The sequence below is a fragment of the Delphinapterus leucas genome, chromosome 7 (genome assembly GCF_059928025.1).
Source record: "Delphinapterus leucas isolate spDelLeu-1000000601 "Yukka" chromosome 7, BTC_Dleu_Yukka2, whole genome shotgun sequence".
In the NCBI taxonomy this organism is placed as follows: domain Eukaryota; kingdom Metazoa; phylum Chordata; class Mammalia; order Artiodactyla; family Monodontidae; genus Delphinapterus; species Delphinapterus leucas.
The window spans coordinates 114,253,640-114,397,818 of NC_143135.1; positions in this window are offsets into that span (position 1 = coordinate 114,253,640).

Below are 144,179 nucleotides of genomic sequence, written 5' to 3' on the forward strand. Positions count from 1 at the left end.
CGTCTTCGCAGCCTTCCTTCAATATATTTTTGGACGATAGCTGTCATTTATAACTCTGCAGGTTTGTGAGTTACAGTGCCCCTGAGCTCATTTCTTCAACTCGCTATCTTGTGAGCTGGCCGCAAACCCACAGGATTGCCTCAGGCCCTAATCTGGTTCCATCACGGCATGCTGAGCCTTTGATTAATTCCTCTTCCTGGTGGGAAATGAACGTTAAATTTGCCCGTGCAGACACCTAGAGCTAGTCTCTCATTCATTCTCCCTATTCCTTTTCATCTTGCGCAGAAATTGCAAATTGTGCCCAACAGGAGGTTAAAGGCACTGACTCTCCAAGTGGGGAGAGTGTTCGTAAAGGGTCTGGAATGGTGAACCCGGTGAAAGAGGACGAAAACTGAGATGCATTTGAAAACGTTTGCCAGTCACACGGTGCACCATACTGTGGGTTTCCCATGCATGTTTTAGCTGAAGGAAGAATCCCTTAAACTTGGAGAGTTGGGACCCATGGAATGGGTACCATGCTGTATGACTTCAAAGGGTCTGCATTTGCTCATCGAACCTCACCAATCCTATCAGCTCGAAGTGCCCAACCTTATGTCTCACTCAGCTCTGGGTGTACATGTGGTAAATCCAGGTTGCATCACAAGCCCTGAATGAATTATTTAAGAATTGCTCTCTATTTCACTGTCCTTGGGTTTTGTTTGTGTAATTCATTTTGATAATGGGATTTATCGGATTTCCTCTGCTGCATTCATGCCACTGTATACACTCTTGAGTCTCAAACGGAGACATATAAATCCATGGGTTTGAAGATACTTACTAGTCAGGTGTATTCCTAGGCGTTGAATATGGGGTGTTTAGTCCATTTCGTTGAGAAAGGAGTAGGTCTTGACTATTACATATTTGGCTTATGGAAAGGTATCTGTGCTAATTTCTATCTCTGGTTTTATGCAGCACCCCAACTCACCTTTCCCCTTAAGCAAGCATTGGTTGGTTTTCTAAATTTGAGACCCTGTTCTGTTTTGTAATTCAGTTCATGTGTAGCCAAGTTTACATTCCGTGTTTTAGTGATATCTTATGATGTTTCATTTTCGGTGTGACTTATTTCACTTAGAATCATTGTACCTGAATCCACTCATTATGCCACGACGGGCCTGATGACATAGATTTCATTGCTGAGTGATATTGCATTTTACGTACATACCACAATTCCTTTATCCATTTTTCACATTCTGAGATATTTAACTTGTACCGTAGACGAGGTTCTTGTAAACTGAGCCCTCCCAAACTATGGTGTGGCTGTCTGTTTTTTATTTTAATTTCCGTTATCTATAAGACCATAAGTGGAAGTGCCGTAGTCTCCGTTGCTTTGTTTCTTAGGTGTTTCAGGAAACACCATACACTTCTCCAGAGTGGCTGTTGGCAATTTACATCCCGCCCATCAGCATAACAAGGCTCCCTGTTCTCCATGGCCTGTGCTGCCTTTCTGGATTTTACACTTTTTTCAGATGGCCCTTTTGACCAGGGGGCAGTGAGACTTCATTGTAGTGCAGATTTCTTTAACATGCTTGCTTGGTTGGCCAAAAAGGGCGTATGCGTTTTTTCCTGAATATATTCAGGAAAAAACGCATACGCCCTTTTTGGCCAAGAGCATCATTGTCGACGTTCTGCCTCTTTTCCTATGCTTTAAATGCAATTCCCGTCTACCCCCTGAAATCGTTTTCCTGCAATTCTGCCCCACTTTCAAGTCGTCTTCGCAGCCTTCCTTCAATATATTTTTGGACGATAGCTGTCATTTATAACTCTGCAGGTTTGTGAGTTACAGTGCCCCTGAGCTCATTTCTTCAACTCGCTATCTTGTGAGCTGGCCGCAAACCCACAGGATTGCGTCAGGCCCTAATCTGGTTCCGGCACGGCATGCTGAGCCTTTGGTTAATTCCTCTTCCTGGTGGGAAATGAGCGTTAAATTTGCCCGTGCAGACACCTAGAGCTAGTCTCTCATTCGTTCTCCCTATTCCTTTTCATCTTGCGCAGAAATTGCAAACTGTGCCCAACAGGAGGGTAAAGGCACTGACTCTCCAAGTGGGGAGAGTGTTCGTAAAGGGTCTGGAATGGTGAACCCGAGTAAAAGGGGACGAAAACTGAGATGCATTTGAAAACGTTTGCCAGTCACACGGTGCACCATACTGTGGGTTTCCCATGCATGTTTTAGCTGAAGGAAGAATCCCTTAAACTTGGAGAGTTGCGACCCATGGAATGGGTACCATGCTGTATGACTTCAAAGGGTCTGCATTTGCTCATCGAACCTCACCAATGCTATCAGCCCGAAGTGCCCAACCTTATGTCTCACTCAGCTCTGGGTGTACATGTGGTAAATCCAGGTTGCATCACAAGCCCTGAATGAATTATTTAAGAATTGCTCTCTATTTCACTGTCCTTGGGTTTTGTTTGTGTAATTCATTTTGATAATGGGATTTATCGGATTTTCTCTGCTGCATTCATGCCGCTGTACACACGCTTCATTCTCTTACGGAGACATATAAATCCATGGGTTTGAAGATTCTTACTAGTCAGGTGAATTCCTAGGCGTTGAATATGGGGTGTTTAGTCCATTTCGTTGAGCAAGGGGTAGGTCTTGACTATTACATATTTGGCTTATGGAAAGGTATCTGTGCTAATTTCTATCTCTGGTTTTATGCAGCACCCCAACTCACCTTTCCCCTTAAGCAAGCATAAGTTGGTTTTCTAAATTTGAGACCCTGTTCTGTTTTGTAATTCAGTTCATGTGTAGCCAAGTTTACATTCCGTGTATTAGTGATATCTTATGATGTTTCATTTTCTGTGTGACTTATTTCACTTAGAATCATCGTACCTGAATCCACTCATTATGCCGCGACGGGCCTGATGACATAGATTTCATTGCTGAGTGATATTCCATTGTACGTACGTACCACAACTTCTTTATCCATTTTTCACATTCTGGGATATTTTACTTGTACCGTAGACGAGGTTCTTGTTAACAGAGCCTTCCGACACTTTGGGGTGGCTGTGTGTTTTTGATTTTAATTTCCCTAAGCTATAAGACCATAAGTGGAAGTGCCGTAGGCTCCGTAGCTTTGTTTTTTCGGTGTTCCGGGAAACACCATACACTTCTCCAGAGTGGCTGTTGGCAATTTACATCCCGCCCATCAGCATAACAAGGCTCCCTGTTCTCCATGGCCTGTGCTGCCTTTCTGGATTTTACACTTTTTTCAGATGGCCCTTTTGACCGGGGGGCAGTGAGACTTCATTGTAGTGCAGATTTCTTTAACATGCTTGCTTGGTTGGCCAAAAAGGGCGTATGCGTTTTTTCCTGAATATATTCAGGAAAAAACGCATACGCCCTTTTTGGCCAAGAGCATCATTGTCGACGTTCTGCCTCTTTTCCTATGCTTTAAATGCAATTCCCGTCTACCCCCTGAAATCGTTTTCCTGCAAATCTGTCCCGCTTACAAGTCGTCTTCGCAGCCTTCCTTCAATATATTTTTGGACGATAGCTGTCATTTATAACTCTGCAGGTTTGTGAGTTACAGTGCCCCTGAGCTCCTTTCTTCAACTCGCTATCTTGTGAGCTGGCCGCAAACCCTCAGGATTGCCTCAGGCCCTAATCTGGATCCGGTAAGGCATGCTGAGCCTTTGGTTAATTCCTCTTCCTGGTGGGAAATGAGCGTTAAATTTGCCCGTGCAGACACCTAGAGCTAGTCTCTCATTCGTTCTCCCTATTCCTTTTCATCTTGCGCAGAAATTGCAAACTGTGCCCAACAGGAGGTTAAAGGCACTGACTCTCCAAGTGGGGAGAGTGTTCGTAAAGGGTCTGGAATGGTGAACCCGAGTAAAAGGGGACGAAAACTGAGATGCATTTGAAAACGTTTGCCAGTCACACGGTGCACCATAATGTGGGTTTCCCATGCATGTTTTAGCTGAAGGAAGAATCCCTTAAACTTGGAGAGTTGGGACCCATGGAATGGGTACCATGCTGTATGACTTCAAAGGGTCTGCATTTGCTCATCGAACCACACCAATGCTATCAGCCCGAAGTGCCCAACCTTATGTCTCACTCAGCTCTGGGTGTAGATGTGGTAAATCCAGGTTGCATCACCAGCCCTGAATGAATTATTTAAGAATTGCTCTCTATTTCACTGTCCTTGGGTTTTGTTTGTGTAATTCATTTTGATAATGGGATTTATCGGATTTCCTCTGCTGCATTCATGCCACTGTATACACTCTTGAGTCTCAAACGGAGACATATAAATCCATGGGTTTGAAGATACTTACTAGTCAGGTGTATTCCTAGGCGTTGAATATGGGGTGTTTAGTCCATTTCGTTGAGCAAGGAGTAGGTCTTGACTATTACATATTTGGCTTATGGAAAGGTATCTGTGCTAATTTCTATCTCTGGTTTTATGCAGCACCCCAACTCACCTTTCCCCTTAAGCAAGCATTGGTTGGTTTTCTAAATTTGAGACCCTGTTCTGTTTTGTAATTCAGTTCATGTGTAGCCAAGTTTACATTCTGTGTTTTAGTGATATCTTATGATGTTTCATTTTCTGTGTGACTTATTTCACTTAGAATCATTGTACCTGAATCCACTCATTATGCCACGACTGGCCTGATGACATAGATTTCATTGCTGAGTGATATTGCATTTTACGTACATACCACAATTCCTTTATCCATTTTTCACATTCTGAGATATTTAACTTGTACCGTAGACGAGGTTCTTGTAAACAGAGCCGTCCCAAACTTTGGTGTGGCTGTCTGTTTTTTATTTTAATTTCCGTGATCTATAAGACCATAAGTGGAAGTGCCGTAGTCTCCGTTGCTTTGTTTCTTAGGTGTTTCAGGAAACACCATACACTTCTCCAGAGTGGCTGTTGGCAATTTACATCCCGCCCATCAGCATAACAAGGCTCCATGTTCTCCATGGCCTGTGCTGCCTTTCTGGATTTCACACTTTTTTCAGATGGCCCTTTTGACCGGGGGGCAGTGAGAGTTCATTGTAGTGCAGATTTCTTTAACATGCTTGCTTGGTTGGCCAAAAAGGGCGTATGCGTTTTTTCCTGAATATATTCAGGAAAAAACGCATACGCACTTTTTGGCCAAGAGCATCATTGTCGACGTTCTGCCTCTTTTCCTATGCTTTAAATGCAATTCCGGTCTACCCCCTGAAATCGTTTTCCTGCAATTCTGCCCCACTTTCAAGTCGTCTTCGCAGCCTTCCTTCAATATATTTTTGGACGATAGCTGTCATTTATAACTCTGCAGGTTTGTGAGTTACAGTGGCCCTGAGCTCATTTCTTCAACTCGCTATCTTGTGAGCTGGCCGCAAACCCACAGGATTGCCTCAGGCCCTAATCTGGTTCCGGCACGGCATGCTGAGCCTTTGGTTAATTCCTCTTCCTGGTGGGAAATGAGCGTTAAATTTGCCTGTGCAGACACCTAGAGCTAGTCTCTCATTCGTTCTCCCTATTCCTTTTCATCTTGCGCAGAAATTGCAAACTCTGCCCAACAGGAGGTTTAAGGCACTGACTCTCCAAGTGGGGAGAGTGTTCGTAAAGTGTCTGGAATGGTGAACCCGAGTAAAAGGGGACGAAAACTGAGATGCATTTGAAAACGTTTGCCAGTCACACGGTGCACCATACTGTGGTTTCCCATGCATGTTTTAGCTGAAGGAAGAATCCCTTAAACTTGGAGAGTTGGGACCCATGGAATGGGTACCATGCTGTATGACTTCAAAGGGTCTGCATTTGCTCATCGAACCTCACCAATGCTATCAGCCCGAAGTGCCCAACCTTATGTCTCACTCAGCTCTGGGTGTAGATGTGGTAAATCCAGGTTGCATCACAAGCCCTGAATGAATTATTTAAGAATTGCTCTCTATTTCACTGTCCTTGGGTTTTGTTTGTGTAATTCATTTTGATAATGGGATTTATCGGATTTTCTCTGCTGCGTTCATGCCGCTGTACACACGCTTCATTCTCTTACGGAGACATATAAATCCATGGGTTTGAAGATTCTTACTAGTCAGGTGTATTACTAGGCGTTGAATATGGGGTGTTTATTCCATTTCGTTGAGCAAGGGGTAGGTCTGGGCTATTACATATTTGGCTTATGGAAAGGTATCTGTGCTAATTTCTATCTCTGGTTTTATGCAGCACCCCAACTCACCTTTCCCCTTAAGCAAGCATAAGTTGGTTTTCTAAATTTGAGACCCTGTTCTGTTTTATAATTCAGTTCATGTGTAACAAAGTTTACATTCCGTGTATTAGTGATATCTTATGATGTTTCATTTTCTGTGTGACTTATTTCTCTTAGAATCATCGTACCTGAATCCACTCATTATGCCGCGATGGGCCTGATGACATAGCTTTCATTGCTGAGTGATATTCCATTGTACGTACGTACCACAACTTCTTTATCCATTTTTCACATTCTGGGATATTTAACTTGTACCGTAGAAGAGGTTCTTGTAAACAGAGCCGTCCGACACTTTGGGGTGGCTGTGTGTTTTTGATTTTAATTTCCCTAAGCTATAGGACCATAAGTGGAAGTGCCGTAGGCTCCGTTGCTTTGTTTTTCAGGGGTTTCAGGAAACACCATACACTTCTCCAGAGTGGCTGTTGGCAATTTACATCCCGACCATCAGCATAACAAGGCTCCCTGTTCTCCTTGGCCTGTCCTGTCTTTGTGGATTTTACACTTGTTTCACATGTCCCTTTTGACCGGGGGGCAGTGAGACTTCATTGTAGTGCAGATTTCTTTAATATGCTTGCTTGGTTGGCCAAAAAGCGCATATGCTTTTTTTCCTCAATAAATTCAGGAAAAAACGCATACACCCTTTTTGCCCAAGAGCATCATTGTCGACGTTCTGCCTCTTTTCCTATGCTTTAAATGCAATTCCCGTCTACCCCCTGAAATCGTTTTCCTGCAATTCTGCCCCACTTACAAGTCGTCTTCGCAGCCTTCCTTCAATATATTTTTGGACGATAGCTGTCATTTATAACTCTGCATGTTTGTGAGTTACAGTGCCCCTGAGCTCCTTTCTTCAACTCGCAACTTGTGAGCTGGGCGCAAACCCGCAGGATTGATTCAGGCCCTAATCTGGTTCCGGCACGGCATGCTGATCCTTTGGTTAATTCCTCTTCCTGGTGGGAAATGAGCATTAAATTTGCCCGTGCAGACACTTACTGCTAGTCTCTCATTGGTTCTCCCTATTCCTGTTCATCTTGCGCAGAAATTGCAAACTGTGCCAAACAGGAGGTTAAAGGCACTGACTCTCCAAGTGGGGAGAGTGTTAGTAAACGTTCTGGAATGGTGAACCCGAGTAAAAGGGGACGAAAACTGAGATGCATTTGAAAACCTTTCCTGGTCACACGGTGCACCATACTGTGGGTTTCCCATGAATGTTTTAGCTGAAGAAAGAATCCCTTAATCCTGGAGAGTTGGGACCCATGGAATGGGTACCATGCAGTATGACTTCAAAGGGTCTGCATTTGCTCATCGAACCTCAACAATGCTATCAGCCCGAAGTGCCCAACCTTATGTCTCACTCAGCTCTGGGTGTAGATGTGGTAAATCCAGGTTGCATCACAAGCCCTGAATGAATTATTTAAGAATTGCTCTCTATTTCACTCTCATTGTGTTTTGTTTTTGTAATTTATTTTCATAATGGGATTTATCGCATTTTCACTGCTGTGTTCATGCCGCTGTACTCACGCTTGATTCTCTTACGGACACATATAAATCCATGAGTTTGAAGATTCTTACTAGTCAGGTGTATTCGTAGGTGTTGAATATGGCGTGTTGAGTCCATTTCGTTGACCAGGGAGTAGGTTTTTTCTATTATATATTTGGCTTATCGAACGGTATCTGTGCTAATTTCAATCTCTGGTTTTATGCAGCTCCCCAACTCTCCTTTTTCCTTAAGCAAACATAAGTTGGTCTTCTAAATTTGAGACCCCATTCTGTTTTGTAATTCAGGTACTTTGTAGCCACGTTTACATTCCATGTATTAGTAATATCGTATGTCTTTTTCTTTTTGAATTATGTGACTTTGAATGATCATACGTAACTACTCTGGGGTTGTTACAACTGGCCATATTTCACTGATTTTCAGGCTGAGTAATATTCCACTCTACATAAGTGCCACACCTCTATCCATTTTTTCCCTCCAGAGACATATAAATTATATCCTAGTCGAGGATCTTTGAAACAGAGAGGCGGTAAACATTGGGGTGCCTGTGTCCTCTCCATTTTTGTCTTTCCCAAGATATACGTCCATGAGTGCAAGTGCCCTGTGCTCTGTAGCTCATTTTTTAGATGCTTTAGTAAACACAATACACTTCTCAAGAGTGACCATTGGCAATATACATTTCCACTATAAGCCTCACAGGGCTCCCTTTTCTCCTTGCCCTGTCCTGCATTTCTGGTGTTTACACTTTATGAGGAAGGCTCTTCTGACTGATGCGAAGTGATATGTTTTGTAGTACTGATTTCCAGTGCCCACCTGTTTGGTTGGCTAAAAAAGTGTATGCCGTTTTCTTGAATATATACAGAAAAAGACGCATACACCCTTTTTGGCCAACTGCAATGTTGGCAATGTTCAGCCCCTTTTCTTGTGCTTAATGGCGAGTCCTTTCTACCTCTTCCAATCCCTTTCCTGCCATTCTCCGTTGCTTACAAGTCCTTTTCTCTGACTTTCCTCAAGACATTTTTCAGTGAGAGATATTTTCAACTCTGCAGTTTCGTGAATTTTAGCGGCCCTGAGTTCCATTTTTCAACTTGTGTTTATGGGAACTGGCCACAAAGCAGCGGGATTTCCTCAAGCCCTATTCTGTTTCCATGGGCAACCCTAGCTTTTAGTCAATTCGTCTTCCTGATTGGAAATTAGAGTGACATGTGCCTGTCCGAACACCTAGGACTTGTCTCTCATTGTTCCTCTTCCTTCTGCTTCATTCTCTGGACAAATTCCAAACTGTATGCAACAGGATGTTGACAGTGCTGACATCTCCAAGTGGGAAGACTGTTCGTAAAGACGCTGGAGGGGTGAACCCGAGCACCAGGAGATGAGGAGATGAGATGCCTTTTCCAAACTCTTCCCGATCAGACGGTATACCATCTTCTGGGTGTGACAGGCATATTTTAGCTGTAGGAAGTGTCCCATTCATGTGAGGAGAACACCAGGGCTTTTTCAAAATCACTGTCTCTCCACAACCCAAACTGGGGAATTTTTTAAGCTACGGCTACACATATGTTCATTAAGGGCCTTGGGAAGTAGGCAGAGTCCAAACTTTAGATGATTGAAGTCTTCAGGGTCAGAAGCACTCACCACCGGCTTCCGTTCGGTTCCATTTTAACTGTCATTAATAGATGATGTCAATAAAAATATCTATTCTTTTTTCAGATTATTTCCCCTTATAGGTTATTGCAAAATATTGAGTGTAGTTCCCTGTGCTGTACAGTAGTTCCTTGTTGATGATCGATTTTATACATAGCAGTGTGTAAGTGTTAATCCCAAACTGTTAATTTATCCCTCCTCCCACCTTTCCCCTTTGGTAATAATAAATTATAAGATTTTATACTTCTCAGAAATGGGGGAGCTGAAAGAGAGGTATCATTTTCAATGGAAAAGCATTTAAAACAAGATTGAAGCTTTAACCAAGATTATTAGATGTACATCCTTGGAAAGAAATCACTTCGTTTCTCTAGTATTGACCTGACAAATAAGACAAACCTTTCACTGAACTTGCTTATAATAAAGTGATGGAAATATCAAATGGAAGTGTTAGAAACATCTTATTTTACCCGAGCCTTATACACTGTTCTATGTTAATTACAGTTTGGCTCACACATCTGTTCATTGAAGTTACAATGTTCTCAATTTCTGTTACTGATCCTCCAGAGTGGACCCCAACAAGTGTCCCCCTGCCCAGTGTCATTGGAGCCAACAGATCGAGACTGAGTTTGGTTCAGAAGCAAAGGAAACTTTATATTTTGATCAGAGAATGCAGAGGTGAGAGCATGTGCTATCCCGTGGGCTGTGGGCTGGGCTGCTGTGTAGAGATCCTGTCAGAGTCAGTGGGAGGGAGGGGGCGGAGCTCTCGAGGGCCCGGTTGGCTGCAGCTCAGGCTCTATATCGCGGAGTCTGCACTGTGCTCCAGGAGCTGAAGTGTCGACCCAGCCATTCTGCACTAGGAAATCTGGTCTGAAGTGCCGGCTGTTGAACCTCTGTATGCGGGACCCTAGGAGCACGTGAAATTAGACAAAGCACAAAGGATAAAAAAGGTTAGACTTTATTTTATTGCCCAGATTCTATTTTTATCTCCCAGGGATTTTTAAGGGGCTTTGCCTGGGACAAACCCCTCTTCTGCATTTTGTCCCCTTCCTCATTCTTAGAGTGCTGAGGGTGCAGACCCTTCATCTGTAACTGCTGAGTGCTGAGTTAGGAGCCCTCATACCTGTGGGAGAGGGTCTGAACTTCTCCCCAGCAGCCTCCAGGTGACGTTGATTGTCCGCAGGCCTCCTGCCTCCCTGCTCGTCCGCCTGAGCACAAGTATTGGTAGTGTTATAGATTCTAATGACCTTTAAGGGTCCAGGAAGGAGATGTGCAGTGACGCTGTGAGGTCCAGTTTCACCCCGCCCCACATTTGTTCGGCCACCTTAGGCTGACCGTTTCTGCCAGCCTAGATGCTCTGACCAGTAGTCTGTGCTTTCTTCAGTTAGGCCCCTGAATTAACGTAAAAACAGCACCAGGTGTCAGCACCCTGACTGCTCAACTCCCAGACAGTCCAGGGTCAGTGGTGATGAAGGACCATGATGGCCACTGAGTCAACAGCCTTTTGAAGTAAACAGGAGTCCAGCCGGTCTTATTGGCCACCATCATCACAGTGTCTGTAGGCTTTTCTATGGTGACAGCGTGATATACTGTTCCCCCGCCAAGATTATTACCTCCCCTCTGGGTGCAGTAAGTCCTGCAAGCAGTAGTCTACTCTTTTGGGACACACTCTTGTTGTTTTATGAGAGAAACTCCAGGTCAAGTGATGGTCACACGAGTCGTCATGGTGCCCCTTTGCCCCAGTTATCTCTCTGGAGGTTGGAGTTGGAGGACCTCCTCACTCAAGGTCAGTGTGCCCACGGAGCAAACCCTGCAACTTCAGGGCATGGTTGGGGGTTAGGATCACCACGTGGGGTCCTTTTCCCTTAGGAGGGAGGTGGCCTTTTGGGCTGCTGATTTCCAGGTTTTCAGATACTGCCAGTATCTTGGCCAGATGTGGCGGTGGGCCAAGCCCCTTGGTGACCGTAGTTTATCCTACCTGGATGGCATTCTTGCATTGTTCCATTTCAAGTGGTCCCAGGTTTTGCACTAATACTCCAATGGCCATTCAAATTTCACTAGGAATGTAAAGGTCAAAGGGTTTAGCTAAATTAGGGAGTTCCAGGGCAAGGGTCTGAATTGACTGCTCTTTCCATTCTTGAAAGGCCACTTCTGGATTCTATTCAAAAGGATCATCATCTTTTTCTTTCAGTGTTTCATATAGAGGCCCAGCTAGTAGACTGTAGTTAGGGATCCAGAAGCAGCAAACCCTGGCCTCCCCAGGAACCCCTAAGCTGTCTTCTAGTTTTAGAAATGGGTAAGGCTGTAAATTGTTTCTTCCCTTTCCTGGGATGGGCTTCTCCGACCTTCTGTGAGAATGCAGCCCACGCAGGTCACCATAGTCTGTGATATTTGAGCTTTTTCTTGGACAACTTGTATCCTTTATTGGCTTGGTAGTTCAGAGGTCTCCTTAGTAGGGCTGGCGATCAGAATGTCGTCTGCATATTGAAGGAGTGTTTCCTTTTCCAGAGGTAGAACTTTTAGGTCTTTAGCTGAGCTTTCCCCAAAGATGGTGTGGGAATTTTTGAACCCTTGGGGCAACACGGCCCGGAAGTATTGTTTTAGTTGTATGTTGAGTCCTGCCACTCACAAGCCAAAATTTCTTGTGACTCTGGGACTAATAGAATACAAAAGAAGGCTTCATTGAAGACTAATACAGAATACCATGTCCTGGTGGTTAGTAGAATGACCAGCAGGGTGTAGGGTTTAGGAACTACTGGAGGTATATCCTGGGTGGCTTCACTGACTGTCCTGACATCTTTTACCAGGACTCCAGCAGCCCATGGGGCTCTCGAGGTCAGGCCAATCCCAGGATATGGAGCTCACCTGGGCAGGTACCCCACCCCCACCCCAGCCCACGGGGCTCTCGTGGTCAGGCCCCTCCCAGGATACAGAGCAACCCTTTCAGGTACCGTGGCAGGGCTGGGCACACAGGAGCCATGCACATCGCCCTCATTGCAGAGCACTCCCAGCTCACCTGTCACTCAGATCTGACACAGAGCACCTCAGAGCAGGACTTGAACTAACAAACAGCAGCTCCGACAGGTCTGTGACCCTGGGCATCACTCTGTGTGGCCTCCCTCCACCTGGTCTTCCAGAGACTTCCACTGCACCCGGGGCACCAGGCCTCTGTCTCCACCCACCACCCACCCCTCCTCTCCCTGACTCCTGGGTTCCTCTCATTAGGAGAGGGTTTTCTTGAAGTTGTCTCCCACTCATGGGCCAGATAATATAATTAGAAAACAAGCCAGAGCTGCAGCCCCTTGTCTATCCTGACTCTCAGGAGCCCACACCTGTTCCTTGGACCTGGCCGATTCAGCAAGTTCCAGTTTCTGCAACTGTGAGCCCCTGAGGGGTGATTATTGGCTGGCCTGGGAAGCCCGACCGTGCCGGCCAGACCTCCCCAGGTGTGCCTGGGTTGAGATCAATATAAACACCGCTCCAGGCAGCAAGAGCACCTGCAGCTGTGCCTGACGCCATTTTCTGCCCTGTCAGCAGTCTCGGGGCTGGACTGGTGGGAGGGAGTGAGAGGCCACGGCTTTGTGGGTTGCCCAGTGTGAGTGGGGCTCTGCTGGACTTTCTGCAGCAGTTGCCAAGATGCCACCTGCTAAAGAAGAGGATGTGCCACCCATACCTGCCGCTGGAATTTCTCCCTGGGCAGAGGTGAGTAAGGAAGAAAGCAGTGGGGGCCGGGACAGGAGGGGTATCTCAGGCAGGGAAATGGAAAGCTTCCAGAAGAGCACCCAGGGCCAGGACCATCCTGTCTGGCCTGCAGGCACCAAGTCGGCTGGCATGCTGTCGCTCATGTGGCTCCATGGCCCTTCCTCTAGGCTTTCAAGTCCTTGTACATATTCAGGTGTTTTACCTGGGAAGGGTGGGAACATTTCTGCAGCAGCTGGCCTGGGGCTCGGCCCACGTTTACTCACAGATGCCTCGGCACGGGCCCCCAGCTTTGCAATGAGGACGCTTGTTGCGTGGGGCATGCTGGCTGAATGGGAGATGATTCCCCACCACTGACCAACTTCAGAATTGTTTACAACTGGAGCAAGGGCCCTGATACGGTTTTCCTCTGTGTAACTGGTGGGTTCTGTTTTTTTTTCTTTTTTTCGTTTTTGGTTCAAGGTAGATTTTATTCCTCTTTTTTGTATTTACAGATATAAGCATGGAAATAATTTATTCATATAAATACATGTATGTGAAGGGAAGAATATTTTTTCTGTTTTACTTTTTGTAATTTTGAATTTTATTTTATTTTTTTATACAGCAGGTTCTTTTTGGTTACCTATTTTATACATAGAAATGTATACATGCCAATCCCAATCTCTCAACTCCTCCCACCACCACCCCCCTAACAGCTTTCCCCCCTTGGTGTCCATACGTTTGTTGTCTACATCTGTTGCTCTATTTCTGCCTTGCAAAACGCTTCATCTGTACAACTTTTCTAGGTTCCACATATATGCATTTATATACAGGATTTGTTTTTCTCTTTCTGACTTACTTCACTCTGTATGACAGTCTCTAGATCCATCAACGTCTCTACAAATGACCCAATTTCATTCCTTTTTATGGCTTAGAAATATTCCATTTTATATATGTACCTCATCTTTATGCATTCGTCTGTCTGTGGGCATTTAGGTTGCTTCCATTACCTGGATATTGTAAATAGTGATGCAATGAACATTGCGGTGAATGTCTCTTTTCGTTTTATGGTTTTGTCTGGGTATATGCCCAGTAGTGGGATTGCTGTATTATATGGTAATTCTATTCTTAGTTTTATAAGAAACTCCATAATGTTCTCCACAGTGACTGCATCAATTTACATTCCCAACAATAGTGGAAGAGGTTTCCTTATCTCCGCACCCTTTCCAGCATTTGTTGTTTGTAGATTTTCTGATGATGCCCATTCTAACAGGTGTGAGGTGATACACCATGGATTAGTCTATTTCGTTGAGCAAAGAGTAGGTCTTGTCTATTACATATTTGGCTTATGGAACGGTATGTGTGCTCATTTCAATCTCTGGTTTTATACAGCACCCCAACTCAACTTTCCCGTTAAGCAAGCATACGTTTTTATCTAAATGTGAGACTCTGCTCGGTTTTGTAATTCAGTTTATGTGTAGCCAAGTTTACACTCCCTCTATTTGTGATATCTTATGATAATTATGTTTCTCTGTGTGACATATTTCTCTTAGAATCATCATACTTAAATCCACTCAATTTGCTGCTACAGGCCTGATGACATTGATTTCATTGCTGAGTGATATTCCGTTGTACGTAAGTAGGACAACTCCTTTATCCATTTTTTTCTTTCTGGGATATTTAATTTGTACTGGACTCAAGGTTCTTGTAAACACAGCAGCCCTGGATATTGTGTTGGCTGTGTCTTGTTGATTTTAATTTTCCTAAGCTATAGGGCCAAAAGTGGAAGTGCCCTAGGCTCTGTAGCTTTGTTTTTTAGATGTTTCAGCATACACTATAAACATCACCAGAGTGTCTGTTGGCAATTTACAATCCGTCCATCAGCATAACAAGGCTCCCTGTTCTCCATGGCCTGTCCTGTGTTTCTGGGTTTTACACTTTTTTCAGATGGCTCTTTTGACGAATGGGAAATGAGAGTTCATTGTAGTGCGGATTTCCATTGCTCGAATTCTTGGTTGGCCACAAAGGGCATATGCGTTTTTTCCTGAATATATTCAGGAAAAAATGTATACGCACTTTTTGTCCAAGTGCATCACTGTCAAAGATCTGCCGCTTTTCACATGCTTTAAATGCAATTCCAATCTACCTCCTGAAATATGATTCCTGCAATTCTGCCTCGTTTTCAAGTCCTCTGTGCAGACTTACTTCAATATATTTTTGCCAATAGCTGTCATTTATAACTCTGCAGGTTTGTGAATTACAGTGCCTGTGATTTCCTTTCTTAACTCGTTTCCTTGAAAGCTGGCCACAGAACCGCAGGTTTGCTTCAGGCCGTAATCAGGGTCCCGCACGGCACTCTGAGCCTTTGGTTAATTCCTCTTCCTGGTGGGAAATTAGAGTTAAATGTGCCCCTCCAGACACCTGCCTCACTCCCAGCCCCTTGGTGATGTGTGTCCTCTGGTTTGAGGCCACATGTGCTGGGTTCCTCACCTTTCGCAGATGTGGCCCCACTGGTGTGCGGACACTCCTGCCTGGTTCCCATCCCCTTGGTGATGTGAGCCCTCCAGTGAGAGTCTGATCCTGGTTGGGCTCCTCACACTTCTGTGAGGTGGGCCCTCTTCTCTGAGGTCACTCCTGCCTGGCTGACACACCCCACCTTGGCGACGTCGGCCCTCTGGTGGCAGTTGGAGCCCGCTGGGAGCCTCCTCCCCTCAGTGATGAGACCCTCTGGCATCAGGCCCTAACTGCTGGTTACCCACATTTTCTGATACGTGCTAAGTGGTGTGAGGGCACTCCTGCCAGGTTCCCATCCCCATGTGCCTTCTGCTCTATGGTCCCAACACCTGTGTTGTTCACAGTTTCAGGATGTTGGGTCTCTGGTGTTAGTTCACTCAGGCCTAGATCCCATAGACTCTGTGCTCTGAGCCGCCTGCTGGGAGGTTCCTACTGCTGGATTCCTTACCATTTTTATTCTTTGGGTCCTGTGTTTTCATGCTCCTCCTTCCTGACTCACTCCCAGCCCCTTTGTGATGTGGGTCCTCTGGTTTGAGGCCACATGTGCCGGTTTCCTCACCTTTATTGATGTGGCCCCACTGGTGTGAGGACACTCCTGCCTGGTTCCCATCCCCTTGGTGATGGGGGCCCTCTGGTGAGAGTCTGAACCTGGCTGGATTCCTCACCCTTCTGGGAGGTGGGCCCTCTGCTGTGAGGTCACTCCTGCCTGGCTGGCACACATCACCTTGGCGATGTGGGTCCTCAGTTGGGAGTTGGTGCCTGCTGGGAGTCTCCTCCCCTCGGTAATGAGGGCCCTCTGGCGTCAGGCCCTAACTCATGGGCTCCCAAAATTTTCTGATATGTGCCCTGTCGTGCGAGTACACTCCTGCCACGTTCCCATCCCCATGGGGATGTGGGCCTTCTGCTCTGAGGTCCCACCAGCTGGGTTGCTCACAGTGTCATGATGTGAGCCCTCTGCTGTGAGTTCACTGTGGCCTGGATCACATAGGCTCCGTACTCTGGGCCACCTGCTGGGGGGTTCCAACTGCTGGATTCCTCACATTTTTTATTCTGTGGGCCCTGTGTTGTTAGGCTACTCCTGCCTGCCTCACTCGGAGCACCTTGGAAATGTGGGTCCTCTGGTTTAGGCCACATGTGCTGGGTTCGTCACCTTTCTATAATGTGGCCACACTGGTGTGAGGACACTCCTGCCTTGTTCCGGTCCCCTTGGTGATGTGGGCTCTCTGGTGAGAGTCTTATCCTGGCTGGTTTCCTCACCCTTCTGTGAGGTAGGCCCTCTGCTGTGAGGTCACTCCTGCCTGACTGGCACACGTCACCTTGGCGACGTGGGCCCTCAGTTGGGAGTTGGTGCCTGCTGGGAGTCTCCTCCCCTCGGTAATGAGGGCCCTCTGGCGTCAGGCTCTAACTCCTGGGCTCCCAAAATTTTCTGATGTGCGCCCTGTGGTGTGAGTACACTCCTGCCAGGTTTCCAACCCCATGGGAATATGGGCCTTCTGCTCTGAGGTCCCAACGGTGGGTGGCTCAGTTTCATGATGAGGGCCCTCTGGTGTGAGTTCACTCCGGCCTGGATCCCATAGCCTCGCTGCTCCTGGCCGCCTGCGGGGAGGTTCCAACTGCGGGATTCCTCACCTTTTCTCTTCTATGGGCCCTCTGTTTGGAGACTCCTCCTGCCTGACTCACTCCCAGCCCCTTGGTGATGTGTGTCCTCTGGTTTGAGGCCACGTGTGCTGGGTCCCTCACCTTTCGATGATGTGGCCCTGCTGGTGTGAGGACACTCCTGCCTGGTTTCTATCCCCTTGGTGATGTGGGCCCTCTGGTGAGAGTCTGATCCTGGCTGGGTTCCTCACCCTTCTGTGAGGTGGGCCCTCTGCTGTGAGGTCACTACTGACTGGCTGGCACACCCCGCCTTGGCGACATCGGCCCTCTTGTGGCAGTTGGAGCCTGCTGGGAGCCACCTCCCCTCGGTGATGAGGGCTCTCTAGCGTCAGGCCGTAACTGCTGGGTACCCACTTTTTCTGATACGTGCTAAGTGGTGCGAGGACACTCTTGCCATGTTCCCAACCCCATGGGGATGTGGGCCTTCTGCTGTGAGGTCCCAATGGCTGGGTTGCTCACAGTTTCATGATATGGGCCCTCTGCTGTGAGTTCACTGCAGCCTGGATCGCATAGACTCGGTGCTCTGGGCCGCCTGCTGGGAGGTTCCCACTGCAGGATTCCTCAGCTTTTTTATTCTATGGGCCCTGTGTTGTGAGGCTACTCCTGCATGCCTCACTCCGAGCCCCTTGGAGATGTGGGTCTTCTGGTTTAGGCCACATGTGCTGGGTTCCTCACCTTTCTATGATGTGGTCACCCTGGTGTGAAGACAGTCCTGCCTGGTTCTGATCCTCTTGGTGATGTGGGCCCTCTGGTGAGAGTCTAATCCTCTTTGGGTTCCTCACACTTTTTTGAGGTTGGCCCTCTGCTCTGAGGTCACTCCTGCCTGGCTGGCACACCCCGCATTGGCGACGTTGGCCCTCTTGTAGCAGTTGGAGCCTGCTGGTAGCCTCCTCTCCTCGGTGATGAGGGCCCTCTGGCATCAGGCCCTAACTGCTGGGCTCCCCACATTTTCTGATGTGTGCCCACTGGTGCGATGACACTCCTGCTTGGTTCGCTTCCCCATGGGGATGTGGGCCTTGTGCTCTGAGGTCACAATGGCTAGGTTGCTCACAGTTTCATGATGAGGGCCCTCTGTTGTGAGTTCATCATTGCCTGGATCCCATAGCCTCGGTGCTCTGGGCCGCCTGCTGGGATGTTCCAACTGCTGGATTCCTCACCTTTTTTATACAATGGGCCACGTGTTTTGAGGTTCATCCTGCCTGCCTCGCTCCGAGACCCATGGAGATGTGGGTCCTCTGGTTTGAGGCCACATGTGCTGGGTACCTCAACTTGCGATGATGTGGCCCCACGGGTGTGAAGACACTCCTGCCTGGTTCCCAGCCCCTTGCTGATGTGGGCCCTCTGGTGAGAGTCTGATAATGGCTGGGTCCCTTACCCTTCTGTGAGGTGGGCCCTCTGATGTGAGGTCACTCCTGCCTGGCTGGCTCACGTCACCTTGGCGATGTGGGCCCTCTGTTGGCCACTGAAGCATGCTGGGAGCCCCCTACTCTCTTTAAGGAGGGCCTTGGAAAAAACGCATATGCACTTTTTGAACAAGTGCATCATTGTCGAGGTTCTGCCTCTTCTCCTATGCTTTCAGTGCATTTCCCGTCTACCTCCTGAAATCGTTTTCCTGGAATTCTGCCCCGCTTTCAAGTCCTCTTCGCAGCCTTCCTTCAATATATTTTTGGACGATAGCTGTCATTTATAACTCTGCAGGTTTGTGAATTACAGTGCCCCTGAGCTCCTTTGTTCAACTCGCTATCTTGTGAGCTGCCTGCACACCCGCAGTATTGCTTCAGGCCCTAATCTGGTTCCGGCACGGCATTCTGAGCCTTTGGTTAATTCCACTTCCTGGTGAGAAATGAGCATTAAATTGCCCGTGCAGACACCTACAGCTAGTCTCTCATTGGTTCTCCCTATTCCTGTTCATCTTGCGCAGAAATTGCAAACTGTGGCAAACAGGAGGTTAAAGGCACTGACTCTCCAAGTGGGGAGAGTGTTAGTTAAGCATCTGGAATGGTGAACCCGAGTATAAAGGGACGAAAACTGAGATGCATTTGAAAACGTTTCCCAATCACATGGTGGACCATACTCTGGGTTTCCCATACATGATGTAGCGGAAGGAAGAATCCCTTAAACCTGGAGAGTTGGGACCCTTGGAATGGGTACCATGCAGTATGACTTCAAAGGGTCTGCAATTGCTCACCGAACCTCAACAATACTATCAGGGCGAAGTGTCCGGCCTTATGTCTCCCCAGCACTGGGTGTACATGTGGTAAATCCAGGTTGCATCAGAAGCCCTGAGTGAATTATTTAAGAATTGCTCTCTATTTCACTGTCATTGTGTTTTGTTTTTGAAATTTATTTTGATAATGTGATTTATCGGATTTTCACTGTTGCCTTTAGGCCACTGAACACACGCTGGATTCTCTTATGGACACATATAAATCCATGGGTTTTAAGATTCTTGCTAGGCAGGTATATTCCTAGGCGTTGAATATGGGGTGTTGAGCCCATTTCGTTGAGCAAGCAGTAGGTCTTGTCTATTACATATTTGGCTTATGGAACGGTATCAGTGCGAATTTCAATCTCTGTTTTTATGCAGCACCCGAACTCACCTTTCCCAAAAAGCAAGCATAAGTTGGTTTTCTAAATTTGAGACACTGTTCTGTTTTGTAATTCATTTCATGTGTAGCCAAGTTTACATTCCGTGTATTAGTGATATCTTATGATGTTTCTTTTTCTGTGTGACCTATTGCACGTAGAATCATCGTACCTGAATCCACTCATTATGCCGCTACGGGCCTGATGACATAGATTTCATTGCTGAGTGATATTCCATTGTACGTAAGAACCACAACTTCTTTATCCATTTTTCGCCCTCTGGGATATTTAACTTGTACCGTACAAGAGGTTCTTGTAAACAGAGCCGTTCCAAACTTTGGGGTGCCTGTGTGGTTTTGATTTTAATTTCCCTAAGCTATAGGACCATAAGTGGAAGTGCCATAGGCTGTGTTGCTTTGTTTCTTATGTGTTTCAGGAAATACCATACACTTCTCCAGAGTGGCTGTTGGCAATTCACATCCCGACCATCAGGATAACAATGCTCCCTCTTCTCCATGGCCTGTCCTGCCTTTCTGGATTTTACACTTTTTTCAGATGGCCCTTTTGACCGGGGGGCAGAGAGACTTCATTTTAGTGCAGATTTCTTTACACGCTTGCTTGGTTGGCCAAAAAGGGCGTATGCGTTTTTTCCTGATTATATTCAGGAAAAAACGCATACGCCCTTTTTGGCCAAGTGCATCATTGTCGCTGTTCTCCGTCTTTTCCTAGGCTTTAAGTGCATTCCAGTCTACCCCCTGAAATCGTTTTCCTGAATTTCTGCCCAAATTCTAAGTCCTCTTCGCAGACATACTTCAATATATTTTTGGACGATAGCTGTCATTTATAACTCTGCAGGTTTCTGAGTTACAGTGCCCCTGAGCTCCTTTCTTCATCTCGCTAACTTGTGAGCTGGCCGCAAACCCGCAGGATTGCTTCAGGCCCTTATCTGGTTCCAGCAGGGCATGCTGAGCCTTTGGTTAATTCCTCTTCCTGGTGGGAAATGAGCGTTAAATTTGCCCGTACAGACACCTACAGCTAGTCTCTCATTGGTTCTCCCTATTCCTGTTCATCTTGCGCAGAAATTGCAAACTGTGCCCAACAGGAGGTTAAAGGCACTGACTCTCCAAGTGGGGAGAGTGTTCGTAAAGGGTCTGGAATGGTGAACCCGTGTAAAAGGGGAGGAAAACTGAGATGCATTTGAAAACGTTTGCCGGTCACACGGTCCACCATACTGTGGGTTTCCCATGCATGTTTTGAGCTGAAGGAAGAATCCCTTATAACTGGAGATTTGGGACCCATGGAATGGGTACCATGCAGTATGTCTTCAAAGGGTCTGCATTTGCTCATCGAACCTCACCAGTGCTATCAGCCCGAAGTGCCCAACCTTATGTCACACTCAGCTCTGGGTGTAGATGTGGTAAATCCAGGTTGCATCACAAGCCTGAATGAATTATTTAAGAATTGCTCTCTATTTCACTGTCCTTGTGTTTGGTTTTTGTAATTCATTTTGATAATGGGATTTATCGGATTTTCTCTGCTGCATTCATGTTGCTGTACACACGCTTCATTCCCTAACGGAGACATATAAATCCATGGGTTTGAAGATTATTACCAGTCAGGTGTATTCCTAGGCGTTGAATATGGGGTATTTAGTCCATTTCATTGCGCAAAGGGTAGGCCTTGACTATTACATATTTGGCTTATGTGAAGGTATCTGTGCTAATTTCTATCTCTGGTTTTATGCAGCACCCCAACTCACCTTTCCCCTTAAGCAAGCATAAGTTGGTTTTCTAAATTTGAGACCCTGTTCTGTTTTGTAATTCAGTTCATGTGTAGCCAAGTTTACATTCCGTGTAGTAGTGATATCTTATGATGTTTCATTTTCTGTGTGACTTATTTCACTTAGAATCATCGTACCTGAATCCACTCATTATGCCGCGACGGGCCTGATGACATAGATTTCATTGCTGTGTGATATTCCATTGTACGTACGTACCACAACTTCTTTATCCATTTTTCACATTCTGGGATATCTAACTTGTACCGTAGACGAGGTTCTTGTAAACAGAGCCGTCCGACACTTTGGGGTGGCTGTGTGTTTTTGATTTTAACTTTCCTAAGCTATAGGACCATAAGGGGAAGTGCCATAGGCTCCGTTGCTTTGTTTTTTAGATGTTCCGGGAAACACCATACATTTTTCCAGACTTGCTGTTGGCAGTTTACATCCCGCCCATCAGCATAACAAGGCTCGCTGTTCTCCATGGCCTGTGCTGCCTTTCTGGATTTTACACTTTTTTCAGATGGCCCTTTTGACCAGGGGGCAGTGAGACTTCATTGTAGTGCAGATTTCTTTAACATGCTTGCTTGGTTGGCCAAAAAGCGCATATGCTTTTTTTCCTCAATAAATTCAGGAAAAAATGCATACACCCTTTTTGGCCAAGAGCATCATTGTCGACGTTCTGCCTCTTTTCCTATGCTTTAAATGCAATTCCCGTCTACCCCCTGAAATCGTTTTCCTGCAATTCTGCCCCGCTTACAAGTCGTCTTCGCAGCCTTCCTTCAATATATTTTTGGACGATAGCTGTCATTTATAACTCTGCATGTTTGTGAGTTACAGTGTCCCTGAGCTCCTTTCATCAACTCGCAACTTGTGAGCTGGGCGCAAACCCGCAGGATTGCTTCAGGCCCTAATCTGTTTCCGGCACGGCATGCTGATCCTTTGGTTAATTCCTCTTCCTGGTGGGAAATGAGCATTAAATTTGCCCGTGCAGACACTTACTGCTAGTCTCTCATTTGTTCTCCCTATTCCTGTTCATCTTGCGCAGAAATTGCAAACTGTGCCTGACAGGAGGTTAAAGGCACTGACTCTCCAAGTGGGGAGAGTGTTAGTAAATGTTCTGGAATGGTGAACCCGAGTAAAAGGGGACGAAAACTGAGATGCATTTGAAAACGTTTGCCAGTCACACGGTGCACCATACTGTGGGTTTCCCATGCATGTTTTAGCTGAAGGAAGAATCGCTTAAACCTGGAGAGTTGGGACCCATGGAATGGGTACCATGCAGTATGACTTCAAAGGGTCTTCATTTGCTCATCGAACCTCACCAATGCTATCAGCCCGAAGTGTCCAACCTTATGTCTCACTCAGCTCTGGGTGTAGATGAGGTAAATGCAGGTTGCATCACAAGCCCTGAATGAATTATTTAAGAATTGCTCTCTATTTCACTGTCATTGTGTTTTGTTTTTCAATTTATTTTGATAATGGGATTTATCGGATTTTCTCTGCTGCCTTCATGCAGCTGTACACACGCTTGATTCTCTTATGGAGACATATAAATCCATGGGTTTGAAGATTCTTACTAGTCAGGTGTATTCCTAGGCGTTTAATATGTGTTGTTTGGTCCATTTCGTTGAGCAAGGGGTAGATCTTGACTATTACATATTTGGCTTATGGAAAGGTATCTGTGCTAATTTCTATCTCTGGTTTTATGCAGCACCCCAACTCACCTTTCCCCTTAAGCAAGCATAAGTTGTTTTTCTAAATTTGAGACCCTGTTCTGTTTTGTAATTCAGTTCATGTGCAGCCAAGTTTACATTCCGTGTATTGGTGATATCTTATGATGTTTCATTTTCTGTGTGACTTATTTCCCTTAGAATCTTTGTACATGAATCCACTCATTATGCCGCGACGGGCCTGATGACATAGATTTCATTGCTGTGTGATATTCCATTGTATGTAGGTACCACTACTACTTTATCCATTTTTCACATTCTGGGATATTTAACTTGAACCGTAGACGAGGTTCTTGTAAACAGAGCCGTCCGAAACTTTGGGGTGTTTGTGTGTTTTTGATTTTAATTTCCTTAAGCTATAGGACCATAAGTGGAAGTGCCGTAGGCTTCGTTGCTTTGTTTTTTAGGTGTTCCAGGAAACACCATACACTTGTCCAGAGTGGCTGTTGGCAATTTACATCCCGCCCATCAACATAACAAGGCTCCCTGTTCTCCATGGCCTGTGCTGCCTTTCTGGATTTTACACTTTTTTCAGATGGCCCTTTTGACCGGGGGGCAGTGAGACTTCATTGTAGTGCAGATTTCTTTAACATGCTTGCTTGGTTGGCCAAAAAGGGCGTATGCGTTTTTTCCTGAATATATTCAGGAAAAAACGCATACGCCCTTTTTGGCCAAGACCATCATTGTTGACTTTCTGCCTCTTTTCCTATGCTTTAAATGCAATTCCCGTCTACCCCCTGAAATCTTTTTCCTGCAAATCTGTCCCGCTTACAAGTCGTCTTTGCAGGCCTCCTTCAATATATTTTTGGACGATAGCTGTCATTTATTACTCTGCAGGTTTGTGAGTTACAGTGCCCCTGAGCTCCTTTCTTCAACTCGCTATCTTGTGAGCTGGCTGCAAACCAGCACGATTGTCAGGCCCTAATCTGGTTCAGGCACGGCATGCTGAGCCTTTGGTTAATTCCTCCTCCTGGTGGGAAATGAGCACTAAATTTGCCCATACAGACACCTACAGCTAGTCTCTCATTGGTTCTCCCTATTCCTGTTCATCTTGCGCAGAAATTGCAAACTGTGCCAAACAGGAAGTTAAAAGCACTGACTCTCCAAGTGGGGAGAGTGTTAGTAAAGGGTCTGGAATGGTGAACCCGAGTAAAAGGGGACGAAAACTGAGATGCATTTGAAAACGTTTGCCGGTCACACGGTGCACCATACTGTGGGTTTCCCATGCATGTTTTAGCTGAAGGAAGAATCCCTTAAACCTGGAGATGTGGGACCCATGGAATGGGTACCATGCAGTATGACTTCAAAGGGTCTGCATTTGCTCATCGAACTTCACCAATGCTATCAGCCCGAAGTGCCCAACCTTATGTCTCACTCAGCTCTGGGTGTAGATGTGGTAAATCCAGGTTGCATCACAAGCCCTGAATGAATTATTTAAGAATTGCTCTCTATTTCACTGTCCTTGGGTTTTGTTTGTGTAATTCATTTTGATAATGGGATTTATCGGATTTTCTCTGCTGCATTCATGCCGCTGTACACACGCTTCATTCTCTTACAGAGACATATAAATCCAAGTGTTTGAAGATTCTTACTACACAGGTGTATTCCTAGGCGTTGAATATGGTGTGTTTAGTCCATTTCGTTGAGCAAGGGGTAGGTCTTGACTATTACATATTTGGCTTATGGAAAGGTATCTGTGCTAATTTCTATCTCTGGTTTTATGCAGCACCCCAACTCACCTTTCCCCTTAAGCAAGCATAAGTTGGTTTTCTAAATTTGAGACCCTGTTCTGTTTTGTAATTCAGTTCATGTGTAGCCAAGTTTACATTCCGTGTAGTAGTGATATCTTATGATGTTTCATTTTCTGTGTGACTTATTTCACTTAGAATCATCGTACCTGAATCCACTCATTATGCCGCGACGGGCCTGATGACATAGATTTCATTGCTGAGTGATATTCCATTGAACGTACGTACCACAACTTCTTTATCCATTTTTCACATTCTGGGATATTTAACTTGTACCGTAGATGAGGTTCTTGTAAACAGAGCCGTCCGACACTTTGGGGTGGCTGTGTGTTTTTGATTTTAATTTCCCTAAGCTATAGGACCATAAGTGGAAGTGCCGTAGGCTCCGTAGCTTTGTTTTTTCGGTGTTCCGGGAAACACCATACACTTCTCCAGAGTGGCTGTTGGCAATTTACATCCCGCCCATCAGCATAACAAGGCTCCCTGTTCTCCATGGCCTGTGCTGCCTTTCTGGATTTTACACTTTTTTCAGATGGCCCTTTTGACCGGGGGGCAGTGAGACTTCATTGTAGTGCAGATTTCTTTAACATGCTTGCTTGGTTGGCCAAAAAGGGCGTATGCGTTTTTTCCTGAATATATTCGGGAAAAAACGCATACGCCCTTTTTGGCCAAGAGCATCATTGTCGACGTTCTGCCTCTTTTCCTATGCTTTAAATGCAATTCCCGTCTACCCCCTGAAATCGTTTTCCTGCAAATCTGTCCCGCTTACAAGTCGTCTTCGCAGCCTTCCTTCAATATATTTTTGGACGATAGCTGTCATTTATAACTGCAGGTTTGTGTGTTACAGTGCCCCTGAGCTCCTTTCTTCAACTCGCTATCTTGTGAGCTGGCCGCAAACACGCTGGATTGCTTCAGGCCCTAATCTTGTTCTGGCACGGCATGCTGACCCTTTGGTTAATTCATCATCCTAGTGCGAAATGAGCGTTAAATTTGCCCGTGCAGACACCTACAGCGAGTCTCTCATTGGTTCTCCCTATACCTGTTTATCTTGCGCAGAAATTGGAAACTGTCCCAAACCTGAAGTTAAAGGCACTGACTCTCCAAGTGGGGAGAGTGTTAGTAAAGTGTCTGGAATGGTGAACCCGAGTAAAAGGGGACCAAAACTGAGATGTATTTGAAATCGTTTCCCGGTCACACGGTGCACCATACTGCGGATTTCCCATGCATGTTTTAGCTGAAGGAAGTATCCCATAAACCTGGAGAGTTGGGACCCATGGAATGTGTACCATGCAGTATGACTTCAAAGGGTCTGCATTTGTTCATCGAACCTCACCAATGCTATCAGCCCGAAGTGCCCAACCTTATGTCTCACTCAGCTCTGGGTGTAGATGTGGTAAATCCAGGTTGCATCACAAGCCCTGAATGAATTATTTAAGAATTGCTCTCTATTTCACTGTCCTTGGGTTTTGTTTGTGTAATTCATTTTGATAATGGGATTTATCGGATTTTCTCTGCTGCATTCATGCCGCTGTACACACGCTTCATTCTCTTACGGAGACATATAAATCCATGGGTTTGAAGATTCTTACTAGTCAGGTGTATTCCTAGGCGTTGAATATGGGGTGTTTAGTCCATTTCGTTGAGCAAGGGGTAGGTTTTGAGTATTACATATTTGGCTTATGGAAAGGTATCTGTGCTAATTTCTATCTCTGGTTTTATGCAGCACCCCAACTCACCTTTCCCCTTAAGCAAGCATAAGTTGGTTTTCTAAATTTGAGACCCTGTTCTGTTTTGTAATTCAGTTCATGTGTAGCCAAGTTTTCATTCCGTGTATTAGTGACATCTTATGATGTTTCATTTTCTGTGTGACTTAATTCACTTAGAATCATCGTACCTGAATCCACTCATTATGCCGCGACGGGCCTGATGACATAGATTTCATTGCTGAGTGATATTCCATTGTACGTACGTACCACAACTTCTTTATCCATTTTTCACATTCTGGGATATTTAACTTGTACCGTAGACGAGGTTCCTGTAAACAGAGCCCCCCGAGACTTTTGGGTGGCTGTGTGTTTTTGATTTTAATTTTCCTAAGCTATAGGACCATAAGGGGAATTGCCGTAGGCTCCGGTGCTTTGTTTTTTATATGTTCCGGGAAACACCATACATTTTTCCAGACTGGCTGTTGGCAATTTACATCCCGCCCATCAGCATAACAAGGCTCCCTGTTCTCCATGGCCTGTGCTGCCTTTCTGGATTTTACACTTTTTTCAGATGGCCCTTTTGACCGGGGGGCAGTGAGACTTCATTGTAGTGCAGATTTCTTTAACATGCTTGCTTGGTTGGCCAAAAAGGGCGTATGCGTTTTTTCCTGAATATATTCAGGAAAAAACGCATACGCCCTTTTTGGCCAAGAGCATCATTGTCGACGTTCTGCCTCTTTTCCTATGCTTTAAATGCAATTCCCGTCTACCCCCTGAAATCGTTTTCCTGCAATTCTGCCCCACTAACAAGTCGTCTTCGCAGCCTTCCTTCAGTATATTTTTGGACGATAGCTGTCATTTATAACTCTGCAGGTTTGTGAGTTACAGTGCCCCTGAGCTCATTTCTTCAACACACTATCTTGTGAGCTGGCCGCAAACCCACAGGATTGCCTCAGGCCCTAATCTGGTTCCAGCACGGCATGCTGAGCCTTTGGTTAATTCCTCTTCCTGGTGGGAAATGAGCGTTAAATTTGCCCGTGCAGACACCTAGAGCTAGTCTCTCATTGGTTCTCCCTATTCCTTTTCATCTTGCACAGAAATTGCAAACTCTGCCCAACAGGAGGTTAAAGGCACTGACTCTCCAAGTGGGGAGAGTGTTCGTAAAGGGTCTGGAATGGTGAACCCGAGTAAAAGGGGACGAAAACTGAGATGCATTTGAAAACGTTTGCCAGTCACACGGTGCACCATACTGTGGGTTTCCCATGCATGTTTTAGCTGAAGGAAGAATCCCTTAAACTTGGAGAGTTGGGACCCATGGAATGGGTACCATGCTGTTTGACTTCAAAGGGTCTGCATTTGCTCATCGAACCTCACCAATGCTATCAGCCCGAAGTGCCCAACCTTATGTCTCACTGAGCTCTGGCTGTAGATGTGGTAAATCCAGGTTGCATCACAAGCCCTGAATGAATTATTTAAGAATTGCTCTCTATTTCACTGTCCTTGGGTTTTGTTTGTGTAATTCATTTTGATAATGGGATTTATCGGATTTTCTCTGCTGCATTCATGCCGCTGTACACACGCTTCATTCTCTTATGGAGACATATAAATCCATGGGTTTGAAGATTCTTACTAGTCAGGTGTATTCCTAGGCGTTGAATATGGGGTGTTTAGTCCATTTCGTTGAGCAAGGGGTAGGTCTTGACTATTACATATTTGGCTTATGGAAAGGTATCTGTGCTAATTTCTATCTCTGGTTTTATGCAGCACCCCAACTCACCTTTCCCCTTAAGCAAGCATAAGTTGGTTTTCTAAATTTGAGACCCTGTTCTGTTTTGTAATTCAGTTCATGTGTAGCCAAGTTTACATTCCGTGTATTAGTGATATCTTATGATGTTTCATTTTCTGTGTGACTTATTTCCCTTAGAATCATCGTACCTGAATCCACTGATTATGCCACGACGGGCCAGATGATGTAGATTTCATTGGTGAGTGATATTCCATTGTACGTACGTACCACAACTTCTTTATCCATTTTTCGCTCTCTGGGATATTTACCTTGTACGGTAGATGAGGTTCTTGTAAACAGAGCCGTCTGAAACTTTGGGGTGGCTGTGTGTTTTCGATTTTAATTTCCCTAATCTATAGGACCATAAGTGGAAGTGCCGTAGGCTCCGTTGCTTTGTTTTTTAGGTGTTTCAGGAAACACCATACACTTCTCCAGAGTGGCTCTTGGCAATTTACATCCCACCAATCAGCATAACAAGGCTCCCTGTTCTCCATGGCCTGTGCTGCATTTCTGGATTTTACACTTTTTTCAGATGGCCCTTTTGACCGGGGGGCAGTGAGACTTCATTGTAGTGCAGATTTCTTTAACATGCTTGCTTGGTTGGCCAAAAAGGGCGTATGCGTTTTTTCCTGAATATATTCAGGAAAAAACGCATACGCCCTTTTTGGCCAAGTGCATCATTGTCGACGTTCTGCCTCTTTTCCTAGGCTTTAAATGCAATTCCAGTCTACCCCCTGAAATCGTTTTCCTGCAATTCTGACCCGCTTTCAAGTCCTCTTCGCAGCCTTCCTTCAATATATTTTTGGACGATAGCTGTCATTTATAACTCTGCAGGTTTGTGAATTACAGTGCCCCTGAGCTCCTTTCTTCAAATCGCTTTCTTGTGAGCTGGCCGCAAACCCGCAGGATTGCTTCAGGCCGTAATCTTGTTTCGGCACGGCATGCTGAGCCTTTGGTTAATTCCTCTTCCTGGTTGGAAATGAGCGTTAAATTTGCCCGTGCAGCCACCTACAGCTAGTCTCTCATTGGTTCTCCCTATTCCTGTTCATCTAGCGCAGAAATTGCAAACTGTCCCAAACAGCAGGTTAAAGGCACTGACTCTCCAAGTGGGGAGAGTGTTAGTAAAGGGTCTGGAATTGTGAACCCGAGTAAAAGGGGACAAAAACTGAGATGCATTTGAAAACGTTTCCCGGTCACACGCTGCACCATACTGTGTGTTTCCCATGCATGCTTTAGCTGAAGGAAGAATCGCTTAAACCTGGAGAGTTGGGACCCATGGAATGGGTACCATGCTGTATGACTTCAAATGGTCTGCATTTGCTCATCGAACCTCACCAATGCTATCAGCCCGAAGTGTCCAACTTTATGTCTCACTCAGCTCTGGGTTTAGATGAGGTAAATCCAGGTTGCATCACAAGCCCTGAATGAATTATTTAAGAATTGCTCTCTATTTCACTGTCATTGTGTTTTGTTTTTGTAATACATTTTGATAATGGGATTTATCGGATTTTCTCTGCTGCCTGCATGCAGCTGTACACACGCTTGATTCTCTTATGGAGACATATAAATCCATGGGTTTGAATATTGTTTCTAGTCAGGTGTATTCCTAGGCGTTGAATATACGGTGTTTAGCCCATTTCGTTGAGCAAGGGGTAGGTCTTGACTATTACATATTTGACGTATGGAATGGTATCTGTGCTAATTTCTATCTCTGGTTTTATGCAGCACCCCAACTCACCTTTCCCCTTAAGCAAACATAAGTTGGTTTTCTAAATTTGAGACCCTGTTCTGTTTTGTAATTCAGTTATTGTGTAGCCAAGATTACATTCGGTGTATTAGTGATATCGTATGATGTTTCATTTTCTGTGTGACTTATTTCACTTAGAATCATCGTACCTGAATCCACTCATTATGCCACGACGGGCCAGATGACATACATTTCATTGGTGAGTGATATTCCATTGTACGTACGTACCACCACTTCTTTATCCATTTTTCGCTTTCTGGGATATTTAACTTGTACCGTAGACGAGGTTCTTATAAACAGAGCCGTCTGAAACTTTGGCGTGGCTGTGTGTTTTTTATTTTAATTTCCCTAAGCTATAGGACCATAAGTGGAAGTGCCATAGGCTCCGTTGCTTTGTTTTTTACGTGTTTCAGGAAACACCATACACTTCTCCAGAGTGGCTGTTGGCAATTTACATCCCACCCATCAGCATAACAAGGCTCCCTGTTCTCCATGGCCTGTGCTGCATTTCTGGATTTTACACTTTTTTCAGATGGCCCTTTTGACCGGGGGGCAGTGAGACTTCATTGTAGTGCAGATTTCTTTAACATGCTTGCTTGGTTGGCCAAAAAGGGCGTATGCGTTTTTTCCTGAATATATTCAGGAAAAAACGCATACGCCCTTTTTGGCCAAGTGCATCATTGTGGATGTTCTGCCTCTTTTCCTATGCTTTAAATGCAATTCCAGTCTAACCCCTGAAATCGTTTTCCTGCAATTCTGCCCCGCTTTCAAGTCCTCTTCACAGCCTTCCTTCAATATATTTTTGGACGATAGCTGTCATTTATAACTCTGCAGGTTTGTGAATTAGAGTGCCCCGGAGCGCCTTTCTTCAAATCGCTTTCTTGTGAGCTGGCCGCAAACCCGCAGGATTGCTTCAGGCCCTAATCTGGTTCCGGCACGGCATGCTGAGCGTTTGGTTAATTCCTCTTCCTGGTTGGAAATGAGTGTTAAATTTGCCCGTGCAGACACCTAGAGCTAGTCTCTCATTGGTTCTCCCTATTTCTGTTCATCTTGCGCAGAAATTGCAAACTGTTCCAAACAGGAGTTTAAAGGCACTGACTCTCCAAGTGGGGAGAGTGTTAGTAAAGGGTCTGGAATTGTGAACCCGAGTAAAAGGGGACGAAAACTGAGATGCATTTGAAAACGTTTCCCGGTCACACGGTGCACCATACTGTGGGTTTCCCATGCATGTTTTAGCTGAAGGAAGAATCGCTTAAACCTGGAGAGTTGGGACCCATGGAATGGGTACCATGCAGTATGACTTCAAATGGTATGCATTTGCTCATCGAACCTCACCAATGGTATCAGCCCGAAGTGTCCAACCTTATGTCTCACTCAGCTCTGGGTGTAGATGAGGTAAATCCAGGTTGCATCACAAGCCCTGAATGAATTATTTAAGAATTGCTCTCTATTTCACTGTCATTGGGTTTTGTTTTTGTAATTCATTTTGATAATGGGATTTATCGTATTTTCTCTGCTGCCTTCATGCAGCGGTACACACGCTTGATTCTCTTATGGAGACATATAAATCCATGGGTTTGAAAATTGTTTCTAGTCAGGTGTATACTTAGGCGTTGAATATAGGCTGTTTAGCCCATTTCGTTGAGCAAGGGGTAGGTCTTGACTATTACATATTTGACGTATGGAATGGTATGTGTGCTAATTTCTATCTCTGGTTTTATACAGCACCCCAACTTACCTTTCCCCTTAAGCAAACATAAGTTGGTTTTCTAAATTTGAGACCCTGTTCTGTTTTGTAATTCAGTTCTGGTGTAGCCAAGATTACGTTCTGTGTATTAGTGATATCTTATGATGTTTCATTTTCTGTGTGACTTATTTCACTTAGAATCATCGTACCTGAATCCACTCATTATGCCACGACAGGCCAAGTGACATAGATTTCATTGGTGAGTGATATTCCTTTGTACGTACGTACCACAACTTCTTTATCCATTTTTCGCTTTCTGAGATATTTAACTTGTACCGTAGACGAGGTTCTTGTGAAGAGAGCTGTCTGAAACTTTGGGGTGGCTGTGTGTTTTTGAGTTTAATTTCCCTAATCTATAGGACCATAAGTGGAAGTGCCGTAGGCTCCGTTGCTTTGTTTTTTAGGTGTTTCAAGAAACAGCATACACTTCTCCAGAGTGGCTGTTGGCAATTTACATCCCACCCATCAGCATAACAAGGCTCCCTGTTCTCCATGGCCTGTGCTGCATTTCTGGATTTTACACTTTTTTCAGATGGCCCTTTTGACTGGGGGGCAGTGAGACTTCATTGTTGTGCAGATTTCTTTAACATGCTTGCTTGGTTGGCCAAAAAGTGCGTATGCGTTTTTTCCTGAATATATTCAGGAAAAAACGCATACTCCATTTTTGGCCAAGTGCATCATTGTCGACGTTCTGCCTCTTTTCCTATGCTTTAAATGCAATTCCAGTCTACCCCCTGAAATCGTTTTCCTGCAATTCTGCCCCGCTTTCATGTCCTCTTTGCAGCCTTCCTTCAATATATTTTTGAACGATAGCTGTGATTTATAACTCTGCAGGTTTGTGAATTACAGTGCCCCTGAGCTCCTTTCTTCACATTGCTTTCTTTTGAGCTGACCCCAAACCCACAGGATTGCTTCAGGCCCTAATCTTTTTGCGGCACGAAATGCTGAGCGTTTGGTTAATTCCTCTTCCTGGTGGGAAATGAGTGTTAAATTTGCCCGTGCAGACACCTACAGATAGTCTCTCATTGGTTCTCCTATTCCTGTTCATCTTGCGCAGAAATTGCAAACTGTGCCAAACAGCAGGTTAAAGGCACTGACTCTCCAAGTGGGGAGAGTGTTAGTAAAGGGTCTGGAATGGTGAACCCGAGTAAAAGGGGACGAAACTGAGATGCATTTGAAAACGTTTCCCGGTCACACGGTGCACCATACTGTGGGTTTCCCATGCATGTTTTAGCTGAAGGAAGAATCGCTTAAACCTGGAGAGTTGGGACCCATGGAATGGGTACCATGCAGTATGACTTCAAATGGTATGCATTTGCTCATCGAACCTCACCAATGGTATCAGCCCGAAGTGTCCAACCTTATGTCTCACTCAGCTCTGGGTGTAGATGAGGTAAATCCAGGTTGCATCACAAGCCCTGAATGAATTATTTAAGAATTGCTCTCTATTTCACTGTCATTGGGTTTTGTTTTTGTAATTCATTTTGATAATGGGATTTATCGTATTTTCTCTGCTGCCTTCATGCAGCGGTACACACGCTTGATTCTCTTATGGAGACATATAAATCCATGGGTTTGAAAATTGTTTCTAGTCAGGTGTATACTTAGGCGTTGAATATAGGCTGTTTAGCCCATTTCGTTGAGCAAGGGGTAGGTCTTGACTATTACATATTTGACGTATGGAATGGTATGTGTGCTAATTTCTATCTCTGGTTTTATACAGCACCCCAACTTACCTTTCCCCTTAAGCAAACATAAGTTGGTTTTCTAAATTTGAGACCCTGTTCTGTTTTGTAATTCAGTTCTGGTGTAGCCAAGATTACGTTCCGTGTATTAGTGATATCTTATGATGTTTCATTTTCTGTGTGACTTATTTCACTTAGAATCATCGTACCTGAATCCACTCATTATGCCACGACGGGCCAGATGACACAGATTTCATTGGTGAGTGATATTCCATTGTACGTACGTACCGCAACTTCTTTATCCATTTTTCGCTTTCTGGGATATTTAACTTGTACCATAGATGAGGTTCTTGTAAACAGAGCCGTCTGAAACTTTGGGGTGGCTGTGTGTTGTGGATTTTAATTTCCCTAATCTATAGGACCATAAGTGGAAGTGCCATAGGCTCCGTTGCTTTGTTTTTTAGGTGTTTCAGGAAACACCATACACTTCTCCAGAGTGGCTGCTGGCAATTTACATCCCACCCATCAGCATAACTAGGCTCCTTGTTCTCCATGGCCTGTGCTGCATTTCTGGATTTTACACTTTTTTCAGATGGCCCTTTTGACCGGGGGGCAGTGAGACTTCATTGTAGTGCAGATTTCTTTAACATGCTTGCTTGGTTGGCCAAAAAGTGCGTATGCGTTTTTTCCTGAATATATTCAGGAAAAAACGCATACGCCCTTTTTGGCCAAGTGCATCATTGTCGACATTCTGCCTCTTTTCCTATGATTAAATGCAATTCCAGTCTACCCCCTGAAATCGTTTTCCTGCAATTCTGCCCCGCTTTCAAGTCCTCTTCGCAGCCTTCCTTCAATATATTTTTGGACGATAGCTGTCATTTATAACTCTGCAGGTTTGTGAATTAGAGTGCCCCTGAGCTCCTTTCTTCAAATCGCTTTCTTGTGAGCTGGCTGCAAACCCGCAGGATTGCTTCAGGCCCTAATCTTGTTCCGGCACGGCATGCTGAGCCTTTGGTTAATTCCTCTTCCTGGTGGGAAATGAGCGTTAAATTTGCCCGTGCAGACACCTACAGCTAGTCTCTCATTGGTTCTCCCTATTCCTGTTCATCTTGCGCAGAAATTGCAAACTGTCCCAAACAGGAGGTTAAAGGCACTGACTCTCCAAGTGGGGAGAGTGTTAGTAAAGGGTCTGGAATTGTGAACCCGAGTAAAAGGGGACAAAAACTGAGATGCATTTGAGAACGTTTCCCGGTCACACGCTGCACCGTACTGTGTGTTTCCCATGCATGTTTTAGCTGAAGGAAGAATCCCTTTAACCTGGAGATTTGGGACCCATGGAATGGGTACCATGCAGTATGACTTCAAAGGGTCTGCATTTGCTCATCGAACCTTACCAATGCTATCAGCCCGAAGTGCCCAACCTTATGTCTCACTCAGCTCTGGGTGTAGATGTGGTAAATCCAGGTTGCATCACAAGCCCTGAATGAATTATTTAAGAATTGCTCTCTATTTCACTGTCCTTGGGTTTTGTTTTTGTAATTCATTTTGAGAATGGGTTTTATCGGATTTTCTCTGCTGCATTCATGCCGCTGTACACACGCTTCATTTTCTTACGGAGACATATAAATCTATGAGTTTGAAGATTCTTACTAGTCAGGTGTATTCGTAGGTGTTGAATATGGCGTGTTCAGTCCATTTCGTTGACCAGGGAGTAGGTTTTTTCTATTACATATTTGGCTTATGGAACGGTATCTGTGCTAATTTCAATCTCTGGTTTTATGCAGCTCCACAACTCTCCTTTTTCCTTAAGCAAACATAAGTTGGTCTTCTAAATTTGAGACCCCATTCTGTTTTGTAATTCAGGTCATTTGTAGCCACGTTTACATTCCATGTATTAGTAATATCGTATGTCTTTTTCTTTTTGAATTATGTGACTTTGAATGATCATACGTAACTACTCTGGGGTTGTTACAACTGGCCATATTTCACTGATTTTCAGGCTGAGTAATATTCCACTCTACATAAGTGCCACACCTCTATCCATTTTTTCCCTCCAGAGACATATAAATTATATCCTAGCCGAGGATCTTTTAAACAGAGAGGCGGTAAACATTGGGGTGCCTGTGTACTCTCCATTTTTGTCTTTCCCAAGATATACGTCCATGAGTGCAAGTGCCCTGTGCTCTGTAGCTCATTTTTTAGATGCTTTAGTAAACACAATACACTTCTCCAGAGTGACCGTTGGCAATATATATTTCCACTATAAGCCTCACAGGGCTCCCTTTTCTCCTTGCCCTGTCCTGCATTTCTGGTGTTTACACTTTACGAGGAAGGCTCTTCTGACATATGCGAAGTGATATGTTTTGTAGTATTGATTTCCAGTGCCCACCTGTTTGGTTGGCTAAAAAAGTGTATGCCCTTTTCTTGAGTATATACAGAAAAAGACGCATACACCCTTTTTGGCCAACTGCAATGTTGGCAATGTTCAGCCCCTTTTCTTGTGCTTAATGGCGAGTCCTTTCTACCTCTTCCAATCCCTTTCCTGCCATTCTCCGTTGCTTACAAGTCCTTTTCTCTGACTTTCCTCAAGACATTTTTCAGTGAGAGATATTTTCAACTCTGCAGTTTCGTGAATTTTAGTGTCCCTGAGTTCCATTTTTCAACTTGTGTTTATGGGAACTGGCCACAAAGCAGCGGGATTTCCTCAAGCCCTATTCTGTTTCCATGGGCAACCCTAGCCTTTGGTCAATTCGTCTTCCTGGTTGGAAATTAGAGTGACATGTGCCTGTCCGAACACCTAGGTCTTGTCACTCATTGTTCCTCCTCCTTCTGCTTCATCCTCGGGACAAATTCCAAACAGGATGTTGACAGTGCTGACATCTCCAAGTGGGGAGACTGTTCGTAAAGACGCTGGAGGGGTGAACCCGAGCACCAGGAGATGAGGAGATGAGATGCCTTTTCCAAACTCTTCCCGATCAGACGGTATACCATCCTCTGGGTGTGACAGGCATGTTTTAGGTGTAGGAAGTGTCCCATTCATGTGAGGAGAACACCAGGGCTTTTTCAAAATCACTGTCTCTCCACAACCCAAACTGGGGAATTTTTTAAGCTACGGCTACACATAGGTTCATTAAGGGCCTTGGGAAGTAGGCAGAGTCCAAACTTTAGATGATTGAAGTCTTCAGGGTCAGAAGCACTCACCACTGGCTTCCCTTAGGTTCCATTTTAACTGTCATTAATAGATGATGTCAATAAAAACATCTATTCTTTTTCAGATTATTTCCCCTTATAGGTTATTGCAAAATATTGAGTGTAGTTCCCTGTGCTATACAGTAGTTCCTTGTTGATGATCGATTTTATACATAGCAGTGTGTATGTGTTAATCCCAAACTGTTAATTTATCCCTCCTCCCACCTTTCCCATTTGGTCTTAATAAATTATAAGATTTTATACTTCTCAGAAATGGGGGAGCTGAAAGAGAGGTATCATTTTCAATGGAAAAGCATTTAAAACAAGATTGAAGCTTTAACCAAGATTATTAGATGTACATCCTTGGAAAGAAATCACTTCGTTTCTCTAGTATTGACCTGACAAATAAGACCTTTTCACTGAACTTGCTTATAATAAAGTGATGGAAATATCAAATGGAAGTGTTAGAAACATCTTATTTTGCCCGAGCCTTATACACTGTTCTATGTTAATTACAGTTTGGCTCACACATCTGTTCATTGAAGTTACAATGTTCTCAATTTCTGTTACTGATCCTCCAGAGTGGACCCCAACAAGTGTCCCCCTGCCCAGTGTCATTGAAGCCAACAGATTGAGACTGAGTTTGGTTCAGAAGCAAAGGAAACTTTATATTTTGATCAGAGAATGCAGAGGTGAGAGCATGTGCTACCCCGTGGGCTGTGGGCTGGGCTGCTGTGTAGAGATCCTGTCAGAGTCAGTGGGAGGGAGGGGGCGGAGCTCTCGAGGGCCCGGTTGGCTGCAGCTCAGGCTCTATATCGCGGAGTCTGCACTGTGCTCCAGGAGCTGAAGTGTCGACCCAGCCATTCTGCACTAGGAAATCTGGTCTGAAGTGCCGGCTGTTGAACCTCTGTATGCGGGACCCTAGGAGCACGTGAAATTAGACAAAGCACAAAGGATAAAAAAGGTTAGACTTTATTTTATTGCCCAGATTCTATTTTTATCTCCCAGGGATTTTTAAGGGGCTTTGCCTGGGACAAACCCCTCTTCTGCATTTTGTCCCCTTCCTCATTCTTAGAGTGCTGAGGGTGCAGACCCTTCATCTGTAACTGCTGAGTGCTGAGTTAGGAGCCCTCATACCCGTGGGCGAGGGTCAGAACTTCTCCCCAGCAGCCTCCAGGTGACGTTGATTGTCCCCAGGCCTCCTGCCTCCCTGCTCGTCCGCCTGAGCACAAGTATTGGTAGTGTTATAGATTCTAATGACCTTTAAGGGTCCAGGAAGGAGATGTGCAGTGACACTGTGAGGTCCAGTTTCACCCCGCCCCACATTTGTTCGGCCACCTTAGGCTGACCGTTTCTGCCAGCCTAGATGCTCTGAACAGTAGTCTGCGCTTACTTCAATTAGGCCCCTGAATTAACGTAAAAAGAGCACCAGGTGTCAGGACCCTGCCTGCTCAACTCCCAGACAGTCCAGGGTCAGTGGTGATGAAGGACCATGATGGCCACTGAGTCAACAGCCTTTTGAAGTAAACAGGAGTCCAGCCGGTCTTATTGGCCACCATCATCACAGTGTCTGTAGGCTCTTCTATGGTGACAGCGTGATATACGGTTCCCCCGCCAAGATTATTACCTCCCCTCTGGGTGCAGTAAGTCCTGCAAGCAGTAGTCTACTCTTTTGGGACACACTCTTGTTGTTTTATGAGAGAAACTCCAGGTCAAGTGATGGTCACACGAGTCGTCATGGTGCCCCTTTGCCCCGGTTATCTCTCTGGAGGTTGGAGTTGGAGGGCCTCCTCACTCAAGGTCAGTGTGCCCACGGAGCAAACCCTGCAACTTCAGGGCATGGTTGGGGGTTAGGATCACCACGTGGGGTCCTTTTCCCTTAGGAGGGAGGTGGCCTTTTGGGCTGCTGATTTCCAGGTTTTCAGATACTGCCAGTATCTTGGCCAGATGTGGCGGTGGGCCAAGCCCCTTGGTGACCGTAGCTTATCCTACCTGGATGGCATTCTTGCATTGTTCCATTTCAAGTGGTCCCATGTTTTGCACTAATACTCCAATGGCGATTCACCGTTCACCAGGAATGTAAAGGTCAAAGGGTTTAGCTAAATTAGGGAGTTCCAGGGCAAGGGTCTGAATTGACTGCTCTTTCCATTCTTGAAAGGCCACTTCTGGATTCTATTCAAAAGGATCATCATCTTTTCCTTTCAGTGTTTCATATAGAGGCCCAGCTAGTAGACTGTAGTTAGGGATCCAGAAGCAGCAAACCCTGGCCTCCCCAGGAACCCCTAAGCTGTCTTCTAGTTTTAGAAATGGGTAAGGCTGTAAATTGTTTCTTCCCTTTCCTGGGATGGGCTTCTCCAACCTTCTGTGAGAATGAAGCCCAGGCAGGTCACCATAGTCTGTGATATTTGAGCTTTTTCTTGGACAACTTGTATCCTTTATTGGCTTGGTAGTTCAGAGGTCTCCTTAGTAGGGCTGGCGATCAGAATGTCGTCTGCATATTGAAGGAGTGTTTCCTTTTCCAGAGGTAGAACTTTTAGGTCTTTAGCTGAGCTTTCCCCAAAGATGGTGTGGGAATTTTTGAACCCTTGGGACAACACGGCCCGGAAGTATTGTTTTAGCTGTATGTTGAGTCCTGCCACTCACAAGCCTAAATTTCTTGTGACTCTGGGACTACTAGAATACAAAAGAAGGCATCATTGAAGACTAATACAGAATACCATGTCCTGGTGGTTGGTAGAATGACCAGCAGGGTGTAGGATTTAGGAACTACTGGAGGTCTATCCTCGGTGGCTTCACTGACTGTCCTGACATCATTTACCAGGACTCCAGCAGCCCATGGGGCTCTCGAGGTCAGGCCAATCCCAGGATATGGAGCTCACCTGGGCAGGTACCTCACCCCCACCCCAGCCCACGGGGCTCTCGTGTTCAGGCCCCTCCCAGGATATGGTGTTCCCTGGGCAGGTTCCCCTGCAGCCCATGGGGCTCTCGTGGTCAGACCCCTCCCCGGATACAGAGCTACCCTTGCAGGTACTGTGGCAGGGCTGGGCACACAGGAACCATGCACATCGCCCTCATTGCAGAGCACTCCCAGCTCACCTGTCACTCAGATCTGACACAGAGCACCTCAGAGCAGGGCTTGAACTAAGAAACGGCAGCTCCGACAGGTCTGTGACCCTGGGCATCACTCTGTGTGGCCTCCCTCCACCTGGTCTTCCAGAGACTTCCACTGCACCCGGGGCACCAGGCCTCTGTCTCCACCCACCACACACCCCTCCTCTCCTTGACTCCTGGGTTCCTCTCATTAGGAGAGGGTTTTCTTGAAGTTGTCTCCCACTCATGGGCCAGATAATATAATTAGAAAACAAGCCAGAGCTGCAGCCCCTTGTCTATCCTGACTCTCAGGAGCCCACACCTGTTCCTTGGACCTGGCCGATTCAGCAAGTTCCAGTTTCTGCAACTGTGAGCCCCTGAGGGGTGATTATTGGCTGGCCTGGGAAGCCTGACCGTGCCGGCCAGCCCTCCCCAGGTGTGCCTGGGTTGAGATCAATATAAACACCGCTCCAGGCAGCAAGAGCCCCTGCAGCTGTGCCTGACGCCATTTTCTCTGCCCTGTCAGCAGTCTCGGGGCTGGACTGGTGGGAGGGAGTGAGAGGCCATGGCTTTGTTGGTGGCCCAGTGTGAGTGGGGCTCTGCTGGACTTTCTGCAGCAGTTGCCAAGATGCCACCTGCTAAAGAAGAGGCTGTGTCACCCATACCTGCCGCTGGAATTTCTCCCTGGGCAGAGGTGAGTGAGGAAGAAAGCAGTGGGGGCCGGGACAGCAGGGGTATCTCAGGCAGGGAAATGGAAAGCTTCCAGAAGAGCACCCAGGGCCAGGACCATCCTGGCTGGCCTGCAGGCACCAAGTCGGCTGGCATGCTGGTGCTCATGTGGCTCCATGGCCCTTCCTCTAGGCTTTCAAGTCCTTGTACATATTCAGGTGTTTTACCTGGGAAGGGTGGGAACATTTCAGCAGTAGCTGGCCTGGGGCTCAGCCCACGTTTACTCACAGATGCCTCGGCACGGTCCCCCAGCTTTGCAATGAGGACGCTTGTTGTGTGGGGCCTGCTGGCTGAATGGGAGATGATTCCCCACCACTGACCAACTTCAGAATTGTTTACAACTGGAGCAAGTGCCCTGTTACGGTTTTCCTCTGTGTAACTGGTGGGTTCTGTTTTGTTTTCTTTCTTTCGTTTTTGGTTCAAGGTAGATTTTATTCCTCTTTTTTGTATTTACAGATATAAGCATGGAAATAATTTATTCATATAAATACATGTATGTGAAGGGAAGAATATTTTGTCTGTTTTACTTTTTGTAATTTGGAATTTTATTTTATTTTTTTATACAGCAGGTTCTTTTTGGTTATCGATTTTATACATATAAATGTATACATGCCAATCCCAATCTCTCAACTCCTCCCACCACCACCCCCCAACAGCTTTCCCCCCTTGGTGTCCATACGTTTGTTGTCTACATCTGTTGCTCCTTTTCTGCCTTGCAAAACGGTTCATCTGTACAATTTTTCTAGGTTCCACATATATGCATTAATATACAAGATTTGTTTTTCTATTTCTGACTTACTTCACTCTGTATGACAGTCTCTAGATCCATCAACGTCTCTACAAACGACCCAATTTCATTCCTTTTTATGGCTTAGTGATATTCCATTTTATATATGTACCACATCTTTATGCATTCGTCTGTCTGTGGGCATTTAGGTTGCTTCCATTACCTGGATATTGTAAATAGTGATGCAATGAACATTGCGGTGAATGTCTCTTTTTGATTTATGGTTTTGTCTGGGTATATGCCCAGTAGTGGCATTGCTGTATCATATGGTAATTCTATTCTTAGTTTTATAAGAAACTCCATAATGTTCTCCACAGTGACTGTATCAATTTACATTCCCAACAGTAGTGGAAGAGGGTTCCTTATCTCCACACCCTTTCCAGCATCTGTTGTTTGTAGATTTTCTGATGATGCCCATTCTAACAGGTGTGAGGTGATACACCATGGATGAGTCTATTTCGTTGAGCAAAGAGTAGGTCTTGTCTATTACATATTTGGCTTATGGAACGGTATGTGTGCTAATTACAATCTCTGGTTTTATACAGCAGCCCAACTCAACTTTCCCCTTAAGCAAGCATAAGTTTTTATCTAAATGTGAGACTCTGTTCGGTTTTGTAATTCAGTTTATGTGTAGCCAAGTTTACACTCTCTCTATTAGTGATATCTTATGATAATTATCTTACTCTGTGTGACATATTTCTCTATTTCTCTTAGAATCATCATACTTAAATCCACTCAATTTGCTGCTACAGGCCTGATGACATTGATTTCATTGCTGAGTGATATTCCGTTGTACGTAAGTAGCACAACTCCTTTATCCATTTTTTTCTTTCTGGGATATTTAATTTGTACTGGATTCGAGGTTCTTGTAAACACAGCAGCCCTAAATTTTGTGTTGGCTGTGTCTTGTTGATTTTAATTTTCCTAAGCTATAGGGCCTAAAGTGGAAGTGCCCTAGGGTCTGTAGCTTTGTTTTTCAGATGTTTCAGGATACACCATAAACATCTCCAGAGTGTCTGTTGGCAACTTACATCCCGCCCATCAGCATACAAGGCTCCCTGTTCTCCATGGCCTGTCCTGTGTATCTGGTTTTTACAGTTTTTTCAGATGGCCCTTTTGACGAATGGGAAATGAGACTTCATTGTAGTGCGGATTTCCATTGCTCGAGTGCTTGGTTGGCCAAAAAGGGCATATGCGTTTTTTCCTGAATATATTCAGGAAAAAATGTATACACACTTTTGTCCAAGTGCATCACTGTCAAAGATCTGCCGCTTTTCACATGCTTTAAATGCAATTCCAATCTACCTCCTGAAATATGATTCCTGCAATTCTGCCTCGTTTTCAAGTCCTCTTTGCAGACTTACTTCAATATATTTTTGCCAATAGCTGTCATTTATAACTCTGCAGGTTTGTGAATTACAGTGCCCGTGATTTCCTTTAAAACTCGTTTCCTTGAAAGCTGGCCACAGAACCGCAGGTTTGCTTCAGGCCGTAATCAGGGTCCAGCACGTCACTCTGAGCCTTTGGTTAATTCCTCTTCCTGGTGGGAAATTAGAGTTCAATGTGCCCCTCCAGACACCTGCCTCACTCCCAGCCCCTTGGTGATGTGTGTCCTCTGGTTTGAGGCCACATGTGCTGGGTTCCTCACCTTTGGCTGATGTGGCCCCACTGGTGTGAGGACACTCCTGCCTGGTTCCCATCCTCTTGGTGATGTGGGCCCTCCGGTGAGAGTCAGATCCTGGTTGGGTTACTCACACTTCTGTGAGGTGGGCCCTCTTCTCTGAGGTCACTCCTGCCTGGCTGGCACACCCCGCCTTGGCGACGTCGGCCCTCTGGTGGGAGTTGGTGCCTGCTGGGTGTCTCCTCCCCTCGGTAATGAGGGCCCTCTGGTGTCAGGCTCTAACTCCTGGGCTCCAAAAGTTTTCTGATGTGCGCCCTGTGGTGCGAGTACACTCCTGGCAGTTTCCCAACCCCATGGGAATGTGGGCCTTCTGCTCTGAGGTCCCAACGTTGGGTTGCTCAGTTTCATGATGAGGGCCCTCAGGTGTGAGTTCACTCCGGCCTGGATCCCATAGCCTCGCTGCTCCTGGCCGCCTGCGGGGAGGTTCCAACTGCGGGATTCCTCACCTTTTTTCTTCTATGGGCCCTCTGTTTGGAGACTCCTCCTGCCTGCCTCACTCCCAGCCCCTTGGTGATGTGTGTCCTCTGGTTTGAGGCCACGTGTGCTGGGTCCCTCACCTTTCGATGATGTGGCCCCACTGGTGTGAGGACACTCCTGCCTGGTTCCTATCCCTTTGATGATGTGGGCCCTCTGGTGAGAGTCTGATCCTGGCTGGGTTCCTCACCCTTCTGTGAGGTGGGCCCTCTGTTGTGAGGTCACTCCTGCCTGGCTGGCACACCCCGTCAGGGCAACATCGGCCCTCTTGTGGCAGTTGGAGCCTGCTGGGAGCCTCCTCCCCTCGGTGATGACGGCCCTCTTGCATCAGGCCCTAACTGCTGGGTACCCACTTTTTCTGATACGTGCTAAGTGGTGCGAGGACACTCCTGCGAGGTTCCCATCCCCATGGGGATGTGGGCCTTCTGCTCTGCGGTCCCAATGGATGGGTTGCTCACAGTTTCATGATGTGGGCCTTCTGCTGTGAGTTCACTGCAGCCTGGATCGCATAGACTCGGTGCTCTGGGCCGCCTGCTGGGAGGTTCCCACTGCAGGATTCCTCAGCTTTTTTATTCTATGGGCCCTGTGTTTTGAGGCTCCTCCTGCCTGCCTCACTCCGAGCCCCTTGGAGATGTGGGTCTTCTGGTTTAGGCCACATGTGCTGGGTTCCTCACCTTTCTATGATGTGGCCACACTGGTGTGAAGACAGTCCTGCCTGTTTCTGATCCCCTTGTTGATGTGGGCCCTCTGGTGAGAGTCTTATCCTGGCTGGGTTCCTCACCCTTCTGCGAGGTAGGCCCTCTGCTGTGAGGTCACTCCTGCCTGGCTGTCACACGTCCCCTTGGCGACATGGGCCCTCAGTTGGGAGTTGGTGCCTGCTTGGAGTTTCCTCCCCTTGGTAATGTGGGCCCTCTGGAATCAGGCCCTAACTTCTGAGCTCCCAAAATTCTCTGATGTGTGCCCTGTGGTGCGAGTACACTTATGCCATGTTCCCAACCGCATGGGAATGTGGGCCTTCTGCTCTGAGGTCCCAACGGCTGGGTTGCTCAGAGTTTCATGATGAGGGCCCTCTGTTTTGAGTTCAGTCAGGTCTGGATTCCATAGCCTCGCTGCTCCTGGCCGCCTGCTGGGAGGTTCCAGCTGCTGGATTCCTCACCATTTTTATTCCATGGGCCCTATGTTTTGAGGCTCCTCCTGCCTGCCTCACTCCCAGCCCCTCGGTGATGTGTGTCCTCTGGTTTGAGGCCACGTGTGCTGGGTCACTCACATTTCGGTGATGACGCCTCACTGGTGTGAGGACACTCCAGCCTGGTTCCCATTCCCTTGGTGATGTGGGCCCTGTGGTGAGAGTCTGATCCTCTTTTGGTTCCTCACACTTTTGTGAGGTGGGCCCTCTGCTCTGAGGTCACTCCTGCCTGGCTGGCACATCCCGCATTGGCGATGGCGGCCCTCTGGTAGCAGTTGGAGCCTGCTGGGAGCCTCCTCTCCTCGGTGATGAGAGCCCTCTGGCGTCAGGCCCTAACTGCTGGGCTCCCCACATTTTCTGATGTGTGCCCACTGGTGCGATGACACTCCTGCTTGGTTCCCTTCCCCATGGGGATGTGGGCCTTGTGCTCTGAGGTCACAACGGCTGGTTTGCTCACAGTTTCATGATGAGGGCCCTCTGTTGTGAGTTCATCACTGCCTGGATCCCATAGCCTCGGTGCTCTGGGCCGCCTGCTGGGATGTTCCAACTGCTGGGTTCCTCACCTTTTTTATACAATGGGCCATGTGTTGTGAGGTTAATCCTGCCTGCCTCGCTCCGAAACTCATGGTGATGTGGGTCCTCTGGTTTGAGGCCACATTTTTTGTGTACCTCAACTTTTGATGATGTGGCCCCACGGGTGTGATGATACTCCTGCGTGGTTCACAGCCCCTTGCTGATGTGGGCACTCTGGTGAGAGTCTGATCCTGGCTGGGTTCCTTACCCTTCTGTGAGGTGGGCCCTCTGATGTGAGGTCACTCCTGCCTGGCTGGCTCACATCGCCTTGGCGATGTGGGCCCACTGTTGGCCACGAAAGCATGCTGGGAGCCTCCTACCCTCTTTAATGAGGGCCCTGAAAAAACGCATATGCACTTTTTGACCAAGTGCATCATTGTCGAGGATCGGCCTCTTCTCCTATGCTTTCAGAACACTGCCCGTCTACCTCCTAAATCATATTCCTGGAATTCTGCCCCGTTTCAAGCCCTCTTCACAGCCTTACTTCAATATATTTTTGTATGATACCTGTCATTTATAACTCTGCAGGTTTGTTAATTACAGTGTCCCTGAGCTCCTTTCTTCAACTCGCTTGCTTGTGAGCTGGCCGCAAACCCACAGGATTGCTTCAGGCCCTAAAATGGTTTAGGCATGGCACGCTGAGACTTTGGTAAATTCCTCTTTCTGGTGGGAAATGAACATTTAAGTTGCCCGTGCAGGCCCTAAAGCTAGTCTCTCATTAGTTCTCCCTATTCCTGTTCATCTTGCGCAGAAATTGCAAACTGTGCCAAACAGGAGGTTAAAGGCACTGACTCTCCAAGTGGGTAGAGAGTTAGTAAAGCGTCTGGAATGGTGAACCCAAGTACCAGGGAACGAAACATGAGAAGCATTTAAAATCGTTTCCCAGTCACACGGCGGATCATACTCTGGGATTCCCAAGAATATTTAAGCTGAAGGAAGAATTCCTTAAACCTGGAGAGTTGGGACCCATGGAATGGGTACCATGCAGTATGAATTCAAAGGGTCTGCATTTGCTCACTGAACCTCACCAATGCTATCAGTCAGAAGGGTCCAGCCTTATGTCTCACCCAGCTCTGGGTGTAGATGTGGTAAATCCAGGTTGCATCACAAGCCCTGAATGAATTATTTAAGAATTGCTCTCTATTTCACTGTCCTTGTGTTTTGTTTTTGTAATTTAGTTTGATAACGGGATTTATCGGAATTTCACTGCTGCTTTTATGCAGCTGTACACACGATTGATTCTCTTACAGAGACATATAAATCCATGGGTTTGAAGATTCTTACTAGTCAGGTGTATTCCTAGGCGTTGAATATGCGGTGTTGAGTCCATGTCGTTGAGCAAGGAGTAGGTCTTGACTATTACATATTTGGCTTATGGAACGGTATCTGTGCTAATTTCAATCTCTGGTTTTATGCAGCACCCCTACTCATATTTGCCCTTAAGCAAGCATTGGTTGCTTTTCTAAATTTGAGTCCCTGTTCTGTTTTGTAATTCAGTTCATGTGTAGCAAAGTTTACATTCCGTGTATTAGTGATATCTTATGATGTTTCTTGTTTTGTGTGACTTATTTCACTTAGAATCATCGTACCTGAATCCACTCATTATGCCGCGATGGGCCTGATGACCTAGATTTCATTGCTGAGTGTTATTCCAAAGTACGTTCGTACCACAACTTCTTTATCCATTTTTCGCTTTCTGGGATATTTAACTTGTACCATAGATGAGGTTCTTGTAAACAGAGCCTTCTGAAATTTTAGAGTGGCTGTGTCATTTTGATTTTAATTTCCCTAAGCTATAGGAGCTTAAGTGGAAGTGCCGTACGCTCCGTTGCTTTGTTTTTTAGGTGTTTCAGGAAACACCATACACTTCTCCAGGGTGGCTGTTGGCAATTTATATCCCGTCCATCAGCATAACAAGGCTCCCTGTTCTCCATGGCCTGTCCTGCGTTTCTGGATTTTACACTTTTTTCAGAAGGCCCTTTTGACCGGGGGGCAGTGAGACTTCATTGTAGTGCAGATTTCCTTTACACGCTTGCTTGGTTGGCCAAAAAGTGCGTATGCGTTATTTCCTGAATATATTCAGGTAAAAACGCATACGCCCTTTTTGGCCAAGTGCACAATTGTCGACGTTATGACTCTTTCCTATGCTTTAAATGCAATTCCAGTCTACCCCCTGAAATCGTTTTCCAGCAATTCTGCCCCGCTGTCAAGTCCTCTTCGCAGCCTTCTTCAATGTATTTCTGGACGACAGTTGTCATTTATAACTCTGCAGGTTTGTGAGTTACAGTGCCCCTGAGCTCCTTTCTTCAACTCACTATCTTGTAAGCTGGCCGCAAACCCGCAGGATTGTCAGGCCATAATCTGGTTCAGGCACGGCATGCTGAGCCTTTGGTTAATTCCTCTTCCTGGTGGGAAATGAGCGTTAAATTTGCCCGTGCAGACACCTACAGCTAGTCTCTCATTGGTTCTCCCTATTCCTTTTCATCTTGCGCAGAAATTGCAAACTGTTCCCAACAGGAGGTTAAAGGCACTGACTCTCCAAGTGGGGAGAGTATTAGTAAAGGTTCTGGAATGGTTAACCAGAGGAAAAGGTGCTGAAAACTGAGATGCATTTGAAAACGTTTGCCTGTCACACGGTGCACCATACTGTGGGTTTCCATGCATGTTTTAACTGAAGGAAGATTCCCTTAAACCTGGAGAGTTGGGACCCATGGAATGGGTACCATGCAGTATGACTTCAAAGGGTCTGCATTTGCTCATCGAACCTCACCAATGCTATCAGCCCGAAGTGCCCAACCTTATGTCTCACTCAGCTCTGGGTGTAGAGGTGGTAAATCCGGGTTGCATCACAAGCCCTGAATGAATTATTTAAGAATTGCTCTCTATTTCACTGTCCTTGTGTTTTGTTTTTGTAATTCATTTTGACAATGGGATTTATCGGATTTTCTCTACTGCATTCATGCTGCTGTACACACGCTTCATTCTCTTACGGAGACATATAAGTCCATGGGTTTGAAGATTCTTACTAGTCAGGTGTATTCTTAGGCGTTGACTATGGGGTGTTTAGTCCATTTCGTTGAGCAAAGGGTAGGTCTTGACTATTACATATTTGGCTTATGGAAAGATATCTGTGCTAATTTCTATCTCTGCTTTAATGCAGCACCCCAAATCAGCTTTCCCCTTAAGCAAGCATAAGTTGGTTTTCTACATTTGAGACCCTGTTCTGTTCTGTTCTTCAGTTCATTTGTAGCCAAATTTACATTCCGTGTATTAGTGATGTCTTATGTGTTTCATTTTCTGTGTGACTTATTTCACTTAGAATCATCGTACCTGAATCCACGCATTGTGCCGCGACGGGCCTGATGACATAGATTTCATTGCTAAATGATATTCCTTTCTACGTACGTACCACATCTTCTTTATCCATTTTTCACATTCTGGGATATTTAACTTGTACCGTAGACGATGTTCTTGTAAACAGAGCCGTCCGACACTTTGGGGTGGCTGTGTGTTTTTGATTTTAATTTCCCTAAGCTATCGGAACATAAGTTGAAGTGCTGTAGGCTCCGTTGCTTTCTTTTTAGGTGTTTGAGGAAACACCATACACTTCTCTAGAGTGGCTGTGGGCAATTTACATCCCGCCCATCAGCATAACAAGGCTCCGTGTTCTCCATGGCCTGTGCTGCCTTTCTGGATTTTACACTTTTTTCAGATGGCCCTTTTGACCGGGGGGCAGTGAGACTTCATTTTAGTGCAGATATCTTTAACATGCTTGCTTGGTTGGCCAAAAAGGGCGTATGCGTTTTTCCCTGAATATATTCAGAAAAAAACGCATACGCCCTTTTTGGCCAAGTGTATCATTGTCGACGTTCTGCCTCTGTTCCTTTGGTTTAAATGCAATTCCAGTCTACTCCCTGAAATCGTTTTCCTGCAATTCTGTCCCGCTTAAAATTCCTCTTCGCAGCCTTCCTTCAATATATTTTTGGACGATAGCTGTCATTTATAACTCTGCAGCCTTGTGAATTACAGTGCCCCTGAGGTCATTTCTTCAACTCGCTTTCTTGTGAGCTAGCCGCAAACCCGCAGGATTGCTTCAGGCCCTAATCTGGTTCCGGCACTGTATGCTGAGGCTTTGGTTAATTCCTCTTCCTTGTGGGAAATGAGCGTTAAATTTGCCCATGCAGAAACCTACAGCTAGTCTCTCATTGGTTCTCTCTATTCCTGTTCATCTTGCGCAGAAATGGCAAACTGTGCCAAACAGGAGTTTAAAGGCACTGACTCTCCAAGTGGGGAGAGTGTTAGTTAAGGGTCTGGAATGGTGAACCCGAGTAAAAGGGGACGAAAACTGAGATGCATTTGAAAACCTTTCCTGGTCACACGGTTCACCATACTGTGGGTTTCCCATGCCTGTTTTAACTGAAGAAAGAATCCCTTAAACCTGGAGAGTTGGCACCCATGGAATGGGTACCATGCAGTATGACTTCAAAGGGTCTGCATTTGCTCATCGAACCTCAACAATGCTATCAGCCCGAAGTGCCCAACCTTATGTCTCACTCAGCTCTGGGTGTAGATGTGGTAAATCCAGGTTGCATCACAAGCCCTGAATGAATTATTTAAGAATTGCTCTCTATTTCACTCTCATTGTGTTTTGTTTTTGTAATTTATTTTGATAATGGGATTTATCGCATTTTCACTGCTGCGTTCATGCCGCTGTACTCACGCTTGATTCTCTTACGGACACATATAAATCCATGAGTTTGAAGATTCTTACTAGTCAGGTGTATTCGTAGGTGTTGAATATGGCGTGTTGAGTCCATTTCGTTGACCAGGGAGTAGGTTTTTTCTATTACATATTTGGCTTATCGAACGGTATCTGTGCTAATTTCAATCTCTGGTTTTATGCAGCTCCCCAACTCTCCTTTTTCCTTAAGCAAACATAAGTTGGTCTTCTAAATTTGAGACCCCATTCTGTTTTGTAATTCAGGTCATTTGTAGCCACGTTTACATTCCATGTATTAGTAATATCGTATGTCTTTTTCTTTTTGAATTATGTGACTTTGAATGATCATACGTAACTACTCTGGGGTTGTTACAACTGGCCATATTTCACTGATTTTCAGGCTGAGTAATATTCCACTCTACATAAGTGCCACACCTCTATCCATTTTTTCCCTCCAGAGACATATAAATTATATCCTAGTCGAGGATCTTTTAAACAGAGAGGTGGTAAACATTGGGGTGCCTGTGTCCTCTCCATTTTTGTCTTTCCCAAGATATACGTCCATGAGTGCAAGTGCCCTGTGCTCTGTAGCTCATTTTTTAGATGCTTTAGTAAACACAATACACTTCTCAAGAGTGACCATTGGCAATATACATTTCCACTATAAGCCTCACAGGGCTCCCTTTTCTCCTTGCCCTGTCCTGCATTTCTGGTGTTTACACTTTATGAGGAAGGCTCTTCTGACTGATGCGAAGTGATATGTTTTGTAGTACTGATTTCCAGTGCCCACCTGTTTGGTTGGCTAAAATAGTGTATGCCCTTTTCTTGAATATATACAGAAAAAGACGCATACACCCTTTTTGGCCAACTGCAATGTTGGCAATGTTCAGCCCCTTTTCTTGTGCTTAATGGCGAGTCCTTTCTACCTCATCCAATCCCTTTCCTGCCATTCTCCGTTGCTTACAAGTCCTTTTCTCTGACTTTCCTCAAGACATTTTTCAGTGAGAGATATTTTCAACTCTGCAGTTTCGTGAATTTTAGCGGCCCTCAGTTCCATTTTTCAACTTGTGTTTATGGGAACTGGCCACAAAACAGCGGGATTTCCTCAAGCCCTATTCTGTTTCCATGGGCAACCCTAGCTTTTAGTCAATTCGTCTTCCTGATTGGAAATTAGAGTGACATGTGCCTGTCCGAACACCTAGGACTTGTCTCTCATTGTTCCTCCTCCTGCTTCATCCTCTGGACAAATTCCAAACTGTATGCAACAGGATGTTGACAGTGCTGACATCTCCAAGTGGGGAGACTGTTCGTAAAGACGCTGGAGGGGTGAACCCGAGCACCAGGAGATGAGGAGATGAGATGCCTTTTCCAAACTCTTCCCGATCAGACGGTATACCATCTTCTGGGTGTGACAGGCATATTTTAGCTGTAGGAAGTGTCCCATTCATGTGAGGAGAACACCAGGGCTTTTTCAAAATCACTGTCTCTCCACAACCCAAACTGGGGAATTTTTTAAGCTACGGCTACACATAGGTTCATTAAGGGCCTTGGGAAGTAGGCAGAGTCCAAACTTTAGATGATTGAAGTCTTCAGGGTCAGAAGCACTCACCACCGGCTTCCCTTAGGTTCCATTTTAACTGTCATTAATAGATGATGTCAATAAAAATATCTATTCTTATTTCAGATTATTTCCCCTTATAGGTTATTGCAAAATATTGAGTGTAGTTCCCTGTGCTGTACAGTAGTTCCTTGTTGATGATCGATTTTATACATAGCAGTGTGTATGTGTTAATCCCAAACTGTTAATTTATCCCTCCTCCCACCTTTCCCCTTTGGTAATAATAAATTATAAGATTTTATACTTCTCAGAAATGGGGGAGCTGAAAGAGAGGTATCATTTTCAATGGAAAAGCATTTAAAACAAGATTGAAGCTTTAACCAAGATTATTAGATGTACATCCTTGGAAAGAAATCACTTCGTTTCTCTAGTATTGACCTGACAAATAAGACAAACCTTTCACTGAACTTGCTTATAATAAAGTGATGGAAATATCAAATGGAAGTGTTAGAAACATCTTATTTTGCCCGAGCCTTATACACTGTTCTATGTTAATTACAGTTTGGCTCACACATCTGTTCATTGAAGTTACAATGTTCTCAATTTCTGTTACTGATCCTCCAGAGTGGACCCCAACAAGTGTCCCCCTGCCCAGTGTCATTGGAGCCAACAGATCGAGACTGAGTTTGGTTCAGAAGCAAAGGAAACTTTATATTTTGATCAGAGAATGCAGAGGTGAGAGCATGTGCTACCCCGTGGGCTGTGGGCTGGGCTGCTGTGTAGAGATCCTGTCAGAGTCAGTGGGAGGGAGGGGGCGGAGCTCTCGAGGGCCCGGTTGGCTGCAGCTCAGGCTCTATATCGCGGAGTCTGCACTGTGCTCCAGGAGCTGAAGTGTCGACCCAGCCATTCTGCACTAGGAAATCTGGTCTGAAGTGCCGGCTGTTGAACCTCTGTATGCGGGACCCTAGGAGCACGTGAAATTAGACAAAGCACAAAGGATAAAAAAGGTTAGACTTTATTTTATTGCCCAGATTCTATTTTTATCTCCCAGGGATTTTTAAGGGGCTTTGCCTGGGACAAACCCCTCTTCTGCATTTTGTCCCCTTCCTCATTCTTAGAGTGCTGAGGGTGCAGACCCTTCATCTGTAACTGCTGAGTGCTGAGTTAGGAGCCCTCATACCTGTGGGAGAGGGTCTGAACTTCTCCCCAGCAGCCTCCAGGTGACGTTGATTGTCCGCAGGCCTCCTGCCTCCCTGCTCGTCCGCCTGAGCACAAGTATTGGTAGTGTTATAGATTCTAATGACCTTTAAGGGTCCAGGAAGGAGATGTGCAGTGACACTGTGAGGTCCAGTTTCACCCCGCCCCACATTTGTTCGGCCACCTTAGGCTGACCGTTTCTGCCAGCCTAGATGCTCTGACCAGTAGTCTGTGCTTTCTTCAGTTAGGCCCCTGAATTAACGTAAAAACAGCACCAGGTGTCAGCACCCTGACTGCTCAACTCCCAGACAGTCCAGGGTCAGTGGTGATGAAGGACCATGATGGCCACTGAGTCAACAGCCTTTTGAAGTAAACAGGAGTCCAGCCGGTCTTATTGGCCACCATCATCACAGTGTCTGTAGGCTTTTCTATGGTGACAGCGTGATATACGGTTCCCCTGCCAAGATTATTACCTCCCCTCTGGGTGCAGTAAGTCCTGCAAGCAGTAGTCTACTCTTTTGGGACACACTCTTGTTGTTTTATGAGAGAAACTCCAGGTCAAGTGATGGTCACACGAGTCGTCATGGTGCCCCTTTGCCCCAGTTATCTCTCTGGAGGTTGGAGTTGGAGGACCTCCTCACTCAAGGTCAGTGTGCCCACGGAGCAAACCCTGCAACTTCAGGGTATGGTTGGGGGTTAGGATCACCACGTGGGGTCCTTTTCCCTTAGGAGGGAGGTGGCCTTTTGGGCTGCTGATTTCCAGGTTTTCAGATACTGCCAGTATCTTGGCCAGATGTGGCAGTGGGCCAAGCCCCTTGGTGACCGTAGTTTATCCTACCTGGATGGCATTCTTGCATTGTTCCATTTCAAGTGGTCCCAGGTTTTGCACTAATACTCCAATGGCCATTCAAATTTCACTAGGAATGTAAAGGTCAAAGGGTTTAGCTAAATTAGGGAGTTCCAGGGCAAGGGTCTGAATTGACTGCTCTTTCCATTCTTGAAAGGCCACTTCTGGATTCTATTCAAAAGGATCATCATCTTTTTCTTTCAGTGTTTCATATAGAGGCCCAGCTAGTAGACTGTAGTTAGGGATCCAGAAGCAGCAAACCCTGGCCTCCCCAGGAACCCCTAAGCTGTCTTCTAGTTTTAGAAATGGGTAAGGCTGTAAATTGTTTCTTCCCTTTCCTGGGATGGGCTTCTCCGACCTTCTGTGAGAATGCAGCCCACGCAGGTCACCATAGTCTGTGATATTTGAGCTTTTTCTTGGACAACTTGTATCCTTTATTGGCTTGGTAGTTCAGAGGTCTCCTTAGTAGGGCTGGCGATCAGAATGTCGTCTGCATATTGAAGGAGTGTTTCCTTTTCCAGAGGTAGAACTTTTAGGTCTTTAGCTGAGCTTTCCCCAAAGGTGGTGTGGGAATTTTTGAACCCTTGGGGCAACACGGCCCGGAAGTATTGTTTTAGTTGTATGTTGAGTCCTGCCACTCACAAGCCAAAATTTCTTGTGACTCTGGGACTAATAGAATACAAAAGAAGGCTTCATTGAAGACTAATACAGAATACCATGTCCTGGTGGTTAGTAGAATGACCAGCAGGGTGTAGGGTTTAGGAACTACTGGAGGTATATCCTGGGTGGCTTCACTGACTGTCCTGACATCTTTTACCAGGACTCCAGCAGCCCATGGGGCTCTCGAGGTCAGGCCAATCCCAGGATATGGAGCTCACCTGGGCAGGTACCCCACCCCCACCCCAGCCCACGGGGCTCTCGTGGTCAGGCCCCTCCCAGGATATGGTGTTCCCTGGGCAGGTTCCCCTGCAGCCCATGGGGCTCTCGTGGTCAGGCCCCTCCCAGGATACAGAGCTACCCTTTCAGGTACCGTGGCAGGGCTGGGCACACAGGAGCCATGCACATCGCCCTCATTACAGAGCACTCCCAGCTCACCTGTCACTCAGATCTGACACAGAGCACCTCAGAGCAGGACTTGAACTAACAAACAGCAGCTCCGACAGGTCTGTGACCCTGGGCATCACCCTGTGTGGCCTCCCTCCACCTGGTCTTCCAGAGATTTCCACTGCACCCGGGGCACCAGGCCTCTGTCTCCACCCACCACACACCCCTGCTCTCCCTGACTCCTGGGTACTTCTCATTAGGAGAGGGTTTTCTTGAAGTTGTCTCCCACTCATGGGCCAGATAATATAATTAGAAAACAAGCCAGAGCTGCAGCCCCTTGTCTATCCTGACTCTCAGGAGCCCACACCTGTTCCTTGGACCTGGCCGATTCAGCAAGTTCCAGTTTCTGCAACTGTGAGCCCCTGAGGGGTGATTATTGGCTGGCCTGGGAAGCCTGACCGTGCCGGCCATCCCTCCCCAGGTGTGCCTGGGTTGAGATCAATATAAACACCGCTCCAGGCAGCAAGAGCACCTGCAGCTGTGCCTGACGCCATTTTCTGCCCTGTCAGCAGTCTCGGGGCTGGACTGGTGGGAGGGAGTGAGAGGCCACTGCTTTGTGGGTGGCCCAGTGTGAGTGGGGCTCTGCTGGACTTTCTGCAGCAGTTGCCAAGATGCCACCTGCTAAAGAAGAGGATGTGTCACCCATACCTGCCGCTGGAATTTCTCCCTGGGCAGAGGTGAGTAAGGAAGAAAGCAGTGGGGGTCGGGACAGGAGGGGTATCTCAGGCAGGGAAATGGAAAGCTTCCAGAAGAGCACCCAGGGCCAGGACCATCCTGTCTGGCCTGCAGGCACCAAGTCGGCTGGCATGCTGTTGCTCATGTGGCTCCATGGCCCTTCCTCTAGGCTTTCAAGTCCTTGTACATATTCAGGTGTTTTACCTGGGAAGGGTGGGAACATTTCAGCAGCAGCTGGCCTGGGGCTCGGCCCACGTTTACTCACAGATGCCTCGGCACGGTCCCCCAGCTTTGCAATGAGGACGCTTGTTGCGTGGGGCATGCTGGCTGAATGGGAGATGATTCCCCACCACTGACCAACTTCAGAATTGTTTACCACTGGAGCAAGGGCCCTGATACGGTTTTCCTCTGTGTAACTGGTGGGTTCTGTTTTTTATTCTTTTTTTCGTTTTTGGTTCAAGGTAGATTTTATTCCTCTTTTTTGTATTTACAGATATAAGCATGGAAATAATTTATTCATATAAATACATGTATGTGAAGGGAAGAATATTTTTTCTGTTTTACTTTTTGTAATTTTGAATTTAATTTTATTTTTTTATACAGCAGGTTCTTTTTGATTACCTATTTTATACATAGAAATGTATACATGCCAATCCCAATCTCTCAACTCCTCCCACCACCACCCCCCTAACAGCTTTCCCCCCTTGGTGTCCATACGTTTGTTGTCTACATCTGTTGCTCTATTTCTGCCTTGCAAAACGGTTCATCTGTACAACTTTTCTAGGTTCCACATATATGCATTTATATACAGGATTTGTTTTTCTCTTTCTGACTTACTTCACTCTGTATGACAGTCTCTAGATCCATCAACGTCTCTACAAATGACCCAATTTCATTCCGTTTTATGGCTTAGTAATATTCCATTTTATATATGTACCTCATCTTTATGCATTCGTCTGTCTGTGGGCATTTAGGTTGCTTCCATTACCTGGATATTGTAAATAGTGATGCAATGAACATTGCGGTGAATGTCTCTTTTCGTTTTATGGTTTTGTCTGGGTATATGCCCAGTAGTGGGATTGCTGTATTATATGGTAATTCTATTCTTAGTTTTATAAGAAACTCCATAATGTTCTCCACAGTGACTGCATCAATTTACATTCCCAACAATAGTGGAAGAGGGTTCCTTATCTCCGCACCCTTTCCAGCATTTGTTGTTTGTAGATTTTCTGATGATGCCCATTCTAACAGGTGTGAGGTGATACACCATGGATTAGTCTATTTCGTTGAGCAAAGAGTAGGTCTTGTCTATTACATATTTGGCTTATGGAACGGTATGTGTGCTCATTTCAATCTCTGGTTTTATACAACACCCCAACTCAACTTTCCCCTTAAGCAAGCATAAGATTTTATCTAAATGTGAGACTCTGTTCGGTTTTGTAATTCAGTTTATGTGTAGCCAAGTTTACACTCCCTCTATTTGTGATATCTTATGATAATTATGTTTCTCTGTGTGACATATTTCTCTTAGAATCATCATACTTAAATCCACTCAATTTGCTGCTACAGTCCTGATGACATTGATTTCATTGCTGAGTGATATTCCGTTGTACGTAAGTAGGACAACTCCTTTATCCATTTTTTTCTTTCTGGGATATTTAATTTGTACTGGACTCGAGGTTCTTGTAAACACAGCAGCCCTGGATATTGTGTTGGCTGTGTCTTGTTGATTTTAATTTTCCTAAGCTATAGGGCCAAAAGTGGAAGTGCCCTAGGCTCTGTAGCTTTGTTTTTTAGATGTTTCAGCATACACCATAAACATCACCAGAGTGTCTGTTGGCAATTTACATCCCGTCCATCAGCATAACAAGGCTCCCTGTTCTCCATGGCCTGTCCTGTGTTTCTGGGTTTTACACTTTTTTCAGATGGCTCTTTTGACGAATGGGAAATGAGAGTTCATTGTAGTGCGGATTTCCATTGCTCGAATTCTTGGTTGGCCACAAAGGGCATATGCGTTTTTTCCTGAATATATTCAGGAAAAAATGTATACGCACTTTTTGTCCAAGTGCATCACTGTCAAAGATCTGCCGCTTTTCACATGCTTTAAATGCAATTCCAATCTACCTCCTGAAATATGATTCCTGCAATTCTGCCTCGTTTTCAAGTCCTCTGTGCAGACTTACTTCAATATATTTTTGCCAATAGCTGTCATTTATAACTCTGCAGGTTTGTGAATTACAGTGCCTGTGGTTTCCTTTCTTAACTCGTTTCCTTGAAAGCTGGCCACAGAACCGCAGGTTTGCTTCAGGCCGTAATCAGGGTCCCGCACGGCACTCTGAGCCTTTGGTTAATTCCTCTTCCTGGTGGGAAATTAGAGTTAAATGTGCCCCTCCAGACACCTGCCTCACTCCCAGCCCCTTGGTGATGTGTGTCCTCTGGTTTGAGGCCACATGTGCTGGGTTCCTCACCTTTTGCAGATGTGGCCCCACTGGTGTGCGGACACTCCTGCCTGGTTCCCATCCCCTTGGTGATGTGAGCCCTCCAGTGAGAGTCTGATCCTGGTTGGGCTCCTCACACTTCTGTGAGGTGGGCCCTCTTCTCTGAGGTCACTTCTGCCTGGCTGACACACCCCGCCTTGGCGACGTCGGCCCTCTGGTGGCAGTTGGAGCCCGCTGGGAGCCTCCTCCCCTCAGTGATGAGGCCCTCTGGCATCAGGCCCTAACTGCTGGTTACCCACATTTTCTGATATGTGCTAAGTGGTGTGAGGGCACTCCTGCCAGGTTCCCATCCCCATGTGCCTTCTGCTCTATGGTCCCAACACCTGTGTTGTTCACAGTTTCAGGATGTTGGCTCTCTGGTGTTAGTTCACTCAGGCCTAGATCCCATAGACTCTGTGCTCTGAGCCGCCTGCTGGGAGGTTCCTACTGCTGGATTCCTTACCATTTTTATTCTTTGGGTCCTGTGTTTTCATGCTCCTCCTTCCTGACTCACTCCCAGCCCTTTTGTGATGTAGGTCCTCTGGTTTGAGGCCACATGTGCCGGTTTCCTCACCTTTATTGATGTGGCCCCACTGGTGTGAGGACACTCCTGCCTGGTTCCCATCCCCTTGGTGATGGGGGCCCTCTGGTGAGAGTCTGATCCTGGCTGGATTCCTCACCCTTCTGGGAGGTGGGCCCTCTGCTGTGAGGTCACTCCTGCCTGGCTGGCACACATCACCTTGGCGATGTGGGCCCTCAGTTGGGAGTTGGTGCCTGCTGGGAGTCTCCTCCCCTCGGTAGTGAGGGCCCTCTGGCGTCAGGCCCTAACTCATGGGCTCCCAAAATTTTCTGATATGTGCCCTGTCATGCGAGTACACTCCTGCCACGTTCCCATCCCCATGGGGATGTGGGCCTTCTGCTCTGAGGTCCCACCAGCTGGGTTGCTCACAGTATCATGATGTGAGCCCTCTGCTGTGAGTTCACTGTGGCCTGGATCCCATAGACTCCGTACTCTGGGCCACCTGCTGGGGGGTTCCAACTGCTGGATTCCTCACATTTTTTATTCTGTGGGCCCTGTGTTGTTAGGCTACTCCTGCCTGCCTCACTCGGAGCACCTTGGAAATGTGGGTCCTCTGGTTTAGGCCACATGTGCTGGGTTCGTCACCTTTCTATAATGTGGCCACACTGGTGTGAGGACACTCCTGCCTTGTTCCGGTCCTCTTGGTGATGTGGGCTCTCTGGTGAGAGTCTTATCCTGGCTGGTTTCCTCACCCTTCTGTGAGGTAGGCCCTCTGCTGTGAGGTCACTCCTGCCTGACTGGCACACGTCACCTTGGCGACGTGGGCCCTCAGTTGGGAGTTGGTGCCTGCTGGGAGTCTCCTCCCCTCGGTAATGAGGGCCCTCTGGCGTCAGGCTCTAACTCCTGGGCTCCCAAAATTTTCTGATGTGCGCCCTGTGGTGTGAGTACACTCCTGCCAGGTTTCCAACCCCATGGGAATATGGGCCTTCTGCTCTGAGGTCCCAACGGTGGGTGGCTCAGTTTCATGATGAGGGCCCTCTGGTGTGAGTTCACTCCGGCCTGGATCCCATAGCCTCGCTGCTCCTGGCCGCCTGCGGGGAGGTTCCAACTGCGGGATTCCTCACCTTTTTTCTTCTATGAGCCCTCTGTTTGGAGACTCCTCCTGCCTGACTCACTCCCAGCCCCTTGGTGATGTGTGTCCTCTGGTTTGAGGCCACGTGTGCTGGGTCCCTCACCTTTCGATGATGTGGCCCTGCTGGTGTGAGGACACTCCTGCCTGGTTTCTATCCCCTTGGTGATGTGGGCCCTCTGGTGAGAGTCTGATCCTGGCTGGGTTCCTCACCCTTCTGTGAGGTGGGCCCTCTGCTGTGAGGTCACTACTGACTGGCTGACACACCCCGCCTTGGCGACATCGGCCCTCTTGTGGCAGTTGGAGCCTGCTGGGAGCCACCTCCCCTCGGTGATGAGGGCTCTCTAGCGTCAGGCCGTAACTGCTGGGTACCCACTTTTTCTGATACGTGCTAAGTGGTGCGAGGACACTCTTGCCATGTTCCCAACCCCATGGGGATGTGGGCCTTCTGCTGTGAGGTCCCAATGGCTGGGTTGCTCACAGTTTCATGATATGGGCCCTCTGCTGTGAGTTCACTGCAGCCTGGATCGCATAGACTCGGTGCTCTGGGCCGCCTGCTGGGAGGTTCCCACTGCAGGATTCCTCAGCTTTTTTATTCTATGGGCCCTGTGTTGTGAGGCTACTCCTGCATGCCTCACTCCGAGCCCCTTGGAGATGTGGGTCTTCTGGTTTAGGCCACATGTGCTGGGTTCCTCACCTTTCTATGATGTGGTCACCCTGGTGTGAAGACAGTCCTGCCTGGTTCTGATCCTCTTGGTGATGTGGGCCCTCTGGTGAGAGTCTAATCCTCTTTGGGTTCCTCACACTTTTTTGAGGTTGGCCCTCTGCTCTGAGGTCACTCCTGCCTGGCTGGCACACCCCGCATTGGCGACGTTGGCCCTCTTGTAGCAGTTGGAGCCTGCTGGGAGCCTCCTCTCCTCGGTGATGAGGGCCCTCTGGCATCAGGCCCTAACTGCTGGGCTCCCCACATTTTCTGATGTGTGCCCACTGGTGCGATGACACTCCTGCTTGGTTTGCTTCCCCATGGGGACGTGGGCCTTGTCCTCTGTGGTCACAATGGCTAGGTTGCTCACAGTTTCATGATGAGGGCCCTCTGTTGTGAGTTCATCATTGCCTGGATCCAATAGCCTCGGTGCTCTGGGGCCGCCTGCTGGGATGTTCCAACTGCTGGATTCCTCAACTTTTTTATACAATGGGCCACGTGTTTTGAGGTTCATCCTGCCTGCCTCGCTCCGCGACCCATGGAGATGTGGGTTCTCTGGTTTGAGGCCACATGTGCTGGGTACCTCAACTTGCAATGATGTGGCCCCACGGGTGTGAAGACACTCCTGCCTGGTTCACAGCCCCTTGCTGATGTGCGACTTCTGGTGAGAGTCTGATAATGGCTGGGTCTCTTACCCTTCTGTGAGGTGGGCCCTCTGATGTGAGGTCACTCCTGCCTGGCTGGCTCACGTCACCTTGGCGATGTGGGCCCTCTGTTGGCCACTGAAGCATGCTGGGAGCCCCCTACCCTCATTAAGGAGGGCCTTGGAAAAAACGCATATGTACTTTTTGAACAAGTGCATCATTGTCGAGGTTCTGCCTCTTCTCCTATGCTTTCAGTGCACTTCCCGTCTACCTCCTGAAATCGTTTTCCTGGAATTCTGCCCCGCTTTCAAGTCCTCTTCGCAGCCTTCCTTCAATATATTTTTGGACGATAGCTGTCATTTATAACTCTGCAGGTGTGTGAATTACAGTGCCCCTGAGCTCCTTTGCTCAACTCGCTATCTTGTGAGCTGCCTGCACACCCGCAGTATTGCTTCAGGCCCTAATCTGGTTCCGGCACGGCATTCTGAGCCTTTGGTTAATTCCACTTCCTGGTGAGAAATGAGGATTAAATTGCCCGTGCAGACACCTAGAGCTAGTCTCTCATTGGTTCTCCCTATTCCTGTTCATCTTGCGCAGAAATTGCAAACTGTCCCAAACAGGAGGTTAAAGGCACTGACTCTCCAAGTGGGGAGAGTGTTAGTAAAGGGTCTGGAATTGTGAACCCGAGTAAAAGGGAATGAAAACGGAGATGCATTTGAAAACGATTGCCAGTCACACGGTGCACCATATTGTGGGTTTCCCATGCATGTTTTATCTGAAGGAAGAATCCCTTAAACTTGGAGAGTTGGGACCCATGGAATGGGTACCATGCTGTATGACTTCAAAGGGTCTGCATTTGCTCATCAAACCTCACCAATGCTATCAGCCCGAAGTGCCCAACCTTATGTCTCACTCAGCTCTGGGTGTAGATGTGGTAAATCCAGGTTGCATCACAAGCCCTGAATGAATTATTTAAGAATTGCTCTCTATTTCACTGTCCTTGGGTTTTGTTTGTGTAATTCATTTTGGTAATGGGATTTATCGGATTTTCTCTGCTGCATTCATGTCGCTGTACACACGCTTCATTCTCTTACGGAGACATATAAATCCATGGGTTTGAAGATTCTTACTAGTCAGGTGTATTCCTAGGCGTTGAATATGGGGTGTTTAGTCCATTTCGTTGAGCAAGGGGTAGGTCTTGACTATTACATATTTGGATTATGGAAAGGTATCTGTGCTAATTTCTATCTCTGGTTTTATGCAGCACCCCAACTCACCTTTCCCCTTAAGCAAGCATAAGTTGGTTTTCTAAATTTGAGACCCTGTTGTATTTTGTAATTCAGTTCATGTGTAGCCAAGTTTACGTTCCGTGTATTAGTGATATCTTATGATGTTTCATTTTCTGTGTGACTTATTTCACTTAGAATCATCGTACCTGAATCCACTCGTTATGCCGCGACGGGCCTGATGACATAGATTTCATTGCTGAGTGATATTCCATTGTACGTACGTACCAGAACTTCTTTATCCATTTCTCACATTCTGCGATATTTAACTTGTACCGTAGACGAGGTTCTTGTAAACAGAGCCGTCCGACACTTTGGGGTGGCTGTGTGTTTTTGATTTTAATTTCCCTAAGCTATAGGACCAAAAGTGGAAGTTGCGTAGGCTCCATACCTTTGTTTTTTCGGTGTTCCAGGAAACACCATACACTTCTCCAGAGTGACAGTTGGCAATTTACATCCCGCCCATCAGCATAACAAGGCTCCCTGATCTCCATGGCCTCTGCTGCCTTTCTGGATTTTACACTTTTTTCAGATGGCCCTTATGACCGGGGAGCAGTGAGACTTCATTGTAGTGCAGATTTCTTGAACATGCTTGCATGGTTGGCCAAAAAGGGCGTATGCGTTTTTTCCTGAATATATTCAAGAAAAAACGCATACGCCCTTTTTGACCAAGAGCATCATTGTCGACGTTCTGCCTCTTTTCCTATGCTTTAAATGCAATTCCCATCTACCCCCTGAAATCGTTTTCCTGCAAATCTGTCCTGCTTACAAGTCGTCTTTGCAGACTTCCTTCAATATATTTTTGGACGATAGCTGTCATTTATAACTCTGCAGGTTTGTGAGTTACAGTGCCTCTGAGCTCCTTTCTTCAACTTGCTATCTTGTGAGCTGGCCACAAACCCACAGGATTGCTTCAGGCCCTAATCTGGTTCCGGCACGGCATGATGAGCCTTTGGTTAATTCCTTTTCCTGGTGTGAAATGAGCCTTAAGATTGCCCGTGCAGACACCTACAGCTAGTCTCTCATTCGTTCTCCCTATTCCTTTTCATCTTGCGCAGAAATTGCAAACTGTGCCCAACAGGAGGTTAAAGGCACTGACTCTCCAAGTGGGGAGAGTGTTCGTAAAGGGTCTGGAATGGTGAACCCGAGTAAAAGGGGACGAAAACTGAGATGCATTTGAAAACGTTTGCCAGTCACACGGTGCACCATACTGTGGGTTTCCCATGCATGTTTTAGCTGAAGGAAGAATCCCTTAAACTTGGAGAGTTGGGACCCATGGAATGGGTACCATGCTGTATGACTTCAAAGGGTCTGCATTTGCTCATCGAACCACACCAATGCTATCAGCCCGAAGTGCCAAACCTTATGTCTCACTCAGCTCTGGGTGTAGATGTGGTAAATCCAGGTTGCATCACCAGCCCTGAATGAATTATTTAAGAATTGCTCTCTATTTCACTGTCCTTGGGTTTTGTTTGTGTAATTCATTTTGATAATGGGATTTATCGGATTTCCTCTGCTGCATTCATGCCACTGTATACACTCTTGAGTCTCAAACGGAGACATATAAATCCATGGGTTTGAAGATACTTACTAGTCAGGTGTATTCCTAGGCGTTGAATATGGGGTGTTTAGTCCATTTCGTTGAGAAAGGAGTAGGTCTTGACTATTACATATTTGGCTTATGGAAAGGTATCTGTGCTAATTTCTATCTCTGGTTTTATGCAGCACCCCAACTCACCTTTCCCCTTAAGCAAGCATTGGTTGGTTTTCTAAATTTGAGACCCTGTTCTGTTTTGTAATTCAGTTCATGTGTAGCCAAGTTTACATTCCGTGTTTTAGTGATATCTTATGATGTTTCATTTTCTGTGTGACTTATTTCACTTAGAATCATTGTACCTGAATCCACTCATTATGCCACGACGGGCCTGATGACATAGATTTCATTGCTGAGTGATATTGAATTTTACGTACATACCACAATTCCTTTATCCATTTTTCACATTCTGAGATATTTAACTTGTACCGTAGACGAGGTTCTTGTAAACTGAGCCCTCCCAAACTTTGGTGTGGCTGTCTGTTTTTTATTTTAATTTCCGTGATCTATAAGACCATAAGTGGAAGTGCCGTAGTCTCCGTTGCTTTGTTTCTTAGGTGTTTCAGGAAACACCATACACTTCTCCAGAGTGGCTGTTGGCAATTTACATTCCGCCCATCAGCATAACAAGGCTCCCTGTTCTCCATGGACTGTGCTGCCTTTCTGGATTTTACACTTTTTTCAGATGGCCCTTTTGACCGGGGGGCAGTGAGACTTCATTGTAGTGCAGATTTCTTTAACATGCTTGCTTGGTTGGCCAAAAAGGGCGTATGCGTTTTTTCCTGAATATATTCAGGAAAAAACGCATACGCCCTTTTTGGCCAAGAGCATCATTGTCGACGTTCTGCCTCTTTTCCTATGCTTTAAATGCAATTCCCGTCTACCCCCTGAAATCGTTTTCCTGCAATTCTGCCCCACTTTCAAGTCGTCTTCGCAGCCTTCCTTCAATATATTTTTGGACGATAGCTGTCATTTATAACTCTGCAGGTTTGTGAGTTACAGTGCCCCTGAGCTCATTTCTTCAACTCGCTATCTTGTGAGCTGGCCGCAAACCCACAGGATTGCCTCAGGCCCTAATCTGGTTCCATCACGGCATGCTGAGCCTTTGATTAATTCCTCTTCCTGGTGGGAAATGAACGTTAAATTTGCCCGTGCAGACACCTAGAGCTAGTCTCTCATTCATTCTCCCTATTCCTTTTCATCTTGCGCAGAAATTGCAAATTGTGCCCAACAGGAGGTTAAAGGCACTGACTCTCCAAGTGGGGAGAGTGTTCGTAAAGGGTCTGGAATGGTGAACCCGGTGAAAGAGGACGAAAACTGAGATGCATTTGAAAACGTTTGCCAGTCACACGGTGCACCATACTGTGGGTTTCCCATGCATGTTTTAGCTGAAGGAAGAATCCCTTAAACTTGGAGAGTTGGGACCCATGGAATGGGTACCATGCTGTATGACTTCAAAGGGTCTGCATTTGCTCATCGAACCTCACCAATCCTATCAGCTCGAAGTGCCCAACCTTATGTCTCACTCAGCTCTGGGTGTACATGTGGTAAATCCAGGTTGCATCACAAGCCCTGAATGAATTATTTAAGAATTGCTCTCTATTTCACTGTCCTTGGGTTTTGTTTGTGTAATTCATTTTGATAATGGGATTTATCGGATTTCCTCTGCTGCATTCATGCCACTGTATACACTCTTGAGTCTCAAACGGAGACATATAAATCCATGGGTTTGAAGATACTTACTAGTCAGGTGTATTCCTAGGCGTTGAATATGGGGTGTTTAGTCCATTTCGTTGAGAAAGGAGTAGGTCTTGACTATTACATATTTGGCTTATGGAAAGGTATCTGTGCTAATTTCTATCTCTGGTTTTATGCAGCACCCCAACTCACCTTTCCCCTTAAGCAAGCATTGGTTGGTTTTCTAAATTTGAGACCCTGTTCTGTTTTGTAATTCAGTTCATGTGTAGCCAAGTTTACATTCCGTGTTTTAGTGATATCTTATGATGTTTCATTTTCGGTGTGACTTATTTCACTTAGAATCATTGTACCTGAATCCACTCATTATGCCACGACGGGCCTGATGACATAGATTTCATTGCTGAGTGATATTGCATTTTACGTACATACCACAATTCCTTTATCCATTTTTCACATTCTGAGATATTTAACTTGTACCGTAGACGAGGTTCTTGTAAACTGAGCCCTCCCAAACTATGGTGTGGCTGTCTGTTTTTTATTTTAATTTCCGTGATCTATAAGACCATAAGTGGAAGTGCCGTAGTCTCCGTTGCTTTGTTTCTTAGGTGTTTCAGGAAACACCATACACTTCTCCAGAGTGGCTGTTGGCAATTTACATCCCGCCCATCAGCATAACAAGGCTCCCTGTTCTCCATGGCCTGTGCTGCCTTTCTGGATTTTACACTTTTTTCAGATGGCCCTTTTGACCAGGGGGCAGTGAGACTTCATTGTAGTGCAGATTTCTTTAACATGCTTGCTTGGTTGGCCAAAAAGGGCGTATGCGTTTTTTCCTGAATATATTCAGGAAAAAACGCATACGCCCTTTTTGGCCAAGAGCATCATTGTCGACGTTCTGCCTCTTTTCCTATGCTTTAAATGCAATTCCCGTCTACCCCCTGAAATCGTTTTCCTGCAATTCTGCCCCACTTTCAAGTCGTCTTCGCAGCCTTCCTTCAATATATTTTTGGACGATAGCTGTCATTTATAACTCTGCAGGTTTGTGAGTTACAGTGCCCCTGAGCTCATTTCTTCAACTCGCTATCTTGTGAGCTGGCCGCAAACCCACAGGATTGCGTCAGGCCCTAATCTGGTTCCGGCACGGCATGCTGAGCCTTTGGTTAATTCCTCTTCCTGGTGGGAAATGAGTGTTAAATTTGCCCGTGCAGACACCTAGAGCTAGTCTCTCATTCGTTCTCCCTATTCCTTTTCATCTTGCGCAGAAATTGCAAACTGTGCCCAACAGGAGGGTAAAGGCACTGACTCTCCAAGTGGGGAGAGTGTTCGTAAAGGGTCTGGAATGGTGAACCCGAGTAAAAGGGGACGAAAACTGAGATGCATTTGAAAACGTTTGCCAGTCACACGGTGCACCATACTGTGGGTTTCCCATGCATGTTTTAGCTGAAGGAAGAATCCCTTAAACTTGGAGAGTTGCGACCCATGGAATGGGTACCATGCTGTATGACTTCAAAGGGTCTGCATTTGCTCATCGAACCTCACCAATGCTATCAGCCCGAAGTGCCCAACCTTATGTCTCACTCAGCTCTGGGTGTACATGTGGTAAATCCAGGTTGCATCACAAGCCCTGAATGAATTATTTAAGAATTGCTCTCTATTTCACTGTCCTTGGGTTTTGTTTGTGTAATTCATTTTGATAATGGGATTTATCGGATTTTCTCTGCTGCATTCATGCCGCTGTACACACGCTTCATTCTCTTACGGAGACATATAAATCCATGGGTTTGAAGATTCTTACTAGTCAGGTGAATTCCTAGGCGTTGAATATGGGGTGTTTAGTCCATTTCGTTGAGCAAGGGGTAGGTCTTGACTATTACATATTTGGCTTATGGAAAGGTATCTGTGCTAATTTCTATCTCTGGTTTTATGCAGCACCCCAACTCACCTTTCCCCTTAAGCAAGCATAAGTTGGTTTTCTAAATTTGAGACCCTGTTCTGTTTTGTAATTCAGTTCATGTGTAGCCAAGTTTACATTCCGTGTATTAGTGATATCTTATGATGTTTCATTTTCTGTGTGACTTATTTCACTTAGAATCATCGTACCTGAATCCACTCATTATGCCGCGACGGGCCTGATGACATAGATTTCATTGCTGAGTGATATTCCATTGTACGTACGTACCACAACTTCTTTATCCATTTTTCACATTCTGGGATATTTTACTTGTACCGTAGACGAGGTTCTTGTTAACAGAGCCTTCCGACACTTTGGGGTGGCTGTTTGTTTTTGATTTTAATTTCCCTAAGCTATAAGACCATAAGTGGAAGTGCCGTAGGCTCCGTAGCTTTGTTTTTTCGGTGTTCCGGGAAACACCATACACTTCTCCAGAGTGGCTGTTGGCAATTTACATCCCGCCCATCAGCATAACAAGGCTCCCTGTTCTCCATGGCCTGTGCTGCCTTTCTGGATTTTACACTTTTTTCAGATGGCCCTTTTGACCGGGGGGCAGTGAGACTTCATTGTAGTGCAGATTTCTTTAACATGCTTGCTTGGTTGGCCAAAAAGGGCGTATGCGTTTTTTCCTGAATATATTCAGGAAAAAACGCATACGCCCTTTTTGGCCAAGAGCATCATTGTCGACGTTCTGCCTCTTTTCCTATGCTTTAAATGCAATTCCCGTCTACCCCCTGAAATCGTTTTCCTGCAAATCTGTCCCGCTTACAAGTCGTCTTCGCAGCCTTCCTTCAATATATTTTTGGACGATAGCTGTCATTTATAACTCTGCAGGTTTGTGAGTTACAGTGCCCCTGAGCTCCTTTCTTCAACTCGCTATCTTGTGAGCTGGCCGCAAACCCTCAGGATTGCCTCAGGCCCTAATCTGGATCCGGTAAGGCATGCTGAGCCTTTGGTTAATTCCTCTTCCTGGTGGGAAATGAGCGTTAAATTTGCCCGTGCAGACACCTAGAGCTAGTCTCTCATTCGTTCTCCCTATTCCTTTTCATCTTGCGCAGAAATTGCAAACTGTGCCCAACAGGAGGTTAAAGGCACTGACTCTCCAAGTGGGGAGAGTGTTCGTAAAGGGTCTGGAATGGTGAACCCGAGTAAAAGGGGACGAAAACTGAGATGCATTTGAAAACGTTTGCCAGTCACACGGTGCACCATACTGTGGGTTTCCCATGCATGTTTTAGCTGAAGGAAGAATCCCTTAAACTTGGAGAGTTGGGACCCATGGAATGGGTACCATGCTGTATGACTTCAAAGGGTCTGCATTTGCTCATCGAACCACACCAATGCTATCAGCCCGAAGTGCCCAACCTTATGTCTCACTCAGCTCTGGGTGTAGATGTGGTAAATCCAGGTTGCATCACCAGCCCTGAATGAATTATTTAAGAATTGCTCTCTATTTCACTGTCCTTGGGTTTTGTTTGTGTAATTCATTTTGATAATGGGATTTATCGGATTTCCTCTGCTGCATTCATGCCACTGTATACACTCTTGAGTCTCAAACGGAGACATATAAATCCATGGGTTTGAAGATACTTACTAGTCAGGTGTATTCCTAGGCGTTGAATATGGGGTGTTTAGTCCATTTCGTTGAGCAAGGAGTAGGTCTTGACTATTACATATTTGGCTTATGGAAAGGTATCTGTGCTAATTTCTATCTCTGGTTTTATGCAGCACCCCAACTCACCTTTCCCCTTAAGCAAGCATTGGTTGGTTTTCTAAATTTGAGACCCTGTTCTGTTTTGTAATTCAGTTCATGTGTAGCCAAGTTTACATTCTGTGTTTTAGTGATATCTTATGATGTTTCATTTTCTGTGTGACTTATTTCACTTAGAATCATTGTACCTGAATCCACTCATTATGCCACGACTGGCCTGATGACATAGATTTCATTGCTGAGTGATATTGCATTTTACGTACATACCACAATTCCTTTATCCATTTTTCACATTCTGAGATATTTAACTTGTACCGTAGACGAGGTTCTTGTAAACAGAGCCGTCCCAAACTTTGGTGTGGCTGTCTGTTTTTTATTTTAATTTCCGTGATCTATAAGACCATAAGTGGAAGTGCCGTAGTCTCCGTTGCTTTGTTTCTTAGGTGTTTCAGGAAACACCATACACTTCTCCAGAGTGGCTGTTGGCAATTTACATCCCGCCCATCAGCATAACAAGGCTCCATGTTCTCCATGGCCTGTGCTGCCTTTCTGGATTTCACACTTTTTTCAGATGGCCCTTTTGACCGGGGGGCAGTGAGAGTTCATTGTAGTGCAGATTTCTTTAACATGCTTGCTTGGTTGGCCAAAAAGGGCGTATGCGTTTTTTCCTGAATATATTCAGGAAAAAACGCATACGCACTTTTTGGCCAAGAGCATCATTGTCGACGTTCTGCCTCTTTTCCTATGCTTTAAATGCAATTCCGGTCTACCCCCTGAAATCGTTTTCCTGCAATTCTGCCCCACTTTCAAGTCGTCTTCGCAGCCTTCCTTCAATATATTTTTGGACGATAGCTGTCATTTATAACTCTGCAGGTTTGTGAGTTACAGTGGCCCTGAGCTCATTTCTTCAACTCGCTATCTTGTGAGCTGGCCGCAAACCCACAGGATTGCCTCAGGCCCTAATCTGGTTCCGGCACGGCATGCTGAGCCTTTGGTTAATTCCTCTTCCTGGTGGGAAATGAGCGTTAAATTTGCCTGTGCAGACACCTAGAGCTAGTCTCTCATTCGTTCTCCCTATTCCTTTTCATCTTGCGCAGAAATTGCAAACTGTGCCCAACAGGAGGTTAAAGGCACTGACTCTCCAAGTGGGGAGAGTGTTCGTAAAGGGTCTGGAATGGTGAACCCGAGTAAAAGGGGACGAAAACTGAGATGCATTTGAAAACGTTTGCCAGTCACACGGTGCACCATACTGTGGGTTTCCCATGCATGTTTTAGCTGAAGGAAGAATCCCTTAAACTTGGAGAGTTGGGACCCATGGAAAGGGTACCATGCTGTATGACTTCAAAGGGTCTGCATTTGCTCATTGAACCTCACCAATGCTATCAGCCTGAAGTGCCCAACCTTATGTCTCACTCAGCTCTGGGTGTAGATGTGGTAAATCCAGGTTGCATCACAAGCCCTGAATGAATTATTTAAGAATTGCTCTCTATTTCACTGTCTTTGGGTTTTGTTTGTGTAATTCATTTTGATAATGGGATTTATCGGATTTTCTCTGCTGCATTCATGCCGCTGTACACACGCTTCATTCTCTAACGGAGACATATAAATCCATGGGTTTGAAGATTCTTACTAGTCAGGTGTATTCCTAGGCGTTGAATATGGGGTGTTTAGTCCATTTCGTTGAGCAAGGGGTAGGTCTTGACTATTACATATTTGGCTTATGGAAAGGTATCTGTGCTAATTTCTATCTCTGCTTTTATGCAGCACCCCAACTCACCTTTCCCCTTAAGCAAGCATAAGTTGGTTTTCTAAATTTGAGACCCTGTTCTGTTTTGTAATTCAGTTCATGTGTAGCCAAGTTTACATTCCGTGTAGTAGTGATATCTTATGATGTTTCATTTTCTGTGTGACTTATTTCACGTAGAATCATCGTACCTGAATCCACTCATTATGCCGCGACGGGCCTGATGACATAGATTTCATTGCTGAGTGATATTCCATTGAACATACGTACCACAACTTCTTTATCCATTTTTCACATTCTGGGATATTTAACTTGTACCGTAGACGAGGTTCTTATTAACAGAGCCGTCCGACACTTTGGGGTGGCTGTGTGTTTTTGATTTTAATTTCCCTAAGCTATAGGACCATAAGTGGAAGTGCCGTAGGCTCCGTAGCTTTGTTTTTTCGGTGTTCCGGGAAACACCATACACTTCTCCAGAGTGGCTGTTGGCAATTTACATCCCGCCCATCAGCATAACAAGGCTCCCTGTTCTCCATGGCCTGTGCTGCCTTTCTGGATTTTACACTTTCTTCAGATGGCCCTTTTGACCGGGGGGCAGTGAGACTTCATTGTAGTGCAGATTTCTTTAACATGCTTGCTTGGTTGGCCAAAAAGGGCGTATGCGTTTTTTCCTGAATATATTCAGGAAAAAACGCATACGCCCTTTTTGGCCAAGAGCATCATTGTCGACGTTCTGCCTATTTTCCTATGCTTTAAATGCAATTCCCGTGTACCCCCTGAAATCGTTTTCCTGCAATTCTGCCCCACTTACAAGTCGTCTTCACAGCCTTCCTTCAATATATTTTTGGACGAAAGCTGTCATTTATAACTCTGCAGGTTTGTGAGTTACAGTGGCCCTGAGCTCATTTCTTCAACTCGCTATCTTGTGAGCTGGCCGCAAAACCACAGGATTGCCTCAGGCCCTAATCTGTTTCCGGCACGGCATGCTGAGACTTTGGTTAATTCCTCTTCCTGGTGGGAAATGAGCGTTAAATTTGCCCGTGCAGACACCTAGAGCTAGTCTCTCATTGGTTCTCCCTATTCCTTTTCATCTTGCACAGAAATTGCAAACTGTGCCCAACAGGAGGTTAAAGGCACTGACTCTCCAAGTGGGGAGAGTGTTCGTAAAGGGTCTGGAATGGTGAACCCGAGTAAAAGGGGACGAAAACTGAGATGCATTTGAAAACGTTTGCCAGTCACACGGTGCACCATACTGTGGGTTTCCCATGCATGTTTTAGCTGAAGGAAGAATCCCTTAAACTTGGAGAGTTGGGACCCATGGAATGGGTACCATGCTGTATGACTGCACAGGGTCTGCATTTGCTCATCGAACCTCACCAATGCTATCAGCTCGAAGTGCCCAACCTTATGTCTCACTCAGCTCTGGGTGTAGAGGTGGTAAATCCAGGTTGCATCACAAGCCCTGAATGAATTATTTAAGAATTGCTCTCTATTTCACTGTCCTTGGGTTTTGTTTGTGTAATTCATTTTGATAATGGGATTTATCGGATTTTCTCTGCTGCATTCATGCCCCTGTACACACGCTTCATTCTCTTATGGAGACATATAAATCCATGGGTTTGAAGATTCTTACTAGTCAGGTGTATTCCTAGGCGTTGAATATGAGGTGTTTAGTCCATTTCATTGAGCAAGTGGTAGGTCTTGACTATTACCTATTTGGCTTATGGAAAGGTATCTGTGCTAATTTCTATCTCTGGTTTTATGCAGCACCCCAACTCACCTTTCCCCTTAAGCAAGCATAAGTTGGTTTTCTAAATTTGAGACCCTGTTCTGTTTTGTAATTCAGTTCATGTGTAGCCAAGTTTACATTCCGTGTATTAGTGATATCTTATGATGTTTCATTTTCTGTGTGACTTATTTCACTTAGAATCATCGTACCTGAATCCACTCATTATGCCGCGACGGGCCTGATGACATAGATTTCATTGCTGTGTGATATTCCATTGTACGTACGTACCACAACTTCTTTATCCATTTTTCACATTCTGGGATATTTAACTTGTACCGTAGACGAGGTTCTTGTAAACAGAGCCGCCCGAGACTTTTGGGTGGCTGTGTGTTTTTTATTTTAATTTTCCTAAGCTATAGGACCATAAGGGGAAGTGCCATAGGCTCCGTTGCTTTGTTTTTTCGGTGTTCCGGGAAACACCATACACTTCTCCAGAGTGGCTGTTGGCAATTTACATCCCGCCCATCAGCATAACAAGGCTCGCTGTTCTCCATGGCCTGTGCTGCCTTTCTGGATTTTACACTTTTTTCAGATGGCCCTTTTGACCAGGGGGCAGTGAGACTTCATTGTAGTGCAGATTTCTTTAACATGCTTGCTTGGTTGGCCAAAAAGGGCGTATGCGTTTTTTCCTTAATATGTTCAGGAAAAAACGCATACGCCCTTTTTGGCGAAGTGCATCATCGTCGACGTTCTGCCTCTTTTCCTATGCTTTAAATGCAATTCCAGTCTACCCCCTGAAATCGTTTTCCTGCAATTCTGCCCCACTTTCAAGTTCTCTTCGCAGCCTTCCTTCAATATATTTTTGGACGATAGCTGTCATTTATAACTCTGCATGTTTCTGAATTACAGTGACCCTGAGCTCCTTTCTTCAAATTACTTTCATTTGATCTGGCCGAAAAGCCGCAGGTTTGTTCAGGCCCTAAACTTGTTCCGGCATGGCATGCTGAGCCTTTGGTTAATTCCTCTTCCTGGTGGGAAATGAGCGTTAAATTTGCCCGTGCAGACACCTACAGGTAGTCTCTCATTGGTTTTCCCTCTTCCTGTTCATCTTGCGCAGAAATTGCACACTGTGCCAAACAGGAGGTTAAAGGCACTGACTCTCCAAGTGGGGAGAGTGTTCGTAAAGGGTCTGGAATGGTGAACCCGAGTAAAAGGGGACGAAAACTGAGATGCATTTGAAAACGTTTGCCAGTCACACGGTGCACCGTACTGTGGGTTTCCCATGCATGTTTTAGCTGAAGGAAGAATCCCTTAAATTTGGAGAGTTGGGACCCATGGAATGGGTACCATGCTGTATGACTTCAAAGGGTCTGCATTTGCTCATCGAACCTCACCAATGCTATCAGCCCGAAGTGCCCAACCTTATGTCTCACTCAGCTCTGGGTGTAGATGTGGTAAATCCAGGTTGCATCACAAGCCCTGAATGAATTATTTAAGAATTGCTCTCTATTTCACTGTCCTTGGGTTTTGTTTGTGTAATTCATTTTGATAATGGGATTTATCGGATTTTCTCTGCTGCATTCATGCCGCTGTACACACGCTTCATTCTCTTACGGAGACATATAAATCCATGGGTTTGAAGATTCTTACTAGTCAGGTGTATTCCTAGGCGTTGAATATGGGGTGTTTAGTCCATTTCGTTGAGCAAGGGGTAGGTCTTGACTATTACATATTTGGCTTATGGAAAGGTATCTGTGCAAATTTCTATCTCTGGTTTTATGCAGCACCGCAACTCACCTTTCCCCTTAAGCAAGCATAAGTTGGTTTTCTAAATTTGAGACCCTGTTCTGTTTTGTAATTCAGTTCATGTGTAGCCAAGTTTACATTACGTGTAGTAGTGATATCTTATGATGTTTCATTTTCTGTGTGACTTATTTCACTTAGAATCATCGTACCTGAATCCACTCATTATGCCGCGACGGGCCTGATGACATAGATTTCATTGCTGAGTGATATTCCATTGTACGTACGTACCACAACTTCTTTATCCATTTTTCACATTCTGGGATATTTAACTTGTACCGTAGACGAGGTTCTTGTAAACAGAGCCGTCCGACACTTTGGGGTGGCTGTGTGTTTTTGATTTTAATTTCCCTAAGCTATAGGACCATAAGTGGAAGTGCCGTAGGCTCCGTAGCTTTGTTTTTTCGGTGTTCCGGGAAACACCATACACTTCTCCAGAGTGGCTGTTGGCAATTTACATCCCGCCCATCAGCATAACAAGGCTCCCTGTTCTCCATGGCCTGTGCTGCCTTTCTGGATTTTACACTTTTTTCAGATGGCCCTTTTGACCGGGGGGCAGTGAGACTTCATTGTAGTGCAGATTTCTTTAACATGCTTGCTTGGTTGGCCAAAAAGGGCGTATGCGTTTTTTCCTGAATATATTCAGGAAAAAACGCATACGCCCTTTTTGGCCAAGAGCATCATTGTCGACGTTCTGCCTCTTTTCCTATGCTTTAAATGCAATTCCCGTCTACCCCCTGAAATCGTTTTCCTGCAATTCTGCCCCAATTACAAGTCGTCTTCGCAGCCTTCCTTCAATATATTTTTGGACGATAGCTGTCATTTATAACTCTGCAGGTTTGTGAGTTACAGTGCCCCTGAGCTCATTTCTTCAACTCGCTATCTTGTGAACTGGCCGCAAACCCACAAGATTGCCTCAGGGCCTAATCTGGTTCCATCACGGCATGCTGAGCCTTTGGTTAATTCCTCTTCCTGGTGGGAAATGAGGGTTAAATTTGCCCGTGCAGACACCTAGAGCTAGTCTCTCATTCGTTCTCCCTATTCCTTTTCATCTTGCGCAGAAATTGCAAACTCTGCCCAACAGGAGGTTTAAGGCACTGACTCTCCAAGTGGGGAGAGTGTTCGTAAAGTGTCTGGAATGGTGAACCCGAGTAAAAGGGGACGAAAACTGAGATGCATTTGAAAACGTTTGCCAGTCACACGGTGCACCATACTGTGGTTTCCCATGCATGTTTTAGCTGAAGGAAGAATCCCTTAAACTTGGAGAGTTGGGACCCATGGAATGGGTACCATGCTGTATGACTTCAAAGGGTCTGCATTTGCTCATCGATCCTCACCAATGCTATCAGCCCGAAGTGCCCAACCTTATGTCTCACTCAGCTCTGGGTGTAGATGTGGTAAATCCAGGTTGCATCACAAGCCCTGAATGAATTATTTAAGAATTGCTCTCTATTTCACTGTCCTTGGGTTTTGTTTGTGTAATTCATTTTGATAATGGGATTTATCGGATTTTCTCTGCTGCATTCATGCCGCTGTACGCACGCTTCATTCTCTTACGGAGACATATAAATCCATGGGTTTGAAGATTCTTACTAGTCAGGTGTATTCCTAGGCGTTGAATATGGGGTGTTTAGTCCATTTCGTTGAGCAAGGGGTAGGTCTTGACTATTACATATTTGGCTTATGGAAAGGTATCTGTGCTAATTTCTATCTCTGGTTTTATGCAGCACCCCAACTCAACTTTCCCCTTAGGCAAGCATAAGTTGGTTTTCTAAATTTGAGACCCTGTTCTGTTTTGTAATTCAGTTCATGTGTAGCCAAGTTCACATTCCGTGTATTAGTGATATCTTATGATGTTTCATTTTCTGTGTGACTTTTTTCACTTAGAATCATCGTACCTGAATCCACTCATTATGCCGCGACGGGCCTGATGACATAGATTTCATTGCTGAGTGATATTCCATTGTACGTACGTACCACAACTTCTTTATCCATTTTTCACATTCTGGGATATTTAACTTGTACCGTAGACGAGGTTCTTGTAAACAGAGCCGCCCGAGACTTTTGGGTGGCTGTGTGTTTTTGATTTATAATTTTCCTAAGCTATAGGACCATAAGGGGAAATGCTGTAGGCTCCGTTGCTTTGTTTTTTAGATGTTCCGGGAAACACCATACACTTCTCCAGAGTGGCAGTTCGCAATTTACATCCTGCCCATCAGCATAACAAGGCTCGCTGTTCTCCATGGCCTGTGCTGCCTTTCTGGATTTTACACTTTTTTCAGATGGCCCTTTTGACCGGGGGGCAGTGAGACTTCATTGTAGTGCAGATTTCTTTAACATGCTTGCTTGGTTGGCCAAAAAGGGCGTATGCGTTTTTTCCTGAATATATTCAGGAAAAAACGCATACGCCCTTTTTGGCCAAGAGCATCATTGTCGACGTTCTGCCTCTTTTCCTATGCTTTAAATGCAATTCCCGTCTACCCCCTGAAATCGTTTTCCTGCAATTCTGCCCCACTTTCAAGTCGTCTTCGCAGCCTTCCTTCAATATATTTTTGGACGATAGCTGTCATTTATAACTCTGCAGGTTTGTGAGTTACAGTGCCCCTGAGCTCCTTTCTTCAACTCGCTATCTTGTGAGCTGGCGGCAAACCCACAGGATTGCTTCAGGCCCTAATCTTGTTCTGGCACGGCATGCTGAGCCTTTGGTTAATTCCTCTTCCTGGTGGGAAATGAGCGTTAAATTTGCCCGTGCAGACACCTAGAGCTAGTCTCTCATTGGTTCTCCCTATTCCTTTTCATCTTGCACAGAAATTGCAAACTCTGCCCAACAGGAGGTTAAAGGCACTGACTCTCCAAGTGGGGAGAGTGTTCGTAAAGGGTCTGGAATGGTGAACCCGAGTAAAAGGGGACGAAAACTGAGATGCATTTGAAAACGTTTGCCAGTCACACGGTGCACCATACTGTGGGTTTCCCATGCATGTTTTAGCTGAAGGAAGAATCCCTTAAACTTGGAGAGTTGGGACCCATGGAATGGGTACCATGCTGTTTGACTTCAAAGGGTCTGCATTTGCTCATCGAACCTCACCAATGCTATCAGCCCGAAGTGCCCAACCTTATGTCTCACTGAGCTCTGGCTGTAGATGTGGTAAATCCAGGTTGCATCACAAGCCCTGAATGAATTATTTAAGAATTGCTCTCTATTTCACTGTCCTTGGGTTTTGTTTGTGTAATTCATTTTGATAATGGGATTTATCGGATTTTCTCTGCTGCATTCATGCCGCTGTACACACGCTTCATTCTCTTATGGAGACATATAAATCCATGGGTTTGAAGATTCTTACTAGTCAGGTGTATTCCTAGGCGTTGAATATGGGGTGTTTAGTCCATTTCGTTGAGCAAGGGGTAGGTCTTGACTATTACATATTTGGCTTATGGAAAAGTATCTGTGCTAATTTCTATCTCTGGTTTTATGCAGCACCCCAACTCACCTTTCCCCTTAAGCAAGCATAAGTTGGTTTTCTAAATTTGAGACCCTGTTCTGTTTTGTAATTCAGTTCATGTGTAGCCAAGTTTACATTCCGTGTATTAGTGATATCTTATGATGTTTCATTTTCTGTGTGACTTATTTCCCTTAGAATCATCGTACCTGAATCCACTGATTATGCCACGACGGGCCAGATGATGTAGATTTCATTGGTGAGTGATATTCCATTGTACGTACGTACCACAACTTCTTTATCCATTTTTCGCTCTCTGGGATATTTACCTTGTACGGTAGATGAGGTTCTTGTAAACAGAGCCGTCTGAAACTTTGGGGTGGCTGTGTGTTTTCGATTTTAATTTCCCTAATCTATAGGACCATAAGTGGAAGTGCCGTAGGCTCCGTTTCTTTGTTTTTTAGGTGTTTCAGGAAACACCATACACTTCTCCAGAGTGGCTCTTGGCAATTTACATCCCACCAATCAGCATAACAAGGCTCCCTGTTCTCCATGGCCTGTGCTGCATTTCTGGATTTTACACTTTTTTCAGATGGCCCTTTTGACCGGGGGGCAGTGAGACTACATTGTAGTGCAGATTTCTTTAACATGCTTGCTTGGTTGGCCAAAAAGGGCGTATGCGTTTTTTCCTGAATATATTCAGGAAAAAACGCATACGCCCTTTTTGGCCAAGTGCATCATTGTCGACGTTCTGCCTCTTTTCCTAGGCTTTAAATGCAATTCCAGTCTACCCCCTGAAATCGTTTTCCTGCAATTCTGACCCGCTTTCAAGTCCTCTTCGCAGCCTTCCTTCAATATATTTTTGGACGATAGCTGTCATTTATAACTCTGCAGGTTTGTGAATTACAGTGCCCCTGAGCTCCTTTCTTCAAATCGCTTTCTTGTGAGCTGGCCGCAAACCCGCAGGATTGCTTCAGGCCGTAATCTTGTTTTGGCACGGCATGCTGAGCCTTTGGTTAATTCCTCTTCCTGGTTGGAAATGAGCGTTAAATTTGCCCGTGCAGCCACCTACAGCTAGTCTCTCATTGGTTCTCCCTATTCCTGTTCATCTAGCGCAGAAATTGCAAACTGTCCCAAACAGCAGGTTAAAGGCACTGACTCTCCAAGTGGGGAGAGTGTTAGTAAAGGGTCTGGAATTGTGAACCCGAGTAAAAGGGGACAAAAACTGAGATGCATTTGAAAACGTTTCCCGGTCACACGGTGCACCATACTGTGGGTTTCCCATGCATGTTTTAGCTGAAGGAAGAATCGCTTAAACCTGGAGAGTTGGGACCCATGGAATGGGTACCATGCAGTATGACTTCAAATGGTATGCATTTGCTCATCGAACCTCACCAATGGTATCAGCCCGAAGTGTCCAACCTTATGTCTCACTCAGCTCTGGGTGTAGATGAGGTAAATCCAGGTTGCATCACAAGCCCTGAATGAATTATTTAAGAATTGCTCTCTATTTCACTGTCATTGGGTTTTGTTTTTGTAATTCATTTTGATAATGGGATTTATCGTATTTTCTCTGCTGCCTTCATGCAGCGGTACACACGCTTGATTCTCTTATGGAGACATATAAATCCATGGGTTTGAAAATTGTTTCTAGTCAGGTGTATACTTAGGCGTTGAATATAGGCTGTTTAGCCCATTTCGTTGAGCAAGGGGTAGGTCTTGACTATTACATATTTGACGTATGGAATGGTATGTGTGCTAATTTCTATCTCTGGTTTTATACAGCACCCCAACTTACCTTTCCCCTTAAGCAAACATAAGTTGGTTTTCTAAATTTGAGACCCTGTTCTGTTTTGTAATTCAGTTCTGGTGTAGCCAAGATTACGTTCTGTGTATTAGTGATATCTTATGATGTTTCATTTTCTGTGTGACTTATTTCACTTAGAATCATCGTACCTGAATCCACTCATTATGCCACGACAGGCCAAGTGACATAGATTTCATTGGTGAGTGATATTCCTTTGTACGTACGTACCACAACTTCTTTATCCATTTTTCGCTTTCTGAGATATTTAACTTGTACCGTAGACGAGGTTCTTGTGAAGAGAGCTGTCTGAAACTTTGGGGTGGCTGTGTGTTTTTGAGTTTAATTTCCCTAATCTATAGGACCATAAGTGGAAGTGCCGTAGGCTCCGTTGCTTTGTTTTTTAGGTGTTTCAAGAAACAGCATACACTTCTCCAGAGTGGCTGTTGGCAATTTACATCCCACCCATCAGCATAACAAGGCTCCCTGTTCTCCATGGCCTGTGCTGCATTTCTGGATTTTACACTTTTTTCAGATGGCCCTTTTGACTGGGGGGCAGTGAGACTTCATTGTTGTGCAGATTTCTTTAACATGCTTGCTTGGTTGGCCAAAAAGTGCGTATGCGTTTTTTCCTGAATATATTCAGGAAAAAACGCATACTCCATTTTTGGCCAAGTGCATCATTGTCGACGTTCTGCCTCTTTTCCTATGCTTTAAATGCAATTCCAGTCTACCCCCTGAAATCGTTTTCCTGCAATTCTGCCCCGCTTTCATGTCCTCTTTGCAGCCTTCCTTCAATATATTTTTGAACGATAGCTGTGATTTATAACTCTGCAGGTTTGTGAATTACAGTGCCCCTGAGCTCCTTTCTTCACATTGCTTTCTTTTGAGCTGACCCCAAACCCACAGGATTGCTTCAGGCCCTAATCTTTTTGCGGCACGAAATGCTGAGCGTTTGGTTAATTCCTCTTCCTGGTGGGAAATGAGCGTTAAATTTGCCCGTGCAGACACCTACAGATAGTCTCTCATTGGTTCTCCTATTCCTGTTCATCTTGCGCAGAAATTGCAAACTGTGCCAAACAGCAGGTTAAAGGCACTGACTCTCCAAGTGGGGAGAGTGTTAGTAAAGGGTCTGGAATGGTGAACCCGAGTAAAAGGGGACGAAACTGAGATGCATTTGAAAACGTTTCCCGGTCACACGGTGCACCATACTGTGGGTTTCCCATGCATGTTTTAGCTGAAGGAAGAATCGCTTAAACCTGGAGAGTTGGGACCCATGGAATGGGTACCATGCAGTATGACTTCAAATGGTATGCATTTGCTCATCGAACCTCACCAATGGTATCAGCCCGAAGTGTCCAACCTTATGTCTCACTCAGCTCTGGGTGTAGATGAGGTAAATCCAGGTTGCATCACAAGCCCTGAATGAATTATTTAAGAATTGCTCTCTATTTCACTGTCATTGGGTTTTGTTTTTGTAATTCATTTTGATAATGGGATTTATCGTATTTTCTCTGCTGCCTTCATGCAGCGGTACACACGCTTGATTCTCTTATGGAGACATATAAATCCATGGGTTTGAAAATTGTTTCTAGTCAGGTGTATACTTCGGCGTTGAATATAGGCTGTTTAGCCCATTTCGTTGAGCAAGGGGTAGGTCTTGACTATTACATATTTGACGTATGGAATGGTATGTGTGCTAATTTCTATCTCTGGTTTTATACAGCACCCCAACTTACCTTTCCCCTTAAGCAAACATAAGTTGGTTTTCTAAATTTGAGACCCTGTTCTGTTTTGTAATTCAGTTCTGGTGTAGCCAAGATTACGTTCCGTGTATTAGTGATATCTTATGATGTTTCATTTTCTGTGTGACTTATTTCACTTAGAATCATCGTACCTGAATCCACTCATTATGCCACGACGGGCCAGATGACATAGATTTCATTGGTGAGTGATATTCCATTGTACGTACGTACCGCAACTTCTTTATCCATTTTTCGCTTTCTGGGATATTTAACTTGTACCATAGATGAGGTTCTTGTAAACAGAGCCGTCTGAAACTTTGGGGTGGCTGTGTGTTGTGGATTTTAATTTCCCTAATCTATAGGACCATAAGTGGAAGTGCCATAGGCTCCGTTGCTTTGTTTTTTAGGTGTTTCAGGAAACACCATACACTTCTCCAGAGTGGCTGCTGGCAATTTACATCCCACCCATCAGCATAACTAGGCTCCTTGTTCTCCATGGCCTGTGCTGCATTTCTGGATTTTACACTTTTTTCAGATGGCCCTTTTGACCGGGGGGCAGTGAGACTTCATTGTAGTGCAGATTTCTTTAACATGCTTGCTTGGTTGGCCAAAAAGTGCGTATGCGTTTTTTCCTGAATATATTCAGGAAAAAACGCATACGCCCTTTTTGGCCAAGTGCATCATTGTCGACATTCTGCCTCTTTTCCTATGATTAAATGCAATTCCAGTCTACCCCCTGAAATCGTTTTCCTGCAATTCTGCCCCGCTTTCAAGTCCTCTTCGCAGCCTTCCTTCAATATATTTTTGGACGATAGCTGTCATTTATAACTCTGCAGGTTTGTGAATTAGAGTGCCCCTGAGCTCCTTTCTTCAAATCGCTTTCTTGTGAGCTGGCTGCAAACCCGCAGGATTGCTTCAGGCCCTAATCTTGTTCCGGCACGGCATGCTGAGCCTTTGGTTAATTCCTCTTCCTGGTGGGAAATGAGCGTTAAATTTGCCCGTGCAGACACCTACAGCTAGTCTCTCATTGGTTCTCCCTATTCCTGTTCATCTTGCGCAGAAATTGCAAACTGTCCCAAACAGGAGGTTAAAGGCACTGACTCTCCAAGTGGGGAGAGTGTTAGTAAAGGGTCTGGAATTGTGAACCCGAGTAAAAGGGGACAATAACTGAGATGCATTTGAGAACGTTTCCCGGTCACACGCTGCACCATACTGTGTGTTTCCCATGCATGTTTTAGCTGAAGGAAGAATCCCTTTAACCTGGAGATTTGGGACCCATGGAATGGGTACCATGCAGTATGACTTCAAAGGGTCTGCATTTGCTCATCGAACCTTACCAATGCTATCAGCCCGAAGTGCCCAACCTTATGTCTCACTCAGCTCTGGGTGTAGATGTGGTAAATCCAGGTTGCATCACAAGCCCTGAATGAATTATTTAAGAATTGCTCTCTATTTCACTGTCCTTGGGTTTTGTTTTTGTAATTCATTTTGAGAATGGGTTTTATCGGATTTTCTCTGCTGCATTCATGCCGCTGTACACACGCTTCATTTTCTTACGGAGACATATAAATCTATGAGTTTGAAGATTCTTACTAGTCAGGTGTATTCGTAGGTGTTGAATATGGCGTGTTCAGTCCATTTCGTTGACCAGGGAGTAGGTTTTTTCTATTACATATTTGGCTTATGGAACGGTATCTGTGCTAATTTCAATCTCTGGTTTTATGCAGCTCCACAACTCTCCTTTTTCCTTAAGCAAACATAAGTTGGTCTTCTAAATTTGAGACCCCATTCTGTTTTGTAATTCAGGTCATTTGTAGCCACGTTTACATTCCATGTATTAGTAATATCGTATGTCTTTTTCTTTTTGAATTATGTGACTTTGAATGATCATACGTAACTACTCTGGGGTTGTTACAACTGGCCATATTTCACTGATTTTCAGGCTGAGTAATATTCCACTCTACATAAGTGCCACACCTCTATCCATTTTTTCCCTCCAGAGACATATAAATTATATCCTAGTCGAGGATCTTTTAAACAGAGAGGCGGTAAACATTGGGGTGCCTGTGTACTCTCCATTTTTGTCTTTCCCAAGATATACGTCCATGAGTGCAAGTGCCCTGTGCTCTGTAGCTCATTTTTTAGATGCTTTAGTAAACACAATACACTTCTCCAGAGTGACCGTTGGCAATATATATTTCCACTATAAGCCTCACAGGGCTCCCTTTTCTCCTTGCCCTGTCCTGCATTTCTGGTGTTTACACTTTACGAGGAAGGCTCTTCTGACATATGCGAAGTGATATGTTTTGTAGTATTGATTTCCAGTGCCCACCTGTTTGGTTGGCTAAAAAAGTGTATGCCCTTTTCTTGAGTATATACAGAAAAAGACGCATACACCCTTTTTGGCCAACTGCAATGTTGGCAATGTTCAGCCCCTTTTCTTGTGCTTAATGGCGAGTCCTTTCTACCTCTTCCAATCCCTTTCCTGCCATTCTCCGTTGCTTACAAGTCCTTTTCTCTGACTTTCCTCAAGACATTTTTCAGTGAGAGATATTTTCAACTCTGCAGTTTCGTGAATTTTAGTGTCCCTGAGTTCCATTTTTCAACTTGTGTTTATGGGAACTGGCCACAAAGCAGCGGGATTTCCTCAAGCCCTATTCTGTTTCCATGGGCAACCCTAGCCTTTGGTCAATTCGTCTTCCTGGTTGGAAATTAGAGTGACATGTGCCTGTCCGAACACCTAGGTCTTGTCACTCATTGTTCCTCCTCCTTCTGCTTCATCCTCGGGACAAATTCCAAACAGGATGTTGACAGTGCTGACATCTCCAAGTGGGGAGACTGTTCGTAAAGACGCTGGAGGGGTGAACCCGAGCACCAGGAGATGAGGAGATGAGATGCCTTTTCCAAACTCTTCCCGATCAGACGGTATACCATCCTCTGGGTGTGACAGGCATGTTTTAGGTGTAGGAAGTGTCCCATTCATGTGAGGAGAACACCAGGGCTTTTTCAAAATCACTGTCTCTCCACAACCCAAACTGGGGAATTTTTTAAGCTACGGCTACACATAGGTTCATTAAGGGCCTTGGGAAGTAGGCAGAGTCCAAACTTTAGATGATTGAAGTCTTCAGGGTCAGAAGCACTCACCACTGGCTTCCCTTAGGTTCCATTTTAACTGTCATTAATAGATGATGTCAATAAAAACATCTATTCTTTTTCAGATTATTTCCCCTTATAGGTTATTGCAAAATATTGAGTGTAGTTCCCTGTGCTATACAGTAGTTCCTTGTTGATGATCGATTTTATACATAGCAGTGTGTATGTGTTAATCCCAAACTGTTAATTTATCCCTCCTCCCACCTTTCCCATTTGGTCTTAATAAATTATAAGATTTTATACTTCTCAGAAATGGGGGAGCTGAAAGAGAGGTATCATTTTCAATGGAAAAGCATTTAAAACAAGATTGAAGCTTTAACCAAGATTATTAGATGTACATCCTTGGAAAGAAATCACTTCGTTTCTCTAGTATTGACCTGACAAATAAGACCTTTTCACTGAACTTGCTTATAATAAAGTGATGGAAATATCAAATGGAAGTGTTAGAAACATCTTATTTTGCCCGAGCCTTATACACTGTTCTATGTTAATTACAGTTTGGCTCACACATCTGTTCATTGAAGTTACAATGTTCTCAATTTCTGTTACTGATCCTCCAGAGTGGACCCCAACAAGTGTCCCCCTGCCCAGTGTCATTGGAGCCAACAGATCGAGACTGAGTTTGGTTCAGAAGCAAAGGAAACTTTATATTTTGATCAGAGAATGCAGAGGTGAGAGCATGTGCTACCCCGTGGGCTGTGGGCTGGGCTGCTGTGTAGAGATCCTGTCAGAGTCAGTGGGAGGGAGGGGGCGGAGCTCTCGAGGGCCCGGTTGGCTGCAGCTCAGGCTCTATATCGCGGAGTCTGCACTGTGCTCCAGGAGCTGAAGTGTCGACCCAGCCATTCTGCACTAGGAAATCTGGTCTGAAGTGCCGGCTGTTGAACCTCTGTATGCGGGACCCTAGGAGCACGTGAAATTAGACAAAGCACAAAGGATAAAAAAGGTTAGACTTTATTTTATTGCCCAGATTCTATTTTTATCTCCCAGGGATTTTTAAGGGGCTTTGCCTGGGACAAACCCCTCTTCTGCATTTTGTCCCCTTCCTCATTCTTAGAGTGCTGAGGGTGCAGACCCTTCATCTGTAACTGCTGAGTGCTGAGTTAGGAGCCCTCATACCTGTGGGAGAGGGTCTGAACTTCTCCCCAGCAGCCTCCAGGTGACGTTGATTGTCCGCAGGCCTCCTGCCTCCCTGCTCGTCCGCCTGAGCACAAGTATTGGTAGTGTTATAGATTCTAATGACCTTTAAGGGTCCAGGAAGGAGATGTGCAGTGACACTGTGAGGTCCAGTTTCACCCCGCCCCACATTTGTTCGGCCACCTTAGGCTGACCGTTTCTGCCAGCCTAGATGCTCTGACCAGTAGTCTGTGCTTTCTTCAGTTAGGCCCCTGAATTAACGTAAAAACAGCACCAGGTGTCAGCACCCTGACTGCTCAACTCCCAGACAGTCCAGGGTCAGTGGTGATGAAGGACCATGATGGCCACTGAGTCAACAGCCTTTTGAAGTAAACAGGAGTCCAGCCGGTCTTATTGGCCACCATCATCACAGTGTCTGTAGGCTTTTCTATGGTGACAGCGTGATATACGGTTCCCCTGCCAAGATTATTACCTCCCCTCTGGGTGCAGTAAGTCCTGCAAGCAGTAGTCTACTCTTTTGGGACACACTCTTGTTGTTTTATGAGAGAAACTCCAGGTCAAGTGATGGTCACACGAGTCGTCATGGTGCCCCTTTGCCCCAGTTATCTCTCTGGAGGTTGGAGTTGGAGGACCTCCTCACTCAAGGTCAGTGTGCCCACGGAGCAAACCCTGCAACTTCAGGGTATGGTTGGGGGTTAGGATCACCACGTGGGGTCCTTTTCCCTTAGGAGGGAGGTGGCCTTTTGGGCTGCTGATTTCCAGGTTTTCAGATACTGCCAGTATCTTGGCCAGATGTGGCAGTGGGCCAAGCCCATTGGTGACCGTAGTTTATCCTACCTGGATGGCATTCTTGCATTGTTCCATTTCAAGTGGTCCCAGGTTTTGCACTAATACTCCAATGGCGATTCACCGTTCACCAGGAATGTAAAGGTCAAAGGGTTTAGCTAAATTAGGGAGTTCCAGGGCAAGGGTCTGAATTGACTGCTCTTTCCATTCTTGAAAGGCCACTTCTGGATTCTATTCAAAAGGATCATCATCTTTTCCTTTCAGTGTTTCATATAGAGGCCCAGCTAGTAGACTGTAGTTAGGGATCCAGAAGCAGCAAACCCTGGCCTCCCCAGGAACCCCTAAGCTGTCTTCTAGTTTTAGAAATGGGTAAGGCTGTAAATTGTTTCTTCCCTTTCCTGGGATGGGCTTCTCCGACCTTCTGTGAGAATGCAGCCCACGCAGGTCACCATAGTCTGTGATATTTGAGCTTTTTCTTGGACAACTTGTATCCTTTATTGGCTTGGTAGTTCAGAGGTCTCCTTAGTAGGGCTGGCGATCAGAATGTCGTCTGCATATTGAAGGAGTGTTTCCTTTTCCAGAGGTAGAACTTTTAGGTCTTTAGCTGAGCTTTCCCCAAAGGTGGTGTGGGAATTTTTGAACCCTTGGGGCAACACGGCCCGGAAGTATTGTTTTAGTTGTATGTTGAGTCCTGCCACTCACAAGCCAAAATTTCTTGTGACTCTGGGACTAATAGAATACAAAAGAAGGCTTCATTGAAGACTAATACAGAATACCATGTCCTGGTGGTTAGTAGAATGACCAGCAGGGTGTAGGGTTTAGGAACTACTGGAGGTATATCCTGGGTGGCTTCACTGACTGTCCTGACATCTTTTACCAGGACTCCAGCAGCCCATGGGGCTCTCGAGGTCAGGCCAATCCCAGGATATGGAGCTCACCTGGGCAGGTACCCCACCCCCACCCCAGCCCACGGGGCTCTCGTGGTCAGGCCCCTCCCAGGATATGGTGTTCCCTGGGCAGGTTCCCCTGCAGCCCATGGGGCTCTCGTGGTCAGGCCCCTCCCAGGATACAGAGCTACCCTTTCAGGTACCGTGGCAGGGCTGGGCACACAGGAGCCATGCACATCGCCCTCATTACAGAGCACTCCCAGCTCACCTGTCACTCAGATCTGACACAGAGCACCTCAGAGCAGGACTTGAACTAACAAACAGCAGCTCCGACAGGTCTGTGACCCTGGGCATCACCCTGTGTGGCCTCCCTCCACCTGGTCTTCCAGAGATTTCCACTGCACCCGGGGCACCAGGCCTCTGTCTCCACCCACCACACACCCCTGCTCTCCCTGACTCCTGGGTACTTCTCATTAGGAGAGGGTTTTCTTGAAGTTGTCTCCCACTCATGGGCCAGATAATATAATTAGAAAACAAGCCAGAGCTGCAGCCCCTTGTCTATCCTGACTCTCAGGAGCCCACACCTGTTCCTTGGACCTGGCCGATTCAGCAAGTTCCAGTTTCTGCAACTGTGAGCCCCTGAGGGGTGATTATTGGCTGGCCTGGGAAGCCTGACCATGCCGGCCATCCCTCCCCAGGTGTGCCTGGGTTGAGATCAATATAAACACCGCTCCAGGCAGCAAGAGCACCTGCAGCTGTGCCTGACGCCATTTTCTGCCCTGTCAGCAGTCTCGGGGCTGGACTGGTGGGAGGGAGTGAGAGGCCACTGCTTTGTGGGTGGCCCAGTGTGAGTGGGGCTCTGCTGGACTTTCTGCAGCAGTTGCCAAGATGCCACCTGCTAAAGAAGAGGATGTGTCACCCATACCTGCCGCTGGAATTTCTCCCTGGGCAGAGGTGAGTGAGGAAGAAAGCAGTGGGGGTCGGGACAGGAGGGGTATCTCAGGCAGGGAAATGGAAAGCTTCCAGAAGAGCACCCAGGGCCAGGACCATCCTGTCTGGCCTGCAGGCACCAAGTCGGCTGGCATGCTGTTGCTCATGTGGCTCCATGGCCCTTCCTCTAGGCTTTCAAGTCCTTGTACATATTCAGGTGTTTTACCTGGGAAGGGTGGGAACATTTCAGCAGCAGCTGGCCTGGGGCTCGGCCCACATTTACTCACAGATGCCTCGGCACGGTCCCCCAGCTTTGCAATGAGGACGCTTGTTGCGTGGGGCATGCTGGCTGAATGGGAGATGATTCCCCACCACTGACCAACTTCAGAATTGTTTACCACTGGAGCAAGGGCCCTGATACGGTTTTCCTCTGTGTAACTGGTGGGTTCTGTTTTTTATTCTTTTTTTCGTTTTTGGTTCAAGGTAGATTTTATTCCTCTTTTTTGTATTTACAGATATAAGCATGGAAATAATTTATTCATATAAATACATGTATGTGAAGGGAAGAATATTTTTTCTGTTTTACTTTTTGTAATTTTGAATTTAATTTTATTTTTTTATACAGCAGGTTCTTTTTGATTACCTATTTTATACATAGAAATGTATACATGCCAATCCCAATCTCTCAACTCCTCCCACCACCACCCCCCTAACAGCTTTCCCCCCTTGGTGTCCATACGTTTGTTGTCTACATCTGTTGCTCTATTTCTGCCTTGCAAAACGGTTCATCTGTACAACTTTTCTAGGTTCCACATATATGCATTTATATACAGGATTTGTTTTTCTCTTTCTGACTTACTTCACTCTGTATGACAGTCTCTAGATCCATCAACGTCTCTACAAATGACCCAATTTCATTCCGTTTTATGGCTTAGTAATATTCCATTTTATATATGTACCTCATCTTTATGCATTCGTCTGTCTGTGGGCATTTAGGTTGCTTCCATTACCTGGATATTGTAAATAGTGATGCAATGAACATTGCGGTGAATGTCTCTTTTCGTTTTATGGTTTTGTCTGGGTATATGCCCAGTAGTGGGATTGCTGTATTATATGGTAATTCTATTCTTAGTTTTATAAGAAACTCCATAATGTTCTCCACAGTGACTGCATCAATTTACATTCCCAACAATAGTGGAAGAGGGTTCCTTATCTCCGCACCCTTTCCAGCATTTGTTGTTTGTAGATTTTCTGATGATGCCCATTCTAACAGGTGTGAGGTGATACACCATGGATTAGTCTATTTCGTTGAGCAAAGAGTAGGTCTTGTCTATTACATATTTGGCTTATGGAACGGTATGTGTGCTCATTTCAATCTCTGGTTTTATACAACACCCCAACTCAACTTTCCCCTTAAGCAAGCATAAGATTTTATCTAAATGTGAGACTCTGTTCGGTTTTGTAATTCAGTTTATGTGTAGCCAAGTTTACACTCCCTCTATTTGTGATATCTTATGATAATTATGTTTCTCTGTGTGACATATTTCTCTTAGAATCATCATACTTAAATCCACTCAATTTGCTGCTACAGTCCTGATGACATTGATTTCATTGCTGAGTGATATTCCGTTGTACGTAAGTAGGACAACTCCTTTATCCATTTTTTTCTTTCTGGGATATTTAATTTGTACTGGACTCGAGGTTCTTGTAAACACAGCAGCCCTGGATATTGTGTTGGCTGTGTCTTGTTGATTTTAATTTTCCTAAGCTATAGGGCCAAAAGTGGAAGTGCCCTAGGCTCTGTAGCTTTGTTTTTTAGATGTTTCAGCATACACCATAAACATCACCAGAGTGTCTGTTGGCAATTTACATCCCGTCCATCAGCATAACAAGGCTCCCTGTTCTCCATGGCCTGTCCTGTGTTTCTGGGTTTTACACTTTTTTCAGATGGCTCTTTTGACGAATGGGAAATGAGAGTTCATTGTAGTGCGGATTTCCATTGCTCGAATTCTTGGTTGGCCACAAAGGGCATATGCGTTTTTTCCTGAATATATTCAGGAAAAAATGTATACGCACTTTTTGTCCAAGTGCATCACTGTCAAAGATCTGCCGCTTTTCACATGCTTTAAATGCAATTCCAATCTACCTCCTGAAATATGATTCCTGCAATTCTGCCTCGTTTTCAAGTCCTCTGTGCAGACTTACTTCAATATATTTTTGCCAATAGCTGTCATTTATAACTCTGCAGGTTTGTGAATTACAGTGCCTGTGGTTTCCTTTCTTAACTCGTTTCCTTGAAAGCTGGCCACAGAACCGCAGGTTTGCTTCAGGCCGTAATCAGGGTCCCGCACGGCACTCTGAGCCTTTGGTTAATTCCTCTTCCTGGTGGGAAATTAGAGTTAAATGTGCCCCTCCAGACACCTGCCTCACTCCCAGCCCCTTGGTGATGTGTGTCCTCTGGTTTGAGGCCACATGTGCTGGGTTCCTCACCTTTTGCAGATGTGGCCCCACTGGTGTGCGGACACTCCTGCCTGGTTCCCATCCCCTTGGTGATGTGAGCCCTCCAGTGAGAGTCTGATCCTGGTTGGGCTCCTCACACTTCTGTGAGGTGGGCCCTCTTCTCTGAGGTCACTTCTGCCTGGCTGACACACCCCGCCTTGGCGACGTCGGCCCTCTGGTGGCAGTTGGAGCCCGCTGGGAGCCTCCTCCCCTCAGTGATGAGGCCCTCTGGCATCAGGCCCTAACTGCTGGTTACCCACATTTTCTGATATGTGCTAAGTGGTGTGAGGGCACTCCTGCCAGGTTCCCATCCCCATGTGCCTTCTGCTCTATGGTCCCAACACCTGTGTTGTTCACAGTTTCAGGATGTTGGCTCTCTGGTGTTAGTTCACTCAGGCCTAGATCCCATAGACTCTGTGCTCTGAGCCGCCTGCTGGGAGGTTCCTACTGCTGGATTCCTTACCATTTTTATTCTTTGGGTCCTGTGTTTTCATGCTCCTCCTTCCTGACTCACTCCCAGCCCTTTTGTGATGTAGGTCCTCTGGTTTGAGGCCACATGTGCCGGTTTCCTCACCTTTATTGATGTGGCCCCACTGGTGTGAGGACACTCCTGCCTGGTTCCCATCCCCTTGGTGATGGGGGTCCTCTGGTGAGAGTCTGATCCTGGCTGGATTCCTCACCCTTCTGGGAGGTGGGCCCTCTGCTGTGAGGTCACTCCTGCCTGGCTGGCACACATCACCTTGGCGATGTGGGCCCTCAGTTGGGAGTTGGTGCCTGCTGGGAGTCTCCTCCCCTCGGTAATGAGGGCCCTCTGGCGTCAGGCCCTAACTCATGGGCTCCCAAAATTTTCTGATATGTGCCCTGTCATGCGAGTACACTCCTGCCACGTTCCCATCCCCATGGGGATGTGGGCCTTCTGCTCTGAGGTCCCACCAGCTGGGTTGCTCACAGTATCATGATGTGAGCCCTCTGCTGTGAGTTCACTGTGGCCTGGATCCCATAGACTCCGTACTCTGGGCCACCTGCTGGGGGGTTCCAACTGCTGGATTCCTCACATTTTTTATTCTGTGGGCCCTGTGTTGTTAGGCTACTCCTGCCTGCCTCACTCGGAGCACCTTGGAAATGTGGGTCCTCTGGTTTAGGCCACATGTGCTGGGTTCGTCACCTTTCTATAATGTGGCCACACTGGTGTGAGGACACTCCTGCCTTGTTCCGGTCCTCTTGGTGATGTGGGCTCTCTGGTGAGAGTCTTATCCTGGCTGGTTTCCTCACCCTTCTGTGAGGTAGGCCCTCTGCTGTGAGGTCACTCCTGCCTGACTGGCACACGTCACCTTGGCGACGTGGGCCCTCAGTTGGGAGTTGGTGCCTGCTGGGAGTCTCCTCCCCTCGGTAATGAGGGCCCTCTGGCGTCAGGCTCTAACTCCTGGGCTCCCAAAATTTTCTGATGTGCGCCCTGTGGTGTGAGTACACTCCTGCCAGGTTTCCAACCCCATGGGAATATGGGCCTTCTGCTCTGAGGTCCCAACGGTGGGTGGCTCAGTTTCATGATGAGGGCCCTCTGGTGTGAGTTCACTCCGGCCTGGATCCCATAGCCTCGCTGCTCCTGGCCGCCTGCGGGGAGGTTCCAACTGCGGGATTCCTCACCTTTTTTCTTCTATGAGCCCTCTGTTTGGAGACTCCTCCTGCCTGACTCACTCCCAGCCCCTTGGTGATGTGTGTCCTCTGGTTTGAGGCCACGTGTGCTGGGTCCCTCACCTTTCGATGATGTGGCCCTGCTGGTGTGAGGACACTCCTGCCTGGTTTCTATCCCCTTGGTGATGTGGGCCCTCTGGTGAGAGTCTGATCCTGGCTGGGTTCCTCACCCTTCTGTGAGGTGGGCCCTCTGCTGTGAGGTCACTACTGACTGGCTGACACACCCCGCCTTGGCGACATCGGCCCTCTTGTGGCAGTTGGAGCCTGCTGGGAGCCACCTCCCCTCGGTGATGAGGGCTCTCTAGCGTCAGGCCGTAACTGCTGGGTACCCACTTTTTCTGATACGTGCTAAGTGGTGCGAGGACACTCTTGCCATGTTCCCAACCCCATGGGGATGTGGGCCTTCTGCTGTGAGGTCCCAATGGCTGGGTTGCTCACAGTTTCATGATATGGGCCCTCTGCTGTGAGTTCACTGCAGCCTGGATCGCATAGACTCGGTGCTCTGGGCCGCCTGCTGGGAGGTTCCCACTGCAGGATTCCTCAGCTTTTTTATTCTATGGGCCCTGTGTTGTGAGGCTACTCCTGCATGCCTCACTCCGAGCCCCTTGGAGATGTGGGTCTTCTGGTTTAGGCCACATGTGCTGGGTTCCTCACCTTTCTATGATGTGGTCACCCTGGTGTGAAGACAGTCCTGCCTGGTTCTGATCCTCTTGGTGATGTGGGCCCTCTGGTGAGAGTCTAATCCTCTTTGGGTTCCTCACACTTTTTTGAGGTTGGCCCTCTGCTCTGAGGTCACTCCTGCCTGGCTGGCACACCCCGCATTGGCGACGCTGGCCCTCTTGTAGCAGTTGGAGCCTGCTGGGAGCCTCCTCTCCTCGGTGATGAGGGCCCTCTGGCATCAGGCCCTAACTGCTGGGCTCCCCACATTTTCTGATGTGTGCCCACTGGTGCGATGACACTCCTGCTTGGTTTGCTTCCCCATGGGGACGTGGGCCTTGTCCTCTGTGGTCACAATGGCTAGGTTGCTCACAGTTTCATGATGAGGGCCCTCTGTTGTGAGTTCATCATTGCCTGGATCCAATACCCTCGGTGCTCTGGGGCCGCCTGCTGGGATGTTCCAACTGCTGGATTCCTCAACTTTTTTATACAATGGGCCACGTGTTTTGAGGTTCATCCTGCCTGCCTCGCTCCGCGACCCATGGAGATGTGGGTTCTCTGGTTTGAGGCCACATGTGCTGGGTACCTCAACTTGCAATGATGTGGCCCCACGGGTGTGAAGACACTCCTGCCTGGTTCACAGCCCCTTGCTGATGTGCGACTTCTGGTGAGAGTCTGATAATGGCTGGGTCTCTTACCCTTCTGTGAGGTGGGCCCTCTGATGTGAGGTCACTCCTGCCTGGCTGGCTCACGTCACCTTGGCGATGTGGGCCCTCTGTTGGCCACTGAAGCATGCTGGGAGCCCCCTACCCTCATTAAGGAGGGCCTTGGAAAAAACGCATATGTACTTTTTGAACAAGTGCATCATTGTCGAGGTTCTGCCTCTTCTCCTATGCTTTCAGTGCACTTCCCGTCTACCTCCTGAAATCGTTTTCCTGGAATTCTGCCCCGCTTTCAAGTCCTCTTCGCAGCCTTCCTTCAATATATTTTTGGACGATAGCTGTCATTTATAACTCTGCAGGTGTGTGAATTACAGTGCCCCTGAGCTCCTTTGCTCAACTCGCTATCTTGTGAGCTGCCTGCACACCCGCAGTATTGCTTCAGGCCCTAATCTGGTTCCGGCACGGCATTCTGAGCCTTTGGTTAATTCCACTTCCTGGTGAGAAATGAGGATTAAATTGCCCGTGCAGACACCTAGAGCTAGTCTCTCATTGGTTCTCCCTATTCCTGTTCATCTTGCGCAGAAATTGCAAACTGTCCCAAACAGGAGGTTAAAGGCACTGACTCTCCAAGTGGGGAGAGTGTTAGTAAAGGGTCTGGAATTGTGAACCCGAGTAAAAGGGAATGAAAACGGAGATGCATTTGAAAACGATTGCCAGTCACACGGTGCACCATATTGTGGGTTTCCCATGCATGTTTTATCTGAAGGAAGAATCCCTTAAACTTGGAGAGTTGGGACCCATGGAATGGGTACCATGCTGTATGACTTCAAAGGGTCTGCATTTGCTCATCAAACCTCACCAATGCTATCAGCCCGAAGTGCCCAACCTTATGTCTCACTCAGCTCTGGGTGTAGATGTGGTAAATCCAGGTTGCATCACAAGCCCTGAATGAATTATTTAAGAATTGCTCTCTATTTCACTGTCCTTGGGTTTTGTTTGTGTAATTCATTTTGGTAATGGGATTTATCGGATTTTCTCTGCTGCATTCATGTCGCTGTACACACGCTTCATTCTCTTACGGAGACATATAAATCCATGGGTTTGAAGATTCTTACTAGTCAGGTGTATTCCTAGGCGTTGAATATGGGGTGTTTAGTCCATTTCGTTGAGCAAGGGGTAGGTCTTGACTATTACATATTTGGATTATGGAAAGGTATCTGTGCTAATTTCTATCTCTGGTTTTATGCAGCACCCCAACTCACCTTTCCCCTTAAGCAAGCATAAGTTGGTTTTCTAAATTTGAGACCCTGTTGTATTTTGTAATTCATTTCATGTGTAGCCAAGTTTACGTTCCGTGTATTAGTGATATCTTATGATGTTTCATTTTCTGTGTGACTTATTTCACTTAGAATCATCGTACCTGAATCCACTCGTTATGCCGCGACGGGCCTGATGACATAGATTTCATTGCTGAGTGATATTCCATTGTACGTACGTACCAGAACTTCTTTATCCATTTCTCACATTCTGCGATATTTAACTTGTACCGTAGACGAGGTTCTTGTAAACAGAGCCGTCCGACACTTTGGGGTGGCTGTGTGTTTTTGATTTTAATTTCCCTAAGCTATAGGACCAAAAGTGGAAGTTCCGTAGGCTCCATACCTTTGTTTTTTCGGTGTTCCAGGAAACACCATACACTTCTCCAGAGTGACAGTTGGCAATTTACATCCCGCCCATCAGCATAACAAGGCTCCCTGATCTCCATGGCCTCTGCTGCCTTTCTGGATTTTACACTTTTTTCAGATGGCCCTTATGACCGGGGAGCAGTGAGACTTCATTGTAGTGCAGATTTCTTGAACATGCTTGCATGGTTGGCCAAAAAGGGCGTATGCGTTTTTTCCTGAATATATTCAAGAAAAAACGCATACGCCCTTTTTGACCAAGAGCATCATTGTCGACGTTCTGCCTCTTTTCCTATGCTTTAAATGCAATTCCCATCTACCCCCTGAAATCGTTTTCCTGCAAATCTGTCCTGCTTACAAGTCGTCTTTGCAGACTTCCTTCAATATATTTTTGGACGATAGCTGTCATTTATAACTCTGCAGGTTTGTGAGTTACAGTGCCTCTGAGCTCCTTTCTTCAACTTGCTATCTTGTGAGCTGGCCGCAAACCCACAGGATTGCTTCAGGCCTTAATCTGGTTCCGGCACGGCATGCTGAGCCTTTGGTTAATTCCTTTTCCTGGTGTGAAATGAGCCTTAAGATTGCCCGTGCAGACACCTACAGCTAGTCTCTCATTCGTTCTCCCTATTCCTTTTCATCTTGCGCAGAAATTGCAAACTGTGCCCAACAGGAGGTTAAAGGCACTGACTCTCCAAGTGGGGAGAGTGTTCGTAAAGGGTCTGGAATGGTGAACCCGGTGAAAGAGGACGAAAACTGAGATGCATTTGAAAACGTTTGCCAGTCACACGGTGCACCATACTGTGGGTTTCCCATGCATGTTTTAGCTGAAGGAAGAATCCCTTAAACTTGGAGAGTTGGGACCCATGGAATGGGTACCATGCTGTATGACTTCAAAGGGTCTGCATTTGCTCATCGAACCTCACCAATCCTATCAGCTCGAAGTGCCCAACCTTATGTCTCACTCAGCTCTGGGTGTACATGTGGTAAATCCAGGTTGCATCACAAGCCCTGAATGAATTATTTAAGAATTGCTCTCTATTTCACTGTCCTTGGGTTTTGTTTGTGTAATTCATTTTGATAATGGGATTTATCGGATTTCCTCTGCTGCATTCATGCCACTGTATACACTCTTGAGTCTCAAACGGAGACATATAAATCCATGGGTTTGAAGATACTTACTAGTCAGGTGTATTCCTAGGCGTTGAATATGGGGTGTTTAGTCCATTTCGTTGAGAAAGGAGTAGGTCTTGACTATTACATATTTGGCTTATGGAAAGGTATCTGTGCTAATTTCTATCTCTGGTTTTATGCAGCACCCCAACTCACCTTTCCCCTTAAGCAAGCATTGGTTGGTTTTCTAAATTTGAGACCCTGTTCTGTTTTGTAATTCAGTTCATGTGTAGCCAAGTTTACATTCCGTGTTTTAGTGATATCTTATGATGTTTCATTTTCGGTGTGACTTATTTCACTTAGAATCATTGTACCTGAATCCACTCATTATGCCACGACGGGCCTGATGACATAGATTTCATTGCTGAGTGATATTGCATTTTACGTACATACCACAATTCCTTTATCCATTTTTCACATTCTGAGATATTTAACTTGTACCGTAGACGAGGTTCTTGTAAACTGAGCCCTCCCAAACTATGGTGTGGCTGTCTGTTTTTTATTTTAATTTCCGTGATCTATAAGACCATAAGTGGAAGTGCCGTAGTCTCCGTTGCTTTGTTTCTTAGGTGTTTCAGGAAACACCATACACTTCTCCAGAGTGGCTGTTGGCAATTTACATCCCGCCCATCAGCATAACAAGGCTCCCTGTTCTCCATGGCCTGTGCTGCCTTTCTGGATTTTACACTTTTTTCAGATGGCCCTTTTGACCAGGGGGCAGTGAGACTTCATTGTAGTGCAGATTTCTTTAACATGCTTGCTTGGTTGGCCAAAAAGGGCGTATGCGTTTTTTCCTGAATATATTCAGGAAAAAACGCATACGCCCTTTTTGGCCAAGAGCATCATTGTCGACGTTCTGCCTCTTTTCCTATGCTTTAAATGCAATTCCCGTCTACCCCCTGAAATCGTTTTCCTGCAATTCTGCCCCACTTTCAAGTCGTCTTCGCAGCCTTCCTTCAATATATTTTTGGACGATAGCTGTCATTTATAACTCTGCAGGTTTGTGAGTTACAGTGCCCCTGAGCTCATTTCTTCAACTCGCTATCTTGTGAGCTGGCCGCAAACCCACAGGATTGCGTCAGGCCCTAATCTGGTTCCGGCACGGCATGCTGAGCCTTTGGTTAATTCCTCTTCCTGGTGGGAAATGAGTGTTAAATTTGCCCGTGCAGACACCTAGAGCTAGTCTCTCATTCGTTCTCCCTATTCCTTTTCATCTTGCGCAGAAATTGCAAACTGTGCCCAACAGGAGGGTAAAGGCACTGACTCTCCAAGTGGGGAGAGTGTTCGTAAAGGGTCTGGAATGGTGAACCCGAGTAAAAGGGGACGAAAACTGAGATGCATTTGAAAACGTTTGCCAGTCACACGGTGCACCATACTGTGGGTTTCCCATGCATGTTTTAGCTGAAGGAAGAATCCCTTAAACTTGGAGAGTTGCGACCCATGGAATGGGTACCATGCTGTATGACTTCAAAGGGTCTGCATTTGCTCATCGAACCTCACCAATGCTATCAGCCCGAAGTGCCCAACCTTATGTCTCACTCAGCTCTGGGTGTACATGTGGTAAATCCAGGTTGCATCACAAGCCCTGAATGAATTATTTAAGAATTGCTCTCTATTTCACTGTCCTTGGGTTTTGTTTGTGTAATTCATTTTGATAATGGGATTTATCGGATTTTCTCTGCTGCATTCATGCCGCTGTACACACGCTTCATTCTCTTACGGAGACATATAAATCCATGGGTTTGAAGATTCTTACTAGTCAGGTGAATTCCTAGGCGTTGAATATGGGGTGTTTAGTCCATTTCGTTGAGCAAGGGGTAGGTCTTGACTATTACATATTTGGCTTATGGAAAGGTATCTGTGCTAATTTCTATCTCTGGTTTTATGCAGCACCCCAACTCACCTTTCCCCTTAAGCAAGCATAAGTTGGTTTTCTAAATTTGAGACCCTGTTCTGTTTTGTAATTCAGTTCATGTGTAGCCAAGTTTACATTCCGTGTATTAGTGATATCTTATGATGTTTCATTTTCTGTGTGACTTATTTCACTTAGAATCATCGTACCTGAATCCACTCATTATGCCGCGACGGGCCTGATGACATAGATTTCATTGCTGAGTGATATTCCATTGTACGTACGTACCACAACTTCTTTATCCATTTTTCACATTCTGGGATATTTTACTTGTACCGTAGACGAGGTTCTTGTTAACAGAGCCTTCCGACACTTTGGGGTGGCTGTTTGTTTTTGATTTTAATTTCCCTAAGCTATAAGACCATAAGTGGAAGTGCCGTAGGCTCCGTAGCTTTGTTTTTTCGGTGTTCCGGGAAACACCATACACTTCTCCAGAGTGGCTGTTGGCAATTTACATCCCGCCCATCAGCATAACAAGGCTCCCTGTTCTCCATGGCCTGTGCTGCCTTTCTGGATTTTACACTTTTTTCAGATGGCCCTTTTGACCGGGGGGCAGTGAGACTTCATTGTAGTGCAGATTTCTTTAACATGCTTGCTTGGTTGGCCAAAAAGGGCGTATGCGTTTTTTCCTGAATATATTCAGGAAAAAACGCATACGCCCTTTTTGGCCAAGAGCATCATTGTCGACGTTCTGCCTCTTTTCCTATGCTTTAAATGCAATTCCCGTCTACCCCCTGAAATCGTTTTCCTGCAAATCTGTCCCGCTTACAAGTCGTCTTCGCAGCCTTCCTTCAATATATTTTTGGACGATAGCTGTCATTTATAACTCTGCAGGTTTGTGAGTTACAGTGCCCCTGAGCTCCTTTCTTCAACTCGCTATCTTGTGAGCTGGCCGCAAACCCTCAGGATTGCCTCAGGCCCTAATCTGGATCCGGTAAGGCATGCTGAGCCTTTGGTTAATTCCTCTTCCTGGTGGGAAATGAGCGTTAAATTTGCCCGTGCAGACACCTAGAGCTAGTCTCTCATTCGTTCTCCCTATTCCTTTTCATCTTGCGCAGAAATTGCAAACTGTGCCCAACAGGAGGTTAAAGGCACTGACTCTCCAAGTGGGGAGAGTGTTCGTAAAGGGTCTGGAATGGTGAACCCGAGTAAAAGGGGACGAAAACTGAGATGCATTTGAAAACGTTTGCCAGTCACACGGTGCACCATACTGTGGGTTTCCCATGCATGTTTTAGCTGAAGGAAGAATCCCTTAAACTTGGAGAGTTGGGACCCATGGAATGGGTACCATGCTGTATGACTTCAAAGGGTCTGCATTTGCTCATCGAACCACACCAATGCTATCAGCCCGAAGTGCCCAACCTTATGTCTCACTCAGCTCTGGGTGTAGATGTGGTAAATCCAGGTTGCATCACCAGCCCTGAATGAATTATTTAAGAATTGCTCTCTATTTCACTGTCCTTGGGTTTTGTTTGTGTAATTCATTTTGATAATGGGATTTATCGGATTTCCTCTGCTGCATTCATGCCACTGTATACACTCTTGAGTCTCAAACGGAGACATATAAATCCATGGGTTTGAAGATACTTACTAGTCAGGTGTATTCCTAGGCGTTGAATATGGGGTGTTTAGTCCATTTCGTTGAGCAAGGAGTAGGTCTTGACTATTACATATTTGGCTTATGGAAAGGTATCTGTGCTAATTTCTATCTCTGGTTTTATGCAGCACCCCAACTCACCTTTCCCCTTAAGCAAGCATTGGTTGGTTTTCTAAATTTGAGACCCTGTTCTGTTTTGTAATTCAGTTCATGTGTAGCCAAGTTTACATTCTGTGTTTTAGTGATATCTTATGATGTTTCATTTTCTGTGTGACTTATTTCACTTAGAATCATTGTACCTGAATCCACTCATTATGCCACGACTGGCCTGATGACATAGATTTCATTGCTGAGTGATATTGCATTTTACGTACATACCACAATTCCTTTATCCATTTTTCACATTCTGAGATATTTAACTTGTACCGTAGACGAGGTTCTTGTAAACAGAGCCGTCCCAAACTTTGGTGTGGCTGTCTGTTTTTTATTTTAATTTCCGTGATCTATAAGACCATAAGTGGAAGTGCCGTAGTCTCCGTTGCTTTGTTTCTTAGGTGTTTCAGGAAACACCATACACTTCTCCAGAGTGGCTGTTGGCAATTTACATCCCGCCCATCAGCATAACAAGGCTCCATGTTCTCCATGGCCTGTGCTGCCTTTCTGGATTTCACACTTTTTTCAGATGGCCGTTTTGACCGGGGGGCAGTGAGAGTTCATTGTAGTGCAGATTTCTTTAACATGCTTGCTTGGTTGGCCAAAAAGGGCGTATGCGTTTTTTCCTGAATATATTCAGGAAAAAACGCATACGCACTTTTTGGCCAAGAGCATCATTGTCGACGTTCTGCCTCTTTTCCTATGCTTTAAATGCAATTCCGGTCTACCCCCTGAAATCGTTTTCCTGCAATTCTGCCCCACTTTCAAGTCGTCTTCGCAGCCTTCCTTCAATATATTTTTGGACGATAGCTGTCATTTATAACTCTGCAGGTTTGTGAGTTACAGTGGCCCTGAGCTCATTTCTTCAACTCGCTATCTTGTGAGCTGGCCGCAAACCCACAGGATTGCCTCAGGCCCTAATCTGGTTCCGGCACGGCATGCTGAGCCTTTGGTTAATTCCTCTTCCTGGTGGGAAATGAGCGTTAAATTTGCCTGTGCAGACACCTAGAGCTAGTCTCTCATTCGTTCTCCCTATTCCTTTTCATCTTGCGCAGAAATTGCAAACTGTGCCCAACAGGAGGTTAAAGGCACTGACTCTCCAAGTGGGGAGAGTGTTCGTAAAGGGTCTGGAATGGTGAACCCGAGTAAAAGGGGACGAAAACTGAGATGCATTTGAAAACGTTTGCCAGTCACACGGTGCACCATACTGTGGGTTTCCCATGCATGTTTTAGCTGAAGGAAGAATCCCTTAAACTTGGAGAGTTGGGACCCATGGAAAGGGTACCATGCTGTATGACTTCAAAGGGTCTGCATTTGCTCATTGAACCTCACCAATGCTATCAGCCTGAAGTGCCCAACCTTATGTCTCACTCAGCTCTGGGTGTAGATGTGGTAAATCCAGGTTGCATCACAAGCCCTGAATGAATTATTTAAGAATTGCTCTCTATTTCACTGTCTTTGGGTTTTGTTTGTGTAATTCATTTTGATAATGGGATTTATCGGATTTTCTCTGCTGCATTCATGCCGCTGTACACACGCTTCATTCTCTAACGGAGACATATAAATCCATGGGTTTGAAGATTCTTACTAGTCAGGTGTATTCCTAGGCGTTGAATATGGGGTGTTTAGTCCATTTCGTTGAGCAAGGGGTAGGTCTTGACTATTACATATTTGGCTTATGGAAAGGTATCTGTGCTAATTTCTATCTCTGCTTTTATGCAGCACCCCAACTCACCTTTCCCCTTAAGCAAGCATAAGTTGGTTTTCTAAATTTGAGACCCTGTTCTGTTTTGTAATTCAGTTCATGTGTAGCCAAGTTTACATTCCGTGTAGTAGTGATATCTTATGATGTTTCATTTTCTGTGTGACTTATTTCACGTAGAATCATCGTACCTGAATCCACTCATTATGCCGCGACGGGCCTGATGACATAGATTTCATTGCTGAGTGATATTCCATTGAACATACGTACCACAACTTCTTTATCCATTTTTCACATTCTGGGATATTTAACTTGTACCGTAGACGAGGTTCTTATTAACAGAGCCGTCCGACACTTTGGGGTGGCTGTGTGTTTTTGATTTTAATTTCCCTAAGCTATAGGACCATAAGTGGAAGTGCCGTAGGCTCCGTAGCTTTGTTTTTTCGGTGTTCCGGGAAACACCATACACTTCTCCAGAGTGGCTGTTGGCAATTTACATCCCGCCCATCAGCATAACAAGGCTCCCTGTTCTCCATGGCCTGTGCTGCCTTTCTGGATTTTACACTTTCTTCAGATGGCCCTTTTGACCGGGGGGCAGTGAGACTTCATTGTAGTGCAGATTTCTTTAACATGCTTGCTTGGTTGGCCAAAAAGGGCGTATGCGTTTTTTCCTGAATATATTCAGGAAAAAACGCATACGCCCTTTTTGGCCAAGAGCATCATTGTCGACGTTCTGCCTATTTTCCTATGCTTTAAATGCAATTCCCGTGTACCCCCTGAAATCGTTTTCCTGCAATTCTGCCCCACTTACAAGTCGTCTTCACAGCCTTCCTTCAATATATTTTTGGACGAAAGCTGTCATTTATAACTCTGCAGGTTTGTGAGTTACAGTGGCCCTGAGCTCATTTCTTCAACTCGCTATCTTGTGAGCTGGCCGCAAAACCACAGGATTGCCTCAGGCCCTAATCTGTTTCCGGCACGGCATGCTGAGACTTTGGTTAATTCCTCTTCCTGGTGGGAAATGAGCGTTAAATTTGCCCGTGCAGACACCTAGAGCTAGTCTCTCATTGGTTCTCCCTATTCCTTTTCATCTTGCACAGAAATTGCAAACTGTGCCCAACAGGAGGTTAAAGGCACTGACTCTCCAAGTGGGGAGAGTGTTCGTAAAGGGTCTGGAATGGTGAACCCGAGTAAAAGGGGACGAAAACTGAGATGCATTTGAAAACGTTTGCCAGTCACACGGTGCACCATACTGTGGGTTTCCCATGCATGTTTTAGCTGAAGGAAGAATCCCTTAAACTTGGAGAGTTGGGACCCATGGAATGGGTACCATGCTGTATGACTGCACAGGGTCTGCATTTGCTCATCGAACCTCACCAATGCTATCAGCTCGAAGTGCCCAACCTTATGTCTCACTCAGCTCTGGGTGTAGAGGTGGTAAATCCAGGTTGCATCACAAGCCCTGAATGAATTATTTAAGAATTGCTCTCTATTTCACTGTCCTTGGGTTTTGTTTGTGTAATTCATTTTGATAATGGGATTTATCGGATTTTCTCTGCTGCATTCATGCCCCTGTACACACGCTTCATTCTCTTATGGAGACATATAAATCCATGGGTTTGAAGATTCTTACTAGTCAGGTGTATTCCTAGGCGTTGAATATGAGGTGTTTAGTCCATTTCATTGAGCAAGTGGTAGGTCTTGACTATTACCTATTTGGCTTATGGAAAGGTATCTGTGCTAATTTCTATCTCTGGTTTTATGCAGCACCCCAACTCACCTTTCCCCTTAAGCAAGCATAAGTTGGTTTTCTAAATTTGAGACCCTGTTCTGTTTTGTAATTCAGTTCATGTGTAGCCAAGTTTACATTCCGTGTATTAGTGATATCTTATGATGTTTCATTTTCTGTGTGACTTATTTCACTTAGAATCATCGTACCTGAATCCACTCATTATGCCGCGACGGGCCTGATGACATAGATTTCATTGCTGTGTGATATTCCATTGTACGTACGTACCACAACTTCTTTATCCATTTTTCACATTCTGGGATATTTAACTTGTACCGTAGACGAGGTTCTTGTAAACAGAGCCGCCCGAGACTTTTGGGTGGCTGTGTGTTTTTTATTTTAATTTTCCTAAGCTATAGGACCATAAGGGGAAGTGCCATAGGCTCCGTTGCTTTGTTTTTTCGGTGTTCCGGGAAACACCATACATTTTTCCAGACTGGCTGTTGGCAATTTACATCCCGCCCATCAGCATAACAAGGCTCGCTGTTCTCCATGGCCTGTGCTGCCTTTCTGGATTTTACACTTTTTTCAGATGGCCCTTTTGACCAGGGGGCAGTGAGACTTCATTGTAGTGCAGATTTCTTTAACATGCTTGCTTGGTTGGCCAAAAAGGGCGTATGCGTTTTTTCCTTAATATGTTCAGGAAAAAACGCATACGCCCTTTTTGGCGAAGTGCATCATCGTCGACGTTCTGCCTCTTTTCCTATGCTTTAAATGCAATTCCAGTCTACCCCCTGAAATCGTTTTCCTGCAATTCTGCCCCACTTTCAAGTTCTCTTCGCAGCCTTCCTTCAATATATTTTTGGACGATAGCTGTCATTTATAACTCTGCATGTTTCTGAATTACAGTGACCCTGAGCTCCTTTCTTCAAATTACTTTCATTTGATCTGGCCGAAAAGCCGCAGGATTGCTTCAGGCCCTAAACTTGTTCCGGCATGGCATGCTGAGCCTTTGGTTAATTCCTCTTCCTGGTGGGAAATGAGCGTTAAATTTGCCCGTGCAGACACCTACAGGTAGTCTCTCATTGGTTTTCCCTCTTCCTGTTCATCTTGCGCAGAAATTGCACACTGTGCCAAACAGGAGGTTAAAGGCACTGACTCTCCAAGTGGGGAGAGTGTTCGTAAAGGGTCTGGAATGGTGAACCCGAGTAAAAGGGGACGAAAACTGAGATGCATTTGAAAACGTTTGCCAGTCACACGGTGCACCGTACTGTGGGTTTCCCATGCATGTTTTAGCTGAAGGAAGAATCCCTTAAATTTGGAGAGTTGGGACCCATGGAATGGGTACCATGCTGTATGACTTCAAAGGGTCTGCATTTGCTCATCGAACCTCACCAATGCTATCAGCCCGAAGTGCCCAACCTTATGTCTCACTCAGCTCTGGGTGTAGATGTGGTAAATCCAGGTTGCATCACAAGCCCTGAATGAATTATTTAAGAATTGCTCTCTATTTCACTGTCCTTGGGTTTTGTTTGTGTAATTCATTTTGATAATGGGATTTATCGGATTTTCTCTGCTGCATTCATGCCGCTGTACACACGCTTCATTCTCTTACGGAGACATATAAATCCATGGGTTTGAAGATTCTTACTAGTCAGGTGTATTCCTAGGCGTTGAATATGGGGTGTTTAGTCCATTTCGTTGAGCAAGGGGTAGGTCTTGACTATTACATATTTGGCTTATGGAAAGGTATCTGTGCAAATTTCTATCTCTGGTTTTATGCAGCACCGCAACTCACCTTTCCCCTTAAGCAAGCATAAGTTGGTTTTCTAAATTTGAGACCCTGTTCTGTTTTGTAATTCAGTTCATGTGTAGCCAAGTTTACATTACGTGTAGTAGTGATATCTTATGATGTTTCATTTTCTGTGTGACTTATTTCACTTAGAATCATCGTACCTGAATCCACTCATTATGCCGCGACGGGCCTGATGACATAGATTTCATTGCTGAGTGATATTCCATTGTACGTACGTACCACAACTTCTTTATCCATTTTTCACATTCTGGGATATTTAACTTGTACCGTAGACGAGGTTCTTGTAAACAGAGCCGTCCGACACTTTGGGGTGGCTGTGTGTTTTTGATTTTAATTTCCCTAAGCTATAGGACCATAAGTGGAAGTGCCGTAGGCTCCGTAGCTTTGTTTTTTCGGTGTTCCGGGAAACACCATACACTTCTCCAGAGTGGCTGTTGGCAATTTACATCCCGCCCATCAGCATAACAAGGCTCCCTGTTCTCCATGGCCTGTGCTGCCTTTCTGGATTTTACACTTTTTTCAGATGGCCCTTTTGACCGGGGGGCAGTGAGACTTCATTGTAGTGCAGATTTCTTTAACATGCTTGCTTGGTTGGCCAAAAAGGGCGTATGCGTTTTTTCCTGAATATATTCAGGAAAAAACGCATACGCCCTTTTTGGCCAAGAGCATCATTGTCGACGTTCTGCCTCTTTTCCTATGCTTTAAATGCAATTCCCGTCTACCCCCTGAAATCGTTTTCCTGCAATTCTGCCCCAATTACAAGTCGTCTTCGCAGCCTTCCTTCAATATATTTTTGGACGATAGCTGTCATTTATAACTCTGCAGGTTTGTGAGTTACAGTGCCCCTGAGCTCATTTCTTCAACTCGCTATCTTGTGAACTGGCCGCAAACCCACAAGATTGCCTCAGGGCCTAATCTGGTTCCATCACGGCATGCTGAGCCTTTGGTTAATTCCTCTTCCTGGTGGGAAATGAGGGTTAAATTTGCCCGTGCAGACACCTAGAGCTAGTCTCTCATTCGTTCTCCCTATTCCTTTTCATCTTGCGCAGAAATTGCAAACTCTGCCCAACAGGAGGTTTAAGGCACTGACTCTCCAAGTGGGGAGAGTGTTCGTAAAGTGTCTGGAATGGTGAACCCGAGTAAAAGGGGACGAAAACTGAGATGCATTTGAAAACGTTTGCCAGTCACACGGTGCACCATACTGTGGTTTCCCATGCATGTTTTAGCTGAAGGAAGAATCCCTTAAACTTGGAGAGTTGGGACCCATGGAATGGGTACCATGCTGTATGACTTCAAAGGGTCTGCATTTGCTCATCGATCCTCACCAATGCTATCAGCCCGAAGTGCCCAACCTTATGTCTCACTCAGCTCTGGGTGTAGATGTGGTAAATCCAGGTTGCATCACAAGCCCTGAATGAATTATTTAAGAATTGCTCTCTATTTCACTGTCCTTGGGTTTTGTTTGTGTAATTCATTTTGATAATGGGATTTATCGGATTTTCTCTGCTGCATTCATGCCGCTGTACGCACGCTTCTTTCTCTTACGGAGACATATAAATCCATGGGTTTGAAGATTCTTACTAGTCAGGTGTATTCCTAGGCGTTGAATATGGGGTGTTTAGTCCATTTCGTTGAGCAAGGGGTAGGTCTTGACTATTACATATTTGGCTTATGGAAAGGTATCTGTGCTAATTTCTATCTCTGGTTTTATGCAGCACCCCAACTCAACTTTCCCCTTAGGCAAGCATAAGTTGGTTTTCTAAATTTGAGACCCTGTTCTGTTTTGTAATTCAGTTCATGTGTAGCCAAGTTCACATTCCGTGTATTAGTGATATCTTATGATGTTTCATTTTCTGTGTGACTTTTTTCACTTAGAATCATCGTACCTGAATCCACTCATTATGCCGCGACGGGCCTGATGACATAGATTTCATTGCTGAGTGATATTCCATTGTACGTACGTACCACAACTTCTTTATCCATTTTTCACATTCTGGGATATTTAACTTGTACCGTAGACGAGGTTCTTGTAAACAGAGCCGCCCGAGACTTTTGGGTGGCTGTGTGTTTTTGATTTATAATTTTCCTAAGCTATAGGACCATAAGGGGAAATGCTGTAGGCTCCGTTGCTTTGTTTTTTAGATGTTCCGGGAAACACCATACACTTCTCCAGAGTGGCAGTTCGCAATTTACATCCTGCCCATCAGCATAACAAGGCTCGCTGTTCTCCATGGCCTGTGCTGCCTTTCTGGATTTTACACTTTTTTCAGATGGCCCTTTTGACCGGGGGGCAGTGAGACTTCATTGTAGTGCAGATTTCTTTAACATGCTTGCTTGGTTGGCCAAAAAGGGCGTATGCGTTTTTTCCTGAATATATTCAGGAAAAAACGCATACGCCCTTTTTGGCCAAGAGCATCATTGTCGACGTTCTGCCTCTTTTCCTATGCTTTAAATGCAATTCCCGTCTACCCCCTGAAATCGTTTTCCTGCAATTCTGCCCCACTTTCAAGTCGTCTTCGCAGCCTTCCTTCAATATATTTTTGGACGATAGCTGTCATTTATAACTCTGCAGGTTTGTGAGTTACAGTGCCCCTGAGCTCCTTTCTTCAACTCGCTATCTTGTGAGCTGGCGGCAAACCCACAGGATTGCTTCAGGCCCTAATCTTGTTCTGGCACGGCATGCTGAGCCTTTGGTTAATTCCTCTTCCTGGTGGGAAATGAGCGTTAAATTTGCCCGTGCAGACACCTAGAGCTAGTCTCTCATTGGTTCTCCCTATTCCTTTTCATCTTGCACAGAAATTGCAAACTGTGCCCAACAGGAGGTTAAAGGCACTGACTCTCCAAGTGGGGAGAGTGTTCGTAAAGGGTCTGGAATGGTGAACCCGAGTAAAAGGGGACGAAAACTGAGATGCATTTGAAAACGTTTGCCAGTCACACGGTGCACCATACTGTGGGTTTCCCATGCATGTTTTAGCTGAAGGAAGAATCCCTTAAACTTGGAGAGTTGGGACCCATGGAATGGGTACCATGCTGTTTGACTTCAAAGGGTCTGCATTTGCTCATCGAACCTCACCAATGCTATCAGCCCGAAGTGCCCAACCTTATGTCTCACTGAGCTCTGGCTGTAGATGTGGTAAATCCAGGTTGCATCACAAGCCCTGAATGAATTATTTAAGAATTGCTCTCTATTTCACTGTCCTTGGGTTTTGTTTGTGTAATTCATTTTGATAATGGGATTTATCGGATTTTCTCTGCTGCATTCATGCCGCTGTACACACGCTTCATTCTCTTATGGAGACATATAAATCCATGGGTTTGAAGATTCTTACTAGTCAGGTGTATTCCTAGGCGTTGAATATGGGGTGTTTAGTCCATTTCGTTGAGCAAGGGGTAGGTCTTGACTATTACATATTTGGCTTATGGAAAAGTATCTGTGCTAATTTCTATCTCTGGTTTTATGCAGCACCCCAACTCACCTTTCCCCTTAAGCAAGCATAAGTTGGTTTTCTAAATTTGAGACCCTGTTCTGTTTTGTAATTCAGTTCATGTGTAGCCAAGTTTACATTCCGTGTATTAGTGATATCTTATGATGTTTCATTTTCTGTGTGACTTATTTCCCTTAGAATCATCGTACCTGAATCCACTGATTATGCCACGACGGGCCAGATGATGTAGATTTCATTGGTGAGTGATATTCCATTGTACGTACGTACCACAACTTCTTTATCCATTTTTCGCTCTCTGGGATATTTACCTTGTACGGTAGATGAGGTTCTTGTAAACAGAGCCGTCTGAAACTTTGGGGTGGCTGTGTGTTTTCGATTTTAATTTCCCTAATCTATAGGACCATAAGTGGAAGTGCCGTAGGCTCCGTTTCTTTGTTTTTTAGGTGTTTCAGGAAACACCATACACTTCTCCAGAGTGGCTCTTGGCAATTTACATCCCACCAATCAGCATAACAAGGCTCCCTGTTCTCCATGGCCTGTGCTGCATTTCTGGATTTTACACTTTTTTCAGATGGCCCTTTTGACCGGGGGGCAGTGAGACTACATTGTAGTGCAGATTTCTTTAACATGCTTGCTTGGTTGGCCAAAAAGGGCGTATGCGTTTTTTCCTGAATATATTCAGGAAAAAACGCATACGCCCTTTTTGGCCAAGTGCATCATTGTCGACGTTCTGCCTCTTTTCCTAGGCTTTAAATGCAATTCCAGTCTACCCCCTGAAATCGTTTTCCTGCAATTCTGACCCGCTTTCAAGTCCTCTTCGCAGCCTTCCTTCAATATATTTTTGGACGATAGCTGTCATTTATAACTCTGCAGGTTTGTGAATTACAGTGCCCCTGAGCTCCTTTCTTCAAATCGCTTTCTTGTGAGCTGGCCGCAAACCCGCAGGATTGCTTCAGGCCGTAATCTTGTTTTGGCACGGCATGCTGAGCCTTTGGTTAATTCCTCTTCCTGGTTGGAAATGAGCGTTAAATTTGCCCGTGCAGCCACCTACAGCTAGTCTCTCATTGGTTCTCCCTATTCCTGTTCATCTAGCGCAGAAATTGCAAACTGTCCCAAACAGCAGGTTAAAGGCACTGACTCTCCAAGTGGGGAGAGTGTTAGTAAAGGGTCTGGAATTGTGAACCCGAGTAAAAGGGGACAAAAACTGAGATGCATTTGAAAACGTTTCCCGGTCACACGCTGCACCATACTGTGTGTTTCCCATGCATGCTTTAGCTGAAGGAAGAATCGCTTAAACCTGGAGAGTTGGGACCCATGGAATGGGTACCATGCAGTATGACTTCAAATGGTCTGCATTTGCTCATCGAACCTCACCAATGCTATCAGCCCGAAGTGTCCAACTTTATGTCTCACTCAGCTCTGGGTTTAGATGAGGTAAATCCAGGTTGCATCACAAGCCCTGAATGAATTATTTAAGAATTGCTCTCTATTTCACTGTCATTGGGTTTTGTTTTTGTAATTCATTTTGATAATGGGATTTATCGTATTTTCTCTGCTGCCTTCATGCAGCGGTACACACGCTTGATTCTCTTATGGAGACATATAAATCCATGGGTTTGAAAATTGTTTCTAGTCAGGTGTATACTTAGGCGTTGAATATAGGCTGTTTAGCCCATTTCGTTGAGCAAGGGGTAGGTCTTGACTATTACATATTTGACGTATGGAATGGTATGTGTGCTAATTTCTATCTCTGGTTTTATACAGCACCCCAACTTACCTTTCCCCTTAAGCAAACATAAGTTGGTTTTCTAAATTTGAGACCCTGTTCTGTTTTGTAATTCAGTTCTGGTGTAGCCAAGATTACGTTCTGTGTATTAGTGATATCTTATGATGTTTCATTTTCTGTGTGACTTATTTCACTTAGAATCATCGTACCTGAATCCACTCATTATGCCACGACAGGCCAAGTGACATAGATTTCATTGGTGAGTGATATTCCTTTGTACGTACGTACCACAACTTCTTTATCCATTTTTCGCTTTCTGAGATATTTAACTTGTACCGTAGACGAGGTTCTTGTGAAGAGAGCTGTCTGAAACTTTGGGGTGGCTGTGTGTTTTTGAGTTTAATTTCCCTAATCTATAGGACCATAAGTGGAAGTGCCGTAGGCTCCGTTGCTTTGTTTTTTAGGTGTTTCAAGAAACAGCATACACTTCTCCAGAGTGGCTGTTGGCAATTTACATCCCACCCATCAGCATAACAAGGCTCCCTGTTCTCCATGGCCTGTGCTGCATTTCTGGATTTTACACTTTTTTCAGATGGCCCTTTTGACTGGGGGGCAGTGAGACTTCATTGTTGTGCAGATTTCTTTAACATGCTTGCTTGGTTGGCCAAAAAGTGCGTATGCGTTTTTTCCTGAATATATTCAGGAAAAAACGCATACTCCATTTTTGGCCAAGTGCATCATTGTCGACGTTCTGCCTCTTTTCCTATGCTTTAAATGCAATTCCAGTCTACCCCCTGAAATCGTTTTCCTGCAATTCTGCCCCGCTTTCATGTCCTCTTTGCAGCCTTCCTTCAATATATTTTTGAACGATAGCTGTGATTTATAACTCTGCAGGTTTGTGAATTACAGTGCCCCTGAGCTCCTTTCTTCACATTGCTTTCTTTTGAGCTGACCCCAAACCCACAGGATTGCTTCAGGCCCTAATCTTTTTGCGGCACGAAATGCTGAGCGTTTGGTTAATTCCTCTTCCTGGTGGGAAATGAGCGTTAAATTTGCCCGTGCAGACACCTACAGATAGTCTCTCATTGGTTCTCCTATTCCTGTTCATCTTGCGCAGAAATTGCAAACTGTGCCAAACAGCAGGTTAAAGGCACTGACTCTCCAAGTGGGGAGAGTGTTAGTAAAGGGTCTGGAATGGTGAACCCGAGTAAAAGGGGACGAAACTGAGATGCATTTGAAAACGTTTCCCGGTCACACGGTGCACCATACTGTGGGTTTCCCATGCATGTTTTAGCTGAAGGAAGAATCGCTTAAACCTGGAGAGTTGGGACCCATGGAATGGGTACCATGCAGTATGACTTCAAATGGTATGCATTTGCTCATCGAACCTCACCAATGGTATCAGCCCGAAGTGTCCAACCTTATGTCTCACTCAGCTCTGGGTGTAGATGAGGTAAATCCAGGTTGCATCACAAGCCCTGAATGAATTATTTAAGAATTGCTCTCTATTTCACTGTCATTGGGTTTTGTTTTTGTAATTCATTTTGATAATGGGATTTATCGTATTTTCTCTGCTGCCTTCATGCAGCGGTACACACGCTTGATTCTCTTATGGAGACATATAAATCCATGGGTTTGAAAATTGTTTCTAGTCAGGTGTATACTTCGGCGTTGAATATAGGCTGTTTAGCCCATTTCGTTGAGCAAGGGGTAGGTCTTGACTATTACATATTTGACGTATGGAATGGTATGTGTGCTAATTTCTATCTCTGGTTTTATACAGCACCCCAACTTACCTTTCCCCTTAAGCAAACATAAGTTGGTTTTCTAAATTTGAGACCCTGTTCTGTTTTGTAATTCAGTTCTGGTGTAGCCAAGATTACGTTCCGTGTATTAGTGATATCTTATGATGTTTCATTTTCTGTGTGACTTATTTCACTTAGAATCATCGTACCTGAATCCACTCATTATGCCACGACGGGCCAGATGACATAGATTTCATTGGTGAGTGATATTCCATTGTACGTACGTACCGCAACTTCTTTATCCATTTTTCGCTTTCTGGGATATTTAACTTGTACCATAGATGAGGTTCTTGTAAACAGAGCCGTCTGAAACTTTGGGGTGGCTGTGTGTTGTGGATTTTAATTTCCCTAATCTATAGGACCATAAGTGGAAGTGCCATAGGCTCCGTTGCTTTGTTTTTTAGGTGTTTCAGGAAACACCATACACTTCTCCAGAGTGGCTGCTGGCAATTTACATCCCACCCATCAGCATAACTAGGCTCCTTGTTCTCCATGGCCTGTGCTGCATTTCTGGATTTTACACTTTTTTCAGATGGCCCTTTTGACCGGGGGGCAGTGAGACTTCATTGTAGTGCAGATTTCTTTAACATGCTTGCTTGGTTGGCCAAAAAGTGCGTATGCGTTTTTTCCTGAATATATTCAGGAAAAAACGCATACGCCCTTTTTGGCCAAGTGCATCATTGTCGACATTCTGCCTCTTTTCCTATGATTAAATGCAATTCCAGTCTACCCCCTGAAATCGTTTTCCTGCAATTCTGCCCCGCTTTCAAGTCCTCTTCGCAGCCTTCCTTCAATATATTTTTGGACGATAGCTGTCATTTATAACTCTGCAGGTTTGTGAATTAGAGTGCCCCTGAGCTCCTTTCTTCAAATCGCTTTCTTGTGAGCTGGCTGCAAACCCGCAGGATTGCTTCAGGCCCTAATCTTGTTCCGGCACGGCATGCTGAGCCTTTGGTTAATTCCTCTTCCTGGTGGGAAATGAGCGTTAAATTTGCCCGTGCAGACACCTACAGCTAGTCTCTCATTGGTTCTCCCTATTCCTGTTCATCTTGCGCAGAAATTGCAAACTGTCCCAAACAGGAGGTTAAAGGCACTGACTCTCCAAGTGGGGAGAGTGTTAGTAAAGGGTCTGGAATTGTGAACCCGAGTAAAAGGGGACAATAACTGAGATGCATTTGAGAACGTTTCCCGGTCACACGCTGCACCATACTGTGTGTTTCCCATGCATGTTTTAGCTGAAGGAAGAATCCCTTTAACCTGGAGATTTGGGACCCATGGAATGGGTACCATGCAGTATGACTTCAAAGGGTCTGCATTTGCTCATCGAACCTTACCAATGCTATCAGCCCGAAGTGCCCAACCTTATGTCTCACTCAGCTCTGGGTGTAGATGTGGTAAATCCAGGTTGCATCACAAGCCCTGAATGAATTATTTAAGAATTGCTCTCTATTTCACTGTCCTTGGGTTTTGTTTTTGTAATTCATTTTGAGAATGGGTTTTATCGGATTTTCTCTGCTGCATTCATGCCGCTGTACACACGCTTCATTTTCTTACGGAGACATATAAATCTATGAGTTTGAAGATTCTTACTAGTCAGGTGTATTCGTAGGTGTTGAATATGGCGTGTTCAGTCCATTTCGTTGACCAGGGAGTAGGTTTTTTCTATTACATATTTGGCTTATGGAACGGTATCTGTGCTAATTTCAATCTCTGGTTTTATGCAGCTCCACAACTCTCCTTTTTCCTTAAGCAAACATAAGTTGGTCTTCTAAATTTGAGACCCCATTCTGTTTTGTAATTCAGGTCATTTGTAGCCACGTTTACATTCCATGTATTAGTAATATCGTATGTCTTTTTCTTTTTGAATTATGTGACTTTGAATGATCATACGTAACTACTCTGGGGTTGTTACAACTGGCCATATTTCACTGATTTTCAGGCTGAGTAATATTCCACTCTACATAAGTGCCACACCTCTATCCATTTTTTCCCTCCAGAGACATATAAATTATATCCTAGTCGAGGATCTTTTAAACAGAGAGGCGGTAAACATTGGGGTGCCTGTGTACTCTCCATTTTTGTCTTTCCCAAGATATACGTCCATGAGTGCAAGTGCCCTGTGCTCTGTAGCTCATTTTTTAGATGCTTTAGTAAACACAATACACTTCTCCAGAGTGACCGTTGGCAATATATATTTCCACTATAAGCCTCACAGGGCTCCCTTTTCTCCTTGCCCTGTCCTGCATTTCTGGTGTTTACACTTTACGAGGAAGGCTCTTCTGACATATGCGAAGTGATATGTTTTGTAGTATTGATTTCCAGTGCCCACCTGTTTGGTTGGCTAAAAAAGTGTATGCCCTTTTCTTGAGTATATACAGAAAAAGACGCATACACCCTTTTTGGCCAACTGCAATGTTGGCAATGTTCAGCCCCTTTTCTTGTGCTTAATGGCGAGTCCTTTCTACCTCTTCCAATCCCTTTCCTGCCATTCTCCGTTGCTTACAAGTCCTTTTCTCTGACTTTCCTCAAGACATTTTTCAGTGAGAGATATTTTCAACTCTGCAGTTTCGTGAATTTTAGTGTCCCTGAGTTCCATTTTTCAACTTGTGTTTATGGGAACTGGCCACAAAGCAGCGGGATTTCCTCAAGCCCTATTCTGTTTCCATGGGCAACCCTAGCCTTTGGTCAATTCGTCTTCCTGGTTGGAAATTAGAGTGACATGTGCCTGTCCGAACACCTAGGTCTTGTCACTCATTGTTCCTCCTCCTTCTGCTTCATCCTCGGGACAAATTCCAAACAGGATGTTGACAGTGCTGACATCTCCAAGTGGGGAGACTGTTCGTAAAGACGCTGGAGGGGTGAACCCGAGCACCAGGAGATGAGGAGATGAGATGCCTTTTCCAAACTCTTCCCGATCAGACGGTATACCATCCTCTGGGTGTGACAGGCATGTTTTAGGTGTAGGAAGTGTCCCATTCATGTGAGGAGAACACCAGGGCTTTTTCAAAATCACTGTCTCTCCACAACCCAAACTGGGGAATTTTTTAAGCTACGGCTACACATAGGTTCATTAAGGGCCTTGGGAAGTAGGCAGAGTCCAAACTTTAGATGATTGAAGTCTTCAGGGTCAGAAGCACTCACCACTGGCTTCCCTTAGGTTCCATTTTAACTGTCATTAATAGATGATGTCAATAAAAACATCTATTCTTTTTCAGATTATTTCCCCTTATAGGTTATTGCAAAATATTGAGTGTAGTTCCCTGTGCTATACAGTAGTTCCTTGTTGATGATCGATTTTATACATAGCAGTGTGTATGTGTTAATCCCAAACTGTTAATTTATCCCTCCTCCCACCTTTCCCATTTGGTCTTAATAAATTATAAGATTTTATACTTCTCAGAAATGGGGGAGCTGAAAGAGAGGTATCATTTTCAATGGAAAAGCATTTAAAACAAGATTGAAGCTTTAACCAAGATTATTAGATGTACATCCTTGGAAAGAAATCACTTCGTTTCTCTAGTATTGACCTGACAAATAAGACCTTTTCACTGAACTTGCTTATAATAAAGTGATGGAAATATCAAATGGAAGTGTTAGAAACATCTTATTTTGCCCGAGCCTTATACACTGTTCTATGTTAATTACAGTTTGGCTCACACATCTGTTCATTGAAGTTACAATGTTCTCAATTTCTGTTACTGATCCTCCAGAGTGGACCCCAACAAGTGTCCCCCTGCCCAGTGTCATTGGAGCCAACAGATCGAGACTGAGTTTGGTTCAGAAGCAAAGGAAACTTTATATTTTGATCAGAGAATGCAGAGGTGAGAGCATGTGCTACCCCGTGGGCTGTGGGCTGGGCTGCTGTGTAGAGATCCTGTCAGAGTCAGTGGGAGGGAGGGGGCGGAGCTCTCGAGGGCCCGGTTGGCTGCAGCTCAGGCTCTATATCGCGGAGTCTGCACTGTGCTCCAGGAGCTGAAGTGTCGACCCAGCCATTCTGCACTAGGAAATCTGGTCTGAAGTGCCGGCTGTTGAACCTCTGTATGCGGGACCCTAGGAGCACGTGAAATTAGACAAAGCACAAAGGATAAAAAAGGTTAGACTTTATTTTATTGCCCAGATTCTATTTTTATCTCCCAGGGATTTTTAAGGGGCTTTGCCTGGGACAAACCCCTCTTCTGCATTTTGTCCCCTTCCTCATTCTTAGAGTGCTGAGGGTGCAGACCCTTCATCTGTAACTGCTGAGTGCTGAGTTAGGAGCCCTCATACCTGTGGGAGAGGGTCTGAACTTCTCCCCAGCAGCCTCCAGGTGACGTTGATTGTCCGCAGGCCTCCTGCCTCCCTGCTCGTCCGCCTGAGCACAAGTATTGGTAGTGTTATAGATTCTAATGACCTTTAAGGGTCCAGGAAGGAGATGTGCAGTGACACTGTGAGGTCCAGTTTCACCCCGCCCCACATTTGTTCGGCCACCTTAGGCTGACCGTTTCTGCCAGCCTAGATGCTCTGACCAGTAGTCTGTGCTTTCTTCAGTTAGGCCCCTGAATTAACGTAAAAACAGCACCAGGTGTCAGCACCCTGACTGCTCAACTCCCAGACAGTCCAGGGTCAGTGGTGATGAAGGACCATGATGGCCACTGAGTCAACAGCCTTTTGAAGTAAACAGGAGTCCAGCCGGTCTTATTGGCCACCATCATCACAGTGTCTGTAGGCTTTTCTATGGTGACAGCGTGATATACGGTTCCCCTGCCAAGATTATTACCTCCCCTCTGGGTGCAGTAAGTCCTGCAAGCAGTAGTCTACTCTTTTGGGACACACTCTTGTTGTTTTATGAGAGAAACTCCAGGTCAAGTGATGGTCACACGAGTCGTCATGGTGCCCCTTTGCCCCAGTTATCTCTCTGGAGGTTGGAGTTGGAGGACCTCCTCACTCAAGGTCAGTGTGCCCACGGAGCAAACCCTGCAACTTCAGGGTATGGTTGGGGGTTAGGATCACCACGTGGGGTCCTTTTCCCTTAGGAGGGAGGTGGCCTTTTGGGCTGCTGATTTCCAGGTTTTCAGATACTGCCAGTATCTTGGCCAGATGTGGCAGTGGGCCAAGCCCATTGGTGACCGTAGTTTATCCTACCTGGATGGCATTCTTGCATTGTTCCATTTCAAGTGGTCCCAGGTTTTGCACTAATACTCCAATGGCGATTCACCGTTCACCAGGAATGTAAAGGTCAAAGGGTTTAGCTAAATTAGGGAGTTCCAGGGCAAGGGTCTGAATTGACTGCTCTTTCCATTCTTGAAAGGCCACTTCTGGATTCTATTCAAAAGGATCATCATCTTTTCCTTTCAGTGTTTCATATAGAGGCCCAGCTAGTAGACTGTAGTTAGGGATCCAGAAGCAGCAAACCCTGGCCTCCCCAGGAACCCCTAAGCTGTCTTCTAGTTTTAGAAATGGGTAAGGCTGTAAATTGTTTCTTCCCTTTCCTGGGATGGGCTTCTCCGACCTTCTGTGAGAATGCAGCCCACGCAGGTCACCATAGTCTGTGATATTTGAGCTTTTTCTTGGACAACTTGTATCCTTTATTGGCTTGGTAGTTCAGAGGTCTCCTTAGTAGGGCTGGCGATCAGAATGTCGTCTGCATATTGAAGGAGTGTTTCCTTTTCCAGAGGTAGAACTTTTAGGTCTTTAGCTGAGCTTTCCCCAAAGGTGGTGTGGGAATTTTTGAACCCTTGGGGCAACACGGCCCGGAAGTATTGTTTTAGTTGTATGTTGAGTCCTGCCACTCACAAGCCAAAATTTCTTGTGACTCTGGGACTAATAGAATACAAAAGAAGGCTTCATTGAAGACTAATACAGAATACCATGTCCTGGTGGTTAGTAGAATGACCAGCAGGGTGTAGGGTTTAGGAACTACTGGAGGTATATCCTGGGTGGCTTCACTGACTGTCCTGACATCTTTTACCAGGACTCCAGCAGCCCATGGGGCTCTCGAGGTCAGGCCAATCCCAGGATATGGAGCTCACCTGGGCAGGTACCCCACCCCCACCCCAGCCCACGGGGCTCTCGTGGTCAGGCCCCTCCCAGGATATGGTGTTCCCTGGGCAGGTTCCCCTGCAGCCCATGGGGCTCTCGTGGTCAGGCCCCTCCCAGGATACAGAGCTACCCTTTCAGGTACCGTGGCAGGGCTGGGCACACAGGAGCCATGCACATCGCCCTCATTACAGAGCACTCCCAGCTCACCTGTCACTCAGATCTGACACAGAGCACCTCAGAGCAGGACTTGAACTAACAAACAGCAGCTCCGACAGGTCTGTGACCCTGGGCATCACCCTGTGTGGCCTCCCTCCACCTGGTCTTCCAGAGATTTCCACTGCACCCGGGGCACCAGGCCTCTGTCTCCACCCACCACACACCCCTGCTCTCCCTGACTCCTGGGTACTTCTCATTAGGAGAGGGTTTTCTTGAAGTTGTCTCCCACTCATGGGCCAGATAATATAATTAGAAAACAAGCCAGAGCTGCAGCCCCTTGTCTATCCTGACTCTCAGGAGCCCACACCTGTTCCTTGGACCTGGCCGATTCAGCAAGTTCCAGTTTCTGCAACTGTGAGCCCCTGAGGGGTGATTATTGGCTGGCCTGGGAAGCCTGACCGTGCCGGCCATCCCTCCCCAGGTGTGCCTGGGTTGAGATCAATATAAACACCGCTCCAGGCAGCAAGAGCACCTGCAGCTGTGCCTGACGCCATTTTCTGCCCTGTCAGCAGTCTCGGGGCTGGACTGGTGGGAGGGAGTGAGAGGCCACTGCTTTGTGGGTGGCCCAGTGTGAGTGGGGCTCTGCTGGACTTTCTGCAGCAGTTGCCAAGATGCCACCTGCTAAAGAAGAGGATGTGTCACCCATACCTGCCGCTGGAATTTCTCCCTGGGCAGAGGTGAGTGAGGAAGAAAGCAGTGGGGGTCGGGACAGGAGGGGTATCTCAGGCAGGGAAATGGAAAGCTTCCAGAAGAGCACCCAGGGCCAGGACCATCCTGTCTGGCCTGCAGGCACCAAGTCGGCTGGCATGCTGTTGCTCATGTGGCTCCATGGCCCTTCCTCTAGGCTTTCAAGTCCTTGTACATATTCAGGTGTTTTACCTGGGAAGGGTGGGAACATTTCAGCAGCAGCTGGCCTGGGGCTCGGCCCACATTTACTCACAGATGCCTCGGCACGGTCCCCCAGCTTTGCAATGAGGACGCTTGTTGCGTGGGGCATGCTGGCTGAATGGGAGATGATTCCCCACCACTGACCAACTTCAGAATTGTTTACCACTGGAGCAAGGGCCCTGATACGGTTTTCCTCTGTGTAACTGGTGGGTTCTGTTTTTTATTCTTTTTTTCGTTTTTGGTTCAAGGTAGATTTTATTCCTCTTTTTTGTATTTACAGATATAAGCATGGAAATAATTTATTCATATAAATACATGTATGTGAAGGGAAGAATATTTTTTCTGTTTTACTTTTTGTAATTTTGAATTTAATTTTATTTTTTTATACAGCAGGTTCTTTTTGATTACCTATTTTATACATAGAAATGTATACATGCCAATCCCAATCTCTCAACTCCTCCCACCACCACCCCCCTAACAGCTTTCCCCCCTTGGTGTCCATACGTTTGTTGTCTACATCTGTTGCTCTATTTCTGCCTTGCAAAACGGTTCATCTGTACAACTTTTCTAGGTTCCACATATATGCATTTATATACAGGATTTGTTTTTCTCTTTCTGACTTACTTCACTCTGTATGACAGTCTCTAGATCCATCAACGTCTCTACAAATGACCCAATTTCATTCCGTTTTATGGCTTAGTAATATTCCATTTTATATATGTACCTCATCTTTATGCATTCGTCTGTCTGTGGGCATTTAGGTTGCTTCCATTACCTGGATATTGTAAATAGTGATGCAATGAACATTGCGGTGAATGTCTCTTTTCGTTTTATGGTTTTGTCTGGGTATATGCCCAGTAGTGGGATTGCTGTATTATATGGTAATTCTATTCTTAGTTTTATAAGAAACTCCATAATGTTCTCCACAGTGACTGCATCAATTTACATTCCCAACAATAGTGGAAGAGGGTTCCTTATCTCCGCACCCTTTCCAGCATTTGTTGTTTGTAGATTTTCTGATGATGCCCATTCTAACAGGTGTGAGGTGATACACCATGGATTAGTCTATTTCGTTGAGCAAAGAGTAGGTCTTGTCTATTACATATTTGGCTTATGGAACGGTATGTGTGCTCATTTCAATCTCTGGTTTTATACAACACCCCAACTCAACTTTCCCCTTAAGCAAGCATAAGATTTTATCTAAATGTGAGACTCTGTTCGGTTTTGTAATTCAGTTTATGTGTAGCCAAGTTTACACTCCCTCTATTTGTGATATCTTATGATAATTATGTTTCTCTGTGTGACATATTTCTCTTAGAATCATCATACTTAAATCCACTCAATTTGCTGCTACAGTCCTGATGACATTGATTTCATTGCTGAGTGATATTCCGTTGTACGTAAGTAGGACAACTCCTTTATCCATTTTTTTCTTTCTGGGATATTTAATTTGTACTGGACTCGAGGTTCTTGTAAACACAGCAGCCCTGGATATTGTGTTGGCTGTGTCTTGTTGATTTTAATTTTCCTAAGCTATAGGGCCAAAAGTGGAAGTGCCCTAGGCTCTGTAGCTTTGTTTTTTAGATGTTTCAGCATACACCATAAACATCACCAGAGTGTCTGTTGGCAATTTACATCCCGTCCATCAGCATAACAAGGCTCCCTGTTCTCCATGGCCTGTCCTGTGTTTCTGGGTTTTACACTTTTTTCAGATGGCTCTTTTGACGAATGGGAAATGAGAGTTCATTGTAGTGCGGATTTCCATTGCTCGAATTCTTGGTTGGCCACAAAGGGCATATGCGTTTTTTCCTGAATATATTCAGGAAAAAATGTATACGCACTTTTTGTCCAAGTGCATCACTGTCAAAGATCTGCCGCTTTTCACATGCTTTAAATGCAATTCCAATCTACCTCCTGAAATATGATTCCTGCAATTCTGCCTCGTTTTCAAGTCCTCTGTGCAGACTTACTTCAATATATTTTTGCCAATAGCTGTCATTTATAACTCTGCAGGTTTGTGAATTACAGTGCCTGTGGTTTCCTTTCTTAACTCGTTTCCTTGAAAGCTGGCCACAGAACCGCAGGTTTGCTTCAGGCCGTAATCAGGGTCCCGCACGGCACTCTGAGCCTTTGGTTAATTCCTCTTCCTGGTGGGAAATTAGAGTTAAATGTGCCCCTCCAGACACCTGCCTCACTCCCAGCCCCTTGGTGATGTGTGTCCTCTGGTTTGAGGCCACATGTGCTGGGTTCCTCACCTTTTGCAGATGTGGCCCCACTGGTGTGCGGACACTCCTGCCTGGTTCCCATCCCCTTGGTGATGTGAGCCCTCCAGTGAGAGTCTGATCCTGGTTGGGCTCCTCACACTTCTGTGAGGTGGGCCCTCTTCTCTGAGGTCACTTCTGCCTGGCTGACACACCCCGCCTTGGCGACGTCGGCCCTCTGGTGGCAGTTGGAGCCCGCTGGGAGCCTCCTCCCCTCAGTGATGAGGCCCTCTGGCATCAGGCCCTAACTGCTGGTTACCCACATTTTCTGATATGTGCTAAGTGGTGTGAGGGCACTCCTGCCAGGTTCCCATCCCCATGTGCCTTCTGCTCTATGGTCCCAACACCTGTGTTGTTCACAGTTTCAGGATGTTGGCTCTCTGGTGTTAGTTCACTCAGGCCTAGATCCCATAGACTCTGTGCTCTGAGCCGCCTGCTGGGAGGTTCCTACTGCTGGATTCCTTACCATTTTTATTCTTTGGGTCCTGTGTTTTCATGCTCCTCCTTCCTGACTCACTCCCAGCCCTTTTGTGATGTAGGTCCTCTGGTTTGAGGCCACATGTGCCGGTTTCCTCACCTTTATTGATGTGGCCCCACTGGTGTGAGGACACTCCTGCCTGGTTCCCATCCCCTTGGTGATGGGGGTCCTCTGGTGAGAGTCTGATCCTGGCTGGATTCCTCACCCTTCTGGGAGGTGGGCCCTCTGCTGTGAGGTCACTCCTGCCTGGCTGGCACACATCACCTTGGCGATGTGGGCCCTCAGTTGGGAGTTGGTGCCTGCTGGGAGTCTCCTCCCCTCGGTAATGAGGGCCCTCTGGCGTCAGGCCCTAACTCATGGGCTCCCAAAATTTTCTGATATGTGCCCTGTCATGCGAGTACACTCCTGCCACGTTCCCATCCCCATGGGGATGTGGGCCTTCTGCTCTGAGGTCCCACCAGCTGGGTTGCTCACAGTATCATGATGTGAGCCCTCTGCTGTGAGTTCACTGTGGCCTGGATCCCATAGACTCCGTACTCTGGGCCACCTGCTGGGGGGTTCCAACTGCTGGATTCCTCACATTTTTTATTCTGTGGGCCCTGTGTTGTTAGGCTACTCCTGCCTGCCTCACTCGGAGCACCTTGGAAATGTGGGTCCTCTGGTTTAGGCCACATGTGCTGGGTTCGTCACCTTTCTATAATGTGGCCACACTGGTGTGAGGACACTCCTGCCTTGTTCCGGTCCTCTTGGTGATGTGGGCTCTCTGGTGAGAGTCTTATCCTGGCTGGTTTCCTCACCCTTCTGTGAGGTAGGCCCTCTGCTGTGAGGTCACTCCTGCCTGACTGGCACACGTCACCTTGGCGACGTGGGCCCTCAGTTGGGAGTTGGTGCCTGCTGGGAGTCTCCTCCCCTCGGTAATGAGGGCCCTCTGGCGTCAGGCTCTAACTCCTGGGCTCCCAAAATTTTCTGATGTGCGCCCTGTGGTGTGAGTACACTCCTGCCAGGTTTCCAACCCCATGGGAATATGGGCCTTCTGCTCTGAGGTCCCAACGGTGGGTGGCTCAGTTTCATGATGAGGGCCCTCTGGTGTGAGTTCACTCCGGCCTGGATCCCATAGCCTCGCTGCTCCTGGCCGCCTGCGGGGAGGTTCCAACTGCGGGATTCCTCACCTTTTTTCTTCTATGAGCCCTCTGTTTGGAGACTCCTCCTGCCTGACTCACTCCCAGCCCCTTGGTGATGTGTGTCCTCTGGTTTGAGGCCACGTGTGCTGGGTCCCTCACCTTTCGATGATGTGGCCCTGCTGGTGTGAGGACACTCCTGCCTGGTTTCTATCCCCTTGGTGATGTGGGCCCTCTGGTGAGAGTCTGATCCTGGCTGGGTTCCTCACCCTTCTGTGAGGTGGGCCCTCTGCTGTGAGGTCACTACTGACTGGCTGACACACCCCGCCTTGGCGACATCGGCCCTCTTGTGGCAGTTGGAGCCTGCTGGGAGCCACCTCCCCTCGGTGATGAGGGCTCTCTAGCGTCAGGCCGTAACTGCTGGGTACCCACTTTTTCTGATACGTGCTAAGTGGTGCGAGGACACTCTTGCCATGTTCCCAACCCCATGGGGATGTGGGCCTTCTGCTGTGAGGTCCCAATGGCTGGGTTGCTCACAGTTTCATGATATGGGCCCTCTGCTGTGAGTTCACTGCAGCCTGGATCGCATAGACTCGGTGCTCTGGGCCGCCTGCTGGGAGGTTCCCACTGCAGGATTCCTCAGCTTTTTTATTCTATGGGCCCTGTGTTGTGAGGCTACTCCTGCATGCCTCACTCCGAGCCCCTTGGAGATGTGGGTCTTCTGGTTTAGGCCACATGTGCTGGGTTCCTCACCTTTCTATGATGTGGTCACCCTGGTGTGAAGACAGTCCTGCCTGGTTCTGATCCTCTTGGTGATGTGGGCCCTCTGGTGAGAGTCTAATCCTCTTTGGGTTCCTCACACTTTTTTGAGGTTGGCCCTCTGCTCTGAGGTCACTCCTGCCTGGCTGGCACACCCCGCATTGGCGACGCTGGCCCTCTTGTAGCAGTTGGAGCCTGCTGGGAGCCTCCTCTCCTCGGTGATGAGGGCCCTCTGGCATCAGGCCCTAACTGCTGGGCTCCCCACATTTTCTGATGTGTGCCCACTGGTGCGATGACACTCCTGCTTGGTTTGCTTCCCCATGGGGACGTGGGCCTTGTCCTCTGTGGTCACAATGGCTAGGTTGCTCACAGTTTCATGATGAGGGCCCTCTGTTGTGAGTTCATCATTGCCTGGATCCAATACCCTCGGTGCTCTGGGGCCGCCTGCTGGGATGTTCCAACTGCTGGATTCCTCAACTTTTTTATACAATGGGCCACGTGTTTTGAGGTTCATCCTGCCTGCCTCGCTCCGCGACCCATGGAGATGTGGGTTCTCTGGTTTGAGGCCACATGTGCTGGGTACCTCAACTTGCAATGATGTGGCCCCACGGGTGTGAAGACACTCCTGCCTGGTTCACAGCCCCTTGCTGATGTGCGACTTCTGGTGAGAGTCTGATAATGGCTGGGTCTCTTACCCTTCTGTGAGGTGGGCCCTCTGATGTGAGGTCACTCCTGCCTGGCTGGCTCACGTCACCTTGGCGATGTGGGCCCTCTGTTGGCCACTGAAGCATGCTGGGAGCCCCCTACCCTCATTAAGGAGGGCCTTGGAAAAAACGCATATGTACTTTTTGAACAAGTGCATCATTGTCGAGGTTCTGCCTCTTCTCCTATGCTTTCAGTGCACTTCCCGTCTACCTCCTGAAATCGTTTTCCTGGAATTCTGCCCCGCTTTCAAGTCCTCTTCGCAGCCTTCCTTCAATATATTTTTGGACGATAGCTGTCATTTATAACTCTGCAGGTGTGTGAATTACAGTGCCCCTGAGCTCCTTTGCTCAACTCGCTATCTTGTGAGCTGCCTGCACACCCGCAGTATTGCTTCAGGCCCTAATCTGGTTCCGGCACGGCATTCTGAGCCTTTGGTTAATTCCACTTCCTGGTGAGAAATGAGGATTAAATTGCCCGTGCAGACACCTAGAGCTAGTCTCTCATTGGTTCTCCCTATTCCTGTTCATCTTGCGCAGAAATTGCAAACTGTCCCAAACAGGAGGTTAAAGGCACTGACTCTCCAAGTGGGGAGAGTGTTAGTAAAGGGTCTGGAATTGTGAACCCGAGTAAAAGGGAATGAAAACGGAGATGCATTTGAAAACGATTGCCAGTCACACGGTGCACCATATTGTGGGTTTCCCATGCATGTTTTATCTGAAGGAAGAATCCCTTAAACTTGGAGAGTTGGGACCCATGGAATGGGTACCATGCTGTATGACTTCAAAGGGTCTGCATTTGCTCATCAAACCTCACCAATGCTATCAGCCCGAAGTGCCCAACCTTATGTCTCACTCAGCTCTGGGTGTAGATGTGGTAAATCCAGGTTGCATCACAAGCCCTGAATGAATTATTTAAGAATTGCTCTCTATTTCACTGTCCTTGGGTTTTGTTTGTGTAATTCATTTTGGTAATGGGATTTATCGGATTTTCTCTGCTGCATTCATGTCGCTGTACACACGCTTCATTCTCTTACGGAGACATATAAATCCATGGGTTTGAAGATTCTTACTAGTCAGGTGTATTCCTAGGCGTTGAATATGGGGTGTTTAGTCCATTTCGTTGAGCAAGGGGTAGGTCTTGACTATTACATATTTGGATTATGGAAAGGTATCTGTGCTAATTTCTATCTCTGGTTTTATGCAGCACCCCAACTCACCTTTCCCCTTAAGCAAGCATAAGTTGGTTTTCTAAATTTGAGACCCTGTTGTATTTTGTAATTCATTTCATGTGTAGCCAAGTTTACGTTCCGTGTATTAGTGATATCTTATGATGTTTCATTTTCTGTGTGACTTATTTCACTTAGAATCATCGTACCTGAATCCACTCGTTATGCCGCGACGGGCCTGATGACATAGATTTCATTGCTGAGTGATATTCCATTGTACGTACGTACCAGAACTTCTTTATCCATTTCTCACATTCTGCGATATTTAACTTGTACCGTAGACGAGGTTCTTGTAAACAGAGCCGTCCGACACTTTGGGGTGGCTGTGTGTTTTTGATTTTAATTTCCCTAAGCTATAGGACCAAAAGTGGAAGTTCCGTAGGCTCCATACCTTTGTTTTTTCGGTGTTCCAGGAAACACCATACACTTCTCCAGAGTGACAGTTGGCAATTTACATCCCGCCCATCAGCATAACAAGGCTCCCTGATCTCCATGGCCTCTGCTGCCTTTCTGGATTTTACACTTTTTTCAGATGGCCCTTATGACCGGGGAGCAGTGAGACTTCATTGTAGTGCAGATTTCTTGAACATGCTTGCATGGTTGGCCAAAAAGGGCGTATGCGTTTTTTCCTGAATATATTCAAGAAAAAACGCATACGCCCTTTTTGACCAAGAGCATCATTGTCGACGTTCTGCCTCTTTTCCTATGCTTTAAATGCAATTCCCATCTACCCCCTGAAATCGTTTTCCTGCAAATCTGTCCTGCTTACAAGTCGTCTTTGCAGACTTCCTTCAATATATTTTTGGACGATAGCTGTCATTTATAACTCTGCAGGTTTGTGAGTTACAGTGCCTCTGAGCTCCTTTCTTCAACTTGCTATCTTGTGAGCTGGCCGCAAACCCACAGGATTGCTTCAGGCCTTAATCTGGTTCCGGCACGGCATGCTGAGCCTTTGGTTAATTCCTTTTCCTGGTGTGAAATGAGCCTTAAGATTGCCCGTGCAGACACCTACAGCTAGTCTCTCATTCGTTCTCCCTATTCCTTTTCATCTTGCGCAGAAATTGCAAACTGTGCCCAACAGGAGGTTAAAGGCACTGACTCTCCAAGTGGGGAGAGTGTTCGTAAAGGGTCTGGAATGGTGAACCCGAGTAAAAGGGGACGAAAACTGAGATGCATTTGAAAACGTTTGCCAGTCACACGGTGCACCATACTGTGGGTTTCCCATGCATGTTTTAGCTGAAGGAAGAATCCCTTAAACTTGGAGAGTTGCGACCCATGGAATGGGTACCATGCTGTATGACTTCAAAGGGTCTGCATTTGCTCATCGAACCTCACCAATGCTATCAGCCCGAAGTGCCCAACCTTATGTCTCACTCAGCTCTGGGTGTACATGTGGTAAATCCAGGTTGCATCACAAGCCCTGAATGAATTATTTAAGAATTGCTCTCTATTTCACTGTCCTTGGGTTTTGTTTGTGTAATTCATTTTGATAATGGGATTTATCGGATTTTCTCTGCTGCATTCATGCCGCTGTACACACGCTTCATTCTCTTACGGAGACATATAAATCCATGGGTTTGAAGATTCTTACTAGTCAGGTGAATTCCTAGGCGTTGAATATGGGGTGTTTAGTCCATTTCGTTGAGCAAGGGGTAGGTCTTGACTATTACATATTTGGCTTATGGAAAGGTATCTGTGCTAATTTCTATCTCTGGTTTTATGCAGCACCCCAACTCACCTTTCCCCTTAAGCAAGCATAAGTTGGTTTTCTAAATTTGAGACCCTGTTCTGTTTTGTAATTCAGTTCATGTGTAGCCAAGTTTACATTCCGTGTATTAGTGATATCTTATGATGTTTCATTTTCTGTGTGACTTATTTCACTTAGAATCATCGTACCTGAATCCACTCATTATGCCGCGACGGGCCTGATGACATAGATTTCATTGCTGAGTGATATTCCATTGTACGTACGTACCGCAACTTCTTTATCCATTTTTCACATTCTGGGATATTTTACTTGTACCGTAGACGAGGTTCTTGTTAACAGAGCCTTCCGACACTTTGGGGTGGCTGTGTGTTTTTGATTTTAATTTCCCTAAGCTATAAGACCATAAGTGGAAGTGCCGTAGGCTCCGTAGCTTTGTTTTTTCGGTGTTCCGGGAAACACCATACACTTCTCCAGAGTGGCTGTTGGCAATTTACATCCCGCCCATCAGCATAACAAGGCTCCCTGTTCTCCATGGCCTGTGCTGCCTTTCTGGATTTTACACTTTTTTCAGATGGCCCTTTTGACCGGGGGGCAGTGAGACTTCATTGTAGTGCAGATTTCTTTAACATGCTTGCTTGGTTGGCCAAAAAGGGCGTATGCGTTTTTTCCTGAATATATTCAGGAAAAAACGCATACGCCCTTTTTGGCCAAGAGCATCATTGTCGACGTTCTGCCTCTTTTCCTATGCTTTAAATGCAATTCCCGTCTACCCCCTGAAATCGTTTTCCTGCAAATCTGTCCCGCTTACAAGTCGTCTTCGCAGCCTTCCTTCAATATATTTTTGGACGATAGCTGTCATTTATAACTCTGCAGGTTTGTGAGTTACAGTGCCCCTGAGCTCCTTTCTTCAACTCGCTATCTTGTGAGCTGGCCGCAAACCCTTAGGATTGCCTCAGGCCCTAATCTGGATCCGGTAAGGCATGCTGAGCCTTTGGTTAATTCCTCTTCCTGGTGGGAAATGAGCGTTAAATTTGCCCGTGCAGACACCTAGAGCTAGTCTCTCATTCGTTCTCCCTATTCCTTTTCATCTTGCGCAGAAATTGCAAACTGTGCACAACAGGAGGTTAAAGGCACTGACTCTCCAAGTGGGGAGAGTGTTCGTAAAGGGTCTGGAATGGTGAACCCGAGTAAAAGGGGACGAAAACTGAGATGCATTTGAAAACGTTTGCCAGTCACACGGTGCACCATACTGTGGGTTTCCCATGCATGTTTTAGCTGAAGGAAGAATCCCTTAAACTTGGAGAGTTGGGACCCATGGAATGGGTACCATGCTGTATGACTTCAAAGGGTCTGCATTTGCTCATCGAACCACACCAATGCTATCAGCCCGAAGTGCCCAACCTTATGTCTCACTCAGCTCTGGGTGTAGACGTGGTAAATCCAGGTTGCATCACCAGCCCTGAATGAATTATTTAAGAATTGCTCTCTATTTCACTGTCCTTGGGTTTTGTTTGTGTAATTCATTTTGATAATGGGATTTATCGGATTTCCTCTGCTGCATTCATGCCACTGTATACACTCTTGAGTCTCAAACGGAGACATATAAATCCATGGGTTTGAAGATACTTACTAGTCAGGTGTATTCCTAGGCGTTGAATATGGGGTGTTTAGTCCATTTCGTTGAGCAAGGAGTAGGTCTTGACTATTACATATTTGGCTTATGGAAAGGTATCTGTGCTAATTTCTATCTCTGGTTTTATGCAGCACCCCAACTCACCTTTCCCCTTAAGCAAGCATTGGTTGGTTTTCTAAATTTGAGACCCTGTTCTGTTTTGTAATTCAGTTCATGTGTAGCCAAGTTTACATTCTGTGTTTTAGTGATATCTTATGATGTTTCATTTTCTGTGTGACTTATTTCACTTAGAATCATTGTACCTGAATCCACTCATTATGCCACGACTGGCCTGATGACATAGATTTCATTGCTGAGTGATATTGCATTTTACGTACATACCACAATTCCTTTATCCATTTTTCACATTCTGAGATATTTAACTTGTACCGTAGACGAGGTTCTTGTAAACTGAGCCCTCCCAAACTATGGTGTGGCTGTCTGTTTTTTATTTTAATTTCCGTTATCTATAAGACCATAAGTGGAAGTGCCGTAGTCTCCGTTGCTTTGTTTCTTAGGTGTTTCAGGAAACACCATACACTTCTCCAGAGTGGCTGTTGGCAATTTACATCCCGCCCATCAGCATAACAAGGCTCCCTGTTCTCCATGGCCTGTGCTGCCTTTCTGGATTTCACACTTTTTTCAGATGGCCCTTTTGACCAGGGGGCAGTGAGACTTCATTGTAGTGCAGATTTCTTTAACATGCTTGCTTGGTTGGCCAAAAAGGGCGTATGCGTTTTTTCCTGAATATATTCAGGAAAAAACGCATACGCCCTTTTTGGCCAAGAGCATCATTGTCGACGTTCTGCCTCTTTTCCTATGCTTTAAATGCAATTCCCGTCTACCCCCTGAAATCGTTTTCCTGCAATTCTGCCCCACTTTCAAGTCGTCTTCGCAGCCTTCCTTCAATATATTTTTGGACGATAGCTGTCATTTATAACTCTGCAGGTTTGTGAGTTACAGTGCCCCTGAGCTCATTTCTTCAACTCGCTATCTTGTGAGCTGGCCGCAAACCCACAGGATTGCCTCAGGCCCTAATCTGGTTCCGGCACGGCATGCTGAGCCTTTGGTTAATTCCTCTTCCTGGTGGGAAATGAGCGTTAAATTTGCCCGTGCAGACACCTAGAGCTAGTCTCTCATTCGTTCTCCCTATTCCTTTTCATCTTGCGCAGAAATTGCAAACTGTGCCCAACAGGAGGTTAAAGGCACTGACTCTCCAAGTGGGGAGAGTGTTCGTAAAGGGTCTGGAATGGTGAACCCGAGTAAAAGGGGACGAAAACTGAGATGCATTTGAAAACGTTTGCCAGTCACACGGTGCACCATACTGTGGGTTTCCCATGCATGTTTTAGCTGAAGGAAGAATCCCTTAAACTTGGAGAGTTGCGACCCATGGAATGGGTACCATGCTGTATGACTTCAAAGGGTCTGCATTTGCTCATCGAACCTCACCAATGCTATCAGCCCGAAGTGCCCAACCTTATGTCTCACTCAGCTCTGGGTGTACATGTGGTAAATCCAGGTTGCATCACAAGCCCTGAATGAATTATTTAAGAATTGCTCTCTATTTCACTGTCCTTGGGTTTTGTTTGTGTAATTCATTTTGATAATGGGATTTATCGGATTTTCTCTGCTGCATTCATGCCGCTGTACACACGCTTCATTCTCTTACGGAGACATATAAATCCATGGGTTTGAAGATTCTTACTAGTCAGGTGAATTCCTAGGCGTTGAATATGGGGTGTTTAGTCCATTTCGTTGAGCAAGGGGTAGGTCTTGACTATTACATATTTGGCTTATGGAAAGGTATCTGTGCTAATTTCTATCTCTGGTTTTATGCAGCACCCCAACTCACCTTTCCCCTTAAGCAAGCATAAGTTGGTTTTCTAAATTTGAGACCCTGTTCTGTTTTGTAATTCAGTTCATGTGTAGCCAAGTTTACATTCCGTGTATTAGTGATATCTTATGATGTTTCATTTTCTGTGTGACTTATTTCACTTAGAATCATCGTACCTGAATCCACTCATTATGCCGCGACGGGCCTGATGACATAGATTTCATTGCTGAGTGATATTCCATTGTACGTACGTACCACAACTTCTTTATCCATTTTTCACATTCTGGGATATTTTACTTGTACCGTAGACGAGGTTCTTGTTAACAGAGCCTTCCGACACTTTGGGGTGGCTGTGTGTTTTTGATTTTAATTTCCCTAAGCTATAAGACCATAAGTGGAAGTGCCGTAGGCTCCGTAGCTTTGTTTTTTCGGTGTTCCGGGAAACACCATACACTTCTCCAGAGTGGCTGTTGGCAATTTACATCCCGCCCATCAGCATAACAAGGCTCCCTGTTCTCCATGGCCTGTGCTGCCTTTCTGGATTTTACGCTTTTTTCAGATGGCCCTTTTGACCGGGGGGCAGTGAGACTTCATTGTAGTGCAGATTTCTTTAACATGCTTGCTTGGTTGGCCAAAAAGGGCGTATGCGTTTTTTCCTGAATATATTCAGGAAAAAACGCATACGCCCTTTTTGGCCAAGAGCATCATTGTCGACGTTCTGCCTCTTTTCCTATGCTTTAAATGCAATTCCCGTCTACCCCCTGAAATCGTTTTCCTGCAAATCTGTCCCGCTTACAAGTCGTCTTCGCAGCCTTCCTTCAATATATTTTTGGACGATAGCTGTCATTTATAACTCTGCAGGTTTGTGAGTTACAGTGCCCCTGAGCTCCTTTCTTCAACTCGCTATCTTGTGAGCTGGCCGCAAACCCTCAGGATTGCCTCAGGCCCTAATCTGGATCTGGTAAGGCATGCTGAGCCTTTGGTTAATTCCTCTTCCTGGTGGGAAATGAGCGTTAAATTTGCCCATGCAGACACCTAGAGCTAGTCTCTCATTCGTTCTCCCTATTCCTTTTCATCTTGCGCAGAAATTGTAAACTGTGCCCAACAGGAGGTTAAAGGCACTGACTCTCCAAGTGGGGAGAGTGTTCGTAAAGGGTCTGGAATGGTGAACCCGAGTAAAAGGGGACGAAAACTGAGATGCATTTGAAAACGTTTGCCAGGCACACGGTGCACCATAATGTGGGTTTCCCATGCATGTTTTAGCTGAAGGAAGAATCCCTTAAACTTGGAGAGTTGGGACCCATGGAATGGGTACCATGCTGTATGACTTCAAAGGGTCTGCATTTGCTCATCGAACCACACCAATGCTATCAGCCCGAAGTGCCCAACCTTATGTCTCACTCAGCTCTGGGTGTAGATGTGGTAAATCCAGGTTGCATCACCAGCCCTGAATGAATTATTTAAGAATTGCTCTCTATTTCACTGTCCTTGGGTCTTGTTTGTGTAATTCATTTTGATAATGGGATTTATCGGATTTCCTCTGCTGCATTCATGCCACTGTATACACTCTTGAGTCTCAAACGGAGACATATAAATCCATGGGTTTGAAGATACTTACTAGTCAGGTGTATTCCTAGGCGTTGAATATGGGGTGTTTAGTCCATTTCGTTGAGCAAGGAGTAGGTCTTGACTATTACATATTTGGCTTATGGAAAGGTATCTGTGCTAATTTCTATCTCTGGTTTTATGCAGCACCCCAACTCACCTTTCCCCTTAAGCAAGCATTGGTTGGTTTTCTAAATTTGAGACCCTGTTCTGTTTTGTAATTCAGTTCATGTGTAGCCAAGTTTACATTCTGTGTTTTAGTGATATCTTATGATGTTTCATTTTCTGTGTGACTTATTTCACTTAGAATCATTGTACCTGAATCCACTCATTATGCCACGACTGGCCTGATGACATAGATTTCATTGCTGAGTGATATTGCATTTTACGTACATACCACAATTCCTTTATCCATTTTTCACATTCTGAGATATTTAACTTGTACCGTAGACGAGGTTCTTGTAAACAGAGCCGTCCCAAACTTTGGTGTGGCTGTCTGTTTTTTATTTTAATTTCCGTGATCTATAAGACCATAAGTGGAAGTGCCGTAGTCTCCGTTGCTTTGTTTCTTAGGTGTTTCAGGAAACACCATACACTTCTCCAGAGTGGCTGTTGGCAATTTACATCCCGCCCATCAGCATAACAAGGCTCCATGTTCTCCATGGCCTGTGCTGCCTTTCTGGATTTCACACTTTTTTCAGATGGCCCTTTGGACCGGGGGGCAGTGAGAGTTCATTGTAGTGCAGATTTCTTTAACATGCTTGCTTGGTTGGCCAAAAAGGGCGTATGCGTTTTTTCCTGAATATATTCAGGAAAAAACGCATACGCCCTTTTTGGCCAAGAGCATCATTGTCGACGTTCTGCCTCTTTTCCTATGCTTTAAATGCAATTCCCGTCTACCCCCTGAAATCGTTTTCCTGCAATTCTGCCCCACTTTCAAGTCGTCTTCGCAGCCTTCCTTCAATATATTTTTGGACGATAGCTGTCATTTATAACTCTGCAGGTTTGTGAGTTACAGTGCCCCTGAGCTCATTTCTTCAACTCGCTATCTTGTGAGCTGGCCGCAAACCCACAGGATTGCCTCAGGCCCTAATCTGGTTCCGGCACGGCATGCTGAGCCTTTGGTTAATTCCTCTTCCTGGTGGGAAATGAGCGTTAAATTTGCCCGTGCAGACACCTAGAGCTAGTCTCTCATTCGTTCTCCCTATTCCTTTTCATCTTGCGCAGAAATTGCAAACTGTGCCCAACAGGAGGTTAAAGGCACTGACTCTCCAAGTGGGGAGAGTGTTCGTAAAGGGTCTGGAATGGTGAACCCGAGTAAAAGGGGACGAAAACTGAGATGCATTTGAAAACGTTTGCCAGTCACACGGTGCACCATACTGTGGGTTTCCCATGCATGTTTTAGCTGAAGGAAGAATCCCTTAAACTTGGAGAGTTGGGACCCATGGAATGGGTACCATGCTGTATGACTTCAAAGGGTCTGCATTTGCTCATCGAACCTCACCAATGCTATCAGCTCGAAGTGCCCAACCTTATGTCTCACTCAGCTCTGGGTGTACATGTGGTAAATCCAGGTTGCATCACAAGCCCTGAATGAATTATTTAAGAATTGCTCTCTATTTCACTGTCCTTGGGTTTTGTTTGTGTAATTAATTTTGATAATGGGATTTATCGGACTTTCTCTGCTGCATTCATGCCGCTGTACACACGCTTCATTCTCTTACGGAGACATATAAATCCATGGGTTTGAAGATTCTTACTAGTCAGGTGTATTCCTAGGCGTTGAATATGGGGTGTTTAGTCCATTTCGTTGAGCAAGGGGTAGGTCTTGACTATTACATATTTGGCTTATGGAAAGGTATCTGTGCTAATTTCTATCTCTGGTTTTATGCAGCACCCCAACTCACCTTTCCCCTTAAGCAAGCATAAGTTGAGTTTTCTAAATTTGAGACCCTGTTCTATTTTGTAATTCAGTTCATGTGTAGCCAAGTTTACATTCCGTGTAGTAGTGATATCTTATGATGTTTCATTTTCTGTGTGACTTATTTCACTTAGAATCATCGTACCTGAATCCACTCATTATGCCGCGACGAGCCTGATGACATAGATTTCATTGCTGAGTGATATTCCATTGTACGTACGTACCACAACTTCTTTATCCATTTTTCACATTCTGGGATATTTTACTTGTACCGTAGACGAGGTTCTTGTAAACAGAGCCGTCCGACACTTTGGGGTGGCTGTGTGTTTTTGATTTTAATTTCCCTAAGCTATAGGACCATAAGTGGAAGTGCCGTAGGCTCCGTAGCTTTGTTTTTTCGGTGTTCCAGGAAACACCATACACTTCTCCAGAGTGGCTGTTGGCAATTTACATCCCGCCCATCAGCATAACAAGGCTCCCTGTTCTCCATGGCCTGTGCTGCCTTTCTGGATTTTACACTTTTTTCAGATGGCCCTTTTGACCGGGGGGCAGTGAGACTTCATTGTAGTGCAGATTTCTTTAACATGCTTGCTTGGTTGGCCAAAAAGGGCGTATGCGTTTTTTCCTGAATATATTCAGGAAAAAACGCATACGCCCTTTTTGGCCAAGAGCATCATTGTCGACGTTCTGCCTCTTTTCCTATGCTTTAAATGCAATTCCCGTCTACCCCCTGAAATCGTTTTCCTGCAAATCTGTCCCGCTTACAAGTCGTCTTCGCAGCCTTCCTTCAATATATTTTTGGACGATAGCTGTCATTTGTAACTCTGCAGGTTTGTGAGTTACAGTGCCCCTGAGCTCCTTTCTTTCAACTCGCTATGTTGTGAGCTAGCCGCAAACCCACAGGATTGCTTCAGGCCCTAATCTGGTTCCGGCACGGCATGCTGAGCCTTTGGTTAATTCCTCTTCCTGGTGGGAAATTAGCGTTAAATTTGCCCGTGCAGACACCTAGAGCTAGTCTCTCATTCGTTCTCCCTATTCCTTTTCATCTTGCGCAGAAATTGCAAACTGTGCCCAACAGGAGGTTAAAGGCACTGACTCTCCAAGTGGGGAGAGTGTTCGTAAAGGGTCTGGAATGGTGAACCCGAGTAAAAGGGGACGAAAACTGAGATGCATTTTAAAACGTTTGCCAGTCACACGGTGCACCATACTGTGGGTTTCCCATGCATGTTTTAGCTGAAGGAAGAATCCCTTAAACTTGGAGAGTTGCGACCCATGGAATGGGTACCATGCTGTATGACTTCAAAGGGTCTGCATTTGCTCATCGAACCTCACCAATGCTATCAGCCTGAAGTGCCCAACCTTATGTCTCACTCAGCTCTGGGTGTAGATGTGGTAAATCCAGTTTGCATCACCAGCCCTGAATGAATTATTTAAGAATTGCTCTCTATTTCACTGTCCTTGGGTTTTGTTTGTGTAATTCATTTTGATAATGGGATTTATCGGATTTTCTCTGCTGCATTCATGCCGCTGTACACACGCTTCATTCTCTTACGGAGACATATAAATCCATGGGTTTGAAGATTCTTACTAGTCAGGTGAATTCCTAGGCGTTGAATATGGGGTGTTTAGTCCATTTCGTTGAGCAAGGGGTAGGTCTTGACTATTACATATTTGGCTTATGGAAAGGTATCTGTGCTAATTTCTATCTCTGGTTTTATGCAGCACCCCAACTCACCTTTCCCCTTAAGCAAGCATAAGTTGGTTTTCTAAATTTGAGACCCTGTTCTGTTTTGTAATTCAGTTCATGTGTAGCCAAGTTTACATTCCGTGTATTAGTGATATCTTATGATGTTTCATTTTCTGTGTGACGTATTTCACTTAGAATCATCGTACCTGAATCCACTCATTATGCCGCGACGGGCCTGATGACATAGATTTCATTGCTGAGTGATATTCCATTGTACGTACGTACCACAACTTCTTTATCCATTTTTCACATTCTGGGATATTTTACTTGTACCGTAGACGAGGTTCTTGTTAACAGAGCCTTCCGACACTTTGGGGTGGCTGTGTGTTTTTGATTTTAATTTCCCTAAGCTATAAGACCATAAGTGGAAGTGCCGTAGGCTCCGTAGCTTTGTTTTTTCGGTGTTCCGGGAAACACCATACACTTCTCCAGAGTGGCTGTTGGCAATTCACATCCCGCCCATCAGCATAACAAGGCTCCCTGTTCTCCATGGCCTGTGCTGCCTTTCTGGATTTTACACTTTTTTCAGATGGCCCTTTTGACCGGGGGGCAGTGAGACTTCATTGTAGTGCAGATTTCTTTAACATGCTTGCTTGGTTGGCCAAAAAGGGCGTATGCGTTTTTTCCTGAATATATTCAGGAAAAAACGCATACGCCCTTTTTGGCCAAGAGCATCATTGTCGACGTTCTGCCTCTTTTCCTATGCTTTAAATGCAATTCCCGTCTACCCCCTGAAATCGTTTTCCTGCAAATCTGTCCCGCTTACAAGTCGTCTTCGCAGCCTTCCTTCAATATATTTTTGGACGACAGCTGTCATTTATAACTCTGCAGGTTTGTGAGTTACAGTGCCCCTGAGCTCCTTTCTTCAACTCGCTATCTTGTGAGCTGGCCGCAAACCCACAGGATTGCCTCAGGCCCTAATCTGGATCCGGTACGGCATGCTGAGCCTTTGGTTAATTCCTCTTCCTGGTGGGAAATGAGCGTTAAATTTGCCCGTGCAGACACCTAGAGCTAGTCTCTCATTCGTTCTCCCTATTCCTTTTCATCTTGCGCAGAAATTGCAAACTGTGCCCAACAGGAGGTTAAAGGCACTGACTCTCCAAGTGGGGAGAGTGTTCGTAAAGGGTCTGGAATGGTGAACCCGAGTAAAAGGGGACGAAAACTGAGATGCATTTGAAAACGTTTGCCAGTCACACTGTGCACCATAATGTGGGTTTCCCATGCATGTTTTAGCTGAAGGAAGAATCCCTTAAACTTGGAGAGTTGGGACCCATGGAATGGGTACCATGCTGTATGACTTCAAAGGGTCTGCATTTGCTCATCGAACCACACCAATGCTATCAGCCCGAAGTGCCCAACCTTATGTCTCACTCAGCTCTGGGTGTAGATGTGGTAAATCCAGGTTGCATCACCAGCCCTGAATGAATTATTTAAGAATTGCTCTCTATTTCACTGTCCTTGGGTTTTGTTTGCGTAATTCATTTTGATAATGGGATTTATCGGATTTCCTCTGCTGCATTCATGCCACTGTATACACTCTTGAGTCTCAAACGGAGACATATAAATCCATGGGTTTGAAGATACTTACTAGTCAGGTGTATTCCTAGGCGTTGAATATGGGGTGTTTAGTCCATTTCGTTGAGCAAGGAGTAGGTCTTGACTATTACATATTTGGCTTATGGAAAGGTATCTGTGCTAATTTCTATCTCTGGTTTTATGCAGCACCCCAACTCACCTTTCCCCTTAAGCAAGCATTGGTTGGTTTTCTAAATTTGAGACCCTGTTCTGTTTTGTAATTCAGTTCATGTGTAGCCAAGTTTACATTCTGTGTTTTAGTGATATCTTACGATGTTTCATTTTCTGTGTGACTTATTTCACGTAGAATCATCGTATCTGAATCCACTCATTATGCCGCGACGGGCCTGATGACATAGATTTCATTGCTGAGTGATATTCCATTGTACGTACGTACCACCACTTCTTTATCCATTTTTTGCTTTCTGCGATATTTAACTTGTACCGTAGATGAGATTCTTGTAAACAGAGCCGTCTGAAACATTGGGGTGGCTGTGTGTTTCTGATTTTAATTTCCCTAAGCTATAGGACCATAAGTGGAAGTGCTGTAGGCTCCGTTGCTTTGTTTTTTAGGTGTTTCAGGAAACACCATACACTTCTCCAGAGTGGCTCTTGGCAATTTACATCCCGCCCATCAGCATAACAAGGCTCCCTATTCTCCATGGCCTGTGCTTCCTTTCTGAATTTTACACTTTTTTCAGATGGTCCTTTTGACTGGTGGGCAGTGAGATTTCACTGTAGTGCAGATGTCTTTAACATGCTTGCTTGGTTGGCCAAAAAGGGCATATGCGTTTTTTCCTGAATATATTCAGGAAAATACGTATACCCCCTTTTTGGCCAAGTGCATCACTGACGACGTTCTGCCTCTTTTCGTATGCTTTAAATGCAATTCCAGTCTACCCCCTGAAATCGTTTTCCTGCAATTCTGCCCCGCTTTCAAGTCCTCTTCGCAGCCTTCCTTCAATATATTTTTGGACGATAGCTGTCATTCATAACTCTGCAGGTTTGTGAATTAGAGTGCCCCTGAGCTCCTTTCTTCAAATCGCTTTCTTGTGAGCTGGCCACAAACCCGGAGGATTGCTTCAGGCCCTAATCTGATTCCGGAACGGCATGCTGAGCCTTTGGTTAATTCCTCTTCCTGGTGGGAAATGAGCGTTAAATTTGCCCGTGCAGACACCTACAGCTAGTCTCTCATTGGTTCTCCCTATTCCTGTACATCTTGCGCAGAAATTGCAAACTGTGCCAAACAGGAGGTTAAAGGCACTGACTCTCCAAGTGGGGAGAGTGTTAGTGAAGGGTCTGGAATGGTGAACCCGAGTAAAAGGGGACGAAAACTGAGATTCATTTGAAAACGTTTTCCGGTCACACGGTGCACCATACTGTGGGTTTCCCATGCATGTTTTAGCTGAAGGAAGAATCCCTTAAACCTGGAGAGTTGGGACCCATGGAATGGGTACTATGCAGTATGACTACAAACGGTCTGCATTTGCTCATCGAACCTCATCCATGCTGTCAGCCCGAAGTGTCCAACCTTATGTCTCACTCAGCTCTGGGTGTAGATGAGGTAAATCCAGGTTGCATCACAAGCCCTGAATGAATTATTTAAGAATTGCTCTCTATTTCACTGTCATTTTTTTTGTTTTTGAAATTTATTTTGATAATGGGATTTAGCTGATTTTCACTGCTGCGTTTTTGTCACTGTACACACGCTTGATTCTCTTATGGAGACATATAAATCCATAGGTATTAAGACTCTTACTCATCCTGTATATTCCTAGGCACTGAATATGGGGTGTTGAGTCCATTTCGTTGACCAGGAAGTAGGTTTTTTCTATTACATATTTGGCTTATGGAACGGTATCTGTGCTAATTTCAATCTCTGGTTTTATGCAGCACCCCAACTCTCCTTGATCCTTAAGCAAGCATAAGTTGGTTTTCTAAATTTGAGACCCCGTTCTCTTTTGTAATTCAGTTCATTTGTAGCCACGTTTACATTCCATGTATTAGTAATATCGTATGTCTTTGTCTTTTTGAATTATGTGACTTCAAATGATCATACGTAACTCCTCTGGGGTTGTTACAACTGGCCATGTTTCATTGATTTTCAGGCTGAGTAATATTCCACTCTACATAAGTGCCACACCTCTGTCCATTTTTTCCCTCCAGAGACATATAAATTATAACCTAATCGAGGATATATTAAACAGAGAGGCGGTAAACATTGGGGTGCCTGTGTCCTCTCGATTTTTCTTTTTCCCAAGATATACGTCCATGAGTGCAAGTGCCCTGTGCTCTGTAGCTCATTTTTTAGATGCTTTAGTAATCACAATACACTTTTCCAGAGTGACCGTTGGCAATATACATTTCCACTATAAGCCTCACAGGGCTCCCTTTTCTCCTTGCCCTGTCCTGCATTTCTGGTGTTTACACTTTATGAGGAAGGCTCTTCTGACTGATGCGAAGTGATATGTTTTGTAGTATTGATTTCCAGTGCCCACCTGTTTGGTTGGCTAAAAAAGTGTATGCCCTTTTCTTGAATATATACAGAAAAAGATGCATACACCCTTTTTGGCCAACTGCAATGTTGGCAATGTTCAGCCCCTTTTCTTGTGCTTAATGGCGAGTCCTTTCTACCTCATCCAATCCCTTTCCTGCCATTCTCCGTTGCTTACAAGTCCTTTTCTCTGACTTTCCTCAAGACATTTTTCAGTGATAGATATTTTCAACTCTGCAGTTTCGTGAATTTTAGTGTCCCTGAGTTCCATTTTTCAACTTGTGTTTATGGGAACTGGCCACAAAGCAGCGGGATTTCCTCAAGCCCTATTCTGTTTCCATGGGCAACCCTAGCCTTTGGTCAATTCGTCTTCCTGATTGGAAATTAGAGTGACATATGTCTGTCCGAAAACCTAGGACTTGTCTCTCATTGTTCCTCCTCCTTCTGCTTCATCCTTGGACAAATTCCAAACTGTGTGCAACAGGATGTTGACAGTGCTGACATCTCCAAGTGGGGAGACTGTTAGTAAAGACGCCGGAGTGGTGAACCCGAGCACCAGGAGATGAGGAGATGAGATGCCTTTTCCAAACTCTTCCCGATCAGACGATATACCATCCTCTGGGTGTGACAGGCATGTTTTAGCTGTAGGAAGTGTCCCGTTCATGTGAGGAGAACACCAGGGCTTTTTCAAAATCAGTGTCTCTCCGCTACCCAAACTGGGGAATTTTTTAAGCTACGGCTACACATATGTTCATTAAGGGCCTTGGGAAGTAGGCAGAGTCCAAACTTTAGATGATTGAAGTCTTCAGGGTCAGAAGCACTGACCACCGGCTTCCCTTAGGTTCCATTTTAACTGTCATTGATAGATGATGTCAATAAAAATATCTATTCTTTTTCAGATTATTTCCCCTTATAGGTTATTGCAAAATATTGAGTGTAGTTCCCTGTGCTATAGAGTAGTTCCTTGTTGACGATCTATTTTATACATAGCAGTGTGTATGTGTTAATCCCAAACTGTTAATTTATCCCTCCTCCCACCTTTCCACTTTGGTAATAATAACTTATAAGATTTTATACTTCTCAGAAATGGGGGAGCTGAATGAGAGGTATCATTTTCAATGGAAAAGCATTTAAAACAAGATTGAAGCTTTAACCAAGATTATTAGATGTACATCCTTGGAAAGAAATCACTTCGCTTCTCTAATATTGACCTGACAAATAAGACAAACCTTTTCACTGAACTTGCTTATAATAAAGTGATGGAAATATCAAATGGAAGTGTTAGAAACATCTTATTTTACCCGAGCCTTATACACTGTTCTATGTTAATTATAGTTTGGCTCACACATCTGTTCATTGAAGTTACAACGTTCTCAATTTCTGTTACTGATCCTCCAGAGTGGACCCCAACAAGTGTCCCCACGCCCAGTGTCATTGGAGCCAAAAGATCGAGACTGAGTTTGGTTCAGAAGCAAAGGAAACTTTATATTTTGATCAGAGAATGGAGAGGTGAGAGCATGTGCTACCCCGTGGGCTGTGGGCTGGGCTGCTGTGTAGAGATCCTGTCAGATTCAGTGGGAGGGAGGGGGCAGAGCTCTCGAGGGCCCTGTTGGCTGCAGCTCAGGCTCTATATCGCGGAGTCTGCACTGGGCCCCAGGACCTGATGTGTCGACCCAGCCATTCTGTACTAGGAAATCTGGTCTGAAGTGCCGGGTGTGGAACCTCTGTATGCGGGACCCTAGGAGCACATGAAATTAGACAAAGCACAAAGGATAAGAAAGGTTAGACTTTATTTTATTGCCCAGATTCTATTTTTATCTCCCAGGGATTTTTAATGGGCTTTGCCTGGGACAAACCCCTCTTCTGCCTTTTGTCCTCTTCCTCATTCTTGGAGTGCTGAGGGTGCAGACCCTTCTTCTGTAACTGCTGAGTGCTGAGTTAGGAGCCCTTATACCCGTGGGCGAGGGTCAGAACTTCTCCCCAGCAGCCTCTAGGTGACGTTGATTGTCCCCAGGCCTCCAGCCTCCCTGTTCATCTGCCTGAGCACGAGCATTGGAAGTGTTATAGATTCTAATGACCTTTAAGGGTCCGGGAAGGAAATGTGCAGTGACGCTGTGAGGTCCACTTTCACCCCGCCACACATTTGTTCAGACACTTTAGGCTGACCGTTTCTGCCAGCCTAGATGCTCTGACTAGTAGTCTGCACTTTCTTCAATTAGGCCTCTGAATTAACGTAAAAACAGCACCAGGTGTCAGGACCCTGCCTGCTCAACTCCCGGACAGTCCAGGGTCAGTTGTGATGAAGGACCATGATGGCCACTGAGTCAACAGCCTTTTGAAGTAAACAGGAGTCCAGCCGGTCTTACTGGTCACCATCATCACGGTGTCTGTAGGCTTTTCTATGGTGACAGCGTGATATACGGTTCCCCTGCCAAGATTATTACCTCCCCTCTGGGTGCAGTAAGTCCTGCAAGCAGTAGTCTACTCTTTTGTGACACACTCTTGTTGTTTTATGAGAGAAACTCCAGGTCAAGTGATGGTCACATGTGTCGTCATGGTGCCCCGTTGCCCCCGGATATCTCTCTGGATGTTGGAGTAGGAGGGCTTCCTCACTGGAGGTCAGTGTGCCCACGGAGCAAACCCTGCAACTTCAGGGCATGGTTGGGGGTTAGGAACACCACGTGGGGTCCTTTTCCCTTAGGAGGGAGGTGGCCTTTTGGGCTGCTGATTTCCAGGTTTTTAGATACCGCCAGTATGTTGGCCAGATGTTGCAGTGGGCCAAGCCCCTTGGTGACTATAGTTTATCCTACCTGGATGGCATTCTTGCATTGTTCCATTTCAAGTGGTCCCAGGTTTTGCACTAATACTCCAATGGCAATTCACCTTTCACCAGGAATGTAAAGGTCAAAGGGTTTAGCTAAATTAGGGAGTTCCAGGGCAAGGGTCTGAATTGACTGCTCTTTCCATTCTTGAAAGGCCACTTCTGGATTCTATTCAAAAGGATCATCATCTTTTCCTTTCAGTGTTTCATATAGAGGCCCAGCTAGTAGACTGTAGTTAGGGATCCAGAAGCAGCAAACTCTGGCCTCCCCAGGAACCCCTAAGCTGTCTTCTAGTTTTAGAAAGGGGTAAGGCTGTAAATTGTTTCTTCCCTTTCCTGGGATGAGCTTCTCCGACCTTCTGTGAGAATGAAGCCCAGGCAGGTCACCGTAGTCTGTGATATTTGAGCTTTTTCTTGGACAACTTCTATCCTTTATTGGCTTGGTAGTTCAGAGGCCTCCTTAGTAGGGCTGGTGATCAGAATG